The sequence below is a fragment of the Larimichthys crocea genome, chromosome XV (genome assembly GCF_000972845.2).
Source record: "Larimichthys crocea isolate SSNF chromosome XV, L_crocea_2.0, whole genome shotgun sequence".
NCBI lineage: Eukaryota > Metazoa > Chordata > Actinopteri > Sciaenidae > Larimichthys > Larimichthys crocea.
The window spans coordinates 15304600-15445872 of NC_040025.1; the positions used below are offsets into that span (position 1 = coordinate 15304600).

At 40.6% G+C, this 141273-nt stretch overlaps 11 protein-coding genes, 1 long non-coding RNA gene and 3 other non-coding genes across 24 annotated transcripts in view; 8 read left to right on the top strand and 7 right to left on the bottom strand.

The window, feature by feature from the left end:
• The first annotated feature begins 1354 nt into the window (after nucleotides 1–1354).
• LOC104933320 (hemicentin-1) lies at nucleotides 1355–8131 on the top strand. The gene is made up of 13 exons (XM_027288514.1): nucleotides 1355–1514; nucleotides 1640–1681; nucleotides 3323–3601; nucleotides 4073–4333; nucleotides 5183–5473; nucleotides 5703–5978; nucleotides 6071–6185; nucleotides 6289–6446; nucleotides 6539–6640; nucleotides 6865–6933; nucleotides 7137–7196; nucleotides 7298–7366; nucleotides 7491–8131. Exons 1-13 carry the CDS (start codon nucleotides 1484–1486, stop codon nucleotides 7553–7555), a joined length of 1818 nt encoding a protein of 605 aa, XP_027144315.1. The 5' UTR covers nucleotides 1355–1483; the 3' UTR covers nucleotides 7556–8131.
• Nucleotides 7912–10207, bottom strand: apobec2b (apolipoprotein B mRNA editing enzyme, catalytic polypeptide-like 2b). Of its 2 annotated transcripts, XR_003463825.1 has the most exons (5): nucleotides 9787–10207; nucleotides 8843–9023; nucleotides 8656–8693; nucleotides 8342–8620; nucleotides 7912–8228 (listed from the first exon to the last, which is right to left on the bottom strand). XR_003463825.1 is itself a non-coding variant. In XM_010747162.3 (4 exons), the coding sequence occupies exons 1-3, from the start codon at nucleotides 10068–10070 to the stop codon at nucleotides 8352–8354; spliced, it is 807 nt and encodes a 268-aa protein (XP_010745464.2). In that variant the 5' UTR covers nucleotides 10071–10204; the 3' UTR covers nucleotides 7912–8228; nucleotides 8342–8351. The 2 variants fall into 2 exon arrangements, 1 of the variants encoding a protein (XP_010745464.2); XM_010747162.3 differs by having other exon boundaries at nucleotides 8342–8693; nucleotides 9787–10204.
• A 2016-nt stretch (nucleotides 10208–12223) lies between these two features.
• Nucleotides 12224–19604, bottom strand: si:dkey-109j17.5 (zinc finger BED domain-containing protein 4). Of its 3 annotated transcripts, none has more exons than XM_027288512.1 (6): nucleotides 19501–19604; nucleotides 15440–15534; nucleotides 14916–15188; nucleotides 14557–14816; nucleotides 13865–14465; nucleotides 12224–13731 (listed from the first exon to the last, which is right to left on the bottom strand). In XM_027288512.1, exons 3-6 carry the CDS (start codon nucleotides 15171–15173, stop codon nucleotides 12889–12891), a joined length of 1962 nt encoding a protein of 653 aa, XP_027144313.1. In that variant the 5' UTR covers nucleotides 15174–15188; nucleotides 15440–15534; nucleotides 19501–19604; the 3' UTR covers nucleotides 12224–12888. The 3 variants fall into 3 exon arrangements, with proteins under 3 accessions (XP_027144313.1, XP_027144312.1, XP_010747052.2); XM_027288511.1 differs by lacking the exon at nucleotides 19501–19604 and adding an exon at nucleotides 15670–16797; XM_010748750.3 differs by lacking the exon at nucleotides 19501–19604 and having other exon boundaries at nucleotides 15440–16797.
• vma22 (vacuolar ATPase assembly factor VMA22) lies at nucleotides 16933–18854 on the bottom strand. Its single transcript, XM_010747174.3, has 5 exons — nucleotides 18571–18854; nucleotides 18054–18157; nucleotides 17845–17957; nucleotides 17564–17755; nucleotides 16933–17160 (listed from the first exon to the last, which is right to left on the bottom strand). Exons 1-5 carry the CDS (start codon nucleotides 18688–18690, stop codon nucleotides 17021–17023), a joined length of 669 nt encoding a protein of 222 aa, XP_010745476.2. The 5' UTR covers nucleotides 18691–18854; the 3' UTR covers nucleotides 16933–17020.
• Nucleotides 19060–19131, bottom strand: trnae-uuc (transfer RNA glutamic acid (anticodon UUC)). Its single transcript has one exon. It is a non-coding gene; the product is annotated as a tRNA-Glu (tRNA).
• Nucleotides 19605–19613: 9 nt separating the features above from the next.
• Nucleotides 19614–19685, top strand: trnah-gug (transfer RNA histidin (anticodon GUG)). The gene has a single exon. It is a non-coding gene; the product is annotated as a tRNA-His (tRNA).
• A 480-nt stretch (nucleotides 19686–20165) lies between these two features.
• On the top strand, nucleotides 20166–22198 carry ebp (EBP cholestenol delta-isomerase). The gene is made up of 5 exons (XM_027288524.1): nucleotides 20166–20311; nucleotides 20437–20749; nucleotides 20841–20877; nucleotides 20972–21102; nucleotides 21182–22198. The coding sequence occupies exons 2-5, from the start codon at nucleotides 20440–20442 to the stop codon at nucleotides 21400–21402; spliced, it is 699 nt and encodes a 232-aa protein (XP_027144325.1). The 5' UTR covers nucleotides 20166–20311; nucleotides 20437–20439; the 3' UTR covers nucleotides 21403–22198.
• A 578-nt stretch (nucleotides 22199–22776) lies between these two features.
• trnaf-gaa (transfer RNA phenylalanine (anticodon GAA)) lies at nucleotides 22777–22849 on the top strand. Its single transcript has one exon. It is a non-coding gene; the product is annotated as a tRNA-Phe (tRNA).
• Nucleotides 22850–23049: 200 nt separating this feature from the next.
• Nucleotides 23050–27424, bottom strand: fkbpl (FKBP prolyl isomerase like). 4 transcript variants are annotated; one of them, XR_003463824.1, is made up of 5 exons: nucleotides 26771–26964; nucleotides 26168–26335; nucleotides 25766–26046; nucleotides 24795–25558; nucleotides 23050–23130 (listed from the first exon to the last, which is right to left on the bottom strand). XR_003463824.1 is itself a non-coding variant. In XM_010747195.3 (4 exons), exons 2-4 carry the CDS (start codon nucleotides 26331–26333, stop codon nucleotides 24902–24904), a joined length of 1104 nt encoding a protein of 367 aa, XP_010745497.3. In that variant the 5' UTR covers nucleotides 26334–26335; nucleotides 27167–27424; the 3' UTR covers nucleotides 24707–24901. The 4 variants fall into 4 exon arrangements, 3 of the variants coding, with proteins under 3 accessions (XP_010745497.3, XP_027144322.1, XP_027144321.1); XM_010747195.3 differs by lacking the exons at nucleotides 23050–23130; nucleotides 26771–26964 and adding an exon at nucleotides 27167–27424 and having other exon boundaries at nucleotides 24707–25558; XM_027288521.1 differs by lacking the exon at nucleotides 23050–23130 and having other exon boundaries at nucleotides 24707–25558; nucleotides 26816–26964.
• An 18575-nt stretch (nucleotides 27425–45999) lies between these two features.
• On the top strand, nucleotides 46000–62882 carry LOC104932064 (protein Wnt-2b-A). 2 transcript variants are annotated; one of them, XM_027288519.1, is made up of 7 exons: nucleotides 46000–46048; nucleotides 50439–50545; nucleotides 51556–52225; nucleotides 54948–55168; nucleotides 58388–58665; nucleotides 59218–59482; nucleotides 61424–62882. In XM_027288519.1, exons 3-7 carry the CDS (start codon nucleotides 52044–52046, stop codon nucleotides 61651–61653), a joined length of 1176 nt encoding a protein of 391 aa, XP_027144320.1. In that variant the 5' UTR covers nucleotides 46000–46048; nucleotides 50439–50545; nucleotides 51556–52043; the 3' UTR covers nucleotides 61654–62882. The 2 variants fall into 2 exon arrangements, with proteins under 2 accessions (XP_027144320.1, XP_010745513.1); XM_010747211.3 differs by lacking the exon at nucleotides 50439–50545 and having other exon boundaries at nucleotides 46033–46048.
• Nucleotides 59492–75926, bottom strand: LOC113747710 (uncharacterized). The gene is made up of 3 exons (XR_003463828.1): nucleotides 75810–75926; nucleotides 72406–72663; nucleotides 59492–60057 (listed from the first exon to the last, which is right to left on the bottom strand). It is a non-coding gene; the product is annotated as an uncharacterized LOC113747710 (long non-coding RNA).
• A 289-nt stretch (nucleotides 75927–76215) lies between these two features.
• Nucleotides 76216–86235, top strand: LOC104933341 (putative helicase mov-10-B.1). Of its 3 annotated transcripts, none has more exons than XM_010748761.3 (22): nucleotides 76216–76333; nucleotides 77070–77281; nucleotides 78034–78127; nucleotides 78558–78705; nucleotides 79269–79479; nucleotides 79850–79924; nucleotides 80494–80653; nucleotides 80773–80927; nucleotides 81494–81661; nucleotides 81833–81939; nucleotides 82034–82242; nucleotides 82567–82670; nucleotides 83276–83373; nucleotides 83464–83562; nucleotides 83723–83828; nucleotides 83986–84103; nucleotides 84184–84375; nucleotides 85276–85344; nucleotides 85434–85559; nucleotides 85710–85798; nucleotides 85888–85983; nucleotides 86124–86235. In XM_010748761.3, the coding sequence occupies exons 2-22, from the start codon at nucleotides 77124–77126 to the stop codon at nucleotides 86131–86133; spliced, it is 2592 nt and encodes an 863-aa protein (XP_010747063.3). In that variant the 5' UTR covers nucleotides 76216–76333; nucleotides 77070–77123; the 3' UTR covers nucleotides 86134–86235. The 3 variants fall into 3 exon arrangements, with proteins under 3 accessions (XP_010747063.3, XP_019123057.2, XP_019123056.2); XM_019267512.2 differs by having other exon boundaries at nucleotides 76224–76333; nucleotides 77103–77281; XM_019267511.2 differs by having other exon boundaries at nucleotides 76225–76333; nucleotides 77106–77281.
• A 3429-nt stretch (nucleotides 86236–89664) lies between these two features.
• On the top strand, nucleotides 89665–100122 carry LOC104932072 (putative helicase mov-10-B.2). Its single transcript, XM_027288508.1, has 23 exons — nucleotides 89665–89985; nucleotides 90095–90197; nucleotides 91231–91394; nucleotides 91553–91649; nucleotides 93002–93143; nucleotides 93230–93476; nucleotides 94393–94503; nucleotides 94612–94792; nucleotides 95083–95225; nucleotides 95344–95514; nucleotides 96066–96178; nucleotides 96273–96469; nucleotides 96771–96868; nucleotides 97005–97102; nucleotides 97188–97286; nucleotides 97444–97546; nucleotides 97626–97743; nucleotides 98154–98345; nucleotides 98455–98532; nucleotides 98619–98744; nucleotides 98825–98913; nucleotides 98984–99096; nucleotides 99202–100122. The coding sequence occupies exons 1-23, from the start codon at nucleotides 89852–89854 to the stop codon at nucleotides 99273–99275; spliced, it is 2991 nt and encodes a 996-aa protein (XP_027144309.1). The 5' UTR covers nucleotides 89665–89851; the 3' UTR covers nucleotides 99276–100122.
• A 999-nt stretch (nucleotides 100123–101121) lies between these two features.
• Nucleotides 101122–117945, bottom strand: LOC104932082 (transforming protein RhoA). The gene is made up of 5 exons (XM_010747234.3): nucleotides 117791–117945; nucleotides 106093–106248; nucleotides 104514–104634; nucleotides 102507–102637; nucleotides 101122–102359 (listed from the first exon to the last, which is right to left on the bottom strand). Exons 2-5 carry the CDS (start codon nucleotides 106246–106248, stop codon nucleotides 102189–102191), a joined length of 579 nt encoding a protein of 192 aa, XP_010745536.1. The 5' UTR covers nucleotides 117791–117945; the 3' UTR covers nucleotides 101122–102188.
• A 12355-nt stretch (nucleotides 117946–130300) lies between these two features.
• The window catches only part of LOC104932092 (protein FAM19A2), a 71653-nt gene continuing 60680 nt past the window's right edge, over nucleotides 130301–141273 (top strand). Inside the window, exon 1 of the mRNA XM_027288239.1 lies at nucleotides 130301–130984. The gene's annotated coding sequence lies outside the window, so the exon portion shown is untranslated. The remainder of the gene's footprint in view (nucleotides 130985–141273) is intronic.

The window sequence follows — 141273 nt, forward strand, 5'->3', positions numbered from 1 at the left end:
GGTCCTTTTAAATGAATATTCCAGTATAAAACATTGTACAGATGCCCAATAGACAGCATGATTATCCACTGAACAGCACAGCTGGAGCTGTTGGAGGCCTTTAATAATGTTCTTTTATTAACCCACAGTATAAGTCATCACGGCCCACCATGTCAGTGACATGGAAACAGTGTATTTAGGAAGAAACTGAGTATTTGTGTGTCGTTATTCTTCCTTGGCCTTGACTCAGGACCGTCACTATCTACCTTTAATAAGGAGTGCTCAACAGAACAGATATTCTGTGAAACATTACTTTATAAAACACATTATTTTAGATGTAGACTGAGTTTTACAAACATCTATGCTGGCAAACATCAACCCTGGTTAAATGTCATTGAGCTCTAGATGCTTAATACGCAGGGCTCTGGTATGCTGACCTAAAATATTGCAAATATTATCATTGATCAAATATTAGATTTTTTTCTTTACAAAAATAAATAAAGTGTTCACAAAATGGTCAAAATGATTAAAGACAGACATAAGACATGTATCATCAGACTAGTCGGAATATTTAAACTAAATTAAGGTGTAAATACTCTTTAAAAATTTGTCAGCGATACAGAAGTGTGCCAAGGGCGAGGGGCATGATTGGAGATTATACCATGTTCAGTGTTATACTGACATCTTTTGGTGAGACTAAACCACTGACAAGAACAGAAACATATCCTAACAAACACCACTGCCATACAGGAAGCTAAAACTTTACAGAGCGTATGTCAACTTCAACACTTCTTCTGAAGTAATTAGTGTTAGTGGCAAAAAGACATTGTGTGTGACCACTTCGCATTATGCATGAACATTTAGATTTTAAAATGTGGATGTGTGATTTCAGTTAGTTAATTCCATTTGCATGTCTAGAGAGCGACTTTTTAACTAAAGACAGAAGGATGTGACATGGTTGATGTTTGTGGTGAAAGGGCTTGTTTCACACAAGTGTAAGGGTTTCCGCTGACGTTCCTAAAATCACATCACACCCCCAGGTTAAAACTGGTCTTGTGAAACAATATAGTCATTTATAGTTTTAATAGTAAGAGGTTTGGTTTCATTTATATTTTTAATTCTGTCACTTGTGAAATGACAAGAATTAGTTTCCTTGTCATACTTTTATTAAAAACAACAAGATCTGTTCTTATATTTGATTTTGTCAACGCATTGCATGTTGTTTCAATTCCTTAAACTCTCTGTCACTCTTTGGCACAAATCAGCAATTCAAATTCAAGGGAGCACAAACATCTGAGTGTGGTGACTAACATTTCCTGTTCCTTTAGCAGAAAAAAAAAAAGCAGATCTCAGTGACAGGAAAGCTGCCTCTTGAGGTGAGTTTAGACATGAGCTTCTCACATACGCCCATTATCTGCAGTATTTCCTTTTCTGAACTTCACATCACAAAAGTTAAATGACTCAACTCAGCAGCACAGCCACTCTATGTGCAGCTTAATGGAAAATGTGGCTTGTCAAGGTCTTCAGTGTTATATGTAAGTTTCACAGCATTGCATTCATTTTTGTTATTTATCTAATGTACAAAGAATACCTTTACTGACATTCAAATATGTTTATATTTCAAGTATGCTAAACATTTATCTTGATCTTAATTTGACAGATCTCACAGCTGTTTGTGCAGCTCAGAGAGCTCCTCATGTTGGTAAGAAACATTTCTGTCATACTCACAGAACATCACTATGTACTCCATGCTCATTGCACTTTTAAAGCATCAGTTTAAAGCTTCTTTTGAATCTTCTTTAACAAGAAAAGCATTAAATTTCCAAGTTAACCTCTGTGATTTTAAACTAGATTACCTAGTATTACATTTTCAGATAGCCTGTTATATATATATATATATAACAGAGGCAGTCAAAAACAACGTTTAGGAAGTAGAACATGAGACTCAACATGAGGAACATGAAGTACTTTGTTGTCTGGCAGTTCCTGCAGTTAGACGGCTGCTATTGCATATTCATACGTAACTATTCTTTAGTTCCAACTTCATGTTTTTGACATGGTAACATTTTCTAAACTGTAATGTCGCTGTTCTTCTATCATCCCAGTCTGGTAAAATAACATCTAATAATGTATACTACTACTATGCAGCTATAACACTGTATTGCCCAGCGCTGTATGCTACAGCTGAAAAATTTAACATGTAAATCATATGTTAGTTGTGACACAAAAAACATTGTGTATGATCATAAATCTTCATTAAATGTATAAAGGGGTTCATTTTTAAATCCGGTAGATTTCATGTAGAAAGGCATTACTTCCTGAAATCAAGTCAGTGTTTCATCAAGCATGTGTTACAACATATAAGGAGAAAATTTACAAATTTAAAATCTACAAACTCAGATGTATGAGAAAGCAGAAGTATGAAATATACATCATACATTTGTTTGGTAAGTCGGTAAGACTTCACAGCTGTCAGTCAAAAAGCAAAACACTAATTTTGGCCACTGTAACATCTGTCACGTTCAGGTTTATTTTTGCTATCTATACCGGTTTGTATATTTAACATCATCATCTCAATTTGTCTCTCTTTTTTTTAATCATTCAAATATGAATTGTGGATTTCCCCTCTAAAAAACAAACAAACAAACAAACAAAAAACTTAAGCATGTGTTCTGAAACCATTTTAACCATCTGTAATATTTTGACAATTTCAATAGTATAAATTGTATCATTTAAATTTTGGAGCATTGTGTCGTTCGTTTGTGCACTTAAAACCAAAAATCAAAACAAGAAACTTTCACAGTAAGGCATCTAATTTTAGATTACATTAATCTAATCAACTTCCTGAGCCCATAGCCATACCAGCTCTGCGGCAACCAGCTGCATAGTCAAGTCAACACATAGAATGAGATCCCCTCTGAGAAAGTGATGTTTAGTTATAGTGTCACTGGCAGCTCTGACTTTCATTTGCCCCCGAAATGAAAGTAGACAATTCAGATCCAGATGTGTCTGCAAAATAATTAGTGCTTACAATTACTGCAAAAACACAAATATATTCTGGAAACTATTCCTGTAAAGTTCATAACAAAATATGATGGTGTTACCACTGCAGCCAGCAATGTACTGAAATTTTCTGCTAAGCTTTATTATGTTCCATCACCAATATTTTTGATGATTGTCAACTTTCCAACAAGCAAGCAAGTTCAAACTCTGACATTTGTATCGACATATATGAGCCTATTTGTACATGTCTATAATACTCTCATAAGTTTAAATGATGCATTCAACATTTCCGTGTTCCTCTCTAAATTTTAAAGATTATTTTTGCAATGCATATTTTCAGACCCAGCTAAACCACACCTGAAGCTGCTGACCTCTTGGATGGACGTGTTTCAAAATGAGACAGTGCAGTTTATCTGTGAAGTCAATGGCCCTAACTGGACGTGGTACCATAATCAAAACAAGCTGGATCAGTCAAACATGAATTATGAGTTTGTGGAAGACGAACCGTCTCTCAACATCACAGAGATCACCCTGAATGAACAAGGAGCCTATGCCTGCAAAGCTGGGCTTGGAGGAGTCAGCTCTGACTTTAGCAACACAGTTAATATCATTGTTTATGGTGAGCTTTGATCTCTCTGTGAGTGTGAATTACATAAATCTTACATTAATATCTTAATCAGACAACCTGAAGAAATAGTGTGGGTGAGTTAGATGGGACATTGAAGGGACATGAAGCTACTGTCGACAGTCAGTTACTACCAGAAACTGGTAGTCTTGCTCAAAAGTAACAAAACTGCCTGCCTATACCTCTAAAGCAGGTCCTTTCCAACTATTCAGGAGAAAGGAGGAGTTGTGTGCCAGAGCTGAGGATTTCCTGGAGTCTTGTTATCACTGTGAGGTTCAGTCTGAGAGCTAAACTAACTTTAAGGGTTTGGGTTTGGTAGCTTCATATGTACCATACAGGCAAACGTCATTTGGGTGGTCAAATATTGGTATATATATATATGCTTCCGATGTTGTGTGTAGCAGTAACATGATGCCGTAACTAACATGATGCCGTAACTAAGCAGTAACTGCCTTTTTATTTTAGAAAACATACCAACACCAAAAGTGACCCAGGATCCTAGTTTTAACCTGATGTACACTGGAGAAACAGTGAAATTCACTTGCAATGTTGACATCGCCTCGGGATGGAGCTATCAGTGGTACAAAGATGGAAAAGAGCTTTCTGAAACCAGCGAAACCATCAGCATCTCACTTCAACCATCTGATAAGAGCAAATACTCCTGCATGGCCATCAGGGGCCAAACAACAACAGACTACAGTGAGGAAATATCACAAAATGTTCTCGGTAAGTAAAAACAGCAATGCAATAATATTTAAGCTTAACAAAAAGGAAAAGTTTTCGCTGTGAATATGTAAAATGCATATTATCTATTATATTTATGAATTTGTAATTAGTCCTTGTGTGTGTCACTAAAGGCTTTGAAATCGTTCTGCTCTAGAATTCAGTGAAACAGCATTTTGAGCATTTGCACCTTGCTTCCGTTATTTTCTGCATTTTCTGTTGAAACAGGATGTTGTGGTGTAGCACAATGCAGAGAGGGATGATTCAGATGTGTGTACATCTACGTAGCAGTGGCACATTACCATGGGGACAAAAAGGATGTTTACTGTAAATACAGGAGTGCTATTACAGAATTTCTCACGTTCTTTCAAACTTTAACATAATAAAAAGTGTGAACAACTGTGAGCTTAGCACAGATTTATATTTTTTAGGCATTTTTGCTTTGCAAGAAATCTGACCCTGCGTCCTCTGGTTTAAGTTGACTGGCTTTGATCTTTATTCTATGAGGCCATTGAAGGTCTGCCTCTGATCTGTCTACAGTGTAAAAAAAAAACCTTGTGGTATTTACTTGTTGTATTATTTAAAGTTAAAAATTAGTTTTAAAAAAACACACTTTATTTTGTTTTTTATTGATGTTATTTATTTTTTTATTTAGATTTGGCTCCACAAAGCGTTTGACACACCAAATTTTACTTTGTCCACCTTTTATGTAGGCGTGATTATGTTCAGATCCGTTTTATTGTGTATGATATAAGCAGATGCAAAGATTATGCTTTGTTTGTGTCATCGGAAAAATCAAGTCAGGTCTCTGTAAGGGTATAAAAAGGGGCTAATGTGTCTGCTTCTCTCTAGAAATTCCTGTTCCATCTTTGACTCGAAAGACACAGTGGTTGGATGTGTTCCCTGATGAGAGTGTGCAGTTGAGCTGTGGGATGAGCGACAGCTCTGACTGGATTTATACATGGCACAAAGATGGACAGGAGGTCCAGGCTAATACTCACGTGTCTTTTGACTCGAATGGAGCTACTCTTTTCATCAAGTCTGCTTCAGCTGCACATGCAGGACAATACACCTGCTCAGCAAACATCAAGGGCAGGTCCGTCAACAGTATCATCAGTTCTGGACTTAAACTCATTGTTTATGGTGAGACTTCTTTATTCTTTTTAAACACCGTTCTTTAAAGGAAAGGTTTTTATATATTACTTATTTTTGAAATTTCACACATTAAGCAAGAACAAACATTTTTGAGAAAATCACTGTCTTGCCTTTATCTCTTTTAAGATTGGACAGCTTCTCCTTACTCTGGCCTGTGCAGTGTGATATATTAACATGCTGTCATACTAACAATAATGGCACTATTATCACCCCTCAGATACAAAACCCAGAGTCACACTGATGCAGAACCCCAGTGACAATGTGCTGCACACTGGAGATTCAGTCACCTTTAGCTGTCACATTAATGTGTCTACTGGATGGGAGTACCTGTGGTACAAAGACGGCGTAAAACTTGACGAATCTGGAAACAATCATACCATCTCTTCTGTTCTGACAAAAGACACTGGAAAATATAAATGCCAAACCAAAAGAGGAAGGAACACTCTCACTCTTAACTCAGAAGTGACTGAAGCTGTAAATCTCAACATAAAAGGTAGGTTTTTCTTCACTTCCCGCTAACATTTTTATGTACAGTTTGGGGAAGTGTTTAAGGTGTTTGTTACACTTTTGACTGTGTGTCTACAGAGCGCCCGCAGGCTGATGTAAGCCTTTTAACAGGCTGGTCAGAGGTCTTCTCCACTGACAACTTGGTGCTTAAATGTGTGGTGAAGGAAAGCGAGGAAGCGTGGAACTACACATGGTATTACACATCAAAAACACCAGTTAATACTTTAGAATCAAGTCTTCTAGATGCTTTTATGTGTGGTGTGTGGATTCTTACTTTTCTTACAAAAATTGAACAGGTTCAAAGAGGACCAACCAATTGATGAGCCGCCCACTGAGAAATACACAGTCACACCCCAGAATAACCCTGAGCAGAGCCTGTATGCCTGTCAGGGCATTCGCAACAAGAGACCATTTACTTCAAAACCCAGTGATAATTACAAGACCAAGAACCTTCGTGAGTATGAATGAGCCATGAAGGTTATCAATTTTCACCCTGCAAATATTCTGTCTCACTTTCATTCTCTGTTTTTAATTTTTAATCTGCAGTTTTGAAGAGGAGGTTGCTTCTTTCCATCTTAGGCTGTATCTTCTTTGGCATCATCGCTGTCTTCATTGGATGCATTGTCCTCAGAGTCACCCGCAAACCAGGTTTTTTACTTTAGTTTTTAGGACTTCTTGAGTGCATAAAATCTAAAAATTCTGCATTATTACAGCAGCTGTAATCAATATTATTGCAGTATTAATGTGATTACTTGTAGCGATGAATCTGAGAATTACATAATGCAATATAATGTGTCTAATGAACAACGCTTTGTCAATGTTGTTTTCACACCTCCTATCTGATTACCTGTCATCTTTTGTTGTTCACATAGCTAAAGATGAATATAGGCCAGAAGAGACAGAGCTGTTTTTCAGCATGTCCCCGCGAAAAGATGGTGATGGTATGTTGACACCACCCTTAGCGGCTTGTGGTTTTGGTTGCCATTTCCTCAAATGCTGCAGATACCGCCCAACCACTGATTCATTCAGAGTTATTTTTAAAATTACCGTTCATGAAACTATATACTGATACTTTCATATTAAAGCCTGACTGTTTTTAGTCGTTGGTGATCTCGAGTTAAAAGTTCCTTCCTCCCTTCTGCAGATACTCCCTGTCCACTTGTTGAGTACATCACTGATGCAGCACTAAATGCCCCACCTAAAGGTAAAGAACCCACAGATGAGTAAAGAAGATGATAAAAAAAAACTATATTGCTACGCAAGTGCATCTCAAGTGTGTTTTCTTGGTTGCTTTCTGACATGCAGAAGAGGAAGAGAATGGCAAGATTTGCAGTGACGCAACACCATTACCAATAACCCAGCAGGAGGACGAAGGTAATTAAGTTTATATATAAATGCACTTTTCCAATGAAACATTTTCTCTGCGATGACAAGATGCTGTGCCAAATATAAGCGACACATAATGTATTTCTACATCTTGCCCTTCATCTCGTTCTAGCTGTGAAGACTGAGAGCAGTGATGCAACAGAAAACAATGGTGGGCTGGTTTCCTTCAAACAATGAGTCATGCAAGATTGGCCTCAGCATGGCATCAGGAGAAATGCCAGCCTGTGTACAGTGGCCATCATAAGACAACTAAGACTCATTTTGTCTGCCTGTGCTGTCCACGGTTAAACTTTCAGTCTCATCTGTGCTTTGACCTGAAAAATGCTAACGTTCTGTGGTTCACTACGAACCATCATCAAATAAGTGACTTGATTTGAGATATTACATTACACCTTTTAATTCATATCGCTGTAGTGATTATTTGACTCTTAAAGGCATTGTTAAAATATGAAACATTATTTATGTGATAAACATCAGCCATAAGTATATATATATATATATTGTTGTACTGTAAATGTATTTTGTTAGCTTTCAATATTGTATGCACTGTACATATTTCATGATCTGCAGGACAATCTTTCAATTCTTAAAACAAACACCAGAGGTCAGTAGATACAGGTTAGTCTTCATAGAGGCTTAGTGACCAGAGGGATATTGTATATTTATCTACTGTGCAGGTACAGAGATGCCTTTCTAGAATTTTGTGTTATCCCTAACCGTATCAAATTGTGAAAATAAAAAATACAAAATGTTGCCACAAGTGTTCAAACTAATATTCATATACACCATCAGATGCGACTGCAAGAAACAAACGTTCAACCAGTGGGTAGAGCTTGTCCAACATGTGCACCTGTAACAAGATGAGACAAAAATCAGTCATTATCCAGACAAACTTTTAAACCAAATGGTTTTTGTTGGCCCAAAAGAAGCACATAATCTCACAAGAATATACACAATACTTACTGGATCACATCTACTTGAGGATATCAGCCAGTTTCTCCATGTAGTACTCGTAGTTCTCCTTACAATCCTCCCAGGGTGTAAAGCTCTGGTCCTCCTTCTCCACATATGTTTCCCAAACAAGTACGAAGTCACATGGCTTCATCATCCGCAGTTTGCAGCCAGCGCTCACCAGAGCCCGGAGCCCTTCTACTATCTCCGGCTCCTCCCATTCGAAGAGTCGGGAGCAGAATATGGAGAGACGGACGTTTTTGCGCTGCTGGAGGATGTTGGCCAACTTGGCTGCACAGGACACACAGGGACTAGATGATACATACCATGTGACTTCGTACGCTTCGGAATTCTTAGGGAGCACCTGGGAAGGAAAGAGTGGAGTTTTATGGAAGCAAAAACATTATCATATCACATGTAACATTATCGTGAGAGAAAATGCTTGCAAACTAATGGAAATCAGACCATGTGTGTAACATGATATGCAGTATGAAAAGCATGAGTGTTCATTGCCTGTTGAAAGAAGGCCTCTTCAGCATGAGCTGTGGCATGTTCATCTTCCATATAACCTTTCAGAGGCTCTGTGATGCCTCCTGGTGTATCCACTCTGAAGCACAGCAGGGTCTTGTTCCTCCCTGATGAGTATTCAACGTTCCTGAACTGAAACTTGAAGTAGAACGGGCTCATCTGTTCCCTGATGAAGACAGAGAGTGAGAATTTACATTAATCTGATATCAAGTTGCCTGTTTCCTTTTCAGTAAATACCAAGGGGACTTTTTTAGTGCATGAATCCGATTAGTATAATTGAGTCAAAGACAATCAGCATGATGTCTCTATGAGTGTGCTTTGAAAGTAATCTGTCACCTTTAATGAGGGTGTATGATGCTGTAACTGGAAATGCCAATCCAGGTGACATTAACACTGAGAGCATGAGTCACTCATTGTCAGCCATCCAAGACACAGTAAGAGTTATGATGGTGAGTCTATATAGACTATGGTGACATAGTGAATGGAATATTAATTAGGTAAACTGATGTTTCTATAAATATTTTTGGCTCACATCATCCTAAGATCTTAAGATGAGCTAGGCCCATCATGAATCAGCCCCTGCACAAACCACATACCCTTCCCTTTCTGCATCAATCCATTACACAAACAGAGCTCTCTGATAATAACAGCTAATACTCAGAGACAGAGACTGGGGAACAGATGCTATGTGGAGTGATACAGCAGGGGCTGATCTGTGACTCATCCCTATTCTTATTCTTAATGCTGGGTTAGTAAGGATGGCAGGTGCAAGTCATTTGTTTCCTCCTGACTGAAAACAACTATGATTTGGGAACAATATGACTCAAGACAGACATAAAAACTACTTAGCAACAAAATAATCACAATGTAGAGGTGTTAGATATCACATGCTGACTCTAACTTTTGTATATGTATTACATTTTACCCACCCTGTGACGATCTCAAATGGTGGCAGCTCTATAGGCTGAAACTCTCCATTTTCCTCAGTGTTATTTGCCCCTGCTCCTGTTGCCCCTTCGCTTTCCCCATTCCTCTTCTCATCATCTGTCTTGGGCTGATCGGAGGTCTTCTCTGGCTTCTTCACAGGTTTGTCAGGCTTTTTCACTGTTTTCTCCTTCCCTTTCTCCTTTTCTTTGTCCTTGTCGTCATTTGTTTTGTTTTCCACCTTCTTCTCTTTCTTCTTAACACTCAACCGGCTGTTTCTGTCCGCCATGATTTTGCGTAAGTGGGTGAGAGCGTTAGATAAAGAGGGAGGGACAGAGAGCGACCTCAGTGTAAGTGGAATGATAACCCCAGTGCATTTACAGGAATAGAATCTATTGTGTGCTAAAGTTGGAGTCACAACATGAGCATGTCTGGTCAGGGCAGGGATATGTTGCTCGTTTAACCCAACCCCCCCCCCTCTTTCCATGCCCTGACTGCTAAAAGGCCAAATGACTAGAAGAGTGAATCCCCATGTGTTGCACAAGGAAAGTAGGGCAAAACTTGACTTGGATTTCTTACATGCTTTATATAGTTGCTAGATTAAAAGAGAAAACTGCCGTTCTGTGTATGAATGCACAACTTCGGACACGACAAGTGGCAGCTCTTTAATCCATCAGGTTTGAATTGTCAACAGGCCAGCAACAGGCAGGTTATTAATAACGATGCTATGCTGTGTGTATGGGGTAACCAGGGCTCTCTTGATACTAAACACTACTTTTGTTTGTGCCAACTCCAATGTCCTGCAGACTATTAGGCCTTAGCAATACACCAAGGCCACCTAAAGGGCACCCCAAATAGGGGAAGGATTGGGAACAGTGCAGTAAAAACAAATGCATACACAAAAACAGAACAAGAGAGTATTTGTCTCTGTGTTATGAATAAGAGTTCAGGAGTAAAGTGTGGTTCAGTGTGCATGTACCCATGAACAATCAATCTATGAAATCACCCTGCATTAATATGGTCCTCTGCTGAGGCCATTGCATGGGGGAGGGGAAAAATTGGTTTTTGTAAGTGTGTGATTTTCTGTGTATGCGTGTCTATGTGCGGACAGAAAATGGCTTTCTGCACTGCAGATGTAATAACTTGAGGCATAAGGGAGAGGGCGGGAGGGAAGGAGGGGGTAGTTCAATTACAATTTCCTCCCCTCCTTCAGTCTCACTGTGTGCCAAGTAATTCATTTCAGAGGCAATTACCAATAGGACCGCAGCCCAGCCTGCTATTCTAACTCATATGGATGAGCTGTCACAGCCAGGAGGGAGGGAGGGAGGGGGAGAGGGAGGAAGGGATGGAGGAGGGACGCTTCAAGCTGTTCCACATAGATTCGAGAACAACAACAACACACACCATGGGGATGAGCAAAAACACACTTTTCATAGATCAACACACTGACACAGCCACACAGATATCCATCATCTAAATCCACAGAGACGTCCCGAGGTGATAATCATTAAGATCACAGCAATCTCTGATAATTATGATCTATGAGGGAAATTTCATTGTATCTCACAGAGATTAACACACTTCCTCCGAAGTGGTTTTCAACAACAACAAAAACAGTAACACTGGGATGAAGCTTTTTTTTTCCACTGGGTGCAAAAGAGATGTAATCCTTGTGACGTTCTTTATAATCAGGTCTACTGCAATTCCTTTACAGCCGGTCATCTTCTTATTGATTGATGCTGTTGTCTGACTGTTAGCTCATAATCACACAACATTCATCAATGCACTAAAGCAGTTTGTTCCTTCTGATGTAGCATTAAAGAACAAGACAACAGGAGCTGCATATTGTTTCCTGCCATTTATTTCTAAGTACTTTAGCAATATGCTTTTGTGAGCTTTGTAGAAAAGGACTGTAGGATGTGGCTGCTGCCTTCCTGCTGACTCAAATTTTAGTGTAATGGAATTACATGCAATTACCCTGCCTCCCCACTGGCCCAGCCACAGAGTAACAGAGTCCCTGAATAAAGGCAAACACACACACACACACACATACTGCAACATCCACAGCTTCCCCTTCAAAGTGAAGCCCTGCAAAGTGGTTTCAAAGTACTTCAGTGAGGTCAGACAAAGCAAAAGCCTCTGTTGTGCCACATGCACACATCCTGTGCTAGTTTTCTGGGGCAGAAGCAGGGTCAAACCCATTTCCATTTCTCAAAGTTCAAAAGTAGAGTTGGACGTGAAATTGAAAAAGGAAAAAAAAAGCGCTGATAAAGAAAATCAAATGGAATTGACCTCCACTCTCAAAGTGCACACATATAAAGGAATAGCAGGGGGTAATATAAATGAATTAGGGTCAAAAAATGAGATACATGAAACAGATTTCAGCTTTTTTGTTGTTTTTACACATCAGCTGATTGACTCACAACTTTAAACTGCACACACCTCTGCATTAGGAAGTGAAACTCCTTTATTATGATGTCCCAGTGATGAGGCATACATACAGAGAAGAAAAAATAAGTGGATGATGCACTGACGTATTGTTTAGCAGCTGATGCCTTCTTTCAAAAACATCAAATGAATTAGTCACAACCTCTAGTGTTACTGTATATCAGTGAAAATAAACAGTGTGCTACAGTGTGCAATAACTGACCGTTCAGTTATTGTTGGTATGTTGGCTGGTACAGACACAAGCTGTCTTTAGGGGCTGGGGGGTAGAGAGTGGGGTCTTTGCGGTCTTATGGTTGTTTGGAAACCCTGATCAGGCAAAATAATGTCAAAGTAAATGCTTTAGTATTGATCTGCTTTTAGTCCCCTCGGTCCACAGCATGTAGTATGATAGTCCATGTGCAGGCTACATGGTAAACAGATAGCAATCCACATCTACTGCAGTCTGGAAAATCCCTATTAAGAATGGAGACTGAGGCTCAGCTCTGATATTTTGGGTACTCATTCTAATTTCATGTCAAATGATGTGTAGTATGAGGACTGTTATGTTTCTAGCTCAGTTCCGTTAGAGAGGAACAGAGACGAGTGTCCAATAAGTATCTTTACAGCAGGTAAAAAGCCTTCAGTTGCTATTTAGGTAAAAGAAATGCTTGACTATAGCTTTAAGTCCATAATAATCTGTAGTTAGCTTTGAGGTAGATGAGCGTCTCCAGGTTCTTTGGTAAGACACGGCCTCTCTCTGGCCGCAGACAACGCCCAGCAGTCGTGAAAATGCTCTCCACTACAGTGCCACAAGCAGGTATGGTAAAAGCTCTCTTAGCCACCTGGGCGAGCAGAGGAAAGTCAATTTCTTTCCGTCGCCAGTAATGCAAAGCTTCCTCGTCTGTGGGTTCCTCTCGTAGGTAGATGGCCAACTCCTGCTCTAGACTCTTGGCCTGTGTTGTGGGTCTCTGCTTGATGAAAGAGAAAAGCTTACACGGCCGAGAAAGTGAGGAGACCGGTGATGGAGCTGGGGCAGGAGGGGTCTGGGATTGGGGATGTAGGTCTGTGTTGGGGTCTATGGGGCTGGAGGCTGTGGAATGTTTGGACAACTCCTCTACTAGAACGTGTCTGTGCCACTCAGGGTTGCTGCTCCAAGTGAGCTTGAACTGGGGATCCAAGGTGGTGGCAGTGATGTAGAGGGGGTCCTCCAGGATAGGGGCCAGTCGACTCTCTAAAGCATGGCTGAGGCCCACAAGTAGAGAGGGGCAGTGGGGGGTTGACGTCTCAGAGAGATGCTTACGAAGGCCCAGAACACACGGCAGAGCCAGGCTGATGGACACATGTCTGTCTGTCTGCATGTCTGTCTGTCTGTCCCCATGCACCATGTCCCAGGCCTCAGTGAAGGGCTCCAAAGTGTCAGTGAGCTCCCTCAGCAGAGCTCTCTCTGATCCACTAAGTGCAAGCTCCCCTGGTCCACTCATCTCCTCCAGGAACTCCACCGAGTCCAGGAGCCGCCGAAGCACCTGCACAGTAAAATAAACAATTAGAAAATTATAGAAACACTCGATTTAGCCGAAAAGCTTACAGATTTATCAGTGGCTCCTCCTGTGAAAATGCTACCTGTACACTTTATAAGATATGATTGATATTATATACCTTAAGCTGAGCAGCCCAGTCTCTTGCTGCAGCGGGGTTATTTCCTGGTCCCCCCATGATCAAACCAGGAGCATCAAACACCTGAGTAAGTTTCTCAGGTGGGACAGCAGAGGTAATGTAGTTGTAGAAACAAGCAGCCTTGGCCAGTGTGGAGGAGATCTGTGGACAGGAGCGTAACCCCTCAGTGACACACTGTTCAAGAGAGCGAGAGAAACAGTCCACCCGACAAACACCCAGACCCTGCTCCCATGAATCCTCCCATTCGTCCTCCTCTCCACCGTCACCATGGCCATTCCTGATTCCTTCCTCCACATTGTTACCATTGTCCGCCTCTTCTTCGCCATCTTCGTTTTGCCCGCTGGTGAGAGGGGGTGAAATCAGGAAACCAGGAAGACTACATGGCTTTACAGTTGCTGTTGCCAGGAGAGGATCTGCGACAACACGAAACGCTCTGCCTGACACGCCATGAGAGTGACACACTTCATCGAAATCTGACAGCACGCGATTCCCAGAGCTGCCCCGAAGCAGAGGCAGACACGCCAGGAGAGCTGAACGCATCTGCCAATCAGATGTAAGAAAATGGCAGGTGACACCGAGGTACCTACAGAGACACAGAGAGAAGTGGACTCCCTCAGTTAGGGGATTAAACTGAGTGGGTATAATGTCATTTTTGGTAGATTTTACCTCCTTACCCTGATGTGGATCCAGTTAAACCCCTCCAGAGATCCAGGCTGAGACTGAGGGCCTGCGTTGAGGCCAGGGCTTGACGGGTTGCTAGCTGGGCCTGATAGGCGTAGGCTGGGAGGAGCTGGGTCTTGATGTAGTGTTGGCCCTCAGGGGTGTAACGTGGCTCCAGGAGTTGAAGGAGCTCTCTGAAGCCTTGATTTTCCACTATGGACACTGGCTGCAGATCACGCACAATCATCTTAGCTATAGCCTCAGATATGAGAACCTATGGTAACAACAAAACAGTAAATAATGAAACACTTGCAGGATTTCATAAGTAGAAGCTCGGCTGCATCTCAAACTAAGATGGGACGGTAACACACACCTGACGTGGGTCATGTCTGTCAAACTTGGTCAACCCCCCACCAGAGCCTCCTCCTACTCCTCCCTCGTGAGTTCCCATTCCTCCAACACCACCAGCACCTCCTCCACCACCACTACCACCACCACCTCCTCCTCCTCCTCCGGTACTGATGGGGAGAGTGTATCGGGTATTCCCTCCATTGGTGGTGTAACTATGCAGGGAAGCAGAGGAGTAACCTTCTCTCTTCATATCCTTTCTTTTTACAAAGTCATCATACATGGCCTGGTGCTTCCGCTGAATGGGAGAGAGACACAGCAGTGTTATTAGTTGACAGGTAGTTAATTTACTGTTTAGGTGTGTGCATTGTGGAAAATACAGTATGGGTAAATTGTAGAGGAGCAACAGACAGTCAGGTGTAAATAGCTGACACTGTAATATTCATTTCTTTAAAATGCTGTGTTGCCAGCTGTTGGAATATAACAAGACTACGTGTGGATGATTCGTCCCTCCGTGTTAAGAAGCACATTTTATTTTGAAATCATTACCTTGAGATGCGTTACGAAGTTGGACGTGACACTCCGTTTCGCCTGGATCCTGGTGCCACAAGCCTTGCAGTTGGACTCGATTTTGCCATTTTCACCTTCAAACACAATATTAAAGTAATCCAGAATAGACACCTTCGAAACTGACGCCATTGGAGCCCACAGTCCCTCTGCTCCGAAGTGAAATCAACTTGGCGATCAAGGACAATCTGAGTCTGATGTATCAATCTCACCTCGCCTCTAATCATGAGCGCAGGCCGGCGTGTTTACTTCCCAATCCCTGATCACACACACACACACACACACACACACAAATGTTGCAGACAAAAGAAGATTTAATCCCCAAGCAGGAGTTGCGTCGTTGGCACGTCCGAAATCGGTCACAATCGGGCTACACGGGCTGCTGCGGATGTCTGGATACATAAATGATATGACAGAAAGGCTACATCCGTTATTTCTGCGCTCCCATTTGTCGTTCGGACGCAAGTGTAGAGGAGGCAGAGCGGTGTGTTTCATGGAGGCATATCGACGGTATTATAATTGGAGCAGGAAGTACACACAATAAACGGGAGTTTTCGTTTCCCGTTTCGACAGTTCCCGGTAATGTTCGGCTGTCCCCAGTCAAACCGACTGGGGCGGAGGGTGGTGGCGCTCGGTCAAATGTTTTCAATTATACTCCTGTCGTTTAAATATCAGGAGGCCGTCCACCACTGATGTAATACATGCAATAAGATTAAACAGTGGTTTACTGTGCTGAGAAAGCTTCTGTTCTGAGCAGCTGCTTTACAAAACATGTATTTTTATTTCATATAAATGATTTTAATAACACATACAGAAACAGATATTAGGACACACGGTGACTCTCTTTAAAAACCCCATTTATAAAGAGTTAAGGAGTTATATAATGGATTTATTAATGCTCAATAATTTACCAACAACTGCTAAACTAATCAGATCTAGGCCATTAAGAAGGTTGTGAAAAATACTGATTTGCATAGTACTTCTCAAAACCACCACAACAAAACAATATGAACGAATAGAAAATACTAAAATCAACAAGCAGGAACAACATAAACATTAAAATAATGTATTATATTGTATATTGGCATGTAGGTTCAGTATAAAATTATTGCAAATCAATGTTTAACTCTGTTTCTGCAAAAGGGCTGAATGAAATCTGTAATAAATGTATTTATAACAACGTATTTAGCATTTATTAATTTAGCATTTTTTTCTTCACAACCTCAAAATATTTTTTTTATTAGCTTATAACTGATATGTTAGTAAATTGTTGATTTATAATTAATACAGACATTAACGGCAACCTATAAATCCCCCATAAAGGGTGATTTATCACAAAGCACCCACCAGTTACCACCCAAAAAGATTCAGGTTCAGACTACAACATAGATGTTATTAAGTCTGAGTAAATCTTCAAAGGCAGCATTCACAAACAGGTCACACATTTATCAGCGAGACAGTAAAAAAAAAATCACAAGTTCAAACATAATTTATTACCAATTAATAACTGACTATGACCGGTTACATCTGTAATCTCCACTCCAAATTCTGGCCTAAAGTTATTCAGTCTGCCACCTTGTCCGACTGGGCTGCTGAGACTTTCTCCTGTGCAGCGTGTTTGTCTTTCATGCTGCGCTTCAGCTCCTGTCTGGTGTTCAACACTGCAGTCTGAAGGGCAGCAATCTCAGCTGACAGCTCTATTACTGTAATATGACAGAAAAAAAAGAGAGAGCATGAAGGATGAGGAAAAGGATTTACCAGGAGTACACTAATACAATACAAGGACCGTGTCAGAGGTTTCATCGTGCTCAAACACCATTGTCACCTACAGAAAGTACAATGTTCTTCTCATATGCGTAATTAGGAGTGTCATGTCATATGTAGGCTGGGTTTTTGTACATGATTGTACACAAAATAAACTGATGTAATGTGGGATGCAATGTGTACAACTATTGAAGCATAATTGTTTTGGTATATTGTGAAAGCTATATCTATCTTTAGCAGTATCATATCAAAATAATGACTTAATCTTAGTTATATCCTAAACTTGTCACATATTAAACCAAAACATATAAAGCTTTTACTTTTGGAAATGTAATATCATACCTTGCTTGAATGACGTCTGTGCTTGTTTAAGAGATTGTGGCACCAGAATCCCAAACCATTTCAGTGGATCTTGCTGAGGATTCTGGTCACATTTTCTTACTGGTGTTATTTCAGGAGCTTTTTCACTGCTTGCTTCTCCACTTGCCTCCTTCTCTGTGATATCTTTTTTTGGTCTGATTCTTCTCCTGATACCTAGGAAATGACACAGTTTAACAAATGAGAAATGCATTAGTGTAAAGAACATTCCTTTGCCAACACCACATGTACTATGGCAGACTCACCTTCTTCTTGAGGGCCAATATCCTCTACCGACTTTGCATCTAATCCAGCTTCTTTACTACACTTTTGTTGAGCCCTTTCTGTGCTGAAATCCACCTCACCATTGTCTAGTGTTCTGTAGCACATAAATACATGTAAAATTTACATTTAATTTCACCAGACAACAATTTGGCAGCATTTTATTTTCTATGAAACGGGTCTAATTGCTTACCTTGCATGAACACAGACCAGTGGCTCTATCTCGCTTGCATACTGAAGTGCAGAGACTTGTTTGTTTCCCATGGAATATCGAGCCTTGGATATGGAAAACCATCCCTGTGAGGAATAGGAAATGTTTAAACTACACATAAGTGCTAAAGTGGGTAAAAAGGATACATGATCTTTTTTTTTGTGAAAAAAACATTTGAAAATATAAAAGATGTACATGCACATAGATCAGAGCGGTACTTGGCATTAGGGCTTAATTTGGTCTGTAAAATGTTGTGAAATTGTCCTGCAAAATCTCCCAGAATCCAGGCTGTACGACTGCAGGCTGCACAATAAAGAGGCTAAAACTAGTATTCTTTTCACATAGCTGCACAATAAAGAGGCTAAAACTAGTATTCTTTTCACATACATGTAATAAATTACTAAAAAAAATGTTGCTTCAGCTCGATTTCAAAAGGATAAAAGCTTCAGAAACATGTTCGTGCAGAGGATAGAGATAAATGTCCTGAGATAAATGATACCTGCTCTATGAGAGAGTTGAGAGTGGCTCGTTTCTCCTCCAGTGACTCCAGCTGGTCCATGAAGCGGAGCAGCTTTTCGTCCAGTAACAGAGACGATTCCTCCAGCTCTGACACGCCCATGTCGACTGTTTGTACTAGCTCAGGTACTTTATACTTCAGACTTTACCGCTGTCGTTTGTAGTGTGGATATCAGCTGCTTTAACGTTAAAACTGCATGACTCCGTTAGGAGTACACTAGACATTTGCTGCTTCCGCGTAGCATCATGTGACAAACGGCGTCATGTGATTATCATCACGTGTCCACTGAGTCGTACCCTTTGCAATAAAATAACGAAATAATGTATCTATATTTACGGTTTGAACGTTAAACAGAAGCACATTTGGAGTGATTTCTTGGCATTGTTATGATCATCAATACTAAAAGCAAGCTGTGTATGTATAAAGCAACATGTACCATCAGTCATCAAGGATGAATAAATAAAAGTGTAGTTCCCATACCGGGAGTCGAACCCGGGCCGCCTGGGTGAAAACCAGGAATCCTAACCGCTAGACCATATGGGACCGATGCGTTCTTCGGTGACCCCATTTCTTTTGTATAATACCTTCCCACGTTAACAGCCTTGGCTAACGTTAAATTACACGATGTGAAATATTATTACTGAGGTACGCAGTTTAGCTATATATCTTATCGTGCTGGTAACTATAACTAATATCCTTTAGCTTTGCTAACGTTGGTTTATTGCAGCTTTGGTGCAACTTAACGTTAGTGAAAATAAGTTAGTTAGTGAGTTCACCAACAGCGACGTTCATAAAACAACAACAGGTAAGCTACTCTTCACCTTGGAAAAACGGAAAATCCTTAGTTTGTTAAGAAGCTAAAACGTTTTTTGTAAATTTAAGGCAGCAGGTATCATACAGAGGTCACCCTACCTGGTCTGTTTTTCAGTTAGCCGTATTGGCATGTAACGCCGTAACGCATCATCGGCTCTAGAGAGCTTCATAAACTCTTCTGAACGAGGTGGTAGCATGACTCCCAGTAGCTCGCCGTGATCGTATAGTGGTTAGTACTCTGCGTTGTGGCCGCAGCAACCCCGGTTCGAATCCGGGTCACGGCAGGGATCAGTCCCTGACACGGCATGGGAGGACAACTTTTTTTTCTGTTAAAAGAAAACGAAGACGCTCAATTGAATATTTTGCCACCATTTGACACATAACGCGAGATATAACACGAATAAATCATCATACGCAACCATATTATATACGCAACCGTTGATACTTTCAAAAACAATTTTGACTGTATGGAGGACGAAGAATGACTTAACATGAATAAATAGATATATAATGGTGTAACGTTAGTTAAGTCTGTAACGTGTATAATATAAAATATCATTCTTTTAATTCAATATTTTCACCCTTCACCGAGTTTTGAACTATTTCACAACACTGAGGTGAGGATCTTTTGGAGTAAGAGACACGTTTTCATTGGTGGTTGTCAAGGACAACGTCTATGTTCCGAGACGAAGAGCCAACCAACGGGCCAGAAGATCTCATGTGTCGCTAGTTCTATGCATACGGTCATCTGATTGGTCTCTGCAATCACAAGTAATCGCCCCCTACAGAAGTGTGTTCCGGGTTTGACTTTCCCCCCGTGATTATAGCATGTAGTTAGACAGCAGTGAACGATTAGATCGAAAACTTTAATTAATCAACTGTGTGCGGCTGGACACCTATTTTATTGCAGGTAAGGACAAATTGCTTTGTCTGCAATTGATCTCCTTGGCTAAAACATTAGCTTTAAGTTTTTGAATGAGTGTTAATCTTATTGTGAATGTTTTGAAGAGTGCTGACCATCCTCTCTTGAAACAGACGATGGATGCCACATCAGCAGCTGGAGATCTTCATCCTTACTGGCCACGGGACCTTCTGATTCCCACCTATGTTGCCAATGACCGATCCATGTCAGAGATTTTGACATTCCTGTTTTCTGTATCTGGAGTGTTTCTGCTTGTGACCTGGATGATCACCAGCCGGAAAGTTGCCACTGGCAGGCTGGGGACATGGAGGCGTCTGGCTGTGTGCTGGTTTGCAGTTTGTGGGTTCATCCATGGTGTCATTGAGGGCTGGTTCTCACTGTATTATGATATTATTCCAGGAGACCAGAGCTTCCTGTCACAGCTCTGTGAGTACAAACGAGAAAACATGTTTAGAAAGGTGTATTGTGGTCTGCAAGTGCCTTTTCAGTGAATTTGATTTCTACTTTTCTCTCACAGGGAAAGAGTACTCCAAAGGAGACAGTAGATATGTAATGTAAGTTTTTCTTTACACAGAAAAAATGTTATAATCTGGCATGAAAAAGAAGGAACAAAGCTGTTGCTAATTGTATATTTCTTTTCTTTTCTAGAGCAGATAACTTCACTGTCTGCATGGAGAGTGTGACTGCATGGTTATGGGGACCGTTCAGCTTTTGGGCTGTGTTTGCCTTCTTAACTAATAAACCCTACAGATTCGTCCTGCAACTCATCATTTCGTTAGGTAAGAGCTAACTTCACTTGAAAGTATATATTGTTTTTCATATTTACATGATGGGTCTCATTACACAATCTGATTCCAGGTCAGCTGTATGGAGCAGTGCTCTACTTCTTCACAGAGCACAGAGATGGTTATTCTCACAGTGAGCTGGGACATCCAATCTACTTCTGGTTCTACTTTGTGTTCATGAATGTGCTGTGGATCGTCATACCGCTGTTGCTCATTGTGGATTCATGGAAACAGCTGTCAGCAGCCCAGGCAGACACTGACAACACTAAGTCTGCCAAGTCTAAGAGGAACTGACCAGTGGTGGACTGAAGGGTGGGGGCGAGAAAAAGCAGCAGTGCACATAAAGTCATGGTGCATTTATGGTGAAACCGTTTGAAAGCCTGGTTAAATAGACCACTGGAAGGGCACCGCAGAGGACATTTTATTTTATCATGTTTTATCATGTTTTAGGGGCAGCAAAGAGGAAACTTTTGCTGTTTTTTTCCCCCAAACATGATGTTACCAGGGGGGCAATTTTAAATGACAATTATGAGAGATTGAAAGAAAAAAGAGGAGTGGAGAGAGCATACATTTTGTATTGTAGAAAATCACTACATTCAGATATGAGGCAAAACAAATGATTACACTTCCCATGAAATGGAAAGCAGAGTGCTATTTGTTCTATTTGTTTACAGGGAATGTAGTAGTCTACTGAGGTGGCTGTCTTGCCGTACTCGGAGGCTCTGTCTAACTCTGTTAACTCTGTCCGGCTGCTGAGCCCAGTTTTAAGATTAAGTTAGCAGCAATTAAATAGTTGTTAGCTACTCTAGCATGTCCAAAACACCATTAAGATACCAAAAAAAAAAAAAAAAAACTAAACGTGTATGTGTAATTTTGACCTAATGGGGACTTCAATTAAGACATGCTCATTTCTATGGTTTATTGTTTTGTACCTGATGCATTATGCGCCTTTTAAATGTGTATACTCAATAAATAAGGAGTTTCATCTTTCTTTCTTCTTTCTGCAACTTGTGTATGGCAGTCTTTGAATTGTGTTATTGCTGTGTGGAGCCTGAAGGAGAGGAGCAAAATAAAGAGTCTGTTTTCTCAATACCATCTTCATTTTGTTTAACTGTTGCACAACTTCATGAATAGACTGAACACTGCCTGAGGTGATGTAAGACTGAAAACACGTGCAAGTATTTGGCTGAAGCCTGAACAGTCTCTTTAGTGGGTAGCTCAATTTATGAAATCCAATCAGACAAACTTAAATATTCATTACCACTACGTATGTGCTTTTACTTCACATTGTTGCAGACCATTTTCTGCTACAGCACAATAACATTTTTCATAATGATGTCTTTAACCTACCTGTCAGTCGGCCTTCTTTGCATTCATCTCATTATGGTAGTAATAAAACCTTTGACATAGTTAATATACAACAGTAATGAAACATGACAATGTGCCGAATGCTAACACGATGCAGACGTTTCAAATTTACTTTCATTGTAACTTAAAAAACCTAAATAAACAATAACGAGCGAACAATAACTAAGTATGGGTTTAATATCCAGGCCGCTTTTTAAAATTTTTTACCACATGTAAATCAAAATAATTGTTATAAACACTTTCTTCAGATATGCACCATGCATAATTATTTTTGGGGGCCTATATGATTCTCGCCGTGGCGCCGAAATAGCTCAGTTGGGAGAGCGTTAGACTGAAGATCTAAAGGTCCCTGGTTCGATCCCGGGTTTCGGCATTTTGTTGCAGCAGATCATACAACCCGCGTAGTGTTAGCTCACGACCTGTGTGTGATAGACGGACAAAGCCTAACACCTTGTGGTCAACTAGAAGAACTACACCTTTACTTGTGCTGCACACACAAAACTCCAGCACGCACTCGTCACACTCCTTTATAAATACATCAATCATGCTCTTTGTCATGTTTTTTTTTTTACTTTTAAGTTACATTCAGGAATCTTACACACAAGTAGCATAGAGTGCAGAGTAAAACATGCATTCACAGATTCATAGCTTTACCTTGAGCTTTTACTTGTAGATGCATTTCCATTTAATGGCGATAAACATACAGTGGGGACCGAGCGTCTGTATAATCTCCTCCAATCACGTTGTCCCATTTCCATCTTTCACAATCTTTGCTGTCAGCCAATCACAGTGGTCCTTCTCCAAAATTGCTGGGACGGACCAATCGCGGGCCACAATTTCCATCTTTGCCGTCAGCCAATCACGATGGCGCTTCTCCAAAATTGCTGGGACGGACCAATCGCGGCCAACCATTTCCATCTTTGCCGTCAGCCAATCACGATGGCCCTTCTCCAAAATTCAGTCGGCCGGACTTCAGGGGCCTCATGTACAAAGCTTGCGTACGCACAAAAAAGTGGCGTACGTCCTTTCCCACGCTCATAGCTGTCGTACGCACGTTTCTACAGCTATTGTTCCTTTGGCGACACTTAGAGGTAACGCTGGGAAACTGTTAATAATGTGAAAACAAGTAGTCATCAGAGTGATGTGCACATCAGAGACACACTTATGAATTAATTGTCCCGGTACGGGACAATTAAACGAATAAACTCTTTACTTACCCAGAAGCCGTGCCAGTGTGCCAGTGTGCCAATGCACATTTAGGCATGTGGCATTCAAATATCATGTTTTTGATTTTCTTTATTTTCTGCTGGTGAAATTAGAGCTGCAGAGCTTTCTAACAAGCCCTGATCCACACCTGTCCACACCTGTGTGTGCGCTGCTCGGATCCCACGGCATTTCCAGCCTCACACACACACTCCCACTCACGTCTTTTTTTGGTCAAATTTATCCCTGTTGACAGGGAACCAAACAGAATCTCCACTTCATTCACTAGAATATCTAGCTCAGACTCTGTAAAATTCATTTTCTTTCCTTTGTTCATCGCGTTATCTGATCGGACAAAGAGGTGAATCTCAGGTCCAGGGCCTATTTAAATAGATTTGCATATGTAAATGGGGGCGTGGACAGGGAGGAGTTGCACGTGCGCTCAATTCCACGTTGATTGGGATGTACAAAAGAAACGTGCTTGGATCCATGCGAACGCACACTTTGATACATCTGAATATTTTTGTGCGTACGACAGTTTCCGGGTTCTGGCGTACGGTTTAGTAGGAATCCACGCAAGTATTTGTACATGGAGGCCCCAGGTCTTTACCTACGAAAGGTAAATATATCGCTAACATTGTATTCTGTCATCTGTCTAGCTTGGTCGCTGCATCATAGAGAAAAAATACGATAACAGAAACGACTGCCGTTGCCGCAAAAAGGAAACACACTCGTTATAATATTGTAATAAGTCAGCTAGGTAGCTAGGCAGATATTAATCATATAATAAAGAGAGAAGTTACTATTAAAAGAAACTACGTATCGTATCGCCATTGACGTTAGTGTTTCTGTGTTCAAACGTGAATTTTAGAGCCAGTTTGTTTGACCTGTATGTGATAGACAGACAAAGCCCAACACCTTGTGGTCAACTAGAAGAACTACACCTTTACTTCTACACACACACACACACACACACACACACACACACTCCTCACACTCTTTTATAAACAAATCAATTACTCAGAAAAAGGTTTTTGTCATGTTTAAGTTACATTCAGGAATCTTACACACAAGCAGCATAGAGTCCAGAGTAAAACATGCATTCACAGCTTTACATTTGAGCTTTTACTTGTAGATGCACTTCCATTTAATGGTGAAACATGAGTGTAAACATACCGTTATCATACAGACAATATGATAATAAATTGATAGTAATTTACATTCAGCTGAACATTTTGCTGAGTCTGAGTCCCAACTGAGCGTTTGTCTCTTTCTCTCTGCTTGCTATGTTTTTCAGTGCCTTCAGAGCAGCAGGTGATTCGGGTTGTATCTCCAGCAGTTTCTTAAATGCCCGTCTGGCCTCTTCCAGCTCATTCACCATCTGGCAGGCTTGGCCCAGCCGGTACCAGGCTTTAGCTCCAGCTGGTTCCAGCTCAGTAGCTTTAGCAGCGCTGGCCTTAGCTCGCTCTGGTTGGTTGAGTTTGAGCTGGCACAAGGACAGGTTTGAGTGGAGCTCTGCTTTGGTGGTTTTGAATTCATTAGCCGAAGGAAGCTGCTGCGTTTTATCACCACTGTTTGTGTCTTCTTGCTCTAGTCCTTTTTTCGTCACATCTCTCATGTGGCCACAGAGAGTGATGAGAAGTTTGAGAGCTCGACTATAGCTGTCTGCTGCTCCCCACACATCCCCACTCCTGAATCTCACTCCGCCTCTTTCTTTGTGTGACTTCACCCACTCCCACTTTTCACCAGGACACATCTCCCAGGATTCCTTTCCTGGTGTGAAAGATTTGAGTTCAACTGTGGCGAATAAAGGCAGGTTGTCCTCAGCAGGATGGGGAACTGAGACATCGGGACCATTTCCGACTAGAGAAATCAGAATCTGTGAAGCAAAACGTGATGATTAGACTGGCTGTATACTTTCACATGCTTGAAATGACAATTTCTGATGATGCATCTGGGATGACCATGTCATAAAAAGACCTATTTTAACACTATTAGGGCCACCCAACTGTATCATATACCACAGTTACTATTCAGAGAGAAAGAAAAGAAAGCCCTCTTGCCCCCAAACTGTCTTTATGCTTACCTCACATTTCTCTCCTGCTTTCATCCTCTCCACACAAGCTTCTGTGATATCACACTGACCCTCTCCTAGCCTCAGTGTTGTCCAGTCACCCAGTGGGACCTGCAGCACAGTGTCCTGACACCTTGGGAAGGCTGTAGTCACTTCCTCGATGACCTCAGTAATTGACAGATTTTCATTTTCCTTTTCAGATTCTAAACTCTTTGCCTCATCCACGTCAGCTTTGAGTTGCACTCGGACTCGACACAGTGAACCCAACCTTGGAAAGTAACTGGATGAACATGCTGGAGGAGAAAAAAAAAAAGAGACACGTGAGTGAGATTACTAGATATTTAGCAAATTTTTAATTCTAACAATATGGAAATGATCCAACTATTGAGTAAGAAGCTGAGAAAAGCATCATACGTGCATCGTCTCCAGAAACAGTCTGTTGACTCCCCTCGCCTGTTCGCTTTTTCTGGACTTTCCAGAGGCCTCTGGGACACACCGACACCCAGGAAGCGACATCATCGGCATCATGACCATTGTTGATATGGAGCGTTTCCAAGGGGTGATCCATCCATCCATCCATTCCTGTGTGCATGAAATATTAAGACATAACCAGAATATGATTAGACAAACAAACAACCACACACATTTGAACTGCAAACATGCCTACTGTCCCATCCAAGGAGTGTTTCCTAAATTAGGGAATTTGTCTGGAGGAGAGGTTTCTTTCCCTCTTATCAGTTTATGTATTTAATATGTACTTTAACGTGTTGCTATGCTTCTGCATGTGAACAGTGTTTAACATTAAGAAACATATAAACGATATTTACACGTGAAATGAGGAACAGCAAGAGTTGAGTCAGCTACAAGCTACGTAGATATTGTCACAGACTAATATTAGTTATGCAGATTTTTCTACAACACAGAGAAAGTAAAAGGACAGTAAACAACGTGCTGGTGGTCTTTAGTTTAAGAGTGGCCGTTGTAACAACACATATGTATAACATTGCCTTAACGTACCGGGCATTAACCTGATAAAACAGTGGTTAACAATAAACAAACCACCTTTTGATGGCGTCAAATAGCTATCGCGGTGTTTCGGTTTAACGAGCGACCGTGTTAAGTGGCGTCAGCCGAACGCAACCGTGGTTGTCGTAGTTGAAACAGGAATAGACGTATTCTGTTGTAAAACAAGAACCCAAATACGAGCAAGGTAGTGTTTTTGTTTAAATAAATAAAGAAGCATTCACGGGGACAGCAACGTATCTTACTAGTACCAACACCTGCCGTAACTACGACAACCACAGATGCATTCGACTGTCGCCGGTTAACATGGTCGCTCGTTAAACCGAAACACCGGCAATCTAAAGACTCTTCATAATCTGAGCTGAGCTCAGATAAAGACACACATCTCACCTTACACACAATCCTGACATTTAGTGCCAGCGATCCCGTCAGTTGGTAACTAACAGATTATAAACAAACACCAGTCACTCTTCTTCTTCTTCTTCTTGTCCTCTTTCTTCGTCTTCGTTGTGAACACAATAGCGCGTTAGAAACCAGCTCCTCAGCTGCATTACCGCCGCCCACGGTCAGGCGGTGTAAACTCAAATTATTTAATGCTGGATTGCAGTCGTTTCTTTTCTTCGTGTATTTAAATAGCCTCATCCATGTCATCCTACGTCTCCCACATACATTATCACCCTCTTACAATGTAATGTCATCCACTTTATGTGTCTGTCTGTGAGCGACTGCTCTTGTCTTCTGTCTTCCAGCAGGAGGAGACAAAGACAAAATGACAAAAAGGGGAAAAAGTGTCAAGTGTTGGGCTTTACTCTTATCAGTGGGGTTGATTTCTGCCCCATTTTATATGGCATTATGTTGTATGATGTTATAGTAGATGGTATCATATTACTTTTTACAAATACTATACTTTGCTGCTAACCTCACTGTTGCTATTTTAAAATTTAGATCATTCATTTAGCTGATGAGACATCTAAGTTATAGTTTGCTTAAGTATCAGAATGGTTATTTTGAATTCATGAATTCATTTATTTATTTATGTATTAGCTGTTCTGATTAATTCAGACTTCCATCAGCTGTGTGAGGAGGAAGAGGTGTGACTGATGTTGTCCTTTATCTGAACAGACAGGTTCATGCAAATGAGACAGGATCAACACGGTCTTTGACCTCGTGTTATCGGTTTGAAAATGTTTGTTTCGTTTTAAAATTAACAATCGATGAAAGAAAACAGAAACAAGTGACTTAATGCATTTTTTGGATTATTTCTAACGTGACTCAAAAGTAGAGCCCTGAAAACTGGCACAGCACTCACCACTATGTGACTTTGCTTGAGCAGATTAGTTGCTTTGTAATTTTAAGTTTAATTGCTCTTGTCTAGTTTCTATCTTAATTTGATATAATGCTAATGATTTTTTTATTTTTATTTCTCTGTTTATCTGTTCTTATTTCTGTCCTCGGCCTGCTGCAGCACCAGAGTTTCGCCTCTGGTGATCGATAAAGTAATTTCTGATCTTATAGTACATTCACTGTCAATACAGGATTTATAAAATTGTTTTGTACCTCCCTACATCTTTACTAGAGAACACATAGACACACAAACACAACAACACAATCACAGGTTACACAGGTTCTGTCTGTGTATTGACCTTTGACTTGTACCACTCGTGTTTAAGGCCTGTGTGTTAATCTGGCCTGTCAGTATGAGTTAAGGCTCTATCTTCTGAGCACTAGAAACCATTAGGTCTATCAAAGGAATACCACACTGGTCAACCAGCGTATGTGTGTGCCTGTGTGTGTGACAGAGAGACAAACAGTGACAGAAAGGAAGAAGGTAATCTGAGATGCAATCTGTCCTCTTATAAGGGGCCTGTTTGACCCTTGATGAGTATGAGCTGAGGTAATAAACTGACGATTTTGTATCACTGCATGATGACTACCACAAGAATGTTTTGGTTTTTATCATCATGGAGGGTGTGTCTACGAAAAGGTTCATAAAGTTACATTTAAAGGCAGCAGTTCTACAAGTCAAAATGTGTCCTTACCTTGGAAAACAATAAATTAAAGTAATACCTATTTTCCCATGAACACGTACATGATGAAAGCCTCATCAGAAAAAAAAAAGCTTGACAGAAAGGTTTGTACCTGTTTGAAGATATATCTGTGTGTATATGCTTACTCGTGTATAACTTAAAAGACATGACAGTACAGAAATGCCAAACTGGGTTCAGATCATTTATAAAGATGCCCACAAAAAAGTGGATTTTATTAGTTAAAATTAATATTCAGAATTTGTGACGTTAATGCAATGACGTAATTTGTGTTTATGTTAAAAAAATGTTTATGTCCTGCTATGTTATTGCATGTTGGTAGGTGGCAGCATCTTGCCGTGATCTAAAGTCTTCAGGCTTTTTCAAGTGTTGCTCAAAAGAAGTAACACACTGTATTCACTCACCACTGTTTACCGTTTTTTCCAGGTCAGTGAGGATGTATAGCGCCTTAAAAAACTAAATAATTGTATTATATAATTTTTTTTATTATTACTATTAAAAACAAGCAGTAAATCATCAGTTTTATCTACCTGAAGGGGCTTTAGCTTTTAGGGATTAATGTCAAGATAGTTTGTTTATGTTCTGTATTTATTAAAAAAATAAACTAAACGAATATCAATGTCAATATTGGCCTCAAAAATCAAGTATGGCTTGAGCTACAGTCAAAAGTTTGCAGAAAACAAAGTGACGCTAAACTAAAACATAAGCATCTTAATCTGGTTAGGGAGCAGCGAGGCCTACACAGTCACCATTATTGCAATCAAGGTCATTATATGGGGAAGAGAGACTATTTGTTTAGAGATAACAAGAACAACCAGGTAAAGAGGAAGAAAGCTGCAGGTTCAAACAACCTGGAGTGTGACAAGATATGACAGTTTTCTATACACAGCAGATGAGCTTCAATACTTTGTGAATAAACAGGCACATACAGATGGTGAAAACAGGACCCACAAACTAAATTTCAATACGTCAGAAAACAGAAATTGTTCGATGATAATTTTACTTTCGCTGCCATAGACTGTAGACACATAAGCAGTACAAGCCTAACTTTTCAGTAGGCTTCTCTTTCTGCCCAGCAATATACACACATAACATACCATAGACAGGAACAGTACATGAACTGTGCATGCGATGCGGTCAGTATCACTGGCTGGGTGGGTGATGTAACCCAATTTCAGTTATTTTGCAATGTGAGTTTTTTTATTTATTTTATTTCAAATGTACATAAAACTCCAGCAGCTTTGCAGCATGTGTATCATAATGCTTGTAGCAAACAGTTACTCCCAATCATACTGTGCACACATGCGCTCAGCTGGAGCCAAATATGGACAAAAAGAAAAGGAGAAAATATGTTTTATCTGGAGTGAGAATACAAGACCCGTCCTCAGCTGACAGTTTAACATTTGGCAATCTGGAAACAAATGTGAGGGATTGGTATAAAATAAATAAATAGAAAAATATTTTAGTTGTCTTTTTGCTAAAGGAAATTTATCTTGGCTGATGCAATTTAAACGAAAATAAAAGTCTTGCAATAAATGTTATTGCAATGTTCATCTTTTTAATTCTGTGTATTTAACCAAGAGCAAGGATACCCAATTGTTACACACTATAATTCAACAGGCTGCAACAATACAACAAACACCAGTAAAATTATTACTAGAATTTACAATTAAAATTATCACTGTGACAGCATTCATTTCAGATCTTTTGCTTTGGTTTGTATTACAGAAATTCTATATTTTTCTGGTCTTTTTTTGGGGGGGTTTACAATTATGTTTTAACATAAAGGACATTTGGCAAATATTTGTTGTCCACGTTAGTTATATAAACCATAGTTCTCAAGAATATCCTAAGTTCTTGTGCTTTTTCATCTGTGAGAGAATTCATTGCTCCTTTTTGTATTACTGTGGTGTTACAACAAAGATCAAACATTTTTGTCTGTTAGATGACACGTTTTCATATTCTAATAGCACTCATAATTCGTTTTTTAATAAATGCAAAAGGATAAACTGTAGGAAAAGAAACAGTTTTAGTTGCAAGACATGTCATCTGCCGCAGGTGCTTAATACAGTAATAGTTAAAAACATGAACAATTAATTGTCACATTACCTAATTTCACTCTTTCCTAATGTGTCTATTATTATTGTAGTGCATTTCAAATTAATACTCAGTTGCACTTCTTGACAATATAATAATATAAACACTCTGTCATTCTACATTTATGAGAACAATGGGAAGCAGGGTGTGTCTGTGTACTCACAATCATCAATTTAAAGTCAATCTACTCTGTTCGAACATTTCCAAACTTTCATTCTTCTAACTCGCCGTCTTTACTTCTTTCTCACACACAAACCAGAACCTTCACTTCTTTAATCCCTCTCCATGTGTTACCAATATCATCTCGTTCTCCTCTTCTCCTGTCAACCATCTCCCTTCAACCCCCTCACCTTCCTCTTGGCTCTGTCTGACTTCCCAGCTGGCCTCTTGTGAAACATCCCAGTGGGTAAGTTCAGAAGCATGTATCCCAGGGCTCGTGGACCGCACGATGTTCGCCAGAAGGGCGTTGTAACCTGCCAGTAGTTGGGTCCAGGGAACAGCTGCAACCTCAGTAGCCAGGACTTTGCACTGCTCGGAGGGTTGGTACGACCTCCGCTACCCTCTCTGAGGGCTTCAACATGCGTCATTAAGGGAAAAGGTGGAGTAAGACAGGTGAACAAAGTCAAGAAATGTGCCAGATAGTGAGGAGATAAAGATCAGAACAAAGGAAACAATGAAAGATAGCTAGATAGATAGAGGGATAGATGGATGGACGTGGATTTGGGTGGAGACTTTTCCCACGAGGATAAAGATGGACCGACCACCAGCAGGATCACACAGCGGAACTAACCGAGAATGTAAATCCCACCACAGCGACTATCAACACAGTTTACTGGCTGAGAGAAGGAAGGTGATAAACTGATAGAATTTCCTTTTAATCTATGATATGGCAGCCATCTTCTTAATGGGAATGGACAGCAGGCTATTTCGAAGACAAACTTATTTCCCTACGGAAAAACTCTAAACATCAAGCTTGTCTAACATTCTGCCTGTTTGTGTTTGTTTTTTCCTCATGAAAGCGGCGGCCAGCTCGCCTGTAATCCCTCCATCACACATTCCCTAACACTCTCAGACAGTAACACACACACATTTATACACACATACAACCCCCACAACCCTAGCCCGGCCAGAGGTTAACTCGTAAACAGATCGGGCCACACGACAGGGTGTTTATCCCTTATAGTGAGAGGGACCACTGCACATAATGTTGTCCGAACATGTATGTGTGAGTGCGTTGAGCACTTTGTCTCTAGCTAGTTTTACTCCCTCTGGGCTGTTTGTTGTTTATGGTGAGAGACACTAACAACAGGATCAGACTCCACTATGTAAACTTAGTGTGAAGGCAGATGCTTTATTCTGTGTTTCCCACACTCAGCATTAGTAGATTAGACAAACTAGATAGACTAAAGAGGATCATCATACCTCCTTAAGTCAGCTTGAGCTTCTCGGGCTCAAACCAAACCTTCAAACAACAGCAATGAAATCTTGACAAAAAAACATTAGAATCACACACGTCTGAATTAGTCCACGATTTCCAAATTGTGTTGTGAGTTCTTTGGGTGTATAGTGCCAGTTCAGAGGACTTTCATTTATTGAGGTTTCCAGGTCAAGTGGGGATCAAGGCTGATCCTGAGGCTGATTAGAGCTGCTGAAATGATAGTGAGAAAGATCTGAGGAGAGTGAAAGGTACTACTCTACAATATATATGACATCATGTATCTATCACTGTCATATGAGTATTGCATTACAACTGATCAATAAAAACAAAGCCTGTCTTGGTGCACTGCTTGTAATTCAGACTGATTGCCAGCAGAGTTGCACAAGCAGTGAAGTATGACTTTGCTCTTCCATTAGCAGTGATGAAGCTGAGTTTGCCAGGTCAGGGCTATCCATCTACATTATAATGTCATGATGAGATTACTTCAACTGCAAGGGAAAAAGCAGGCTCCCAGTTCAACTCCCAAGGTAACAAGACATCATAGTATTGCATCCTTATGTGGCAGATGCAGTGTTACATGCACATTTAAGTCATGTTGTCCTAAAACCGCTAAGCCCTGTGTTGTCTGTGAAATCGGCCTTTATTAAAAACTATGTGATTGATGCCTTTTTTTTCTAGGACAGAGAGGGAACATTAATGATGTTTCAACATTTCCCACTGCTGACGTATCATTGCTCAAGCTGCCATGTACAAAAGGTCTACATCTAACCACATTCATGGCTTTCATGAACACAACACAAGTGCACCTTCAGCAACAGACCAATACAACAAAGGAGCACCACAGGAGATCCTTCTTCCAAGTAGCCTGGAGTCTGTGGAAAACAACTTAGACAAGGATTATTATTATGCACAACTATCAGATACCTGAAACTCAATTAACTTATTTCCTTGCTGTTTCAATGATATCTACGACTTGCAGTGTGATGTAGATTTCATTCGTACTGCTTCATTTTATAATTTTTCTTTTCCATTACTGCATAATATTTTAATAGATAATAGATAATAAAACACAAAGTAACTGGAGCCCTGCATTTTCAATCTTGCAATTTTTTATTCTGCATGTATTTCTATATTTCTATGCCAAGGGAACTCCCTTCAAAAAGAGGTTTTTATTCTCAAGAAATAAAGGTTAAATTAATACATAATATATTCTGCATTTTTTTTTTTACTACATATGCTGGGCAAAATCCTTTTGGAAATTGGATGAAAAAAGTTCTTATCTCTCTCTTACCTGCAGTTTTTCATTACAAAAATGTGGTTGTAAGAAAAAAAAACAGTCAAACCTCATTTATCTTTATTGATAAAACATAAATTTTGCATCATATGTGCTCCAGAGCTGCTTGAATACAAGAGGAGAATTTACACAAAAAAGCTGTGGTCTATGTTTGTGTGCCAAGTTAGGCCAAAACTGTATTAAATTCATATCAAGGTTTGAGAAAAAGAAAACCAGCAGTTAACAGTGGACTGAAAAAACAGACTCCGTCACCTGTTGTTCTGTGGTGTGGCTATTTGAAATGATTAAATCTGCTCCCTCCCACAGACACACACACACACAAAGTGTGCCACTATTTTACCATCATTACTGAGCACATTTAAAACATGGCATGCTAATATGTGTGTGCCCACCAGCGATATGGGGAATCTGGCATTAAGTAAGGCTAAATTTGTTTTATCTGGAGCATAAAGAGAGTTAACTCCATTATGTTGTTCCTCTGGGGTCCAGTTATACAGTCGGACTTGCACAGCCTGAGTAGGAACCCACTGAGGGGAGGAGATGGCTATCGGGAGCCACAGGGCAGATGGGGGGACTGTTTTTATCGATGCACATGCTGTAATGGGGTCTTCCTGTGAGGGGGCCGGAGGAGTTTCTTTTGACAGAGCTTTCATGTGTTTTTGTATGTGTGTGTGTGTGTTATGTGATCAGAGAAAGTCACTGTGGGCCATTAGGCCTCCGCACGCATGCATACTCGCACACATCTGGATATGCTTCTCCTCGAACAGTCATACCTACATACAGTCTGGCAGTCCATGTGACCTTTTAATACCATCTAAGCACTTTTAGATAAAGCAGTTAGACCTCTCAGCTGGTGTATACCACCATCAGTGAATGACCGCCATATGTGCACACACACACACACCTGCCACCTGCTCGTGTCATGTCACATCGCTTGCACGCTATTATGTGCGCAATTTCCTGCAGATAATAAATTTATGTGCTCCCTCATGTCTACAGAAAATGATCTGAGTATATTACTCAAGTAATCTCTTTACAGCTGATCTTCTGTCAGAGTAAACAGTACAAGTATCTACCCTGATGCAGTCTTTGACTGGGTGTGATGTTAAAGTTTGGTTGACATATCCATAAAGATTTTACAGCTGTGTTTAGGAGAGACCTTGCCTGTTAGGACTCGAGGCTGAACTTAGCGATATATCAGCTGCTCAAGGTTAACTCTGCACAGGTGAGGCACACCCATTTGCATCACTTCTTAAAAAGTGAGTTACCTCATCACAGGTCGAGAGAGAGAGAGCAGGAGAGGCAGCAAGGGGGAGAAAGAACAAGAGATAGGGGAAGTTGGCTAGTGAAAAGAAACAAATGTCAGGGTTTAGAAATCACCTGACTGGCCTGTGATTTACACAGGAGTTAGGTTTGGATCAGGGTCTGAGGTCCACGCAGGGGGCGAGGGGCTCTAATTCAGACCAGCCTCCAGTCAAAGTAACAGTTAGTAGCTCCGCGGTCTGTTAGCTGTCATGTGTGTCTGTCAGTAATACTCGGCGGTTTCACACAGTGTTCTCAACAAGCTGTCTGTGGTGGGACAATCTGCGTCAATCAGACAAGGGCTGGATGGTAGCAAATTGCCCGCTGACCAATGGCTAGTATAGTAGAACTGGAATGATAGGAAGAATACTGGCTTTAGTTATATACTGTGGATATGTTGGCAACCACAATATGATTGGAGCTTTTAAGCAAAGCCTAGAAAATGTTTTATGTGCACACTTTATTCGTTTAGACAGTTAGTGTTAAAGATGTGTTTGAAACTTTATGTACGTATCACAGAGTGATACATTTGGGTGTAACAGGAGTCTGCAGTCTACCCTTTTTTTTACTGGTGGTTGAGTACGATTGTCCCCTGAAGTCTGAAGAGACTGATCCTTGTCCTTTGCAGCCTGTCTTTATGCAAGGACTCCCAGTTAGCAGAGTCGATGTGGAGGATGCTCTCGATGTTGTCCTTGTTCCTCTCCTTCTAACCTCTAGCATGTCCATCTGCCTTGTAAACGAGCAATGAGTTTTGTTTCTCCTCTTCTCCTGAGTTTTGCAAAGCCCCCTCTGGCACAGCTAATACAATGATGTAGTTCTTTGTCAATAAGAGCTCTGGAGGAAAGGAAATTTCCAAGCTAGGTTTCCACGTTTGAAGCAATGTCCTGCAGTGGCGGCTGATGGAGAACTTATGGAGAACTCTGCAGATCTTCTGCTTGAATGGACAAAATATATACCCCATCTTAAACTTTCTTTAGTGTGACTTTAACTGGGGATTTTTTGTTGCTACATGCTGCTTTGTTTTCTGAATAAAAACCCTGAAGTTTTGAATGAGAAGCATCAGCGTCAAGATCTTCCTTGAAAGTACCATTTCGGTTCGACATTGTCTGACCACTCCTGTACCCTGGAGAAAGATATAGGGCAGTGTGAGATGAGGGTAAGGTAGAAAAGGGCAGCCCACCCATTGCAGTCCAACATGCGGTGGACAGATGTACAGGCGTGCGCACAGGGCTCCTTTCAGAGTACAAAAGGTTGATCTAAATAAGACCCAGCTGATGTTGCTGTTTTCTCCTCAGACCCAGCCCTCTCGCTCTCTGGTCTTCCATCTCTCACCCATCTTTGTAGGCCTCTTTTACTAATCTTCTCGCACTGTTTGACCTATGACTTGGTGCCCATACTTTTTCATATCCCTCCCCCCTCTTTTGTTCTGGGTATATGTGTGGCAGACCTCAGGGGAACAGGTAAAGTATAAATCTATAGTAGTTCTGACATCTCACAGTCTCTGGTTCCCATTTGGTCTGATGCCCTGCAATCAGTCACTCCTCTACTCTCCTCCTTCCCTTTCTTTCCTCTTCATTGTTTGGTTCATTGCTCATTCGTGGAGACATTTATAAAACCTTGTGAAGTTCCTTGTGTTGAAAACTGAATTAATATCATGTGTTTCACAAACACTCACGTCCAAATCAATGATGTCTACTCTGATCATGTCTCTTGTGTTTCATTCTGCCTTGTAAGCAGCAGTGTTAAATTGACATGCAGTTTTAATGATTACATGAGTAGATTCAGTGAGTATTGTTGCTGACAGCTCGCAGCAGCAGCACCGGAGAAGTGGGGGACAAGTTACCGCTCTGTTCTTTCATCTCCAGTCATATCAGCGTGATCAGTGAAACCACTTAATGTGGACATGTGTTTCCCCTGCTAACAGTCTGCCACAGGGCATAAATACACACATACACACTGAACGAGCATGAGAGCGTCTGTTTCAAATCCCATAGAGAGCAGGCTGATAATGCAGTCTTTTGGATTTAGAAGACCTTTCATTTGTCATTTCATTTTGCTTGATGCTCTATTTGAGTAGAAGAATATGTCATTTTATGACGAAGAATTCATTGTAAATAGTCCATGGTATTATTTCAAAATAACACTTTAATAATCACTTGTATTCATTTGACATGCTTAAAATTGAAATCAAGCATTCAACTTTTAAACCCCCCATCAGTGCACAAGACTCAGATATATCATGGGATCTATGATGAAATACTTATACTAAATTCTGTGGATTTTGCTTACTTACTTTCTTTCCATGAGTTAAATGAGAACATCCATACTGCTCTTATATCTGCGCTGCATGAAGACTGAAAGCAGGAAGAAACAGCTTGTTGGCTCTGTCTGAAGGTAACAAAATCTGCCTCTAAAATATCTAAAGCTGAACTGACATGTTGAATCTCTTTTATTTAATCCATAGACAAATTACATGAAAGTCACTGGCCTAGCCAAGAAACAGTCCAGCACATAACCCAGCTTAAAACCAGAAGTTGTAATGTTTACACTTTCAATTTTGTACGGATTACAGAATCAACAAATGTGATTTATTTATTTTTCCTTTTTTGCTGGTCTTGTATGATTGTAAATTGAATGCCTTTGCATTTGGCCTGGCCAAAGCAAGTCATTTAAATATGTCACATTTGGCTCTGGAAAATTATGATGTTTTTCTATGACATTTTGATGAGAAAATAATCAGCAAAAAACACATTTTCCCCCAGTTTCCAGTAGGGCTAAGACAGGCAAATTAGCTGCTAGCCCCATCTTCATGTTTAACATACACAAATATACACGAGTGGTATTGATCTCCATATCGAAGTCTTGAAATAAATAAGTACTAACTAGTAACTACTTTATTTTGTAGAATAAGACCTGAAATATTCTCATTGAAGCTGTGGTTTTAATATGATGTTAAATGACAGGGATAACAATGTTATAGTGTTGAAGAAGGAGATGAATGACTGTCAGGTGCAATACGAGTGTTGGGGTTGAGCTAGATGAACGAATTTGGGACGATGGAGGGGGTTAAGTGAAGAGGGCAGGGTGCTTAATGCTCTGAGAACGAGAGGTTAGTGTAGTAGAATGGAGAGAGACAGAAGTCCACCAAAGAGGGGCTTGGAGTTGGATTAGAAGCACGTGGTGAGACGTCCAGGCATTGCAACATTTGTGTGAGAGGACCAGGGTTGATAGAGTAGGTCAGATGTGCATCAGGGGACACCCAGAGGAGGATGGGCTTTGATATCAGCTGCAGAAATGACAGGGGTGGCTGTTCATAGGGCTACATTAAACACAATGTAAGCAATCAAGACAAATTAATGAATAAACACCCCTCAAATTTTCAGGTGGAAGTTTCTATTTTTTTGACATCTTAAGTAATCTGAAGCTTATCGCTGATAAAATACAATGCATTATAAAGCTACATTGTCAGTGTCACCATTAGATTGTTTATCTACCACAATCTAATGGTGCAGCACTGAGAAGTTTATTTTTATGTTGTGAGCCACCTAAATATGTATACATCCCGATCTTGTTCACTCCTTACAAGAGTCTTCTTATAAGCAATAAAAAAGTTAAAACAGATACACTTCCACCAGCCACAACAGTGAAATGACGCTTTATATTCAGCGATATGGATAATAATAAGGTGAAATATATTTAATATATCAGTCACTTGGTCCATTTTTCTGCAGAATGTTTAATGTTAGTGATGTTTAAATGCAGTTTCAATGCAGGACTTTTGTATCAGAGTATTTTTACATTGTTGTATTGCTACTTTTTCTTGCATAAAGTATTTCTTTCAGCATAGCCTAAAGTATACTGCAACAAGACGAAAGAGCAAGTCCTAAAGCTCTCTGATCCTCACCATCTACTGAGATCTGGCAGCAACAAACCAGCTGCTTCCAGGTCCTTAAAGCAGTCCAGAGACTGATCTAAGCCTTGGTGTATCTTGATGTGAGTCAGAGCTCCAGAGACCACGAGAGGGCCCGTCCATCACAGTCAGAGATAGTAGAGTTTACTGAGAGCTGACATAAGAGCAACATTTCACTCTGACAGTCCAGGACACGTGCCAGCCTGCTGCCAAGGATATGCCAGCTTTTACTGGACTGCTTCAGTCAGCCACAACACAACTATTGTTCAAATATGGCGTGAAATCTGGTGTTCTTCACCAAGAAAATGTTTTTATTTTAATGCCGACAGACTCTTGCAGCTTTTTGACATCTGCTTGGCAATCACCAAAGATTATGCTGTACTGTATATGGAGCTGGTAAACCTGTCATTATTTCACACAGGGCAGTGCGTGCAACAAAGGCTTTAGATAATGCCAGCGCTCAAACATTCGTAACAAAAGCATATACACTTGCCCATGACGTGTACATAAGCACTTGTTCTGTCTTGTCAAAGCTTTGAACCAGTGTGTTTGCATACTGGTTCATGTTAATATCAATAATACAAAAGTTATTGGAGTGGTCTTCATCCAACCCATGCTGAAATCAAGATAGCCTTTGGTCCAGGATTTAACATGGCAGGAAATTGAAGGCCAGAGACAGACTCACAGGGCTGCAGAGTTTTTCAGACATGCCTGCTGGGCTTGGAGGAACACACAGGACGAGCTGGCTTTGACCTCAGTGACGTTTAGACATGAAGAGAATTGTACAATTGACATTAAACAGTCTCTAATAGGGAGAAAAGATGAAAATAAAATGAACACCATAAACAGTTTATTTTCTCAACCGCTACACCAATCCTGCACCCAGATATCAGAGCACATGCCTCAAGTGTGTGTCAGCGATCCCGCTATCACCAACAATGATGATGACCGTTCGAGTCATGATTTCAGTGAAACATTGCATGGCCATGTGTCACAGAGTGTATGCTGATTTGTTTGGACATGTGGGATGTGGAGGTAGTCTGGTCAGTTGCTTGTCCGTGAGTGTCTGTTTATATCGCATAAACTATCTCTTACATCCTGTTGATGAACTCATCGTAGCATCCTCGTTTGGTACAGTAGCATGAATTTGCATAATTTCGATGTGTGTCATGGGTTCATGGTTCAACAATACAATACAGAGGGGTAGTAGAGTACTAGAACAAAGTCAGAGGACAATAAAAAATTATTTTATTCATAATCATGACGACGAGTTACAAGCGCCACCATCTGGTCAAATTTCAGGTGTCAATACCTTTTAGTCTTTCTGATCACTCAAGGCGCTTTAACACTACATATCACATTCATCCATTCACACACACATTCATACACTGATGACATTGGCTACCATGCATAATGCCAACTGCCCATCAGCTTTTGAGAGCTAACCATTCATACGCATTCAAACACAGATGAGGCAGCCTTTGGGAGCAATGTGGGGTTCAGTATCGTGTTCAAGTACAGTTCAACATGTAGACTGGAGGAGCCGAGAATCAAACCATCAATCATCTGATTTGTTTAATTCAATTTCATTTATATAGCGCCAATTCATAACAAAAGTTATCTCATGACACTTTATACAGAGCAGGTCTGGACCGTACTCTTTATAATATTACCAACAGAGACCCAACAACCCCACCATGAGCAAGCACTTGTCAATGATTAGTGGACAACCTATTCTACCTCCTGAGAGGCAGCTGCCCAAAAGAGTATGTTAGCATGCTGACACTAACATTTCTCTCTTTCACCCAGAATGCTGATTTGTTGCTTGGAAAATAACTAAAATCTCTCACTGAATTAAATACTTTGTAAGAGATTAGGACCCTTAGAAGGGCACAGTCAGTCCTGGCCGACCCAAGTCACCTCCTGAACAGCTGCTTCATGTTGTTGCCGTTTGGCCGCAGATTCTGCCCGCGTATATGCAGAACAAGTAGATACAAAAACTTGTTTGTTCCTGCTGCTATAGGCACAATGTGAGGTGTGTAACTTTCATGTAGTACGTGTTTATTGTGTCTTTTACTAGTTGTTGTTACCTTCTTTTGTATATGTGTTATTTATGTTACATCCTGCTGCTGCAAAAACAAATTGCCCCTCTAGGATAATAAAGATTCACTGATCCTTAAAATGTATTAATTAATATCAAAATAGTTCTTTGTGGTTTCAGCTCTAGTGTTTTTATTAAAGATGGAAAAGTTTGGGATTTTTTTTTTTCACGCAAAGATCCTACTAGATATACTTGAAGCCTGGGAAAGGGACCTGGACCTGCACCTGGCACCTCCAGCATACACACCTCCTCTCTCTCTCTATATATATAGGGCATGGACTGATATAATTCAAGGTATTTCACAGAGTACATTACTCCAATGACAGGCTAGCTAAAATATATCCATCTTTTCGCCCTATGTGTCCCAGATGTGGAAACTCTGTGTCATTGGGTCACATGTTCTGGTCATGTCCCTCCCTAGTTGATTTCTGGTCCTTCACATTTGACTGCCTTTCAGCTTTATGCAACACATCCCTCAAACCCAAACCACTCACTGCAATATTTGGAGTCACACCCTTGGAAATAGATACCACAAGGACACAAAAGAGAGCAATAGCATTCTGTAGTCTCCTAACACGTAGGGTGATGGATTCACAAGGTGCTATCTGTACTTCAGCTAGAAAAGATCAGACATACACTGAAAGCTTCTTGTGACACAACAGTGTGGACTCCCTTCATTGAATATGTGAAGAAGTTGAATCTCTAACAGATCATGTTATCTAAGTGCTCTCTCTAGTCAACTGTCTGACTAGCCCTTTGATATACCTCAGCAGAATTGGATCTTGCATATTTTTTCTTTTCTTTTTTTCTTTTGTACTCTTGGTCCCATGGGAGGGTATATGGGGAGGGTACTAATATGGGACTATGTTTTGAGTTTGTATGTTTTTATGTATGTATGTATCCTTAATTCTGTATAACTGAAAATGCTTAAGATAAAGTTATATATATATTTAAAAAAAATCCTACTAGATTATTCTAGGGTCAGCTCAAATAAAAATAACATAAAGTAATTACAATAAATAATCTAAATACAGAATATTACCACAGACAGAACTATGAGTTAGACTTTTTTTTTAATTCTTTCTACGCTTGACACCCCCCACTGTCACTCAGACATATTAGCAGAGGCCCAGTAGACAGGTATCTACAGGGTTTTAAGGGTTTAATATTTTGTATAAAGGCTGTATATGGTTTGTTGTTACTCTTTGTGCCAGCAGTACTAGTCCCTGTCTGAGCCCCTTGATGTCTGCTGAGTTCACTAGGGTTGGTACTGGAGGAGAGACTGGGACTGGTGGGGGTGACCACCATGCTGGAGTTCTTACCTCCCAGTGTGTGTGTGTGTGTGTGTGTGTGTGTGTGTGTGTGTGTGTACAGAATGCCTGGGACTAAACCGCATTTGATTTTTATGCGCTTGTGGCTAACAGGAGCCAGATGTAGCTGCCTCCAGGGAGCTTACCATCGAAACAGCCATTTATTCCTCTTTTTCACTCTCGTTAATGAGATGTGTGCATGCATGCTTACAAACATACTTGTGTGTGTGCAGATATGTCGTTGAAATTAAAGCCACAACAGCATTTGCAATATTTCTCTATCTGGTTATAAAGCTGATATGATTTTGCTTTATTGTTCTGTTCTGTCTGGATGTGTCCTGTACGGATGACAAGGCATGAGAGTGAAAAGATCCATGATTTCATCACATAAAGATTAATGAGAAACAATAGATCAAGATGTCAGAGCTCTGAGGACTCACAGTTCTTTGGATGCTCGACCTGGCCCGGAGACACACCATGAAGCCTGAGAGAGAGGCTTCACACTCACACACACACACACACACACACACACACACACACACACAGACAATAACAGGCACTTAGATGGTCAAAAGCCTTCAGACAAATAATCCTGGCATCGTGACTTTAGTAAATTCATCAGCTAATCACTAATAAAGTCAAATAGGATATTAAATTACTGCACCACAGGTTTTCTGGACATTCTCTTCTGAACATTTACAGAGCAGCGATCGGGAAAGAAGAGAGAGTGTTAATTGAAAGCGAATGTGTCTGTGCTGGCTGCTGGTCAGAGATGGGCCGGGGTCCCAGTTGGCTTTCACTTCAAAGGCACTACCCGCCTGTCTCGGGCGCACCTGCAGCCGGTTAAACCCTGCTCTCATCACTCAGGGCGTGGAAGGACCTCTCCTACAACTTAGAGCCCTCACCACAAAGCCTTTTGCCAAAGGACTGTAATGGCCTGCACTCAGGAATTCAACCTAAAACACTAGGTAGTCCATACAACTTTCGCTACAGAACTGAATGTCAATCACATGACATGAGCGCTCACAGAACATCGACGGCAAGATCCCTGCAGCCTCAACCTCGAGGTCTATGCCACCCCATCACAGGCTCATATAACCACCACAATCCGGTCTAGACTCAGGGTTCATAGACCTGCAGATATATACAAATTAGTCACAGAGAGAGCACAGGAAGTGTTTTTCCTCTGTTCTTGTGTTATGTTTAATTACTAATTTGTAGAGATATAAAAAACTGCATGTGGATGTTTGAGGGGAAAATTTACAGGTAAAAAATTAATTAATTTGTGTTCTTACATGCTAAATTTAAATAAGTTATTCTTCTTATCAAGACATATTGATATTATTGCAACTCCAATAATAATAACAATGCAAATAAACATATACCTCACTTTCATAATGTCTCTATTCAGCCAGCTCAATAATAGTGGTTGGCGGATCGATCAAAATATCGATAGTATTGATACCAAGTCGGTATCAGATCGATACTAGCCTGGTGAGATTGATTCTTTGCTTATTATTTATAATTTCACCAGTTGTTGTTTTTGTATTATAGTTTCTCAACAGTACTTGTTTGTTTTAATTTGTTTACTGGTTTGTGAGTACTTTTTATTTAAGATTTTTCTGAAAAGAAATTGATAATAAAGCATTTTCTGTTTAATTATAAACTTTGTCCTAATTCTGTCCTGGGTTTTAATTATTTAATAATAAAAAAGGAAACATCACAAAAAACACTTAAGGTCATGAAAATTAATTGAGATTTAGCAATTCAATGACGCATCCACCTTATTTATTGAAAAGTATCGGTATCGATATTGGCATCAGTATTGGCGATACTGCCCCGTATTTACTTGGTATTGGATCGATACCAAAATATGCAGTATCGCACACCACTACTCAATAACATACATCCAGTAAACTAGTTTAGTTTTTTTTTGATAGATAATAATTTAGATGTGCTGCAGTTTGGATTTGCTCATTTAAATAAGCTCAGTGTTACTCACAGAGATGAGATACATTGTTATATCTGAGCTTGATTTGAAGAGGCTGGATTCTCATTGTATGTTAAAAGCATTTGGACCAGGCAGAATCAACTGCTCTTAATTTTTCTCACGCTCAGCTTGTGCAACATGCACAAACTCCACTGAGTCTGCCTTAATATAGTAAAAGGAAAAAAATGTGAAAGTAAAGTTTGAGACTAAACAAACACCAAAGAAGCTTAGCACTTAATCTGGACCACAGTTTCTTCTACTTCTTCTTGTGTGCTATGTACAGTCATCAAAGCACAAACATGCACAAGCAGACAAAACCGATATCAGCACTTAAGTCCTGTGCCTTAAGCCCTCTTTGACAAGTTAGCCAACAAGATTCTTTCATTGTTTTCACAATCTGGACACAAGTTAAACATTTTTTGTGTTTGATGCTTTGCTGTATTTTAAAAAGATTTTGGTTAAACCGGCATTAATTGATTCTTTTTGACCACTTCGGTACAGGGTAACAAGCTGGTAACAAAACAGTGATAAAGCAAACCGTTGTATATTTACACATCAAGCAGACATGGTGCAACGTTAACATTCATGTTCTCTGCTGGTGGAAATATCTGTCTCTCTCTCTCTGCGTTTGGTGCTGGCGAGGTGTTTACTGTGTTTATCATAGCTTTTTATCATAGCTGTAAGACTAAAACCAAAACAGTACAGTTTCAGGCTGTAAAAACAATGAGGTAAAAGATGCTAAAAGGTTGTGTAGATATTATAGGAACTACAGTCCAATGACCGTTCTTTTCAGCTTTCAAGACATTTATTACATTTTCGCCATCTTGCTTTAGGCCAATTTTCACCGAGAAATGTAGCTCGTCTTGGCTCAACTCAAAGGACTTTTTGGAAGGTACTTTTCTCAATTTTCTTTTTTATGCAGGATTCTTAGCCAAATGTCAGAGCAACTCCATGAAACTGCCACAATCTTCAATGCAACTAAAGGTACTATCCATTTGGAAAACCAAAAAAGAAAGGCTCCAAGCATGTCCAGTCGAGCTGTACCATGCATGGAAATGAGACAATTATCCTCTGCTTCTGAGTTTCAATAGAAAGAAAATTGGGGAGTGAATCAAAGTATATATATGTATAAGAGGAAAATATAAGAGAAAAAAAAAGCGAGAAACATTAAAACATTTTTTTTTTTTGGAGAAAATGATGCCAGTGGAGTTGTAATTTCAGGTTTTTGGCTGTATGGCATTATGAGACTATTTTTCATCTACATATAGATGCAACTGTTCACACACAAGTTTCTCAGCCCATGTCTTAATCCTAAAATAAATGGTTAACCTTATGGTGCTTTTTGTTCCCAAATACAGTAGAAGATGTGCTTTTACATTTTTTGTTTTTACTACAGTACTACATGTTCTGGTGCAACCTACATGTGAAACACACCTGGCATGGACTAATTTTAATGATTGTATTGTATCTTTTTTTCAACTCCTGAATAATTCAATGAAAAACACAAGCTGTCGTCTATAAAAACATATGTAGCTGTGATTAATTTCAGTTTTCCATGGTCTTTTAAAAAAGTAGACAGATTTCACTGTTTCAGAGTTCAATTCACTGATTCACTGTTCACTTTGTTACCTCAGGCAGCCACCATGTGACCAGCTGCCCATGACCTGCAGTGTACGTCACACAGACAGTTCCCTACTAAAACAGGAAACTACTCAGCACAAACTCAGTTCCACCAAGAGGGAGCAAGGAGAAACTGTGCTGTAAAAATGACCAGCATCCATAAAGGTAAATATAAAATTCTTTCAGTCTTTAAAATTTAAATGTTTTAAGTAAGAGAGAATCAAAGCAGTTGGATTAAAGTTTATCCCTTCAAATATGGACAATGTATGCTCGATTATAGCTGTGTTACATCTGTGTGACTGTTGCATCATTGTCTATGTATTGCCAAGTGAAGTAAGCCTGTTTCTGTGTGTGAAATGTCTTAAACATCAAAGAGGCCATGCTACCCTGTATATCCCTTTGATGTCATCTGTATCACCTGCTCTACAGAGTGTGTATGTGCCAAATTTGTCCAACATGACAGCATCCTCCGGCGACCAAGCAAACATTCTATTATAGAGTTATCACCATCACATCTACAGATACTTAGTGTGTTCACAAGAGCTATAAAATCTATTAATGACAGGCTATCTTGGGGGTAAAGAAAGAAAGCTTAGCCCTGTGGAGGCCAACCATGAAGTAACGTAAGGGTACATACTGTAACGTACTGTTATGGATGCGTGTGTGAGCATTTTTTGCATCGTCGCAAGCACAAACTTTTTCTGAATGTACATGCCTCTCGTTGCACCCTTGCATCAGGAGAAAGTGGTTGACAACAGCCCCTGACATCTACTGTGAGTGCTAGCCAAATGTTTCAGAAGCTTTTGGAGTTCCAGCGCCGCTGTGTTTGTTCAAGACAGTTCATCTCTGTCGGCAGATCTAAATTTACAGGACAATAAATTATCACAGAGCTGGTTCTCTGGCTTGCATGTAGGTGCACGTACATGCACACACACACAGTGTGGCTTGTCTGTCCCTGGAAGATGGTGTATTTTTAGTGTCCGTGTTGTATTCTGACCTTTCATTAGCTTTATAGATAATGCTCCTGGATTTTCAGCTGATTATTATCTAAACAGCCACTCAGGTCTGGTCCTTTTATCCTCACTGGCTTACTTAACATGCAGAAATAATAACAGTATCAAATCCTGCAATAAGTCATCCTGCAAGAATTTAAATAAAATATTTATAATGGACATTGTCCATCAGAAACATGACATCATTATTTATGACCAGCGTTTACGTTTTCCACATAAAGAACCTCTTGTGGTCATGTGAGTAATGACAGTTGTCTCTGAGAAGCAAAGATGGAAGTAAGCTGACATCACAGTGCTGCAAAACCTTGTATGGAGGACATTGGGATGACTTCCTCACCCATTACCACCTACTTGACCCAAAACAATCGGCTTTCAGAAGTGGCCACTCCACCGAAACAGCCTTACTATCTGTCTCAGAAGCCTTAAAAACAGCCAAAGCACAAGGGCAATCATCGGTACTCATCCTTCTTGACTTATCGGCTGCCTTCGATACAGTCAATCACGACATACTCCTAGCCACACTCGCTAACATGGGCATTACAGGCTCTGCCCACTCCTGGCTCGAGTCCTACCTCGCTGAACGCTCCTTTAATGTGTCTTGGCAAGGTCGTCTGTCATCGACTCATACCCTCTCCACGGGGGTGCCGCAGGGGTCGGTGCTGGGTCCCCTTCTGTTTGCCATCTACACCACCTCGCTGTCCCATGTTATCCGCTCACACGGCTTCTCCTACCACTGCTATGCTGATGACACACAGCTATACCTGTCGTTCCAGCCGGACGACGCCATGGTCTCCGCAGGCATCTCTGCCTGTCTCTCTGATCTGTCAACTTGGATGAAAGACCACCATCTCCAGCTTAATCTGTCAAAAACCGAACTCCTAGTCATCCCTGCCCATGAGTCAATCTGCCATGACTTCAACCTGAAAATTGGTACTGTCGTTATTACCCCTAACCATGCTGCTAAAAACCTGGGCGTCGTACTAGGTGATCGTCTTTCTCTCTCTGAGCACATTTCCTTCGCAGCGCGACTGGTTTTCAATCAACCAAAAAGGTCACGTGTCACCCCACTCTTCAGCGACCTGCACTGGCTGCCTGTAGCTGCCAGAATTAAACACAAAGCTCTGACGCTAGCCTACAAAACCATCTCAGGATCTGCCCCTGCCCTGTACCCTCGCCTCTCGCAAAGCGAGGCCACTCTAAACTCTTCTCTGTGGTCGTCCCCAAATGGTGGAATGACCTACCAACGGCTACTAGAACAGCAACATCCCTTTCGACCTTTAAAAAAACTTGTAAAAACCTTTCTGTTTCGAGAATGCTTCCCTGCCTAACAAAACTAACAAAACTAACAACTACTCTGTGCTCCTTTACACCTTTCTCAGCTTATGTCCTCCTCTGTAAGTCGCTTTGGATAAAAGCATCTGCTAAATGTAATGTAATGTAATGGATGGTTGGGCGTACAAAGTGTCCAACTTCTGCATTGGACATTCTACATCGTTTCCCACCAACAGTCAATCCTAGTTTCTTTTGACTGTGACCCTGATCTTCATCTGACCTTCATCGTCTGACCAAGGAGTTTTATTTACCTTAAACTAGGCAGAGATCCAGACTGAAAACAGCTACGATTTAAGACAGCACAGGGGGGTGCATTGGTGGGTACGTATTTTTTAAGGTACCATTAAGACATGAAGTATGATCTATGTCGTCCAGTTTGAGTAAGAGATGAATGCATCAAAGGATTATCAGACAGCAAAATACAGTGCATACATATAATCACAGAAAGGATTTAACAACTCTGGAAAGTTAGCCACGATGACGGCGAGGTAGACAACAGAAATACAGTCATCACCTTACAAAGAAAAGTACCAGCAATGTGCAGTTGTATGTATTGTGAGATGAGATCCAGTGCTGTGGCAAAAGTTGTGTCTGGTTAAATTTCTTTGTCGATTGACCCTGTCTCAACACTCTCTGACTGGCTCTATGTTAAGGGTTAAAGTCAGTCTGAATGTGGCCTTAGATGTGACAGATGAGCAAATCGTCATATAAATAATTTATTGGAAGGCCATAACCAACAATGTTGTCCTGCTGATAGGAGAACCAGATCAGAAAACACTCATATTCGAATGCAATGACAAGTTGCACAATAGTTTGTTGTTTAGGCTGGAGCAATTGTTATTACTACGAGATAGTCAACTCAAGTAAACACCCTCTATCCTTTGGGAATGATGTTGGTTACAGGAACGCTCCACATCCTTTTCTAACTTGCTTCAGTTGATCTTTTTGTCTTTGTCCTTCTTCCACCTGTCCCTTGTTCATATTTCGTCGGACGTGCCTGGTGTTGAGTTTGCCCCAGTGTGTCCCATCAGTACGGGAACTCTGCGAGGTCTGACGACAGGCTGTCCTCCCAAATCCAGCCTGCCAGGGGATTGGAATACATGCTGAGCTCATCCCTGGACTGACTTGTGACAGCCCACAGCGTAATCCCCACCGGGGACACATTACTGGACCATTAGTCCAACTCTTCCACCTTCAGTGCATGTATCTGGCTTGCCCTTGGTTCATTAAGCCCATTCCCTTTTCTCCCAGCAACTTTCCTTTCAGAAGTAATCCCGTGTGATTATAATCTATCAACACAGAAATCAATTGGATTAGTCCAAAACCTCTGCCTCTGTAAATCTCACCTTTATCCCTTCTTCACCAAGTGCAGCGTTTAAACATAGCAACCCCCGTCAGTACTTTTCCTCTGAGGAGATGGTTGCCAGATTGGACTTTGTACATCAGGGCAAACTTTTCCTCCAACTGACAAGAAGGCGCTTGACTCTGTTATTGTTTATGAGGAGAAAGCTGGGGTCAAGTTCACAGGCTGGGGGAGAGACAGAGAGAGAAAGAGAGAGAGCGAAAGTCTGTTCCAACTCTAGCCCCATGAGAGAGAGCATAACTCAGCCGTGTTTGTGCTTCCCTAATTCCTTTTGATTTAGCAGAAAATTGTGAGCTAAGCTGCGGCGCACAAATATTCACCAGAGCTTAGCTTCTCTGCCTCGCCTCACAGCCTCTCACAAACCTGTACCCACCACTAGTCTGTGAGTTTGTGCATGTGCCTGTGTCTGAAAATACATATATAAAAAAAGTGTGTGTTTGTGTGTGTGTGTGTCCCGTTCTGACAGCAGCTTGCCTGCTGAGCTCTAAGCAGAAATACAAATTTCTCTAAAAGAAGCTTAGCTTTAACAGCAGCTTTGGCATGAACACTAGAACTGTTTTCTCAAGCTTTTGATGAAATAGTGGTTTGCGACAGCGATAGCTAATTCTAATAGTTTCAATTCCGTTAGGGATTTTCCTGATGTGTTTACTTGTTTGTTAGTATTACTGGGTCAGCTGAATCAACTGTGGTAACGTTAATCCAATATCACAAACCTTCGGAGAAGTTCAAGTCTACGCTGATACAAAACTATGTAAATTGGTGTCTGTAAACCGGTCAAGTGCTCCGTTTTTTTGTGGATTTTCTGAAAAGGTCTTTGGATACTTAAAAGTAAGTTTTAATCTGTCAGGAGCCATTTGAGGACAAAGAGAAATCAGAGATTTGATGACGGATGACAGCTTCATGCCAAGGCTGAAGACAACCTGAATACGCACACACACAAGCATTTCAAGTAAGGTAAGGATGGTCGCTCTCTAGGGACAATGTGCACACACTGTGTGTGTGTGTATGTGTGTGTGAATGTGTGTGTGAATGTGTGTGTGTGCATGCTTTATTCAAGCGCTGTCTCAGCACTCTCTCTCTCCTACACATGTGGTTCATATTTAAGCCATAGTGCTGTTCCACTGGACGATTTTGGCTCTGTTTTCCCGATCCAACATTCCCTACTTTTTTCTCTGACTTTCATTTCTGCTTTGCTTTGGGTGGTGCGCGGTTACAAGGACGACAAGTATTTGTTAATGATAATCATTTAAGCGATGTCAGAGATTGACTTACTTTATTTTTTATCGTACAGCACATATTAATGAATATTAATATGATGTAAATGTTACAGATTAAACCAAAAAGTTTATTCTTGTCTAGAGTCCCTTGGCAGGTTGATACTAACATTAAGGTTTATGTTATGCAGATAAAGTCCAATTATACATATGCAGTGAATATGATGTGTTAATACTGATTATTAATAAGCGATAATAAACAAAAGATGTTAAATAAAATATAATAAAAGTGTTGATTAACTATATCTGGGCCTGGAATTATTAATTGCTAACACATTGGTGCACGTGGGGCATTCACTCTCTAATTATGTTTCTAATTTTGCAGCAATTTACATTTGTCAAAAATGTCCTTAAATATTAAAAAAAAAAAAAGATTTAAAGATTTAATTATCTTATTTAATTAATAAAATGATTTTAGTGCGCTGTAAAAATGAAGGCGCCATCAGTGATTACAATAATTTCTCTCTGTGGCTGCAGATGAACTCCTCACATTAGGACCGTCTCGACCTCCACAGCATCGTCACCCGTCACCCACACCAACACGAACGCACCTCTCTCCATCCATCCCTCCATAATATCTCCTTCCTAGTCAAACTCTGTAACCCCTGCATCTGCCCAATGGGCGAGAGGAGCTGTTAGCAGCGAGCCCTCCCTCATCTCTCTCTCTCTCTCTCTCTCTCTCTCTCTTAGCTCTGACTCTGTCCACAGCGCACTGATAAAGGAGAGGTCTGGTGCGAGCATCCGACCCAGCACAGAGTCACACAGCCGACAGAATTGCAGCGAGTTTCGCATCTGCAAACATTTGGCTCCAGCTGTGATTCGGATCTTATTTCTGCCTCTGAACTAAGCAAAAGAAAGCAAGGATAGGTGTTTTGAAGAGCTGACTGGAGTGGTGAAATAGCCGACACTTGTTGCTCGTCTCGTCAGGTAAACCTCCTGCCGGCAGCCAGTGGAGAGTCTGGTGCGCACATGGCACCGAAAACGCGCTCCTCACACTGCTGACAGTCGCGCAATTAAAAAAAAATGGAGCCACACACTGGATAATGAGGCCTACCTACTGAATGGTTGCTACTTCACACCAAACCTTGTCTTGTTAAAGTTTGGCATTTTCTTTTGAAACCTAATTTTTGTTTGGTGGTTACACACACATACACATACACACACAAAAACGCAGAGCCATGCTGGGTCTAAACAGGATTCTCAGCCTCCGGACAGCCCGCATTCGGAGCTGTGGTTCACCGGCGGTCAAGCTCCCATCCCGGTCTCCTTCATGCCAAAACACCGGTGCCAGTTCGAGGATTTACTGTGCGTGTCTGTTGCTGCTGCTGCTGGTGACGCCTCGGGCGGACTCTTCATGGTGGTGAGTACAGCCTGCATCCATCACACCTACAGGCCTACCTGCCAACAAGATTTATGGGTGCTTGAATTTGTATATTTCCTCTAGGAAGAAACGATTAATTAAACAGGTAAATTGTCTATTATTATTATTATTATTATTATTATTATTATTATTATTATTATTAACTAAATTAAATCAAGAGACTAACTGTGAATGGAAGGCAAGGAACTTGAACATTCATCGTTGATCTTAATCATTTGAAATGGAGCTGGGACCACTGCCTAGATTCGGGTCTCTCTTTAGAAACTTAAGGGATTCAAACTGCCAACAAGTTTAACTTATGATGCCTATTTTAATAACCACTTTCCAAAACGCAAAACCCCGTTCCAATTAATTCAGAGCAGCGATTTTTTTTCCGACAGACAAGGCCATTATGAGGGCTGAGGGTTTGTATTACTGTCGCGGTCTCACTTTTCTCATCAGTGCAACATTTTTATCATTCTTGTTCTTGTTTATACATTTTTATGCTGCAAATAATCTAAACGCACCGGGGTTTATTAGGAAGAGTTTATAGGCTATTATTTGTCACGAATGGGTGCATTGCCTTGTAATTTTTATGTGGGAAATGACTGCAAAGAAAAACTCTAAATGTGTTTTTCTGTCATCATTTACTGTAATTTAAGTCAAAATGATTTTCTGCTAAATAAAAAAAAGAGAGAAAGAAAAACATGGAACATTTATAGTAAAAATAACCTAAATTACGAGTTAGTGAGTAGATTCAAGCCTCTTTAGGATTTTGTTTCTAAAACGCATTTTCTTCATGTCAGTTTGTTGGCCTGCCATATAGAGCAATAATAATAGAGCGATAAATGTAATTTATGTTGGGGCTGTTGGCTGAGCGCGTGTTCAGCTCAGCTGGAGCCTGTATTCGACAAGGCAGAGCAGTCATTAATTCACCAGGTAACACACACACACGCACACACACACACACACACACACACACACACACACACACGCAAGCACGCACACACACACACACACGCACAGAAAAAATTACTTCACTAAAATACCCCAAAACCAGCCATCTAGAGCATAGGTGAGGGGTGAAAAAATATCTCATTCCCTGCGCAATAACATACGTGAAAATGTCCATGTGTGTGAATGTGTTTATAGGAGAAGTGTCTGTGTGTGGGCGGGTATGGGGGTGATGGAATGCCTAATAGTTTGTGTAGATTAAAAGCAGTTATAGGGAGTAGTGGGAAGAGTGTGTGTGGAGGCTTTAGCTAGGCATTATTGGCTTTGGAGGAGAATTTAGTGTGTGAGATACAGTATTTAACTGTTTATCAAATTTCTGTGGGGGTACAGTAAGTGGTGATATGGACCGATTCGAGGATTTTACACACAAGAGGGGTTAAATAAAAAAAAAAGAGGCAAAAGGGGTTGCAAAAATGACTGAGGCATGTTCCAGCTCTCAGAAATGTGAAAAAAGAATGTGTAATGTAATCACAATAAATCTACTTTTATCACTTTGTGAAATATCAAGAACACCCACGTTTTACATGAACATGCATGAACAAGAATGTGCATACGTTTGACTTATGTTACAGACTCTGATGAGCATTGAGTTGTTTATTTGCTGTGTCATTTGCAAATTTCTCAGGGAATCCTCAGAATAAAGTGATTTCTTATAAATCACTAATACGGGAGGAATTGTGGCTGTGTCATCAGAAGTCAATAGAAGTCTTCCCTATTTGTTTCCCACTTGCCTTTCCCCTGTGATTCACAGTAGAGTTGCAGGGCTTTTAACATGTTGGTTTAGACCTGTGGATAATGATTTATTATCCTATAAAATCCACAACTCCTCCTGACTCTCAGAGAGAATGAAAAAAGAAAGAGAGAGAAAATTAAGTGTGAATAGCCGCCCTGGCTCTTTCCTTTGATGAGCACTCTGTTCTTATTCCTCCTCTCTAATCCCACTCTGGGGAGCAGAAAGCCTCCAGTCTCCAGCCTTTTGCCCGGCCTCGTAAAACACGACCACACAGCTACACACTCCCTGACCTCGCCTCGCTGACCTGAGCCCTGCAGCCGCCGAGCCGGAATGGTGGTCAAACACAAATTGGGCACTCGTCATGGCGAGCTTTAGAGTTAATTTTGGCCAAGCTCAACGCAGAATTTATCGTGATAGGATATTGTAAGAGTCTGATTTATTAGGGCAGGGAGTAAGATTGAAAGAAACATTAAGGAGAACGCTGAGTGAGATGACAACGAGAGAACAGGCAGAAGACAGAGAGGAGTAAAGTGAGTAAATGGAGTCTTAGTTTGACAGGGTTATTGGAGGCCCCAGACTTCGTGCTCTGATTTGTGACGACATGATTTCAACTATCCCATTGGGAAACATTTAAACACCCATACACACGCAGGTCTTGTGGGGAGAGGTTAAGTGCTTATTTATTTGGAGAGCAGAGTAAATGGTTTCCACTCCCCTCCTTCTAGCAAACCTTAAACTGTTAAGTGTAGTGAACTCTGACTCACAGAGGACTGTTCCTGCAGCTCTCCTTCATGCCACTCACCACCTTTGAGTGTGTGTGTGTGTGTGTGTATCCACATATATACACCCACCATATGAGGGCACCTACGTGTACCAATCAACTGCAGTATCCCATAAATAACTGCTTCCTACTGCATACATTAAGTTTCAGTTCAAACTGCCTAGAAGTTTTTTGTGTTTTTTAAAAATCTTTAGGTACATCGGTGCACTGGGGGCCCGTGTGATCTGCGATAACATCCCAGGCTTGGTGAACAAGCAGCGGCAGCTCTGCCAACGCCACCCAGACATCATGCAGGCCATAGGTGAGGGCACCAAGGAGTGGATCAGAGAGTGCCAGCACCAGTTCAGACACCATCGCTGGAACTGCAGCACACTGGACCGCGACCACACTGTGTTTGGACGTGTCTTGCTACGGAGTAAGTCCATGTGTGTGTGTACGCCCCGTCTGATTACCGACTCTGTGGCCAAAGAGTGTAGATATTGAACCAGATCCTGAGCCCCTGCTGCTACTAGCTCACTCATTCTTCTCACCCTTCTTCTTCACTTTTACTGCCTTATCTCTTCCTTTCTCTGTCTGCACTTTTCCCTTCGCTCTGTTCTTTCTCCGATCCTTCCTTTTCATACTTACGCATGCTGGTGCTCCGTGTTTATAGTCGCTAATGGACTGTTGCAATGCCTTACGCCTCGTCAATAAACACACGGGCTTCGAGGCATGAGCTTGTCGTCATTTTGTTTTTCCACTCCTGCCAGACCTCTCTGCTTTGTAACATTCATGCTTACACACATATGCACGCAGACTCATATGCATGTTAACATACATATTTTCCAACTATCTGTGTAGCCAGTGTATGTATAATTCCTCTTTATGACAGGTTTTATAACTGCTGACAGTCTGAATCATGAATATTTATTGTACCCGATATCCAAGCTACATTGGTGTCTCGAAGTCAGGCGGTTATTTTGCATGAAACATTACATGATGACTGTTCTATAAGCTGTCCATCAGACATTGTTTTGCAGTGATACTGCAGTAGCCGCAATAGATCATTACGGCTGCTTTCTGAATGCAGAGCATGCCTGAAATGATGCACCTGTGATTCCCTGTTGCATGCAGTGCAGCCATTAAAAAGAGTCAATGCTCTCCACACTTGACTTGACATTGTGTAGAACAGTTCTGAACAGACTATGCATCGGACGTCACTGACTCTCCTTGGGTTGTTACTGTCCCTCTTTCAGCCGTGCTAAGCATGTGTGGCGGCCAACGATGCATGGAAAAAAGTAGCAGATATGGAGATAGAGGCTGTGTGTGTGTGTGCGTGTGGTGGAAAGGAATAAACAGTAATGTAGATGTAAATATTTAGAGATATTCTCACTGTCAGACAAACAGCGAAGGTTTGAATGATGACCAGCAATGCCCTCCTCCATCCTCCCCCACATACAACCCCTCAACAGCACCCACTGCCCCCTTCTCCTCAGCCGAGAGATGGGATGGGACATTCCAATGAATACAGAGCAAGCAGGTTGGATCACACAAACTCTTCTGGCCCGGGCTGGTTCAAATAGGTTTACAGACTGAACATATAGCTTGTTTTCACGTCCTAAAGTGTCCCATGCATAGCCATTTATAATCAGTGCCATATGAGTTAGTTTTGTGATGTTATTTTGAAGTGCTGGTACTTGAGTAGTTCCATTTCATGAAACTTCCACTCAACGTTTCAGAAGGAAATATTGCTTCACATGTATTTGCATGTCTCTTTGCAGGACTGTTTTGAATTCATAACAAAATTCTTATTTATCGTAGTCTGCACGTCTTGGAATACTTTGCTACACTATTTATATCGTCTTACACCTTGAGGTTGTGATCAAATCAAAACAGTTACGTGTATGAGCATGGTTAGAAACAGAGACAGTTCAATAGATCAAAGAAACAAATGTCCTACGCACCTTTTGTTAATATGCAACTGTGAGCCAACCTAATATAAAACAAGATTAAAAGTCTTACATCCTGTTTACACAGGCAGCATGATGAAAGCTGTGTGTACGGCAAAGCAGTTACGTCCTCTGTCAATGTCTACGGAGGACTGAAGCAAGAACACATGTAGTCACAGTGCTGCTACATGGTCACACATGTTTTGGCAGTGCTCAGAGACCAATACATAAACACACAGTTATGAGTTTGAAGCACAAGTGAAACATGAGCTTATTGTGCGGCATGTGTTAGTTAACCATGAATTTTTTAAAGTTTTTTTTCAACTTTAGGGACGTCAAATGTGAGCAAATGACAAAAGAAAACTGAACACATCCTATGTAGACGGGGTCTTTAAAATGGTTTATCTGCTGAATCAGCAATCAGAATCTACAACATTTTCTGGTGCTGCACTGCAACTTCCAGCAACTTCTATCTCATTATATTTATGTTATTTAATATTTTTAATACATTCATATTTTTGCCATGTCTGTCACGTACAGATATAGACATTGAAACTGAGGTGAAAGTTGTATATGTTGCTGGTACAATGTTGATATGATTATGAACAGACTCTTTTCACTGTCTATTGTTGCTGAGAAACGCATGCAGCATGCAAAAAAAAAAAATAAAAATAGGTGAGAGCTCTTCTTTATTTGTAAAGTGTTGCTATGAAAAATACTGTTTGGCTGCTGTGACCTGCACGGGCAACAAAATAAAAAGCAAGATGTCCGTGCCGTGAGGGCTGTGCTAAATGAAAGCTCAAGTATGGTCCAAAATAGAAAAAAACAATTCTCTAGGGAGCATGAATATTCTATGCACATTTTACAGCAATCTTTATTTAATCATTTATTCATGATAAGATTTTTTATTTCTTTTTGATGACGATGCTTCTTGTGTGAGAGTAAACAAATTGGCTTGCCAGTGGCGCAAGATGAAAAAGTGGCAAGGTCATGAAAAACATCAGGATTAATGCTCTGGAAACAGAAATTCAGCCACAGTTTCGACAGTATTGGTTCCAGATGGCCATGAACGAAATCATTAAAAGGTTTTTCTCTGTGACTAGAGATACAACATTAACAACAACACAGCAGAATTACTATTAATGTTATATATAAAAATACTTACAAAGTGGACAAGTTCTCTTGCTGCCATGTTGGGTTTTGGGGCATTCATTCCCACAGACGCTGCAGAAAGCAACTGTGACCAAACACTATGTCTAATTCTCTATGTATCTTTGGCCACACAATAGATGAGTCATAATCTAAGAAACTAAGGAGATCAGAAGAGAACAGCAATGGTAGAAAATACTGTCATGACATCACCCTGGCGCTGATTAATGGGGTATCACTGTGTCTGTATTTAAACAATTTATGTGAGCAGAGGAGAGCCCCGCAGCTAGGATTATTTCCATGATAATATTTAAACAGAGCTGTCCTATACTCCGTTTTAAGCCTGATATGCCCCCGTCAGCTGCACCTTCACGTCCTGATGGCTCACGCCCAGGTCTGGTCATGGCATTATCTGTATCTGTGTATGCATGTTAACGTTTAGGCAGCACAGTCTTTAGGTCTTTAGGTTGCTGAGAATGTACTGTATTGCATGATATGAGTAACTGTCTAACCTCTGCTTTTTTTTCATGCTTTCTGTCTCTGTCTGTCTTTCTCAGGCAGTCGTGAAGCAGCATTTGTCTATGCCATCTCCTCAGCGGGAGTGGTGTATGCGCTCACTCGGGCCTGTAGCCAGGGGGAGCTGAAGACGTGTAACTGCGACCCTCACAAGCGTGGGCGGGCTAGCGATGAGAGAGGAGAGTTTGACTGGGGCGGATGTAGTGACAACATCAACTATGGGATAAAGTTTGCCAAAGCCTTCATAGACGCCAAAGAGAGGACAGTCAGAGATGCACGAGCGCTCATGAACCTACACAACAACCGCTGTGGCAGAACAGTAAGTGTGCGATTACAGCATCATCAATTTATCCAAATATATCTAGTGGTATATCAGTCTAGCTATGTAGATTAGGTGGACAATAATCATTTACACCTGGTATTATTAAGTAGGTAATGTGCAAATCAGGTAGGTGGAGCAAGCAAACTAGTGGAAAATTCAGATTTAGGTGAATTATAAAGTTTTTGTAGCCAAACTGTACAGATTACATTTACAGCTTGCTGGGATCCAATCCCAATGCAAGCCAGACCACCTCCAGGTGAGGTCTGGCCGACCCAACAGAATTCCCAGTTGAAATGCATTCTGAGTGTATTTCAAATTCAAACTACCATTCAAATATGGGAAAATATTAAATAGTCAGTCTTGAATTATCTCTTCAGGTCACACAACTGTCACTGAATAAGTGTTCATCTCAAAACCTTGAAAGCTGAAACCAAAAATTTGGTCAAACCAACACTTTAAGAAACATTCCTGCCTTAGAGCTACCTTTTTCAAACAAAATTGAAGTCCAAGAAGGCTAAAACACATCTCCACATCGTTCTATTCATTCAGGCAGTGAAGCGATTCATGAAGCTGGAGTGTAAATGTCACGGCGTGAGCGGCTCTTGCACACTGCGGACATGTTGGATGGCTATGTCAGATTTCAGAAAGACCGGTGACTACCTCAGGAGAAAATACAATGGCGCCATCGAGGTGACGATGAATCAGGATGGGACAGGCTTTACTGTGGCTAACAAAGACTTTAGGAAGGCCACCAAGAACGACCTGGTCTACTTTGAGAACTCTCCAGATTACTGCCTACAAGACAAATCAGCAGGTAAGCTGGCAAAAGGAGAGAAGAAGGTGGACTGGACTGAAAGATGCAGAAAAGCAGTTTCTCGTGGATGTTGATGGATTGCCCCGACTGTGTTATGTTTTAAGGGTGTTATGTGTGTGTTGTGTATATGTTAATGCATGACTAGTGTGTCTGTGTGTGTGTGTGAATGTCAGTGTGTGTGCATTGGTAGTCAGATAACACAGCAGGCCTCCCCTGTGATGTCTGTGGAAGCTAATATCCTTATACCCTGGGGACATGGTCGTTCTGTGACCACCTGACCTCTATCAGTCTCTGTCAACACACACATACACATACACAAACACAGATACACAACCCCATGGTCAGAGGAAGTGTTGATCAACCTTTACACAATTCACTAGTCAGTTATGACATTTCTGATTGGCTGATTGATGGATGAAACGCTCTCAGGCAAAGACTATTGATATCCACACCTTCATAACTCAGAAGCTCTGTCCAGTTCTTCCTCATCCCTGCTCATCCCTTTGTCCACCTCTCTCTTCATCCCTTCGTCCATCCTCCCCCTTCTTTCTCACCTTCCCAGTGGAATCCACAGCCTAGGGACACAAGCAACTAATTTAAAAAAAAAAAAAAAAATCACTTCTTTCTGTCTGTCACAGTCTCTCCCTCTCTGTCTGAACTAAGCATAGCTGGAGGGTAGAGTGGGCCTCAGAGTGTGAGAGCCTGTCTGTCTGTCACGCTCCACTGTCCATTTAACCCTCACACACATACACACACACACACACGCACACACACAGAGTGGCTTCAAAGGGAGCAGTGGCTTGGGAAAGGCAGTGTAACTATAGGCCACTCTACCAACACTGCATAGTTGTGTGTGTGGGTCTGTTGTTCTATGGGCAGCTTGTTGTGATAGGTAGCGGTTCAAACTGGGAGCTTCTCACACGAAACACCAACACTAATCCCTGTGGGGATGACATTCACATAAGACACATACAATACGCCACTTCATTAGGTAATAGCCAGATGGCTAAACACTCTGATACACTTAATAGCTATGACTAGTACACTACTGCAGATCAAATATTGAACCAAACAGAGAGCTAAAGTGAAGCCAAAACTTATGGGTCCTGTTCCAAACCTCAATTTACATTTGCCATAATGCAAATTACTAAAGATCCAGCCCTGGAACATAAACTTCTTTACAGCGTTTCCTGTGGTTCACTCTATTTGTCTAGACAAAAATGCTTTTAGTATTTCTGTTTGTAGTCACCTCTAACAAACACCAAGTCCAAGACAATAATGGGTTAATGGCATGTTCACATTAAAACTGTAAAATTAGTAGCCGAGCCACAAAAATCAGTCTCCAAGCTGAAATTCTGAGTAAGCGATATTGTGAATTTCTGACTGCTAGGATATCTCTAGTGAAAAGAACAACAGAATTGCCAATATACCGCTGGCAAAATGGCTGCAAAGTCACCATCACTGCAATTACACCCAAACAAAATCTTATATTATATAATATTAAGACTAATAAAATAATTCAGCTCATTTAAAGTGGCCTCTACACAGTATGCATGTAGTAAGTAGCTAACAAGTAGTCATTTTAAGCTATTTAAATAGTGTCACTATACCCTTTTGATTCAATGCCTGAACACAGAATAAATTAAGGTATTCCTAATCTCCCATTCAGTCAACATTGCCTGACTGTAGCATAAATGTCAACAGTCAAATGGTAGGCTATGAAAATGGGCATGGGGGGCAAAATGGGCTCTTTTTCATAAAAACCTATGAAAGTAATTCTAAATTAGAGATTGCATTCAGTTACAGAGGCTGGTGGAGCAGCAGCTAGTTTCTATGTGATTTTAAGACTAGAGTTGCGACTAAGAAGTGTTGACCTGCCGCCAAATATCACGTAAAATACAAACTTTAGTTAACTTTGAACTATTTTTTACTCCTGTGCAGGCTCCCTGGGCACGGCTGGGCGGGTCTGCAACAAGACATCACGCGGCACAGATGGTTGTGAGGTCATGTGCTGTGGGCGGGGCTACGACACCACGAGAGTCAAGCAAATAACTAAGTGCGAGTGCAAGTTCAAATGGTGTTGCGCCGTGGAATGTAAGGACTGTGAGGAAGCTGTGGACATACATACGTGCAAAGCCCCCAAACGAGCTGAATGGTTGGACCAGACCTGAGGACACGCCCCAATTGCCCCCCTGTAATGCAACCCCACCCCTTTCCCCTTTACAGGACATCCTGTGGAACATGGCATTCTGGGAAAGTTTGTCCAAAAGTGCTCTGCATCTCCGCCCTCCCCTGCCCCGACCTTGGGTGCATCATTGCATGGCTTTTCTACCTGTCTCTGTGAAAGCACTAGAATTCAGTACCCATCAATATGAATTAATACCCATTAGCCCCTGTTTGTGAATGGCCCTGTGACTGAACTGCTGGTATCAGATGATGAACAGTGAAACCAGTGAACACTTTGGGGTTTGGGTGGATTGGGCTTTTATCCAAGATTCAGTCCAGATGGCCTTTTTTTATAGCGTGTGGTTCTGGGTTAAAAATGGTTTGCTGCTTTCATGATGCTTTAAAGACACATTGTTACATTAACTGAGCCTTCAGACATATCCAGTATTATTACAACATCATATACTCACATCATTTTATTTTTTTTTTTTTTTTTTTGGGGGGGGGGACACTTTTATCTACCAAAAACAAATGCTTGGTTTGACATTGGGAAGTATCTTGACAAGTGCACTTTGAGAAAGTGGACATCTAAGTGTAAGTTTGGCTCTGTGTGGCCAAACAGAAGTCCAGGCAGAGGACTACAAGGGAGGACAGGGAGATGGACACCAGATGAATAAATGGACGGATGCGTCATTGGAACTTTGAATGCAACTGTAAAAAGAAAAGAGGAGCTGTTTAAAGTGATTTATTTAAATTGTAAAGTGTTGTTTCATTTCTCATCTGCGGATGACACTGCACTACATTGGCTGACACGAGAAGAGAGAAGAGCACTCCCATTATTATGATTATACAGTGTACTCTAGTTTTCAGTGTGTAAGAAGAAAAGGAAGAAGAAGAAGAAGAAGAAGAAGAAGAAGAAGAAGAAGAAGAAGGCCTGGATGGTCATTCAGTCACACATAACCACAACATCAGACAGATTTCACTTCTCTGCTCTCCAGCTTGCTTGTATAACATTGTGTATATTGCCTTATCTAAACAGATGTTCATATGAAATATATGGTGCATTAGTATGACACTGGAATCTTTGTTTTTTGTTCAGACAGACAAACACAGAGGTTGAAGGCAAGAAAGAGACTAGATAATGCCGACAGAGCAGAACTAATCAGTGTGACTGAGCAGGATAGTGAGTAAGTTCTGTTGGACTGCTGTCATAACCCGCTGTGTTATTTCCATAACACGCATGCACGCACGCGCGCGCACACACACACGAACACACGCACACACACACACACACACACACGCACACGCACGCACACACGCAATCGCTACTCCTCACCGGCCTGAGTTGAGAGACACTGGGGCAGTAATAATACAATCTATGTTAGTAACAAAGGCTGCTTCAGTGTGAGTAGGCGTTGGGTGTGTTATATCAGTCAAGGGGGGGAAGTGTTTGATTAAAGGCCCAACCTAAACCCCAACCCCTGCTGGCCTCATCCCACCCTATGTGGAATTCCAGGTGGGTCCCAGGCTAATGACTAGATGGCTGTAATTACCCAGGGCTGTTGATAGCTGGTGATTGGACATGGTCGTGCCACAGAGGACCTAGTGTGGGCTCCTGCTGGGACCACATTTAATCAAAGGCTTCTTGGCCGGCTTATCAAAGGGAATACTTTCCCGCAATCTTCTCTACCTCAGCCCCCTCCTGCTCCCCAGACTCTCAGTCCAGTTCAGTCTCTGTTACATTAGAGCCCAGAGACTCCTGATAACATGAATTCAAAAAGATATCACACACAAATGCAAACTTAAGACAGAAGCAGCGTGTAAACTCAACTGTGTGGATGCTTTTTTTGAATAGGCCAAACAATACAGCTTTAAACCTGTGCCTATGTATTGTCTTATAACACTACTACATTTTTATTTTTTCCAACCCTATGCGCTGTGTTAGTCAGTATGCCCTGGTGATAAGATCATCTCTCCTTGGCCAGGCTTGGGACAGGATGCAGCCAGGTTCAGGCTTGATTGGATACACCAAGTCCATGACACAGGAAATACAAGGTATCTTAAAGCAGGAAGCAGGCACAAACTCAGATACAGTAGCTGAGATGAAAATACAAAACTACTCTCCTCAGTCTCTTCAATCAAAACAATCTCTTTCATGTGAAACTTCTTTACAATCATTCTTTTGATGGATTAGGCCACTCACAATTCATCTTTCAGTCTACCACCCCCCAAAAAAACCCTCAACATCCCAGAAGTGGTCTTTTCATAGTCACGGGGGGCCCGTATCACTAGATAAGATAAGCTTTATTGTCCCTCGGGGTAATATTATCAAGTAATTCCAGTCATTGAGACTATTCTAGTGTAAGCTTCCTGTGGCAGATCTATCTGTGTCCTGGATGCCAGGCTGAGAGCATTCCTGCTACAGAAGTATCACAGGCAAACCATTAGTCTTCACAGCTGGCAGGCAGCGTTGTGGGCGAGGAAGACTGAGGGCACAGAAATGGCATCAAGCAACACAGGAGGTTTCAAGGACAATTCCAGTTTAGCAGAACTTGAATACTTTTGGCCAGTAGCTCTATTTGTTATGATAACATCGTACTCATGAAGTTAAGTACTAAGATCTGGGAACAGGATTGGCAGCATGACAGGTCAAGAAACACAAGCTATCAGGCAATCATGCAGGTTTTAAACAGACCCTCAAATTATTAGCACAAACACTAAAATGATCACCCAACCTTTGTAAACATTACAGACTTGACTGTGGTTCATCTTTGACCTGCAGTATTTGTGGTACTTGTGCGTGCACAGAGTTTTCCAGCACAATCAGGGATTATTATGTAATTATGGACATTGCAGTTGTGCATACTTGGTTTTAGCTCCAAATAAAATGGTTTAGATAATCTGTTGCCGTGGGCACAACCTGTTTAAACATCTTGACATGTTTTTCAAATCTCAGCAATTAACTTAACATAACCAACAGAAACAATGACCAAAGCTAAAAAACAAGACCTAAGTTTTAATTAATCAGAATTATTATTTAATTCCACAATAAGGGTAAGTAATCTGACCACATATCGGACAGGAGATTTGTGTAAAATCAGAGGCACAAGTTCAGATCAAACTGTGGTTAAGTTGAATTTTCTATATTTTCTGTTAGAAAGTAAAAGTTCCCAAGTTGTATAATAATGGCTCTGTACAAACCAGTGCACTGACACACATGCTGATGCATTATCTTTGGACTATTACAAAGACAACACACATGGGCCAAATAATTTATTTAACATCATCAGAGTTATTCTCAACTGTGTGTCACTCCCCCTGCGTCTCAACACTGACAGTTACGTAGATCTATCAACCTTGTGTCCAGACTGTAATGCATGTCTGAGCTCTGGCTGCCTAATGACAACAGAATTAACTTCACTTCGACAAGACTGAGCTCAAGTCCAGCGTCCAGCTTCGGTTGAGACAGAAAAAAATGAGAGGTGTGAGACAGAAAGAAGGAAGACAGTGAGTCAAATGGATGGATGAAGGTAAGAGAGCAATGTCTAGGGTTACTTAGAGACCTAGCAGGCATGTTTATCAGCAGATCTTAATCTGAGCAGAGAGAACCGCGTTCCCCACAATTCATCATCATTACTTGGCCCACCTGCCACCTCCCTCCTGACGGCCTCCCTCCACCTCCCTTTTGCTCTTTGCCTCTGATACAGCACTCTGTCTGCAGGAGATCTAGTCAGAGACCCCTCTAACAATTTCCTAATAACTTTCACATTGGGGTGGTCCCGGGTGTCAGCCATGCGATCTGTTTCGTACACACGTTCACATGTACATACCTGCAGGCTAGGATAGGACCCCTTTGGTGCCTCCTGAGCTCACCTATCACCTGCGTGTTAAAACCCCCAGTATGTTCACAAGCCTTTCTGCGCTGTCACTCACTGTTTGTGACCAGAAGGTGCATGCAAACATACAAGTGTGTGTGTGTGTGTGTGTGTGTGTGTGTGTTGTGATGAGTTTTTCCCTTAGGGCCGGTAGATCCTGGGTCATTTTTTTTCCGGAGGTTGGAGGGGGGGAGTCTGCTGAGGTCAAGGGTCATAAAGTTTAAGTGTATCAACAGAGAACCTTCAGCACTATGAACAACCACCACAGATCTGTCGCCTGTTGACACCTCCTAAACATTAACAGCTTGCTCATGTAACTATGTTCTCGTCTGACTGGCCAGCAAAGAGGTGAACTTATTCAGACAAACACCTGCTCTGCTGGATTAAAATCTGGCTTACAGTGTAGCTGCCTACAGTGTCAACTCCTCCATTCATCTTTCATCCTTTCGCTCTGCCTTTATCTGATGGGTGGGTGTCAGCCATTAGGTATTAGGTGGTGCGGCTTTGTTGGGGAACAGAGGTGCAGATTTATTAGGGAGCTCAGACTAATATTTACATGACCTGCCAGGACCCGAGGAGTGTAAAGGCAGAGAACGAGAGAAAGTGTGGGTATGAATTGCAGCGTCTGCGCAGAGGGAAAAAGGGGATTACGACACAAAACACTTATCTCCTGAGACCTACAGCACAAAATGTCCACCCCTAACCAGCCCCAGCTCTTTCCCCCTCAGTCTGTCAACCTTACACTAACACGTTTGCTCTGTAATTTCCTATGAAGGTTCACATTTGATGGCCATTATAGTGGTACCCCTATAATATCACTGAAACTACTGCAGTTCTCTCAACTCAAAATATTGGCTTAACATGCCAAATGAATTCTTTGAACTGGCAAACTGAAATTTTCCTAATAATTTCTCTCCTTGGCAAAGCAGTATTTCAGCATTCACCCACCGTTGCATATAAAACATTTCCGGTGCTTCTAAAATTGCTCCAACTACTGACATGTACAACCACATGCAGGTTGACCTCAATGAATTTTCCGTGAGCAGAAAGCCTGTGTGACCTGACACAGCACCAATTTGTCATCCCTAATTTATCTGTGATATAACTCACTCGCTGCTAGGCCAGAAGTCAAGCTTAGCGTTGGATAGCAGAATATCCTGCAGGTTTGGCTCACAGACAGCCACCGTGACAGTTAAAGGACAAAGAGTGTCTTTGCTGAACCTGAGTCGGACATTTAGACAGTTAGTTGCAAGTAGATTCTTCACCGTACACGGTGTGGGCTGCCATGTGATGAGGTTTGTATATGTGTGTGACAGTGTGAATGTGTTTATCTCCCTCCCTGTGTGGGAATTTACAGACACACCTCGCAAGGCACAAACAACAGTGACCTGGAAAAATAGTCGAAATTCCACCAACATACCAGGGAATCTGGGGGTTTGGGCTGACAATACACACTGACACACACAGACAACGAGAGACAGAGGTGTGGGAAACAGGAGAGATACAGGGTCAGGGTCAAATTGTGTAGGCCTCACAGACATAGATACCAGTGAGTGATACCAGCTGACACAAACTGATGCTGACACTAACAGTGATACCATGGCTACCTGAGTGACATTGATAGATAGTGTTGGGCCATCCTAGCGTGCACACACACATACACATGATCAAACCAAAACTCAGCTCATCTCTGTGACTTAATCAGGACATACTGTGGCGAAGATATGTGTCCGCTGCTGGGGGAAAATGTGCACCAGACAACTTTATAGGGTCTAAACGCTGAGCAAAAAATAACAGGGCTTAAGTGGCAAATGGGTGAAAGGTGAAATCATCTACTAGAGTGTCTACCTGCACTCAAACATGTTCACAACTGTGTGTTTATTGTTGCTTAGAGTGGAGTAGATGTGTTTACCACATCACTGGAGGCAATGTCCCACTCGCAGTCTCCAAGAATCCTCACCTTTAAAAACACAAACCACTGAAGATATACATAAATTCACTCGTATCGAATTCCCAACTAACACCACACAAACAAACATTCTCTATGTGGAATGCAGGAGACTGTCTTGTTTGTGTTTGGAGGTGCAGCCTTCTCCAATTTTCATTTTTTCTGCTCATCGTCCTCTAATATACTGTATACTCCTGTTAGCCCAGACGTAGAATTATAGAAACTTGGCATTATCTTTAGTTTCATATGTGTGTTTTTTTTTACAATCAGCATGCTGAGTAACAAGTCTCCACACTACCCACGACTGGGCTCCACCTTGTACCAGCACTGAGACAGCTGATCGAGAGCAAGGACACAGTACAGTAGCCTCAGTCGCTCAGTAAACAGTGGTAAACAGAGCAGGCGCTCTGCATTAAATGGAGGAATACAGCGCACAAAACATTTACACAGAGCTGCCACGGGAACAATATCATTTCAGTTTTACAATAAAGTGCTGGTATAACAAAAACAGAGGGAATCTCATCTGTCCCTCTCTCCATTCACTGTTGTTTATGCTTCAGCCTCCTGCTCTCTGTAAGAAGATAATTCAATCAAGTATAATAGAACTTTCACACAGTTTAAACCAGCGTTAATGCTAAAAGACCTACTGTACAGCTGGATTCTGATCTTAAATATCTAGAATTTTTTTCCTATTCCCGCATCAATACAATTTTTACTGTTACTGCTAATATATCTGCACCAACAAATGATTTGACCTTTTATTTTGAAATCGGAGGTAAATCTGGCTACCTACATTTGGAGAAAGCAACATACATTATGTGAGGGTAAAGCAAAACTGATTTTAATTACAGACCACAGCACGGGAGAGAAGTTATAGTTATGTCCCAATGACTGAAGGAAATGTGGAATTTTAATTGTACCCACTGTCAGCCAGAGAGGCTGGGACACAACACACCATATTTTGGTACTATCACATCCCCATCCTCCTCCAGCCATCTACTGATTGACTGTGATTGACCTTACACACCTTACACCTTACCTTAAACTGCTCCTCTCATGCAGGCATGCTAATCACTGTACTATATGTACATTATATATCATACACCCAACACATGAACATATCTTAAAAAATATACTCACGTATACACGTGAGCTAATTTTAAGTTAGTGACTAGAAAGATGTTCAAAGTTACATAAGACACTTAGAAAATGGTTTTCATCCTGGCTACCTGGTACTGCTAAATGTAGAAAAATAATAACATAATAATAATAACAACGATGCTTATGTCTCCATTATTGGCTCAGAGCTCCATCTCTATGAAGTGTTTGAGCTGGGATAGTTTAGGGGAGAGTAAACAACAGTCTAATGTGTTTATCAAACACTAAAGCACACACCAACAGCTGTTTACCACACAGAGAGCCAAGCCGCATACAGCAACAACAGCACGAGGAACATGTAATCTGATGGAGTAACGTGCTGTAAGGGAAGGTGATGTTGATGGGGGTTTGTGTCTTGGATTAGTTGGGGAAATCTGACATTATGGCCACCCGGCACAGAAAAATCCAGCTGCTGCAACACACTCTGCCTAACCCTATAGTTTAGAGTCAGTGAAAGCTGTTTATGCTAGAGAAGCCTCCCGCTCTTGGTAAACAAATCAATAAACATGATTCCACTTCACAACAATGCACCATGCCAGACTAAACAACATGCAGTTATACACGCAGGAAAACGTACTGAGACAATTAACCACTGTGAATATGCATGCAAGGATGTCATCACCCGGACTAAAGTTCGGACCCTGACTGAAATTACACTGATTATCAGCTTAGTTGGTAATGTAGCTCTTTCCCCACATGAAAAGAGTTCATGAATGAGAGGTGGATGAAATACTGAAACAAATATAAAATACAGGGATTATACTTTACATGAGGATGAATACAACATAAAAAATACATAACTGTATTAAGCTATGCATGAGGTCCTTGGCACAAATAGAGGAATTGCTGCAATGATCTCACACAGAAACAGCAAGGAACTTTATCAAATGCTGTCTTATGCACTTTGCAAAGTACATGGGCTAGTTTCCATCTTCACTGACAACACTGTTTGTCTGTCTCGGCCAAATGTCCATCAAAACGCTCTGGAATTACAAATTAATTTTCATTCATGGATCCAAGTCTCCACATTTCTTTGTTGTCCAGGTCATGATGTAATTGTTAATACATTGTTTGATGTTTTGGGAAACACCCGTATTCACTTTATTGTTAAGAGTTAAAGCAACCACAGGGAACTTTAATTCTGTGTTGATTTTGGCGGCACCTGTGGACAAAAGCGGGCAGTGTTTCCCATGAGCACCACCACCTCGTGTCGTAGCGAGCGTGTGCATTTGTTTTGGGAGCGAGTGAAAGAAAGATACATCCTAGTTTTAACATTATATTTGTATAGCAATGAGGTAATGTATTTATTTGCGGCTACATAAAAATAATATGTATTATGACAATGGTGAAACAAATTAACAACTTTAAATCCATGGATGGATGGATGAAAAATCTCTTGCTTTCTTTTGACTGGCTAACATAATACTCACGATATATAATTACTATAGCATAATATTAAACTTATATTGATCTTTTTTATGTGGCTAAAACACATTTATCTGCTGACCCTGTCCACTGCAGTGCTTCACTCTGCTTTCATACCAGGATATGCTTCTCCAAACTGTGAGTGTACTGAGCGTTAAGTACCTCATACAACCCCACTTACTCATACAAACCTGAACTATCCCTTTAAGTGTAAAATGACATGTGGTTTTTATGGATGTTGACTGTACAGACTATTGCTTAGGTGGGTTTAGTAACTAGCAAGAGTCTTGGCTGATTGCTTGGCAATATCATGGTGACAAGACCCCCCCTTAAAACCATGTAATGTTTTTACACTTTGGTTTTTGTTCAGATTAAACAAATGAGATAAAATATCATTGATGTGCTATTTATTCTTGTTTGTTTAATCTGATATACTTGTGTTTAGTGTTTGTATATAGTATGTGTGTGTGTGTGGGTGTGTGCACAGTGAAGCTGGACAGTTGCAGTGTTTCAAACATGTATTTGTGGTGGTAGACCTCACGCATTGCTGCTTGCGGATGTATTTTTTCATTGTTGTTTTCATCCTCATGTCAACTTTAAAGTATATAATTCCTCCAGTCAAACTCTCTTTTGTAGTTTAGATCCGTTTTTACTGAGCGTGATGTGTGTAGCACAGTGAAACTAATGGAGACCCTGAAGGATCATGATGGGATTTTTCTTCCTGAGCTACTTTTGCATTACCTCAACTCAAGTTTTGTGTTCCCTAACAATAGTGTGTTGGGCCAGACCAGTTATAACACTGCCGGTTTAGGGAAACACTCCACAGATCCTACAGAAAGAAGGAGCATCCATTGTTCAGTACTGTAGGTTCAAAAGGAAGAGCTCTGACAGTATACAGCCACAGGCTGTGAGCACAGCTGGAGCTGCTCTGCCCGGCTGAGGTGGTTGAAGCTGTGGCTGTGGATATAGTTAATGCTCAGGCTATGCTGCAGTTTTGGTTGTATATATGGTATTATGGATATGACTACAGTAGCTGCACAATGACCGTTCTTTAAGAAAGCACCATCAACAGGATTGATGCAGATCTGTTTATATGACAGATGTGTCAATATAGCACAAGAGCACAGTAGCTTCACTGCAACACTGGGACAACCATGTCATTTGCATGTAGTTAGTATCACAGTTCATAAAAACAGCCATAATCACACCAGTACACAGCCATAGCTGCATCCACAATCACTGACAACAAAAGATGCATCCTGGCTATAAACCACAATCACAAGAGTCCGCCTGAATCAGCCGTGGCAACAGCAGGTTATAATAACACAGTGTTAGGAGCTTGGTTAATTAGCTCTGCTTATCATCTACCGAGCTGCAATGATACAGCCACAGCTGGGGGGTGCAAGTCAGTCATTTTTAAAGGGCATCCCAGAAGCTCACCTGGCAGAGCATGTACCCCATGTACTAAGGACAGGTTTGATTTCAACCACTCTCTCTCCCCAGCTCCCTGTCTCTTTCTGGCTGTCACCTCTCTAACTTTAGACCCTTGGTTTGAATAAAAAATATGCACATATTTATTTAGTGATTTAAGTTGTCAAATCAATTTATGTTACATATTTACAGTTGAATAACACGCAATGTGACGGTTAATCGTTAGGTGACATAACCTCACATTTCTTTGGTAACTGGGCACTACAGCTGAGCTGAAAATGGAGGGTGTGAACCCAATTTCAAGCAAAAAAAAAAAAAAAGAGAATGCACTAATAATCTTACAGACAAAACAGCATCCATACATCACCTTATCTGATAACATGAGGGAAAAGAATATGCATTAAATGAGAATAATGATTTTTTATCAAGTGTGATATGGTATGTTACGGTTCTGAGCACTAAACAGAACATGCTATAACTATGGAATATTAAACTTTTTCAGCAGCTAGTTGGTATAAAGTACATTTAGCCATCTCTGTGTAGTTACTCTACACTATTACAACTGATAGTGGTACAACATGTGCACATGCTCTGGCCACTCTGTAAGTACCTCTCCACTTAAAAATGTGTTTGGCTTATTTCAATATATTTGGGAGCAATGTCCCTGCTTCAAATCCTCCCATGGACCTTTGCTGCAGCTCTCTCTCCCTTATTTCCTTCCATCACTCCACTGTGGTTATCTTTAAATGTGAAGATTGGTAGCAAACACTCAAGTTTTATGTCTCTCTTCCTGATTGTGTGTCTTGAGCGTCAACTCAGAATAAGCAGTATCTTTAGCGGTAGCATCAATATTTCTGTCAACATCATCACCATCGCCATCAACTGTCCTCACGCAGACCTCACACACACAAGATCATTACCTTGAGTATCAAGCAGCACTCTGCCAACTGCAAGGAGGATGTGTGGTTGAGGGGCTGTAAAGTGTGAGACAGAGCCCAGAAGAAGAGAGAGGCCTCTCTGGTGTGAAGAGAGCAGGGTGAGTGTGGCGCTTCAGCCCTGTCTAGATCCAGGGAAGAGTGAGATGCAAGGAGGGATGGTCGGAGATAAGTCCACTTCAGCAAGCTCAATGGGACACTTCAGCACAGGCGCAGCACTCACCCTGAGAACTGTCTGTGTGCCTGTCATGACAGAGAGAGAGAGAGAGACTTTGATAAATTCAACCAAAATTTTTAAATTTGATTAAAACAACCGAAAAACTCACTTTAGTCACTCATTACTGTAATTTTTGGCCTGGCTTGCATCAAATACATAATAACGCGGCACTGGGGCAATATCACTATCTAATGAAGGTAACGTCACTGTGTGTGTGTGTCTGTGTGCAGGCTGCAAACACAGTGACAGAGACGGATGGGGTGTCTGAGAGGGACAGATAGCCTTACAGCCAACCTCCACTCACTCATTGAGTGAGATAAAGAGGAACATTCATTCACACACACACGCACACACACACACACTCCTGCCCTGGCATCCACCCAATCATGTTAAGAAATAACTCAACCCTTAACATGGACAAATAGGTGTGGGCCTGCGTTGGGTCCGCTGAAAATTGCCGATTCATCACAAATTTCAAACAAACAGATTAGAAGAAGACTGTTGTGGTATTCAAATGGACTTATAGGATTTGTCCATGTATACACTCCACCGTGCTGTGTGAGACTCGGGAGGGTATGCGAGTACGAGAGTGTGTGAGGGTGCCAAAACAGTGACAGGCCATTCTTCTATTAACAGGTTTTCAACAAGCTCTTATCGCTCTTCTGCTCTCTCCTCATCCATTCCCTTGTTTCTTCCTCTCCTGGGAGAAACGCACCTTTGATTATATTTCCATCACAAATAGGCTATGCTTGCTTACATGCAGCCCATCTGTCAGAAAGGCACTGTTGTAATAGGGAAGAGCCTGATATGAAATGCATCGCCAGAAAACAGTTAACACTGTTAAGGTGAGAAAAGCAGAGTTATGAGTTTCCAGTGTGTGTGTGTGTGTGTGTGGGAGGGGTGGTCCTATGTTTCCGGGTGACCTCAGTGGCCCAGGCTGTCTGTCTATTAGAGCAGGGGCTATTAGACCATCAGAAAGTGGGAGCATCCCCTCTCGCCATGGTGATAAGATCAAGGCATTCCGACGGCCAGAGCGGTCATTACCCTGCTCTCTAGCCCATAATGTCCCTCCATTAAAACACCCTGTTGCCATGGAAATGCAGCTGTGGCCGTTTAAGTCATTTCTTGGCCATTGCTGTCTCTCTGGGTCATTGACACACACGCACACGAACACACAACGCATCGACAAATCATCTGATAAACAGTTACACATGCACACCGCTATCATTATCGCTCTGTCTCACACACAAGCTCTGCCGTCTGGGTGTGATTCTGACTCATGTGGGGTCATAGCCGACAGGACAGCGAGATGATCACTGAGTCAACTGTCGACACAGCAGGACTGATGACAGATCAGTACAGTAAAACAATCTGGACGGCTGAGTCATCGCGCACTCTTCAAACACAAACAAGGATAGGCAGACAGATAGGAGGCTGACAGAAACACACACACAAACAGACACATGTACAGCACTAACACTAATCAGGATAAACAAACACCTCTGGTTGTTCTGGAGATTTTGTGTCAAACAAACCCATCCCCCTGTTCCTCTAATCCTCATTTGTCCACTTCCAACTTTCTTCAGTCATCAGCAGACACCTCCTACGCCCAGATACACACACGCAAACTAAACCCTCCTAAACTGCAAAATGTACAATACAACCAGCATATAGTTTTACCAAACCCTCCATTGCTCCCGAGGAAGTTTTGCACATATTGTTATACCTAAACATGCACGTACTTACAAAATTCTGCACACTTGTTTGATTGGATTTTGTGAAATGACAATATAGAAATCTTGAATCTTGAAATATGAGCTAAACACTTAAATAAAGTAACAATAAAATAATGATTTTAATAGTTCTTCCTTATCTGATCCCTCTTACTGCTTACTGTTAAACGTCACAACATAAGACACACCTAACCTGGTTTGACAGCTACTTTGAGGCTCTGTGTTTTGTGTGACTGATTTTACTAGTGAGTGTATTAACAATTATAACAGCACCCAGTGATGCTCTCTTTATGAAGACATATCTTGACAAATATAATAAATATACCACACCAGAAAAACACACATTTAAATGATAGAAATGACAGAAATATTATAGTGTTACCAAAAAGTGTAAAGAAACCAAATTTAATCAAGTCAAAATGAATTTATGTTGCATTCATGTTGCAACATTTTAAAAATGAAAAAATACCAATAAAAATGACATACAAATGCACTGTTCTCTAACCATTTTGTTTTCATTGTCAAAATTATCTTTAAAAAAAGAAAAATGACAATGTCACCAAATCTATGCCAATCAGGTGTGAACAAATCTAAAAACCAGCTCTTCCTTTCTTTCACATCTGGAGTCAGATAACAAAGAATAAATTGTATGCAATACGATCAACTTGCATGAAGTTGATACAAATATTCACCTAATGTTCATTCTAAACATGACTTATTATGAGTAATGCAAAGTCTCTTAACATTTCAGTTTAAAACGTATCACTCTTGCTCTTGTCTTTAACAAAATCATTCAGAAAGTAATATTTTGTGTCACATCTACAGATATGTAACACCAGCAGTTTTGTCCTTAAAGGTTCAAAATGCTGTGTTATGTCAACCAAAAAAAAAAAAAAAGCCAGGCATACATTATCTGACAATCCTAGCAGGCCATAAATAATATGTTTTAAAAATAAAGCTTCGGGCCGCATGAAATCTGACCGCGGGCCGTGATTTGCCCCCGGGCCGTACTTTGGACACGCCTGTCCTATAGTGTGTGCTTGAGCTAAAATAGGCCTGCGTTGCCCTCTAGTGGGCAAGGATCTGAAACATGAGTCAGACCAAAGATAACAGTGTCTGGTCAATGGGTCAAACATAAACCAGCTGTGACAGAGTCATTGACCATCATGGTTCAACCTGCTCTGTGCCACCAGGTAGTACAATTTACCTCTGAAAAGCTATGGTTAAAATATCCTTTTAATTTCTGTAGTCGAAAGACAAGGCCTTCAGCTGAAATTAATATCTCAAAGACATGAACAAACATTAACTCAAACATACATTTTTTTTGGTCTGCTTTATGCGAGAACTATAGGTAGAACTACAAAACACGGCCCTGTTTGTAGTTCTGCTTCTGCACACTCAAAAACACTCCAACTCATACAAATACTGAATATACCAACCTCGGAGTAGGATTTCAAAGTGTTTTAGTGAAGCTTTCTGTAACAAACATCTTCCACTTTTAAGATTTTATCCCTTATTTGAACGTGACAGTGTCGTAACTTGTTGTAGCAATCATGTCTTGTGATACACTATCGTTGGTCCGCTCTCTCCTACGCATGCGCGGGACAATTAATTTCCACAACATTGCAGTTTGGAGTACTGTGAAAACCATCGGTTTTTGTTTCTCTCTATGGTTTCTCCTCACAAAACTAATCTCACCTAACCGTAGCCAGTCGTCTCTGCTCCCTAAACCATAAACTAGCTTAATTCTTAACCCCCAAACACAGTGCAACGCTACGGGGAAACCGCTCATAAGGGGACATCATTTGCAGGGGAAACAAATTTCAGCGTAACACCTGCATCACTTTTTGTAGCTAGGATACACCACAGTCATCCTGGAAATATGTTTGTCTTCAAAACAAAACTCTCATTTAAATTCACTTTGCCAGCCTAGTCTCCCACTCTGCCACCTGTCAGCTAAAGGGTAAGTTAAACTACTGTATATATTTGCTAAATATGATATATATATATATTGTAATATAATACTATACTGTCGTTTGTTGTGCTTGAGATCAAGTTTAGCGAGTAGATTCAACATGCTATCTTTTTGTTGTTGTTGTTGTTGTTGTTTTGTTTTGTTTTTTACAAATATTACCTAACTAAATGTTTAATTTAAACTGTTGAAAATAAAACACTGCCTACACTGAGTTATCTTATACTTTTTATTAGTTAGCAGTTACTACACCTAGTGGATAAATGTAGCAACAACTTGCAGCTGGCTAACTACTTGGCATTGATTGTTGGTAGTGAAATATAACTGTATTTCTGGCTCTCCATAATAATATTAATACAATGAGATATTATATCTAGGCCTATATTTATATGTACTATATAGTATATATACTATTACTGATAGCACCACTTGCAATAATTCCAAAACATTAAATTTTATAATGGGTTAAAACATTAATTAACAATGGACAAAGCTAAAGCTTTAACTTACTCTGTTTAATAATTTTGTATTCTCTATCATAGGGTTAAGTGTACTATACTGTACTTGTTGCTTGCAGTTGTGTTAGTAGTAGTGTAGCAGTGTTTTGATGGTAGGTTTGACATCACCATGACATCCTCACATAGGGCTTAGGGATTTTGCTATAATCATAACTCATACTTGAGACAGTGAGTTTATGAACATTACTGGTTCTTTTTTTTTATTTCAGCACAATCAGGACCTAATAAGTTTACTCCACCAGCAGTGACTGCAGCCAGAGATAATGCCTGCAGTACGGCCTGTCCGGACCAGAGGACCAGGAAAATCTGGTCACCTGAATGGGCCACGAAATACAGTCAATGATGAAGAACAGATGGCTCAGCAGAACCTCCAACAGATTGGAGCCCATTTTAAAATGGCAACGTTATTCCAGCAATACAGGTAAGAAAGCTTTCAATTAGACCTCTGAAGCTCAGACAGATTTTGAATTGTATTTACTGATATTTAAAGGTACCATTTTGTTTAGATTTGATTCTGTTTCTAAAGTTGATAATAATAAATGAATTTACTTCTGTTCAGGTGATCACACAGCACACAACGCAGCGCTGAAATTATGTACATTTCAAAGTATGAGAGATAAAAATCCACTAGACAAGTCGCCAGTTGGCCCATTTCTACTATCTTCTCTGTCTGAAAGCAGTTTTGCTTGTTATACAGCAAAGATAAGTTATTTTCCACATAGAATAGGATTTTTGAAAGAATTTGTGTTCATATTCAAATGCCTAGTAATAAGTTACTAACTGCTCTAAGTAACTGCTCATAACCTGGGGTTTTCCTAACAGCTGTGACAGACACATTAAGTATAAATACTGCAAAGCCTGCAAACCTAACCAGCCTAACCAACCTCCCTGTGATGTGGTTAAGGGCTGTGAAGACAGGTGCCATCCTTCATTGTGCATCTGCTTGTCTTCTCTCTGTTGGCTGGCATTTACGTTGATTCTACCTCTTGTACAGGCTGTATTTCTTTAGCTAATCTTGGTTTAGCACCCAAGGCAGGGAGCTGCTGTGCTCCATTACTTCTGAAGTGTAATCAATCAGAAGTATCATACCTGTTTGGAAGATTGTTTTATGTGTAATGTAATTTCAAACAAGCCTTGTATTACTTGTCTTGTATCTTGTCCTCTCTGTTACAGGACTCAGCTAATCCCCAATATGTATGATATCACAATCACCTCAGACCCTGTGTCAACAGACGAGAAGATCTGCCTCACTGTGTCCGAAAACAAGGTGAGACTATGTGGCCTAGGACTAGTCGTGGTTGTTGATGACCAACCAGGAGCCTGTGAGATTGTTAATGATACTAATAATGCCATAATGTTGTGCATTTGCATTAAGTATGAGTAAAAGCCATAATGTAGAATAATTAAATCTTTGTTTGTCAAACATTTAGGTCTCCTCATTGCAAACACGAGTTTATCAGTTGTCATGACTTATAATATTGAACAAATATCAGCATACACACCCCTGTGAAACCATTCTTAATCCTATCTAGGTAAATTTCACAAAGCAGGGTTTGTAATAGCTCCAGTAACATGCTGTATGTGTGATAGTGAGTTGTGTGTGTGTGTATGCTTGTGTGTGTGTTTGGATATGCATTTGCCTCTAGCTGCAGTGATAATACTGACAGTTTGCATATAACATGTTTCCTGCCCAACAGACAGTTGTGCCATTCACTGTGAAGAACTCTGGTGTCACAACGGTTTATTTAACTTTTTGGACTTCTGACCTCATAAAGAACATTTTCACTGTGAAAGACTATCACGAAAACATTGTCAAGACTGTCAAGCGACATGTTCTTGCACCAGGTATGGAGAAGACACACACAATCTGCAAAAGGGGTCTATATGGTTTTCAGTGGTTGTTGTTGTTATAATATAACAGTGTCAATTAGGTTTCCAGCAATAGTGCGTATTATATACACCATTCTTAATTTCTGATTCACAGGGAGAAAAAACAAACAGGGAGTGACTGTGCATAATATTTCTTGATTTGGGGATTTAGTGAAACCCAAAAAACAAAGGCTCACCCAACCCACATAGTACACGTAAAACAAACGGAATTCAAAACTTCAAACAACAAAGAGGCGTGTTGACCCTTTGCATAATTAAGTATGTGTCATTTTCTGTCTAGTTGAAACAAGTTACTGTTCATGATCCTTTTGCAAATTCCTCCAGGCATTCATTAGGTTAGGTTAGGCACAGCACAAGGAAAACAAGTTATTGTGTGTCATGTGGTGTATAATAAATGTGTTTTATTTTTAGAAATGACAAAACATCTCCAGCATTGAAATATATATTTTAAATTACTTTAAATTACTACATACAGTATATACCTAATTTATTCTTCTTTTGTCCCATGTTGTTTCTAGGAGACACATATAAAATTAAGGTCCATTTCTACTCTGACCACGCTGGCGTCTATGAAAAGTTATTGATGTTTAAGTTTGAAACATGCCAGCAGTCCTCAAATAAGTTTCAGATAATGCGCCTCTTGGAAGTCACACATCGGACATTGGTTAGTGAAGAGCCCTGCCCCAAAGACACAGACTCATCGTGTGACCTGAAGATCCCCAGTGGATGGTATGACAAGTTATTATCATGTCATTTTCATGTTATCTGTGTAAATGTGATGATTATGCTGTACATTATTACTTCTGGTATCATTGCATACAGTACTTTTTCTTATCTATTACAAAATTGAGATTCTCTTGGCAAATACTTTCTCTAATGGCCCTTTTTTGGACAAAAATCTAATTTACAGAAATTTCCATGACTGTGAAATAGTTCCCTGAATGACAGAATATCAGTTATATTGTCTTTTGGTTCCCACTGTATCACCCATCCCAATTTATATACTGCAGATTGCAACATGTTCAGTGTCGGTTACTAGTTGTGTTAGTCATCTAACTTTATCACTGTCCTCTGTTCTGACTTTGTTTTTCCACTCCAGTCCTCTGGTACTCCTTAAGTTTGTGGTGCCTTTGAATGATTATCCGCTGCCCAGACATATGAAAAACAAGTACAAGTATGTATTGTCACATGCACACACAAAAACATACCATGAGAAGGTGAGAAGCCAATTTAATTGATTGCATTGAGGTAATCCAATTCAGGTTTTTATCCAGTAAATATGAAACTTCATTAACAACCAAACACATGTCAGGGCAATATATTATATGAGATATTCCTAACTTCTCGTTTAAAGGAAAATTTGTTTATTATTAAATATTGACTCATATTTGAAATAGTCTCGTTCTAAAGAGAAGTTCTCCAAATGACTCACTGTAGTAGTATACATCAAGCGATTCACTATATGATCATTATTCTTCTACACAACAATTTTTATCGTGACAGACAGTTTTTATTGACCTGAAAAAGGCCAGTGTGTTAAGGATACTGGTTTGAAGGGTATATGTGAGATTATATACATAAATGGAGAAGAGTCAATCTACCTAGGCTGATCTGTAGTAAGTAAAATAAAAATGCCACAAAGAGCCATATGCATTTAGGACATGAAACATGTTGCCATAATTTTATAACTTTACACATCTGCCGCACCTGTAGAATTGATCCAGTTTTCATTGTGAATGTTAGGTCATTGGAGAAACCTCTGGACTTGAAAAACTATTCCAAGAAGTTCGGCTTGCTGCTTCATCTCGAGGAGCACCAGCTGAAGAAAGAGTTCAAGAAATTCAACCGGGATAATGTGCCCTTGTGCAGACACGAAAAAAACCCAAACATTTTCATTATGCAGGTAATGCATCACACTGACACACACACAATATAACATAAAGACTTACAACTGCCTTTGCAGTGGCTGGAAAACTGGAAAACTGTTGCACATAAACTTTTTTTAAAATTTTGTGTCATCAGATTTCAGATGGCTGTACAGAATCACCCATAAGGCTGTCCAACAACGACGCACATGTCTTTTTTTTAAACCAGTTAGGAGGTAGTAAAAATACACTATACAAAGGCTACGTCCTGCATGCGGATCCGAAGCAGGTCTACATGCATTTCGATGAATGGTGAGAACAGATAAGTGTCTAAACACAAAAAGAGGTTTGTCTGGTGATATTTGTGCCTTTAGATTTGAAGTGCTTAATTGCTCAAAAATATGCGATATGACATTATAAGATATTTTCCGCATAGCCACAGAAGAGTTAAATTTCAAAAAAATACAGTACATTGGTAAACTTAACATTTTGTACCAGGGGTTGCACCACCGAACCAACAATTTAGCAGGCAGGCTCTGGGACAGTCAGTTGTCTGAAAACCTCTTGTTTCACTACTGTTATCATTATTAGTTACAAGTTTAATTTACAGGTTGGCGCTGCTTTCCTGTGACAAGTTTAAGGCTCAACTGAAATACATTCATACCTTTTTGTCTTGGTTGTTGTCTCTGTGGTTCTGACAAATGTAGTGGGAAAAAAAGATACAAATTACAATGACCAATGATCACGCTCTGGATCTTATTATTATTACTTATTACTAAAATGCTTTTTTGGTTTCAGTCTCTCTCTTTCTCACCCTATGTTTAGCAATCTGTTAAGTTGTTCAATCCATAATACTAAACATGTGACTTTGAATGCAGTTTCACCTATCGTTTTAAGGACGATATGAGGTTCAGGGTTAACTTTGTCGTCAACCGTACAACCCTGCGTATGCAGCATAGAGCAGCAGGGCAGTTTTCTAAGGAGAAACTGAAGGATGTGCTCTTCCCTACTGAAAAACCTTCCTCTCACCATTCACCTGTACACAGGTCAGAACCAGGAAAAACATTCAAAACATGCAATACAAACAAGGTCCTACTTCAGTACTGTCTTACTAGCAGTGTGCCTCATATTCCACCTGTGCCCTCATGTTTTCATGACAGCCTTAACTGTGACTCAGCTCTGATATTATTCCTGTACACTTGTCTCTCTGTCATCAGGCTGTCAAAGCTCAAGGTCAACACAGAGCAGCGCATTGCCATTCAACACATTGTAGATGCTTCTGCAAAACCTGCCCCTTATGTAGTATTCGGTCCACCTGGTACAGGTACTATACATAAATGTGTATGTGAATGCCACCTAATGCTTAAGTATTCATTTTATTAACATTCAGAATAACGTATTTTCCATGTGTTGGTCAGGAAAAACAATGACTTTGGTGAATGCCATCAAGCAGATAGTGGAAACTCAGGCATCGTGCAAAATCCTGGTTTGCGCTCCTACCAACAGTGCAACTGATCATCTCTTTGAGAAGCTTCTCGAAAAATTCAAGAACAAATTTGAAGAATACCAGGCGTATCGCTTGTACGCCCTGAGCGCGTCTCTGACAAATATTCCCCAAAAGATAGAGGTCTGGATTCTTTCTTTCTTTTTTTTGACGCATTTCCTCAAAAAAACACATTAAGGCATTAGCATGTGAGACAACACAAATATTTGGCAAGAAATCACATATGCCAGGGTTTCTAACAAGGGTTGTTTATGAAGATCCAGAAATGCATACCAGTACATAACAGATTTGTGATCTCTGATATCCTATTGTTCTAAATTTTTAAGTCCTACTCCAACATGTATGTCTAACTATGAAACAAGGAATTATTAGAGAGGCAGTATAGTCTAGTCAACTCCTGCCTCTGCATATCTAAGTGTACTGTATGTGTTTTGTGTTTTTCTATAGTGGAACTGCAACCTGAACCATGAAAAACTAACATTTTTAATTCCCCCTAAACGGGAGCTGATGAAATATAAGATCATGGTCACCACTCTGTTTACTGCGGGCAGGTATAGTATTTTATGCAGTGGATTACTATTTTAATCTGCATTTAAATTGTACTGTTACATTTACAACAAAAATATGTTTCCATGTTTCTTATTATTCTCTTTAAATAGCACATAAGATAAAAATATTTTGACATGTCAAAGCAGAAAAAACACCATTCCATGTGGGTGTGCCAGTTTCAGCTCAATACTGTTGCTTGAAGTTCCTTGTATCATCTTCCTGGCTAACACTAAGCAGTAGCCAAAACATGTAAAAATTTCAGCATTATTTTCAGTATCATTGTAAACATTACATCTTTTCCAAATTACATCTTCAGATCCACTTGAATGGTCAAGTCAATGCAACTTTATTTGAGTCTATAAAGCAAATGTTCACAGAGCAAGGCTGTTTCATATGACATGGTATTCTCTATTTTACACTCTCACAGTTACAGACATTAATGTCTGGTACATCCACAGTGCTCACACTGTACTGTAACATGTAGTTGTCATTGGAGCTTTGTTTCTAAGTCTTCAATACAAGAAAGTTATGAAACCCTCATGTCAAAAAACACTTGTCACTACAATTTCAAGTCATTTACACATAAGGATCATCTCTCTCTTTTCAGGCTGGTGTCAGGAGGGATTCCACCAGGTCATTACACTTATATCTTTGTGGATGAGGCAGGCCAGGCTACAGAACCACAGTGTATCATCCCCATAGCAGGTGACAAAGCAAGGCTTCGTATTATTACTGTATTATATACAGTATTTGATTTTCTATATTGCCTTAACCCTTACTGTGTTTGCTCCACAGGCTTAATGGACCCACAGATGTGCCAGGTAGTGCTAGCTGGAGACCCTAAACAATTAGGCCCCGTCATTGCATCCAAAGAAGCAGAGCAAAATGGCTTGGGTGAGCACTGTGTAAATTTTAAACGTGAAGATAAACTATATTAAAGTGTTTTTTAACACAAAGTATGAAAACTATAGTGAATATATCTGTTGAGCTCAGAAAAGATTGAACTTTAACTTTAATGCTATCCAAATGCAGTGTATTATTTTTTTTACCTCAGGTGTGTCGCTGTTGGAGCGTCTGATGAGCAACAACAGCCTTTACAAGTCACATGAGACACACGGCTTCAACAATCACTATGTCACCAAGTTACTCAGGAACTACAGGTGGAGTAATAGCGATGCTTAAATGTGTTGCTTTATGTTTTCACAGATTGTTTCAAATCACTCTTTGATATTTCCGCCCACTTGTCCATGCTTTGTCTTGACTTGTCCCTGGTTTACAGTTTTCCTTGATATTTTTGATCTCTTTACTCCCTCTCAGGTCCCACCCTGCGATTCTGAAAATTCCCAATGAGCTCTTTTATGAAGGAGAACTTCAGAATTATGTTCAAAAAGAGAAGTCCGATTTATTCTGCAAATGGGAATGCCTGCCCAAGGAAGTAATGTTGACACACACACACAAGATTCTCTCTTTCTCTCTATCTCCATCACGATTCTAATTTCTCTTTCCATTTCTCAGGATTTCCCTTTGATCTTCCATGGAGTGTCAGGTATTAATGAACGCGAGGATCAGTGTCCCTCTTTTTTCAACATGGCAGAGGTGGAGGTGTTGATAGATTACCTAAAAGCCCTTATTAACCATCTTCACAAAAATAATAGAAAGGAAATTAAACCAAAGGAAATTGGCATCATTGCTCCGTACAGAAAACAAGTGAGTATATCATTACAATAATCCATGAACATATTAATAGATACAGCAATACAAAACAGCTTTGCTGCCATGTCTAGAGGCTCAGCAGCATACTACAACATTATAAAAACACAACTTTAAAACACCTCAAATGACAAATAAGGTCACTTATTACTTTTTATATTAAAACATCTATGTGTAATATTCGTAAGATGATTTCCAAGCCTCGAAAAGCTATTTTTATGTGCATGTAAGTGTCGGGACAAACAGGTAAGACCAAGGAAAGAAATACTCAAGAGACACTTGGCTACTACTGGGCGGGCAACTGTCATTCAGTTGAATGGGTGTCATCTTGGAGAAGCCGCTTTGGTGAGATGTTCCAAAACCAACAAGGTGATGGTCAAAATTTACAGACGACAACAAGATGCCATGAAGACAACAACAGCATCAAAATAAGTGTTAAGAGATATGCTTATAAATAATTTGTAAATATTCCATTCACCCACAGCAAAGCTGACCATCATGGCAGAGGTTAGCAGTTGATTAGCTTTATATAATTAAGATTAGATAATGAAAATAACCTTAGAAATCTATTTTATAGACTTCAAAAGCTGGGCTTTCAGACTTCGCTTCATGCAGCTTACCTCTCACACCTTTCCTCTCTTTTTCCACTGTAAAGCAAAATGCCCAAAAAAGTATAGTATTGTAATAATAAGTAATAAGTCAGGAATTATCATTGCATTAAGATATAGTTTTTATGTTGTCTGTTATTTTGCAACATCCATGCAACCTTTCACTTTAGCAGCACAATATTACTAAATTGATATTTGCACATGAGTTACGTGTGAGCACTGGAATGACCATAACCACATCTGGCCAGCATACCACTCTTAACGTTGTCATATTTTTATGTGCCAACAGGTGGAGAAAATCCAGAATGCCCTTCTAACTGACAAAGATCTCAAGAAGGAAAACCTGAAAAACGTATTGGTATGGAGATACAAAGTGTTTGTTGCAAAACGTGTTTGAGAGAGACTTTTGAACAGCCTTACTGGGCCTGACATTTATATTTTTCATAGGTTGGCTCAGTGGAGCAGTTTCAGGGTAGAGAGTACAACGTGATTCTAATGTCTACAGTGCGCAGCGCCCCAAAACTGACTTCGCAGAATCAACGATTCACTCTAGGCTTTGTTGATAACGAGAAGGTGAGAAACATTACACGGCCACACAATAACATAAGAACAATATACATTTTCTTCATTTTATAATTCTAAGAACCTCGCTGCAGATTACTGAGAAGAAAGTGATTTCCATGAAACTTTTCACATGCACACTAACTGAAACTGTCCCCTCAGAGGTTCAACGTGGCAATGACCCGAGCACAAGCCTTACTGATTGTGGTTGGAGACCCGAGAGTTTTGAAAACAGACGAAGTCTGGAACAAGTAAGGTTTTATCAGTCTGATTCTCTTTCAGTGGAGACGGGTGGATTCACATATACATAGCTGACTTTTACACTGAGCTGTCTTTTCAGATTTATCCATTACTGCTACAAAGAAGGGGGTTACCGAGGCATTACTGTCTCTGATGAAGAGGAAGATACGCTGACTGTAAACTCGCCGTACCTCTGGTAATATGCACATTCACACACACACACACACACACATATCTCACTTTATTTTTTTTCTTTGTCCAAAAATCTTTGAGTAATCTTGAAGACTAAAGGATGTTTTTTGGTTTCTCTGTCCACCTTTGATCTACAACCCACAGTGAAGAGTGATTCAGCAACAGATGGACCCATGGTGAAGATACCAACACACTCATCTTTAGATCCAGTGCTGAATATTAAAAAGCAAGAATAAAAAACAAAATAAGAAACTGAGAACTAAGGGTGCAGTTTTTCACTCCAGACAGGCACACAGCAGAACTATCTATAAAAAAAAGTGTATCAGTTGTATTTTATTTAAATTCTAAATTAAATTATAGTGATTGACTTTCTCATATCTGTTGTAAAAATTAGGATTATACTAGGGTTCAGATGTTTTTAAATCATGTAATCACACATGTCTTGTGGGAACCTTCCTTTATTAACGTTTTTAGGCTGGCAGGGAGAGGTAAAGTTCAACTTTATGTATAGATAGAGGAAGTTCAGAACAGAACAAGGGTTGGAGACAGGTCAGAGAGGTGCCGTTTAGACTAAGGGATCTTCTGCTGGCTACCGATTAGGGAATTGAAAATGACGTTATGATGCGGTTGATATCTATGGAGAGGTGTCTGAAACAGCCCACTAAAGAGTGTATTTAAACTGTCAAGGCTCTTCGTGAAGCCTTTTTCTCTGTAACCCCTCTTGTGTGTTGCACTGTTAAACACTCCTTCTTGTACAAGAATAATAAATTCAACTTAAACTTTGATACTTCGAATCCAGTCTTCCTTATTGAATGGTCATTTGAAAATTATTTTAACAATATCTAGCAAATGCACAACTTTAAATACAGTTGAACTCAGCTTTTGTAACATGCTGAGTTACTTGGTTAGGCTGCGCTATAGAGGTAAATCTTATTATATTCAGACTAACCTAATGACTCATTTTAAGGCTAAAAGGTTGCCACCCAAACTAAAGACTGGCTTCTGAAACACCATCTGCATGTCAGATTTTTCTCAGAAATTCAAACTAAGAAATGATTACCATCAAACGTTGTTGAATGTTCGACGGTAATAATCAGTGACACCTACTGATAACTGATAAACAGGAAAACATAACTCACTTTATGGTTTGCTAGTAAATGATGTGGAGCGAGAAATGAGAGGGAAAGAGCTGCCCTTAGGAAATGTTCATGTACAGTCCACTGAATAGTTTCATTTTACAACCCTAAACATTGAGATGACTCTACAAATTGTGGTTCAGTCAATACACATTTGTAAAACAAACTCTCTAAAACTGTAGTATTGTCCACTTTTATTTGTTTCATACCCACATCATTTTGGGAATAATCACAAAGAGGATTGCAAGTCTGCTAATGACTCTGTAATTGTGAGCCTACAGAAACATAAACTGAAGGGCTTCCTGTCAGACATTAAGTGTTATCCCTCTCCGCAACTATCTTGGCACAAAGCCCAAGAATAAATAATTTCTCTGGAAAAGGGAGAGGATGAGTGATAGCCAGGGCCCAGCGTTCTGGCTGGCCTGCACTACAATCCAGACAGAGCCCTTCATCAACCCCTGTTCTCAGTGGGACATAGCTGTGGACAGCTGTCAAATGGTGAACTAGTAACAAACCACCTGTGTGTCCCAAGTACAATGTTAGAGTAGATTTTCACCACTGCTGCAGAACCCAAGAGCTTTGTCAGATGACCTGGATAACCCCTCATCCTCACATAGCAAAGTAAGGAATATCAGGAAAGCCAATGACGGGGCCTTGAACTTCCGTTTTTGATCATTTTGCCATTAAAGATGTAAAAGGCATGAGCTTTAAGAACACAAATACACTGCTTTGCCAAGGTTATGGTCATATACATATTCTGGGGGCAACCCAACTGAAAAACATGCACACAGGGACCAATGATATTGTGAAATAGCAATCAGAAGTACTGAAACAAGACTGATCTATCAAACACACTCAACTCCTTGAATACAGGGACTGGCGTTGTGAGTGGCCATTTACCACCAGTCAGTAGAGAATTGTTGGCACTGAACACAGTGTTATAAAAAACATGTACCTCTTTTTCTTGCACTTTATCAACTGTTTCAACTTTTTCAAGGTCATCTTATTCACATCATATGTGTTGTACTTCCTGCACCTGTTCTCTCTGCCAGGGACAAGAAGAATCAAAACACTGACAAGACATAACATAACATGCCAGAAAGGGTCAGCGTCCGCCTGTAGAGAATTTAAAATATGAGGATCATCCACTGTGAGGTTTCACCATCTTCATCAGTCCAGGTCACTATCTACTCCTGGAGTTGGGACTCATAATTCATAACTGCTGTACTGTACTGTAATTTTTATTGTCCTGTTTTGTCGATTTTAAGTTTTTTTACTTCATTCTTCATATTTTTTGTGTATGTTTGTTATATTTTGTGTCTTCTCAGTGTTTTTTATGTCTTATGTAGAGCACAAATGTCCTTGTTGTTCAAAGGTTACTTGCCTTACCTCCTGTGTAATAAAAAGACAGTCATGTGTGTTACGAGAACTTTAAAGAAGAACCCTTGAATAAGGAGGACTGGATTCAAAGTGTCAAAGTTCAAGTTGAATTTATTATTCTTGTACAAGAAGGAGCGTTTAGCAGTACAACACACAAAAGGGGTTACAGAGAGAAAAGGCTCCCTGAGGAGCCCCATCAATAGGTTCATATGGGCTGTCTCGGACACCTCCCCACTGATACAGATAACATCATAACATTCATTTTTGGTTTACTGCTCAAGAATGAGCACTATATTTTATATTCACATGGTACTCCCCTAGCCTGTCTCTCCTGTCCTTGTACTACTAACTTATAATTGTCTCTCCCTGCCAGCCTCAGTAAATCAGAGGCCAACTAAGGGAAGTATGCGAGACATGGAAAAGACAGGATACACTCACTATCTATATGAGGTAAAACATCTGCATCAGTATAATCCTAATTTTTACAACAATGTGTGTTTTGTTTTGTTTTTACATAATTTGTTAATGTGTGTCATCCCCCTTTTTTTAAGACGTCATCAGCCCATCATCATTCTGGATGATAAGCCTATCCCAGAATTGATTTTATCTGTAATGAGGGAAAAACAAAAGTCAAGTAAATGAAACCAATTTAAAGAGTTTTACACTTCAAACTTATATGTTTATATTTTCTTCTCCCCCTTGTGTACACAAGCTGCTATAGGATCATTAAAGTCTAACTTCTTTTTATCTTAAACTCTGTATCTGTTTCTGTTGCTCCTGTGATACTGTTAGGATTATTCTTACTTGGGGACTGTCCTTAAAAGCAGCAGGAGATTAATCATGTATCCCTTATTTGTTCCTGGAAAACTATAAAACTATGAACAGTGAGTTATTTTCTCTTGTTTGAGACCTTCTCTGTGAATGTTTGCTCCTCAGAACAGCACAGTATATTTTAATATTTTTAATATTCATCCCGTCAGTGTTTGGTGTGTTATTTTACGAGCTGACCTGTTCACTGACTCATCAAAAGCAGGTGTTTGCTCTCGTTATGTCATTTGTTTGCAGTTTCGTTTTGCTCATTCAACTCATTAAGTTTCGTTTCTCGGTGTTTAGAGACGGTGTGGGTGTGCCTGCTTTATTTACCGGAGCTTGACCGACTTCACTGTGCAGCTTTGTATCATGACAGCCAGAGAGTCACCGCCCACGTGAAATGTCCTGGAATAGAAAAGGAATCGCAATCCCAAGGATTTCCTCATGACAAATAAAAACGCTTGTGTTTATAAGCTGCAGTGAATATCAGACGAACCATTTGGGCGTTTTCTGTTTGAATAACTTCGATCATAGAAATATTTGATCATGGTTAACCAGGCGATAAGTTCACGCATTCAGATCGGACTGGACTTCTTTGAGTTTTTGAAGGAGAGTAATCGAGCATCCATCAAAGACAGACTTGAACTGAGAGACATTTACAACGCAGAGTTCAGGAGCATGTGAGTTGTTTTTCATCATCATCATTTTTTTTTTTTTAGGATCTGCGTGTATTTTTGACGTAAACACACACATGTATATTACTAAGTCATGCTTTTGTTTTTATTTTAGGACCCCAGGGACCAAAGATCCAAACTTCGGGTCAGTCCTCTATGCCCTGAAAGTGACCGGCAAAATAAGAAGACGAGGAGACAATATCCGCTTTAACTCCAACGTATGCATATCTGCATTTGTGTTTCAGTATTACCTCAGTGTTATGCAATAGTTATTGTATTTACAGCTTTAGATGTGTGATAATGCAGAGGTTGCCTTTCAACAGCTGTTTTATGGGGGGCATTGTCACTGTAATGACGCTTTAAACCTTCATGGAATATGTTTTGTAACACCAATTATAGCTAATTATAGTTATTAGTTTTCTCACTTTATTTAAAGCCACTTGACTCTTTAAGTTGATTTACTCGCAACTTGATTTAAGCTACTTTGTGGCACAGTCCTCACAGTATTTTATTACTATGATATTTAATGGAAAAACACTATTACACTACTAATTATGAGTTCAATTACCTGTTGTCATTACATGAAACAGTTTTTGTTGGGCAGGTGCAGCTGGAATGTCTTTATCATTATAACTGTTTAGTTTAATTGCTCTAAACTACAGGTTAAAGTCTGTTAGACATCTGTCTACTGTAAATAACTGTAGATAGGTGCGGTGTGGTCAGGAGCCTATTGGACTGAAACACAGCTGATGTCACTTTACACCACAGGCCTATTGGACTGAAACACAGCTGATGTCACTTTACACCACAGGTGGATGCTATGGTAAAATATAAACGCCCATATAAACATCTATCGTTTGGTTCCACAAACATTATTCTGGTGGATCATTTATTTATTTGTTATTTTATAAATATTTAATTATATTATATCATATATATATTATTATATTATGTTATAAAAATTATATTATATTAAAAAAAATGAAAGTTTTGAAGCTAAGTCTAAAAAAGATTTAATGTTCTAAACTAACAACAGAAATGTTTTGCCATAAGTCTTGCAAGACATTGTCTGTGAGGTGGTGTCACTTTTTAGAAACCAAACTTCCTGTCTCAGAAAAATGTGACATGTCTTAAGACAAAGCTTGCGGTGCATTTATGTATAATTTATTTACAGTATATGCAATATGTGCATTACTATTGCCAACAAAAGGTCACAACAGAGGACACAGGATTATTTGATCTTCTGCACAGGTCACATCTCTTTATTTGGACCAGTGGCATTCACACAGGCGCCATCAGCCAGTGCCATTACAGAATGAAGCTGCCGGTCCAATACAGGCCTTGCCCTCTGGAGATGGAGTTCGAGCCCGGAGGCAACTGGCCGGTCTTCTGATGACCAGTCTGAAGAAAGACAGGTAAAGACACGAGTCTTCCTATGATCAGTGTGTTTTTACCTCTGCAGTTTGTCTGTGCTGTCAAGTCAAATATGTTTAATTTAATAATTATTTTTGTAGGTAACTCTGACTGAATTTGATGCAGTATGTCATAACCTTTGCCCTTTTTGCACCCGCAGGGCTCAGTTCATCTCTGACAAACATGGTATCCGCATCGTCTCTGATGACTATGAGATTGAGAATGGGAAACTTTGCTTGCATGTGGACAAATATGAGGTAACCGTATTAATGTTATGAAACTGGAGCACTCTCTGGTAATCATCTGGTGAATCCGATTAACCAGTTGTGGATTGTCGTACACAGGGATGCTGGAAGTAATTCACAATTGGGGGGCTGAGAAACATTCCGATGACGTCATAATGCGAAAAACATACATAAATCAATAACGTTCTCGATAGGGTGTTACACTTGGTTATTTATATGCCCAGTAATCATGTGATACTGGCTATAATTTACAATGAGATGTCATTACAACCAACCTGTATTAGACCTACAGAGGTTTTAGAAATATATCATAAGGCCAACTTGATGGCAACGTAATGCTCAACTCAGGAATGTGAATGTGCTTCATTGAATCACACATGAAATGCAAGTATTTCTCAGAATATGTCTTTAATTAAGACCTCATATATTTAATTTCACGCACAAGGTACTGAGATTAGGCACGAGACAGCGTTATAAACAAGTAACATAGTGTTGACTTTTTAAACCTTCTCTCGCTCCGGACCGTAGTTGGGAACTGGTTTGATGTTTTGGCTCATTGCTGGTAACTGGCATCGTAGAGTCCGTGCAAAAGTGTGGGAAGAAAGGAGGACGAAGAAGTGGCTTTCGTGCAAAATCGCACATTTAATTCCTCTTTTTATCAAAAAGCAGAACACACACCGGGCCGATTCAAAACCTGACTGGACACTGCTGCGGGCTAAAACACTCGGGCGTTCACATGAGCTAACTCTGCTGTGTACATCTAACACACTGGATGTGTACCCCTGCTCCTGTGTTTACCTGTTTGCACCTGTACGTCACACACACGCACCGGGCCACCGTCTTAAAGGGACAGGGCTGGCCGGTAACAATAGCCTAGATGAGGCTAACTGATTTTATAGTTTTTACAAACGTTAAGAAGAAAAAAAAAACTTCTTCCTCCGAACTCCAAAGCCTTATTTAAAGTCCATCTCTCTTTCTCTGAGAGTGTGGTGGTTTTAAACCACCCTGCCTTGAAAGACCTGTTCAAAATGCTAGTGCTAGCCTAGTTGTTGACGTCCAGAGTAGACGCTTTAAACGGTCGTTACGTGTTTGCGGTACTAAATTTTGTGAATCAAATCATGCTTCTGACATTTATAGTCAAATATGTTGTTTGAGTTATGTAAATAAAATGACAATAGTATAATAATAGTGTGATATTTTTTTATTTTTTATTTCAACTGTTTTTTTTTGCATTTCCATTCAGCCTCTCACCACCAGGGGAGGGCTGCAGCCCCCCCAGCCCCCCCACTTCCAGCGTCCTTGGTCGTACAAATATGTTATTGTTGTATATTGTATAACTTATGTTTTTTTTTTTTTTGAAACAGTGTACGGTAAATCTGAAAGTGGAAAACACTGGAACTGACCCTGTATATTTCACCTACTACACCCCACTGCACTGGCTCAAGTATTTCTCCCTGACGGACAAGCACAAAGTGACCAAGACAAACCCTCTGTATCTACAACCAGGTAATGTAAATTTCATTATGCCATATTTACTTTACTGACTTTATGAACACAATAAAAATATATTACCTGCCATGCTCTTTTCTCAGGTGACAGCTATGAGATCCATGTTCACTTCAACTGCACTTTAGTTGGATTCTATCCAGCTACACTGGCCTTTGAGTTCAAACCAGACCTGCAATCTGCTGCGTTCCACATTGTGCGCTTTATTGAGGCTCGCTGTATAACTGCCTTAGGACGGGAGCTGGCACCTATTGCACCCTACAAACCTTGCTCCATCCCTGCCTGGACCCCTGAAGTTCATTACACGATTGTGGATGGAATACGACCTGAAGGGTAACAGTTAAATCAACACACTGTTAAAGACATAAGACTTATATATACCCTATATTTGTTATAATCCGTGTTAGTGAGCACTTCTTCTTTCCCAAGATAATCCATCCACTTGACAGATGTGTCATATCACTGTGACACAGGCGTGCCTTGGACTGGTCACAATAAAAGGTCACTCTAAAATAGAACTATACAATTTTTCCCCAGAGGCAGTGTAGAGCATGTCATGACTTTGTCATCCTGGAGAGAAAAAAACTTCCATTAATCTGATATGAAATATCCATTGCTGGGTTCCGAGTAAATGCCTTTTTCAAGATACACATGGCCTTTTACTGTGACCGGTCCAAAGGTACGCCTGTGTCCTAGTCATGCTGTTTAATTAGTATCTTGATATGACACACCTATGGGCTGATTGATTATCTCGGCAAAGGAGAAGTACTCACTAACATTTCAACAAATTTGTGAAATACAATTTGAGGAAATTAACCTAGAAGAAGTCCTAAATGTTGCTTAAAGTTGAATTGTTTTTATTTTTGTTGAGTTTAATATTAGTATTATATATTAGTTATAAGTAATTTTCATTAGTGTATAATCATCTAAAAATAAAAATCATCATACTTACCTTAGAATAGGACCTTTATGTCTTAATGGTCCTTTTCCATGGAGTTCGCCCCGTTGCAGCATCAGGTTTCTACAGTAGCCCTGATTGAACAGTGCCTCTATATAGGGACTTTTGTGTCTTTCGTAAATTTTGCAGGGTAAGGCAAGGGGTATTAAGTTGGTTGCTATCTGCAAGCTCATTGCTAGATGCAACTTAATCCCACCCACAGGACCTTTAGGTATTCATCAAATGTAAAAACTGAAATGCATGTCTCCGAGTGAAGTTGCCAACCTTTTCCATTTTGTCTCTTCTTACCAGAATGTCAGTGATGAAGCTACGAAATGTGGTTGAGCTAAAACTGTATCGAATGCCAGACTATATGACCCAGCTCATCGAGTCCCTGAAATGTACTTTTTCCTCTGATACAAGGTAAATTCAGATAGCACAACATAATTGGGAAAACAGTTTTTGGGTGAACACAGACATTGTTCTGTACACTGCCATACAATTTGTTTTTTTCCCCTTTGGTATGTTTAGAAGGGCCTTGCTGGAAAGTCCCTTGTGCTGGGAGAACTACTCCCAGAAGTTTGAACTGCTGCTTTATCTGGAGGAGCAACAAATGAAGGTGGACATCAAGAGATACAACATCCCCAACAATGAAAGAAGTGAGGCTATCATGCAGAGAGACCGTGCCAACAAGAAACTTCTCGTTCTGGAGGTGCTCGCTAATTCACCCACTAAATCATTTATTCCTTCACTTGTTCACTCCGTCTCACTTGAAGATTCATTGTCTTTAGTGCCTGGACACAAGGAATAACTTAAACAGACGTGCTTATCATTAATATACACCACCAGAGTGCAAAGAACAGTAGTTTAAGCCATTTAAAGCAAACATTAAATCATTGCTGACAGCAGTTTGTCATGTAGTATGGTGAAAAAACAAAAGGATAAATGATATCTCATATATTTTAAACAATTTCTAATAACTGCAACATATTAATCTACCAGGTGCCTGGTGTGTCTGAGAACCGCCCATCTGTGCTACGAGGGGATGCGCTGCTGGCGCGTCCTATAGGAGAAGATAAAGTAAAGTACCGTGGCTACGTCCACAGTGTGCAGTTTGACAGTGTCAAACTCGGCTTCAGCTCAGAGTAAGATTAAGACCTTACAGTTACGCACAATAAAAATAAAAAATAAAAATATTGATTCCTTTTAACTTGTTTGTTAGTATCCAAAATTCACACAGTTTGTCTTTGTATTTGTTTGCAGATTGCTGAGTCGCTTTATAGATGGCATGAAGTTCAGTGTTGAGTTCACTGTCAACCAACTGACACTGCGTGTTCAGCACAGAGCAGCAGAGCTGGCAGTTGCACGCGAACTGGGAGAGGTCTTGTTCCCTACTGCACCTGCCTCTCTGCCTCCTGAGCTTCCCAAACTCAGGTAAGGCATATTCCTGTATAAAATTTAGAAAGAAAGATGGGACCCGAACAAATATTACCTTCCTACCATGCTCACAAATATAGAGTGAAAAATTACGATCCAGTCAGAACAGAAAATGCTGCTTGCTCCCTAGTTATCTGATGTATGTTTATTTAAAATTGAGGCATTTGAAAGAGATTTTTCATAGACTCATTACAAGATAAAAAGATTAAAAGTGTCATTTGCTGGGCTTGCAGCTGAAAGAATGCAGACATGCCCTAATGGTGGAGCAGTGATTATATTATAAATCAACTAATTTATGCATTTACACTTTTTTTTTTTACCAGCTGTCTGGATTATGTGTTTAACTAGTTCATATGTATCCAATATTCTAGCTCTTCATTTGTAAACTATACCGCTCTGCGACCTGTAGACTCATCGATGTTTGCGGTTGGTTTACTTATGTGGCTGATGTGTGACAGCTTAGCGTGATTGTGGCGTATGTGATTCACTGTGCTTGTAAACATAAAGGTTGACTGTGACTGACATCTTGCATCTGATCCTGTGGATAGGCTGTGTGACATAAAACTGGAGAGGAACCCAGAGCAGTATCAGGCTGTACAAAACATTGTAGCTGGCTCGTCAAAACCTGCCCCTTACCTGGTGTTTGGCCCGCCTGGAACAGGTACAGCAATTTAGACCTGTAATTTTACCAACTGCCTCACAAAGCCTGAAATTCACTTGACTTTATTCTGATGGGTTTTTTTTTGTCTCTTCAGGCAAAACTGTGACGCTCGTAGAGGCCATCAAGCAGATAGAGAAGAGCCAGCCCTCTTGCCACATCCTGGCCTGCGCCCCATCCAACAGCGCTGCTGATCTGCTCTGCGAGAAGATTCTGGACCACGTGGATAAGTGTAAAGTGTACCGCATGTATGCCACTAGCCGGGACCCAGAATATGTCCCTGAAAAACTAAAGGTCAGTGCTGGTGCAGTCCATGCACTATGTTGTTTTGGATGTGAAGCTTTTCTTTGACACAGAAAGTAACTGACACTCCTTCAGCTGGTCACAGGTAGATTATCTATCCCTATTTACTTTGCTTTCCTGCTGCAATACTGCTGCACTTCCTGGTGTTTTGCGTGTTTACTACAGTTTTACAATTGTTGTTGTTGTTTTTTAAGTCCTCTGTGTTTGTGTTGTGGACAAAACAAGACATTTTATTAACAAACCACTAATCAATTATTGATAAAATGACACTGACACTGTGGTACCTTCACAGGAATGCTCTAACCTGGTAGGGGAGTGTTATGTTTTTCCCCCTAAAGAGACGCTGATGGAGTATAAGATCATGGTCACCACCCTGATAACCGCTGGAAGGTAGTGAATGACTCTGACAGTGCAGATTGCTCAACCTGCATGACACTATAAAAGTTCTCTGCTATTGAAAATACTAACGGTCAACTGTACAGGTGAATTTCTGTTTGCTAACATGTCTGCACTCTGATCCCTGCAGGCTGGTCTCAGGAGACATCCCTGAAGGTCATTTCACTCATGTGTTTGTGGACGAGGCAGGACACGCAGTGGAGACCGAGTGTTTAGTCCCATTGGCAGGTAATGAAGACAAACAATTTGTTTTCTGTAATTGTATTGAACTTGTTTTATGTGTTGGTTGAGTTTTGTTTTCTGTGAAACAAAGGGCTTCTCGATGCAGTGTCCGGACAGGTTGTTCTGGCTGGAGACCCCAAGCAGCTCGGACCCATTCTCAGATCCCCCTTTGCATTAAAATACGACATGGGTAAGTAAAGTCACATTGTCCTGTTTTAACACTGTAGTTTGGATAAATGAGGATACTTAGATACTTAGATACTACACAGACTTTAACTTCACAGTCTTGCTCTACTTGTGTGTATATTTCTGGAGTGTCTGGAAATAAAAGACTCTGCTGTCTGCAGGAAAGTCCCTCTTGGAGCGTTTGATGAATGATTTCCCTCTGTACCTGAAGAACGAGGGCGTGTTCAACAGTCGCTTTGTCACCAAACTGCTGAAAAACTACAGGTGTGCTAGTTGAGATATTTATAGGTCATCTTCACACCATCATATCTGCTGATCTTTTTTCTTTTGTGTTCGTCCTTAGGTCCCACCCTGCCATCCTGAAGATTCCCAACGAGCTCTTCTATGACGGAGAGCTGCAGGTTTGCGCGGATGAATTTTTACGCAACTCCTACTGCAGATGGGAATACCTCCCGAAGAAGGTAACGATTCTTCTGTCAGCACACATATACTGTGAGGTTTAAGAGTAAACTAACTATTTAGACATCATGTCTGAATTATATCTTTATTATATCCATTCTCAATCAATGTTAAACAATCTATTAGTTGATTGACAGAAGATTCATTGCCAGCTATTTTGATAAACATTTCATTTCCTCTGTTTTATGTCATTATAAGTAAAATTCTTCGCTGTTATTTGATATGTCATAGATTAGATTAACATAATTGTTAAAACTCATACTCACTGTCAGTGTTTGTTTTTTCACTGAAGGACAATAGACTTGTTTTTCCCACCTCACAGAAACACAACATACCAAAAAGGTTCTCCTGAAACATTTCCTTTAATATTTACATTCTGAAATCTGAAAATTTCTCACCCTCTCTCTCTCAGGACTTCCCAGTGATCTTCCATGGTGTGACTGGTGTTGATGAGCGTGAGGCCTGTAGCCCATCATTCTTTAATGTAGCAGAGGTGGAGGTGCTGGTGGACTACGTGAAGAAACTGCTGCAGACACATGGCAAGAGAGGCCTGGCTACCATCTCACCCAAAGACATTGGCATCATCGCCCCCTACAGGAGACAGGTCAGAATGAATTCAAATTACAGAATACAACATAAACACATGTTGAAGGGGAAACATGCAATCTAATGCAGATTAAAAACTGGAGCTGTTTTTTTGGGGTGTCACACAGGTGCTGAAAATCCGAAGGGCTCTTGAAAAACTTGAGAAAGACGATAATATTATGTTTAAGAACATGCGTGGCCTCAAGGTAAGTAAATATTTCACACTTGAGTCATGTGAAATACACAGCAGAAGCAGTGTTTATATATGTATATATGTGTGTCTGTGTATCAGGTTGGATCGGTGGAGGAGTTCCAGGGTCAGGAGAGGAAAGTGATCATGGTGTCAACTGTTCGGAGCAGCCCTGACTTTGTAGAGATTGACAAACAGTTCAACCTCGGCTTTGTCAAGAATGAAAAGGTATATGCCACAAACGGACGCACTAACTCTGTCTATGTATACACAGACACATCAACCTGATGAACTTGTTTCTTGTTCAGAGATTCAACGTGGCTGTGACTCGAGCTAAAGCCCTGCTGATTGTGGTGGGAAACCCCAGAGTGCTGAAGTCAGATGATACCTGGGCCAGGTACGTGTCACATGGCTACTTCTGGTCTCTGCTGTCAGCATATTAACATGTCGTCCTCCCTGCTCTGCAGGTTCATCCAGTACTGTCGAGATGAAGGAGGTTACACAGGTTTCATTGATGCAGAGGAAGATGAGGATGTGGTGATGAGACTATCTGCCCTCTACATTGATATTCAGGCTGAAGGTGACAGATGATCTTCTTTATTTCCATTAGTATTGCCCTCAAAAATAAGAGTTTAAATAGATGCTAAAATTGTGCACCTTTGTTTCTTTCCGTGAATCTTTTTAGTGACCATGAACTGTGACACAGCTGAGAGTGGCGTTCAGCGGTTCCTGGACCCCGAATGGAGGAGCGACCTGTGAGGAAGAGGAGAGCCAAAAAAACTGAAGGGATTCATTTTGATTGTAGTCAGATGAAACAAAAAGTTACAAAGAAAAGTTCATAATAAAGTTTTTTTACATTTGTACTCAATTTCTCAGAAAAAAGGCCTCATGGTGCCTTTACACATTAAAGATACACAGTCACTATTCTCAAGATAAAAATAAATATGTCAGCCATATGAGCGAGACCAAGGACCACAAAGCACAGGGAGATTCATGTGTAGAGCAGAAAAAACCAAATCACCAAAAACCACGCCAAAAAAATGAATGGGTGTGTACTGGGAGAATGTTCCAGAGCTAGAGTGCGTGACATCATCACTAGAGTGGAGTGGGAGAGAACAATTCTTTGAAAAATAAATTTTTCAACTGTGCTCGAGGCCGTAAATGTCACTCTACAGACATAAACACACACACACACACACACAAGACAAAAGTCTTTCAAAATAAGAGTCCCTTCAAAATGAGAGCCCATTAAAAATCCAATGATAACCCAGCTTGTTGTATTAATACTGAATTTGCTGAGCAGTGTCAATAATAATGTATGGGGGCGACGGGCCAGAGTCAGGCACCCTCAAAATTTCTTTAGAAATTTTTCTAGTTCATATTGTTATTTAAAATTAATTTTAAATAAGATATCTCAGGTTTGTGTTGTGTGTTTTTTTTCTTTTTTCTCAATCAAGAAAATGTTTTTTTAGAATCGTGTAGTTTTATTTTAGGTCAGGGGTCTATCCATATATGAAGTATCCAATCTATTTTTAAATCACAATGATTGAATGCAAATATTTTTATTGAAATTAATTAAATAAAAATGTTTATGGTCTATTTTAAACAGTGTCGTATTTTCTTAATTTAAAAAAAAGCTGAAGTGAAATGGAAGTACAGTAAATGTAAAAATTTAACTGGATCCAATCCTGAGCTGGAAATCATTTGGATTTCAACGGGATTACTTTTATATTTATGCAATATGGAAATGAATGTCGAACTGTTGCCTGAAACACTGGGGAAAATATAAATCTTTGGAAATAGTATTAATTACATTGTTAAGCTTTTGCAAAGAAGTCAGTCAGTTCGTATAAAAAAATGACTCTGTTAAGATTATGTAGTATTTCAAAAATACTTTATTAACATGTTTGTCCCACCCATACAATAAACACATCCCACTCCTGTTTGTAAAGCATCATCACAATCAACATTTTCTCTTGATCTACGGTGTTTTACATTACAGACATAGAGGCACTGTCCAGAAATTAGCCCTCATGATGGTGGTAATCATTAAATGCACTTGCATACATTGTGCTCAGGGCTCTTTCATGACAGGATCTGTTATGTAATATATAGACAAATTTCTTTGCTACAGCCATGACTCAGAATGGTCATCAGAGGATGCCTGTAAGACAATGAAGTGGTTTGATGAGTCACACAGTGATGAGAATACATGTCTGGAGGAAAATAAATTGAGGTTGCAACCACTGACAGAGTTTGCTTTCTATCCCAATTCTGTTGCAATTTCTTAACCAAATATTCTGTCAACAAAACTAAATTACATTTTATTATTTCAGCTTTGTGCCTAAACACACCACCTTTGTTCCCAGACATTATACACCCCCTGTTTGTCAGCTGGACCCATTTTATATCATCTTTAAAGGCTACCTTTGATCAGCCACTGGCTACTGTACTGATATCCATGTTTTTTTTAAATCAAATACCAAGGAATGGGTATGTGTTTGTGGCAAATAGCAAAGCCCTAATTTCAAAGAGTCAATAGAGTTACTGATCTGATGAGCCAAACTGAGGAGATGGCACGTTAGTAATAACAATGTCTGAGCTGTCATTTTGTCAGTTGGAAATTTTATTAAAACTTTTATACACAGAATAGGCCTGTAATCTGTCCAAATATCAATATGGCTGTATACAGTGTGCACACATTATCCATCCTGGAGGTTACAGTGTGCACCTATCCTCAGAAAATCCAGTGCACAGTGATGCATAAATCACTGTGTACTGGATGTGAACCAGCAGTACAGAGTTCAGACAGGGGGCTTGTTTGGGGAAGGCATTGGTGACGTCTTTGTAGAGGCAAGTCTGTCAGAGCCAGTGTGAGCGTGACTGAGCGTATTGTGTCCGTGACAATAGACCACTGTCTCCAGTGCTAGTTTAAGCTATCGCCATGGAAGAGAGGGAGAGCAAGGTGCAGTCCAAAACCTCTCCGCACAAATAGTCACTGCTGCTTCAGTTTATGTAGGTTTCACTGGATTAATGCAGTGTGAACACACTCTAAATTTAGTCCTTTATGTCAGAAGAGAAAGCTGGGGGAAAACAGAGCTCTGCCGGCTCAGCACTTTGTGAAATAGGACATTTACGTGTAAAATTAATAGTGGTATGACAAATGGATGGATCTTGAAGGGGGCGGAGCGCTACATGCAGGTTTAAGAGGAGCAGGGGTTTCACACTAATTGAAGCAAAACTAAAACTGTCTGCAACTCGCAGCGAGAGCGAGACAGTCAGTGAGCACGTGAGCGACAAGACCCTTTTCTGTAAACAACCATAACACAGACGCATGATATATTTGTAAAGTATATGCACATAAATACAAACATACATTCATATAGGAGGAAGGGATCAGGTCCTTCACACAAACAGGCTGGTGGAGGAACAGACAGAAACAAACAGACAGACTGACAGTGTGAGTAGCAGAAGGTAAAAAAAAAGAAGAAAAAAAAGGCTGATTTGTTTTGCTTTTAAACAGGTGTGTCAGTCTTTCATATTCTTCTGTGGCATATCTGCATCTGTGAAGTAAGTATAGTCCACGGAAGCCATTGATTTAAGGTTTCTCTATGTGTAAAGGGGGGCGGGAGTCCTCCCTCAGGTGCTGATTGGCCAACAAACTCCATCCCTTTACAGTATGTGGCATTTTCCCTTCTTCTTCTTGCGAACTTGCAGCGCTGCTCTGGTGGCCATCTCAAACACCTCCCGCACGCCGTCCTTGGTCTTGGCGGAGCACTCCAGGTAGCCAAAGGCGCTGATGCGGTTGGCCATGTCTCTGCCCTCCTCAGACTTAACTGGCTCCTGGAGGTTTGATGTACAGACAGTGGGTTAAAATGTTGCTTAAGGAGGGATAATTTGTTGCAGTAAGACAAATGGATACAGACAGACAGACAGACAGACAGACAGACAGACACACAGACACACACACACACACACACACACACACACCTGTTTCATCTTGGCCAGCTCCCTGCGTGTGTGTTCATCATTCCTAAGGTCTTTCTTGTTACCCACGAGAATGATCGGGACATTGGGACAAAAGTGTTTCACTTCAGGCGTCCATTTCTCGGGAATGTTCTCTACAAGAATGGGAAAAAAAAGAAAAACAGCTCACGTCATGGCACAGTAAATTCCAGGCGTTTCTCCCTACAAGGACATTTGGGAGAGGCCTTGTCGTTTCCCTTGTGACTATACAGACATAAACATCAAGAGATTACTGACCCCTCCCTGATAGATGGGCGAGTGTGGTAGCCAAAATTTGTGCCGTCTAGAAGGAGAGGAGATGCCATGCTGTGATAAGAGTAGGCGCACCATCTGTGGCACTGGCTATGTCAAAACACTGTGGGAGAAAGCCCCAGGGCTGACGTCTGACTAAACAAGACATTTTCTTCATCTGTTTTGAAGGCCAAGAACACTCAGATACGAGTCTGAAGTACAACACAGATTCCAGAAAACAAATTGGGACGCTGTGTGAAACAGAATGGACTGCATTTAAACCAACATGATTACATAACAGATATTACTACATGCACTCTGGAACACTTCAGAAAACAACACAGTTTGTCGCTGCTTCTATAATGCAAGTTAAGACTTAACAACAAAATCCAACTGAAACTGTCGACTTCTCTGGGCTGAGCTCATCTGAGATGGACTCGCATGTAGTGGAAAAATGCGCTCTGGTCTGACAAGTCCTCATTTCAAAACTTTTTTGAAATCATGGCCGTGTCTTCCGGGCTACAGAGGGAAAGCACCGGCATCTGTGATGGTACATGGGGTGTTAGTTAGTGACCACGGCATGATGGATAACGTTTGTAAAGGCACCATTAATTCTGATAGGTACATTGGTTTGGTTTGGAGCAACATATGCTGCCACGTCCTGCTTATTTCAGCAAGACGGTACCAAACCACATTCAGAACACGTCGTCCATTGAAAATGTGCGATGCATTGAGTGTTAAAATTACAACAGAGACCCAAACAAGTTTCTCAAACACTTACTGAGTGTAAACAGGTGATGTAACACAGCAGTAAACATGGCCCTATACCAACTTTTTGAAACATGTTGCAGGCATCAAATTCAGAATAAGTGTGTATTCACAAAAAAACAATAAAATCATTTGAACATTAAATATGTTGTCTTTTTACTGTATTAAATTGAATACAAGTCTATAAGGATTTCCCAATCATTGCATTCCCTTTTTATTTAGAATTTACACAGCGTCTGGTTTGACATGTGATATATAGTCTGAATACAACTAATTAAAACCCATGCATTGATCACTATGTCAGTACTGACAGTCTCTGCTGACTTTAAGTTGTTTAATCAACTTTGAATTAATTTAAAAATGCACATTTCTGTGTAATTAAAGTTTTACCTTACCAATGATTTATTAAAATGGCTGTAGCTGAGAAACAGTCATGTGTGGAATTACCTAATTTACTGACTTGCATTGCTAAACCAGAACAGAACAGAAGCGTAATAATTTAATTACACTCATGAAGAAACACCATCTAAATAAGCATTACGTTTTTTATAAAGTGGATCATTAAGTGCATGAAGTCTGCACACAAACAGCAAACGGGAAATTGTAATGTAGAGTACATAAATTACCAGAAGGGAAAAACCTATAAAGAGTATCAGTACTGATTTTACTGCAGTGACAGGTGAGCCCTCATGCTGCTCTTCATCTGTGCAAAAGATAACTGATTCAATCTTTTTCAATCCAAATAGATCTCAACATGCCCTACCACAAATTATTGGCATTCATTATATAGAACTTAACTACAAAAGGACATCAAACTTACAGATTTTTTGTGAATATATATATGAATCAGGTTCGTTGTGTGTCAACTCTCGTGAGCTCGGGGTCACTAACTGTGGAGTCAGACTTTTAATTCCAGAAAAATAAAATGTTATTTACAGCTTTGCTAAGTAGGTCATTTGTATCCGGCCTTACCTAAACTGTCGGGGCTGTCTATGGAAAAGCACATGAGGATAACATCTGTGTCGGGGTACGACAGAGGCCTCAGTCTGTCATAGTCCTCCTGACCTGCTGTATCCCACAACGCCAACTCCACCTGAGACAGACGAGAAAGAACACAACATGTGACATGTTATTAAAATAAGGCAGGATATTTCCACTTCACTGACGGCAGGATGCAGAAGGGGGGAGTGAATAGAGACAAATATGAATATCAAGAACAAAGGCAGAATGACTAGAAAAAAGAAGGAAGAAGAGGACTTAAAATCATTCCTCTGCTATCAGGTCTAAAAAGCAACTCTCCAGAGGTGGAGATGGCTCCTGCATGCTTTACTTGTGCTGTTGGCAAGCCCACAGTGCCTGACCTGATCTAGATAAAAAACAAAAAAGGCCCAGCAAATAATCATCTGCTCGAGCTGTAGCACATACTGCAATGCAATGCCAAAGCACCGCACTGGAATGTCTTATTCACTGTAGCTGAGAAGTGTCATTACGTGCATGCATGATGCAGCTTTTGTGTCCTCTACCTGTAGCTGTTGATTTAATTCCACGGTATGTTAGCAGTTCATCTAGACTTTTCTCAAGTCTCCCTACAACTCTTTCTGTCTTGCCAAGTCTTGCATGTTGGCTGACAAACTGCTTACTTTGGAACGACTGGGTAGCCACACTACCTTGAGAGTTATAGTCTCTTTTTTTTTATGTGCGAGAGCTGAGACCACCACATATTCTGTCTGGGAGAGTCAACAACACCACTCCATGACGGACCTATGTCCATTATTGCTGCCTTTGAATTGTTTTACCACTAGGTGTCTCTCAGGAGTTTAGTTCACCACCATGCTGCACTTTACAGACTTCTTTTCTTACTGCATGTAATAAATGATATGAAGGTGCCACCTACAAGTTCAACACTGACTTGTTAAGTAGTATTTCACTAGTTTTTTTTTGTTTTTTTTTATGTCTATAGACCACTGTTGAGAGGATCGGTGCTTTGTATTATACAGCACAGGAAACAGGAACAGGAAATGGGACACTAGTCATGATGTATGAGGGATGGGGGGGTTCCAACACTGAGCAGGAAAGTGGCACTGATCCATTTCCTGTTGTTGGCTGGAGGTCTGCTGCTTTATAACAATGAAAAGACCCAAGGATTTGCTTACAATAAGCACGTATCTCCATCGCTCTTGATGGCACGTTGTTTCGCCACCAAGGCCAACAGGGCCACACATTTTTAAACACTACAGCAGCAGTTTTCAGTGTGTCACATAAGACAACCTGCCTGATCACAACAAAGTACTCTATTACGCTCAAACTATTGTTGCAAGTTCCTCACGTGAGAAGTTCCTCATCATTATTGGCTGGAGCCAATCCCAGCAGAGTCACCAGTTTGCGACAGAGTTTACACAGAGACACACAACCAGTGGGTAATTTAGAGTCACCAATTATCCTATTAACTGCATGTCTTGTGGGCGGAAGTACGAGTACCTGGAGATACTGTCCCTATTTGAGAACCACTGATCTAATCAAAGCAAATTAAAAGTTTAATATAAAATCGTACCTGTCTGCCATCCACTTCAATGTCAGCGATGTAGTTCTCAAACACAGTGGGGACATAGACCTCTGGGAACTGGTCCTTACTGAAGACGATGAGCAGACAGGTTTTCCCACACGCACCATCTCCAACTATCACCAATTTCTTCCTGATGGCTGCCATCTGCAAACAGAATACACGGTGGTTAGTCTATATATTAAGGATTGGGATACACAAGAGTGACCAAACAACCAGTACAGTGGTGAAAAACAAGTCTCTGCAAACAGAGGAGGGAGGTGAAACAATGAAACCAGAAATAGTAAGAATGAGAACGAGTGGGGAAAAAAAAGAAAAGAAAAAAAAAGATGACGGGAGTCTGTTTTAGAGCCGCACCCTTTTCCCTTTCCTGGGCTGCATCCTGTGTGTGAGGTGGAAAACAACGTTAGGCTGAGGGTTCAACACTGGTCTGGAAAAGCAATGGGAGGGAAGCGAACAGGAGGACAGCCACAGTGCTGGGAATACTGCAGCCTTGGTACTTTACACACTGCTGCACATGCATGGCCTCTTGACGCAATCACATTAAAAACGATCCTTAATATGTCACTTGTTCATTCACGTGGTCACGTGATCTACAGCTTGTACTGGGTTCTGATGACACCTTCTGTATTGCACACAAATCCTCTCCCAGTCTCTTTGCTTGTATCCTCTGAAAGGTGTGTATATGTGAGTGAATAGTATGGCCACACGCACAGACACACACTCTTACGGATCAATAGCCGTCTACCACAAGCTGACAATAATGGAGAGAAGGCAGTAGGTGATGAGACAACGTACTGGCGGCCTGCCAGCAGCATCAGCTTTTTCCGATCAAAGACTACCTGGACCAAAACAAAGACCTACACCTCCGCCATCACAAAGACAGGGTCCAAATCACGGCTGATGAATGGTGGACTCTCCATTCATCAACTCTCCATCCATCCATATCCATAGTTTAACATAAACAATGGGTTATATATGATTACTTTTATGTGAAAGTAGTGATAAATGCCATTTTCAGCTCAGTGTTTTGGTTTCACGACCCACAATATTGCAGTTTTGATTCATTGTCAATGCTCTCAGAGTGTCAGAGCTAAAGAGAGTTTCCTTCAGACGTTGGTAGAAACCAAAAAATGAGCTAAAAGACAGAACATTGGACTGGACTCTGCATGTTCACAAATGAGTGATAATTTGTTCCTTATCTATTGGGTGTATAAATAAGCATTTGCTTTCCATCAAGTCTGCCACATAATCTTAAACGGTGATATACTGTGAGTGTTTACAGCTTGTTATTGCAGGTTTAATGAGCCTTTAAGTAAAAAAACTTTTATTGTGAAAAAAAAAAAAAACTTGTAAAAAAAAACCCTTTTAGACTATGTATTTAGACGCTGTGCTGTGGGGCGGTAAACAGAGCTGCACGTGTGTATAAACTGTTGGTTCCTCTGAACTGGTCTGTGTGTGGGCTGTTGATACAAAATATTCATAGAAACTAAAGCCAATTAACTTCTTACAGGCAGCATGGAGGCTCCTCTATGCAAAATGACCAAAACTATTTATTCTGTCATTTAGGAAAAAACCTGCAGGATACATTATGTTGTCTTCAGACAATGAGCTATAAAAATAACCAAGAAGACCCAGGTGTCCGTGTGCGTGTTCAAGAATGAAATCTCCACACCCGTCCTTTGAATTCCCTCAGTCATTTTCACCTTCACAAACGATAACAGCAGCTAATATTTTCACCACAAGAATAAAAAGAATTGTTCAGTTTGCTTTCCTCTCCCACGCATTAAATCAGGCCAGTGTGTTGTCAGTTTGTCTCTGGAGAGAGCCACCTGTTCTCCGTGATAGCAGGCTGCTGCTGCTCCATACATCATACTGTCACTGCCAGAGGACGATGCAAAACAACACACACACACACACACCCACACACACACACACACACCACACACACACACACACACAACACCACACACACACACACCACACACACAGCCCCAGAAAGCTTCAGAAAGTGGGTCTGGACCTGCAAATCCTGTGCTGTGACGAAATGATGCAGCTTATTGACGACGATAGCTCTCACAGCATGCTGCCCACTGTGACAGTGGCAGCACATGGTGCTTAGTGGGGATAATGGCCACTTCCGTTTTCATTAATGTGGGCACACCAGAGCGGGGACTCCAAGGACTCCTTCCCCAAATAAAAGCTGATTATAAGATGGAAATGAAATAATTCACTTTAACTAAAAGCTGATTATAAGATGGAAATGAAATAATTCACTTTAACATTAATATGATTTGAAATTCTTCAGCCTATTCCAGCGAAATTATTATGTAATATATATATATAAATAAGCAACTATTATTATATATACTAACTATTATAGTGAGCATTCTTTGTTTACATCTTGTCCATCAGTGTTCCTCAAATCTTTGAGAAGTCAGACAGTTGAGATAAGCAGCCAGCTAAGACATGTTTAAAGTAGTAAGAAAAACAGACCCGTTACACAAACAAGAGGTTAGTGTATGACGCTGTGATCAGAATCTTTCACTGTTGGCTGACAATTTATAAATAAAAAGAAGACAGGCAAGGAAGAAATGGAGGTATGTTTTGTTAAAAACTATTTAAACCTTAAACATAAGATTAGGAAAGAAACACACTACTGAACACTTTTAGTGCTGAATTCAAGATTCAAGCCTGAACGGAAGAATAGTTCTACCCCAAAACAGGGTCGATTCTTAAAGTAGTTGGTGTAAAAGTTTCACAATATGCATGTAATTGAGCAGGCTAACAATCTGTTCATTACACAAGTTAATCAATAGCTTTTGACTCCCACTCATGTGACATATAAGTGCAAGAGAACATGTTCCAGACAGCAGAAAGTATATTCAGTGCATTTATTAACTTGTGAACTAACTCTCAGCGACACTTCCTGCAGGTGGCTCGCAGTAAAGGCTTTTCAGTGAAGAGAACAGAGCAAGACTTCTTATACAAATCTGCAGGAAGTCCTCAGTTCACCTCAGGTTCACCTAACAATAGAGGATTTGTGGAAATGTGTGAATATGTGCAGGTGCATTGTGCTTTTATGCATTTCCATACTGTTCTCATTTGACTTCCTCACAAGAAAAGAGTATTCTATATATATATATATATATATATATATATATATATATATATATATATATATATATATCTTATAATATATATATATATTCTTGGTGATTAGTTTGCGATATATATTTCCCCATTTCCACAGAAAAAAACTATTAAAATCATGCTGATGTGACATTTGTTGGAGTCTAATAAATAAATATATTTGTAGGAAAGGGCATCTCTGCAGCACTACTACAGGACTTTATAATAATGCTTTTTTGCCTTTATAAAAACCCTGCTTTTTTTGCTTCACTTTGCCATGTTGTGATTTTTCTAATATTTCAATTAACCATGCAGCCCTTCTTCCTCTCAGTCACTTCATGGTAAGATATACACAGCAGTGGGGGAGGAGAGAAAATGAGCAACAGGAAAGACGACTGGAATTCACCCATTTTGTCATTTTCTCTCGTTCCCCCTAATGGAGGTTTTCCCCCTCAGGTCACTTCGACTAAGCTTTATTAGCACAAGGAGGAGTCCAACACAACCAGTCCCTCCTTTCCTTTTTCCTCAAGTCACGCAGCTCTGAACTTAGTGTAGAATTTTCATGTTCACTTTAACAAGCGTCTGCTAAAGGAGTTACAGTGTGTTTGAAGAAACCCACAGAGCAGAGGTTGTACGATTTTATGTGAATATTATGGCTATCAGAACAATATAAGACACTTTTCCTCCTCGGCCTTCGAGTGAATATAACTGTAGCTCAAAACGCTTACCAGACCCATTGAAAGCAAATAAATGCACCCAGAATAACATTGTTGTGCCATTTGCTTTTATATTATGACACGTTTCTTTGTGTTATATTAAAACAATCAATAATTAAGTGTGCCCTGAGTTTTATGTTGTGGTAAGTACGACTGTTATTGTCAGGGGAAAAATAATAAGGAGAGGAAAAAAGTCCAAATGACTCGTGGATAATGAATAATTTAAAAAAATGATAGTTATTGGTGTGGTATAGAAATTGCTCCTACAAGCAGCAATGAAGTGGACTTGTAGTCCCAGACAGTCACATGACAATTACAGCTGCATAAAACTCTGAAAGAACAATGGGAACCCAAAAATGCATTCGAGCCAGAGTGGTGAACCGTAGTATACATGCAGAAACATACACACGAGCCTCGACGAGACAGGTCGTTTATCTGCGCGGGATACCGCATGCTCACGTGTGTCTTGGGATGAATGATCCTGTCTTGCATAATGTTCGTCCCTGTGTGAGGTAGCAAAGGACAAAGTTCTCATTCCTAGCACACGCAGCACAGACACCCATTTCTCCCTGGCAGGTTTTGACTCACCCCTGCAGTAGTAACACATTAGCCAGGCTTGCTCATCAGAAGTCGTTGAAAAAAGGAGGAGGCAGTGAGATAGAAAGTATCAACCAGATTCCAATCACAAGCCAGACTGTCACGTACCAGTCTAACTAAGGCTGAATCATCAAAAGGAAACTGCTCCATATTTGTGCAACTCAGTAACAAACCAACTTCGACAAACAGAGCTGACGGTGAGAAGTTTAGGTCTGACGTAAACCAGATTAGATATTAGATTTATCTAAATGTTGAAGGGCCTTAAAAGAACAAGCGTCCACACAGTTACTCAATGTGTTTTACTCATTACATTATGAAGACATTAAGCATGCTGACTTTTTAAAGGCTCAATGCATTTCCAATTTTTGTCTTGGTTTGTTCTGGGACGTGCCAGCTGTTGAGAAATGCCCCGCTGTGCTCGGTTAAACTAAACTATGAGTGGAGAAGAGCTGCTTCAATTAATGATATGTGCAGCAGCAAGCAATGTGGTAAGAGCTGCTTTGGACGAATCAGTTTCAGCAGAATTTTGCAGGTGAACCACACCTTTAAACTGCTGCTGACTGTTGACACCTACATTTCAATATTTTGTGTATGCGTGGGAAGCTGTCCAACCTTCATGCCACAAATACCACTTCTCTCTTCATAGGCAGCTCTACTTTACAAAACATGAACTAAAGGTAACATGAACTAAGTATTACATTTGGTCACACCCACATACCTCATCATCTTAGGCCTGCACGGAAAAAACAGTCCCTCGTTCAGTTGAATTAAGACAGTCTGGCAAAGATGCAGGGTGTTTAACCTGGCTCAACTTTTGCTGCAACTCAACGTGACGTCACCCAGCAAGGCACTGCTGTGTGTCCAATTAAATACAATGTACAAGCACACATTCCTACAGGATTACTCTGTAACATGAACAGCATATTTCTACTGTTTACCTCGTGATTATTGCGACAAAAAGAAAATAACTTTCCAGAGTTTTAAAGTCCTTGTCTCAGAGTATTATAAACTGCTGTGCAGTGTTTTGGTGTGTGAGAAGGCTTTGAACTTTGAGACCTGTTACCTGGACTTTGTGTCACTGGAACCTAAAAAAGAGAGCTGCTTTTGATTTGAAAGTTGTAAAATTTCAAGTAGTCATTTGAGCTGTGATAATGATCTACATAAAGTATAAACTTTACCTTCCCATCCAGCAAGGAAAAAAAACAGAGAAACTGGCTGAAGAGTCTGAACTGCAATCATGCAGTGCTCTTATACTGTACTGAATAAATCGTTAGGACACATACGTGGATAAAAGAGGTTTTTCGTTACCTCCAATTCACCAACAACCCTTTTTTTTATGTTTGTCCAAAGGGAAGAACATCTCTGCCCTTGAATAAAGACGTTTCCAGAAGTTACTCAATAAGGACAGAGAGACTGAAAGTCTGATAAACTAACAGGATTTCAGCAGCTCATCAGAGCGGCATCTCACCACAGATGAATAAATATGTCCTCCCTGCTTTCCTTTTCCTTGGAAAGTGACACGAGCAGCTCTGTTGGGAATAATAAAAGTAAATCAAACTAACTTGCAGGTGATGTCTGGACAAAATGTGTGGATTGTCACAAATATTAACTGATTGGCAGTTGTTGACGTACTGATTGGCACACTGAAAATGCATTCCTCGTGATGATTAATAACAGGTCACTGAATGCTCACACACACACACACACACACACACACACACACACAACTGACTGTGTACAAATGTGGGAGGACGTAAGCTATGAGGAATGTCTCACCCACTTTCAAAACCCCTCACCCTTTTCTTCTAAACACACAACATCTCTCCCCCATCAGTGTCTTTCCCTCTCTCCTGGTTGAAATGTTGATGGGATTATACATGAAGCTCAGTCGACCATAAAGATACAGTGCATGATGTGTGTTTGAAAGTATTTGTTTAAGCTCACGTACATTTAGCGTACTGCTCCCAAATTCCCAAACGTTGGTGCTGCTCTGTTAATATGGTACAAAAAAAACAAACATAATTGTTGCTCTTGTTCGCACACCTCCAGTTCGAAAGATAGTAGGTTAACATATGTTGTGGAGAGGAGAGTCTGAAATGTGAATATTTGCTGGTTTTCCATGTCTTCTGATATTAAACTGAATATTTTGGCCTTGGGAAATGCTGCAATTTGAATATGCCAACATGGACATGGGCATTTTATTTTGTTACTCGTGTCTGGCATTTAATAGACCAAACGATTAATTGATTAATCAAGTTAAGAACCAACAGAATAATGAATAATGAAAACAATCGTTAGTTGCAGCCAAACAAAACATCACAAGAGCGCTCCATCGATTTATCTCTGTGCTCCTATAAAGCCTTTAGAATGGATTGGAACAGCGCTGAGAATTAAAGGTCAAAGTACACACTTGTATATCCATAAGGGTCAGGGGTCTGCACACACACACACAAACACAAACATCATGGTGACTTTCTGATGAAAAGGAGCTCCTTTGTTCTTTTGTATTTTGCTACCCAACGAGAACAGGACAAAGGAGATTTAAGAATACAGTACAGATGATTACATTAATTCACTCACGTGTACCTGGAAAACAATGATCTGGCCTAACACTGTCATGTTCAGTAGTTAAAGTAGTCTGACTTATAGTTTCAGACCTGTAGTCTCCAGCGTCAATCAACGCTGCCTCAAATCTGACATCACTTGAATCAATTCATCAGATTTTGCACAGCTCCCGTTGGAGCCACAAAAGGTTTTATGAAAGCTTTTTTTCACATACGCAGTAGATGCAGTAATACTCCTCAAGACCTGTAGACAGACTTTAATGTATAAAGTTGGTGGACTTCTCCTTTAAAAAGGAGACCATGTAGGGAGATGTAGGCTCAACACAAAGCTCTTTAGCTGACAAACGTACTCGGATGGCTTTATTTATTTTAATGTTGACCTACTTAAGTGTGGAGCTGTGTAGTGTAGAGAAAAACTAATTAAATATACATTCACATACTGGATCAAACTCTTGAAAACTTGATGAGGATATACCTATTATCTCCTTACAAAACATGACACTTGGCCTCGGGTTGGATTGGAGAAATCTTTGTTAGGAAGATGAAGCCAAATTTTCAAGGTTGAATCACGCTTGAGACCAGAAGTGGCTGCTCAGGATCCAGGCCAGGCAAGCGGCTAAAGTCAGAGAACCTAGCTTGAGCCCAAAATAGGACAGAGCCATTGAGACTCCCCCAGCCCAATTTATCACAGTGCACACGGCTCGGCTCAGAGCAGAGGACGAAAGAAAGAAATATCACACAGAATTATCCTTTCATCCGCCCCCGAGCCTCTGCCTGCGGTACAAACAGACTGAAGAGTCGGGGCGGATGAAGGGAAGGGAGGAAGGAGAGGCGGGGGGGGTCAAAACTAGAACATGAGCCTGTTGGAGCATTAGCAACACATGTAGAGAAAACTTGAAAACATACCAAAGTCAGTCTTTGATAAATATTCCGTGAGTGTGAAATTTTAAAGAATGATGAATTAGTCATGGAGTGGATTGGGAATGGAGCTGATCAGGATTTGGTTTGCAATCACATAGTCTGTTTTCCAAACCTGCTGCTAGAGACACACACACACAGTGTGATAGCGGAAGCCTGTGTGTTACTCACTCATTACTTGTTCCTTTAGCTCCCTCTCTTCTATCCATCCTCCTCCAGGCTCTTGTTCTCACTCTGTCCTCATCCCCTCACTTTCTCTCTTTTGCTCTCTCTCTTCCTGTGTTGCAGTGTGATGTCACCATCAGGGAACTAATGTGCCGTATCCTTAGGGTGCTGCATTCCTGCTTTCCGACTCACACAGCACAAATGAAAGCTGACACACATACACGCAGCCTGGATAGAGTCGCCACCTCCCAACACCTCGGCGGCTTCTCTCATCCATCCAGTCCATCTGCGCCTTACAGCTATGTGGAGCGTTTGGGCGTATAGAGATGGGGTTCAATGGAATTTTATCAAATCTTTTCAAACCCCTAATCAAATCTTTGTTTACATTCCAGGATTTGCAGATAACTAAAGGCTAAAATAACAGCAACACAAGCAAACAGATTAATATTCATAACCTGTACCGACAACCAGGAAATGAGATGAGCGGAATAAAATATGAAATGACACATTCAATTCAACAGCTGTAGCCCACCAAATGCCTAAAGTCCTGATTCAGAGCTGTGAAGTGGATTTAAATATTGATATGATATGAATACAAGTTTAACTGAAGAGGGGGAGATAAAAAGGTTTCATAAAAGCTTCATTAGCGTCGGAGCTTAACGAATCCGTGTGTTTTGCCAACCGGGATCTGGACCCGAAATAGAAACCAGCTATCAGGACTCATCCCTCAGGGCTCTGCTGCTAATGTAACTCAGAGGAAAATGTTTGGCTTCCTAAATTGTCCTTATAGGGACTTCCTGAAACTGCAAGCATCAAGATCCAAACAGGAAACTCTCCCAGAGAGGATTTGTTTTCCCCGGAGGATGCTTCTCTGCTTGCTGTCTGTGCGTGATACACCCCCACAGCCCACAGACTCAGTTTTCCATGTTTGTCGGTCATCGTCTGATTACTGGGAAACAGAAACCGTCTAAACTCAGCATTTTCCTGTGGTCTCTGTGTGAAGTATGAAGGGCACCGGCCTCCTTGGAAAACACAGTTCATGTAAAGTTGTCCAGACTAATCTAAGACAGGATACAGTGCAGCATTGTGTCTGAACACCTCGGCTGATAAGCACCTACAGTTTAAACAATCGAGTGAGTGTGAGCTAGAAAGATGGAAAACCTGCCATCTGAGCAATCCCCTTATGTCCTTGCACTACTTCCCAAGTCCTCGCCTGGGAGAGGTACTACAAGCATACTTCGCCATCCCTGAATCTCGAGCAGACATGTACAATAGGCGAAAAGTAAGACACTCATTGTAGGTCAGCGGTAAGAGCATGCAGAGGGGAACAAAATGAGGTGCAGCATCGGGGTGAAATGGCCTCTGGCGATTCTGGCTCACATCATATGGAGCTTTTGATCCATAATAGTTTTCCATAATGGCTTTCATACTGACCTACTGAGCTATTCAGCTGTCTTCTGAGATGACCTCAATGCAGCAAGAAGAAAAGAACAAGAGCAGACATGCAAGAGATGGATGTTTCACTATCATGATGTCAGTTCTGTCAATAAGAGACACCGTGTCTTGTTATACTAATTTGACATTTATATGTAGGGATGCCCTGATCAGGTTTATTGACCCTTTTAAATCAGATACCAATGCTTACATTTCCTAAATGTTGATCATATAGCTAAAGCTGGTTCCACCTTATTTTCCTTGACCTAAAGTCCTGATTCAAAACTATAAAGCTGATAAGTTTAAATTATCGATATGATAGGGACTCATTTGGTGGCCCAGTTCCTCTATAAAACACTGCAGGAAACCATGACGGTGCAATGCCGTTATATTAATCAGTTGAGTGGAATGACCTGTGGTTTAGGGCTGAAACCATTAGTCAATAATTGATGAATCAATCAATTGAAGTTAAGTAATTTTTAAATAATCACTCTGGTTCCAACGTCTGCGGTGGGAAAGCTGTTGGACGGACAAAACAAGGCGTCGTTTGAAGAAGATACTCCTCAGATCAGCCAAGAAAATCCCCATTTATCATCAGCTCTATGGTTGCTTTAACCGAGCTGCTAATCATATTTACACTACTACATTTATTTTCTGCATATGTTGTGTTTAAACTGCAATGTTGTTCTGTTATTGACAGATTGTATTTTGGTAAGATATATATTTAATTTGGGATTTCTTATTTACACGCTACAAGCTGGGAAAACCTTTCTCAACAAATTTAATTAGTCAATGCTATGATGGGAGAAATTAAACTTCGTCAGTTCTCTAATTAAATTTTGTGAAAAGAAAATCCTCTGTGTGCATGAGGGGAGGGATGTCTTTGCATTTTCTGCATTCCAATATATTTAACGGACCCTCATAGTATTTGTATCTATAAACAATACCACCACTACTACTGCCGCTACTTTTACAGCCCTAATAAAAAGTCCACTTCACCTGGGGCAGCTCTGGATTACATCACCTCGAAAGTGACAGTCGAAAACACACCGACGACGTCAACAGACATCATGACTTCTGCTTTTACGTCAACGTAGCCTGGATTGGGGATTTCCACAACACTTCCTTCCACTGCATTGACACTGATTTGTGCGTCTGTGTACCACTTCCACTCCTGACCACTACCTGCACGCAGCTTTTTCAGCAATCAGCTGTTCGGCTACAATGACATCATACTTTCTTCTATGGCAGTCTCACAAACAAACATTTTACACGCACAAATATAAGATATGGATTGGATATAGATATTTAAATCACTCCTCTCCTCTGTGTGTGTGTGCCCTTTAACATCCTGTGTTTGTATGACACTGTAGAAACACAAATGGGAGTAGTCCGGTTGATGCGTGGCGTGAGTTTTTGCAGGTTTTTGCTTTGACTCAAGCCAGACAGACACACAGTAGTTTTGTGTGTGTGGGGAACAAGCCAAGACAAGTGGAACAAGCCTGTGTGAGATATGAGGGTCTGCGCTACAGTAGCTGAGCAGCACAACAAGGGTGTGGTGACTCGGAGAGAGGAATTTCCTCGGGACAGACTAATGTTTTAACAGTGTTTCAGGACAGACAACACACTTTTGACCACATGAAAAGGCTTTTAATGCTTTCCAAGAACTCCAGGGAGAGAGAAAAAACAAACATCTGATACCACCATCATACTGGTCAAACAGGTTTCCACAGAGACAAGAGGCGATAAAGTTTTTACAGTGAGTAAATCTGGGCCGTGCCTGCCTCCACAGCTGAAGTCTATATAATTAAATTACGTAATGAAGTATATTATGAGTATGGACAGGGCTGGGTTAGGAATGCTGATAGGATCCATGTCACCGACAGGGCAATGGGCTAGGAGGGTCTTCAGTTTATGACACTTTTCTTTAGCGTTTCTATCAAACAAACGTCGAAACACTTCATCCATCGAGCTGGAAAACTTCTAAACAAGTAACAGGTTTCAACTCGCCGAGCAGGAGCTGCTCATTAACGTGTCTTCACAGAGAGAGAGAGAGAGGTGGTCGTTTTAACTACTTTTTCCTTCAAACTTGCCCACATTTAATAACTCAAGCTGCTGCGAAATCAAATGTTAGTCACCCAAAAGGACAATTTGTTCTCTTACCTTGCCTACGGTGTACTCTCAAATGCCAAAGTCCTCCGTGTTTCCCTCCCGCTGTGGCCCTTCCCTTGAAGCAGCTGTAATCAGACTGAAGGGGGCGAGCGAGCGGCCAGGCTCATACTCACAGAGACCCTCCCAGAGTGCTGCGTTCACTGTGCTCACGGAAATTTCAACTTTACTTTATTTCCCATTCCCTCGGTCGGATGGCTGTTGTTATATGAGCACACACCAGGAGGTTTGCGTTGAGGTGTGCCAGGCTTTTTTCCTTACCTTCGTCCTCTAACAACCATGAATAAGTTTAAAGTCAAATGTTATTTGTGAAACAGTGAAAAGGTCTTTGCGGTGCAACAGTCTTTACAATACAAGATAGATAGTGTGTGATTTGCACAGTGAGGGTATATTTATCTGTCTAATAATGTGTTTGTTTCCAGATCATACCACCGTTTACTTACTTATTTTTGTGGTATTATTAGCTGTGTGAGGCTGAACAAAAGTCTTTCTATTTGTTACACATATTACAGAATTGGTCATGAGAAGGAGAACTCAGTTTGAAGTCTGTTTTTAAAAATGTATTTGAGCATTGAAGAATTAAAAGCACATGTACATGGACTCTCTTTGTTCTGGAAACCACAGTTCACCGACTCTAAGAGTCAGCGAGTTGCTGCTGCCAACGTCCCCAAAAGAAGTGCCTAACTTACAGGTAAACTTAGTTAGGTATGAGAATGTGCTACTATCTAATTGGTCTAGAGGTCAAAGGGGAGGAGCCATGGTTTAAACTTAGCTTCCCCTTGATTGGTCCATCTCGATGTCCGTCCTCTGCTCCGGTCTCCAATTGGAAGGGGTCAGCAACCTGGGGAGGAAGAGCCGTACACTTCCTCTCCTGACTGTTATCTTCCTTTCACATTAAGAGCATGCTATTATATTACACCCTGGGTGTGCAGATCTTGAAGAACAACAGCCTATGTGTAACCAACCACGCGCTTAATGTGTCAACAATTATTATGTGAGTATGTGCATCATTAAGTAATATAACAACACTCATTGTTTTCTGATATAATACAGCACTTGTATTACTGGTGAAATATTTCTCCCTAACACTTGCCTAACCTGTTGTGTGCATCTGTCACAGAGGCCCAGATGCGTGCTACACTTCATTTCAAGGCTTAAAATGTGAGATTTGAAAATTTCCGGCTGCACCTGAATGCAGCACAGTGTTTCAGATTCCAGCGCCTGCACGCCATTGGCTGAGAGGATTTAACCGTTACAAGGTGCCCGCCCCTTTACGGTTAGAGAATAATGACATCATTTTTAAGAGGTTGCCTGTCATTTAAATTGAGTTTTATTATTATCTTATGCTCCAATGTCATTCAGTGTTTTATAAATCTGAGATGAATAGATCTTCTTATTATAATGAAAACAACAACAATAATTATTAGTCCTTCTTATGTAAGGAAATGGACTTTGACCCAAAGTCCTTTTCTCAGACAGCACACAACAGGAAATCACACGACAGGGATTTGAGCTTTTTAAGTTCCCATTTTCTCAGTGAGGTCGTAAGTGCATTCACCCTAGAGTTTAGTACACTGTAAAACACAGCAGCTCCAGGGTAAGAAGAACATTTCATGACCTACAGTAGGCATATCATTAAACCACAGTAGCTCTTATCAGACAGTTCTTTGTTAAAAAAACAGGGACTTTTATTGTAAAGTCAAAGAAAAACACAACAGCAAAACTGTGGCGCATTAGTTTTGCTTCTCATGGAGGAAAAACTGTCAAAACAAAGAGTTGTTGAGAGTCTTGAACCACAAGCTTCTACAACAAACACTGTGGATGTATCGTACTTCTATATCCTGGCTCTTTGACAGTAATTTGGACAGTTCTCTGCAGTTTCCATGGTAATACCCACATACTGTAGTTTCAGATAAAACGGTGCACAGTGGCACCTCCCAGTCCCATAGATTACTGATGCTATTTCTGTAAGCTGTCTGGGAGGGGGGAGCTGCTGGCTGATGTGTGTTGACTGGAGAAAGATGTTTGATGTGCTGCTGCAGCTCGGAGAACATAACCCTGCATATGGATTCATACCACCCCTATACTCTCTACCAAACAGTCCCTCTGTAAACTGCCATTTTGACACTGTACTTTGTGGTGCATAAGCTGATGCTGTAAATTTAGATGGTTGAAATGTTTGGAGATGTCTATGGTGCTGAGAACTTTAAACATTCACTTGAATCAGTGCACACCCGAGTCTCAGTTAATCTAATCTTTTGACTTTGTCTGGTTTTTGAGTCTCAGGGCCTCGTGAAATCAATTCAGTGATTGGATTTGCTTGCAGAGGTAAAATAAATTTGTGCTGTCATATAGGGTTAAACTTTCACATGTCTGTCATGCTGTTAATCCAATGGTAATTCATTTGGACAGTGAAGAAAGACCTGGTCCAAAATAGAGAGCAAGCTATCATATTAGCTGTGTAGCACAATCCAATTTAAAAAAACCCTGCTCTGCCGGGATATAAACTGCTTCACACAAGAAATGTAGCATGGTTTGAAGTCAACTGTGAGACGGGAGTGGATTATACAAATACATTCCCTTGAATTAAAGTAATAATAAGCATTCACTCTATTATCAAACTTCCAGCAACACCTATTCCACAAGGAGGCAGACTGAATTTCAGTGTGTTACTTTCCCATCTAGAAAATACTTTTTATCATGACAGTAAAAGAAATAAAAAAGATTAAAATAATTGTGACCAACAACAAAACGTGTTAACATTAACATCAAGGCTAAAAAAACCTGCTTCACCAAATGCTGCTGGCAGTACCTGCAGGCTGGCATGAGATGCATGGACCATGTGTGGTATTTCCTGCATTTAGCACCACCACTGAGACTGAATTTTAGTGCTGCAGTAAAGAGCCATCACACAGTAGAGGAACTCCGGATGAAAGAGAAGTAAAAGTATAACTCCTGGATTCATCACAACATCTTCTATTTTTTATATTGTTAGAGCAGTTGCATCATCACATACTTGATCCCTCTGGATGGTGATTCAACTATCACTGGTACCTGTGCGGTTATATTAAACAGCACAGTCTTAATTGTTAAGGGGCTGAATAAAAATGCAGATGATTGTTTCAAAGTTAAGAGAAATCAATTAAGATTTGTTAAATGCAGATATGAAATGCCAAGTAGTACATTTTCACATAGTATTACAATCTATGTGAAAAAAAAGAGGGGAGAAAGATTATAAAACTGTGCAAATGGGTGACATAACTGTGCATAACAACTGGCCATCCGTGGGACAGGCCTGAGGAAACGTGACTTTTGTCTTATTCACCAAAAATGAACTATAAAATTATAAAAACAGGAGAAACTCGAGGTTCAGAATGTGATTATTACACAGTCTACTTCTGGGTTTAAAGGCTACAGTTTAAGGCGGTATCATAGACTATGCTTAGATTGCATCACAGCGTGACACATCAGTCAAGTTTCAGAAGCACAAAAATAGCGCACATTACATCTATTTTCTTATACTTTTAGAAAACCTTGGAATTAACATCTGTTTTTCTTGATTGTTTTGCAAGTGTTATGACACCTTCTCGTGTGATACTGAAGTGTTATGAAAGCAAAAGTTAACTTTTGTTTTTCTGTATACAGTAGTATAGTATCACTTTGAAAGTTGCACATACAATGATCTCAACCTTTTATTGATTTATCAAAGCTCATGCAAGTCAATATTGTGGTTACACAGTACCTTCTCCCTCAGGACACAACATCAAAATATCAATAATATCTCTGTAAAAACGCAGCCTTGACATTTCTCATCTTTTCTCCACAGTGGTCACCATGGATCAGTGATCACACAAAACAAGAGAACAAGCTGGAGGCTGAGGTGAACTAAGGGCTCATCTCATGTCCCTGAGGAAGTTTACTCATGAGAGTGGAGGTGGACTACATTGTCCTCAATTCACCCTTCCTCCACTAACAGAGCTAAAATGTGAGGCCACAGTGACACTCACTGGTGTTACACACATAGTACAACCTGCATGCTCATCGCTGTTTGTGCTGGTTAATCTAGTAGCAAAAGACGTGAATCAAAACATTTTTACATTAACACATCCATAATTGATTAAAAAACAGCCAAACAATATATGTTAAAAATGTAAAGCACAAGAAGAGCGTCGAAAGAAAAGAAAAAAGGGTTTTCTATATTATTTAGGTGTAGATAAGCAATGCAATTTATCAACAATGGAGCTGCAATGCTTGGCTGATTAATTGATTAGTCAATCTAAGTAAAATTAACCCGCAGCTATTTTTGATAATGTGATTTAGGCAAATCTCACTGGTTTTTCAGATGTGAATATTTCCCTTTTTTCTGCACATTTTCTTAGTCTTTTATGATGAATTGAACATATTTTGGTTTTAGACTGTCAATTAGACAAAGCAGGGAAATCAAGATGGGAATTTTTCCTCATTTTGTTGACAGCAGCTCGTATACACAAGATGGATAAGAAATTACTCAAAAATAAGAAATATTATGCTGAGGTCATGAAGTCATGCTGGTGTATAAGAGTCTGACAGCTGTTGGAATGAAGGACCTTTGCTAGCGCTCCTACATGGTGCAGTAGCAGTCTCTTCATGCAGGGCTGTTCATGATGGATGTCAGCTTTGCAAATACATATCCAAACTCAGAAAATTTGAAAAACATTGAAAAAAAAGAAATTAAGCATCCGCTAATCAGACAAGGATAGTAGAATCAGTTATTAAGAAAATACAAAGTAATATTCTAAAAAAGAAATTTCAGTATTTTAAGTAAAAATATGATGATTTGCACAAATTGTAAATATTTCAACGCACATATGAATTAGACAGATGTAAAATAGTGGAGATAATTGTTTTTGGAAATTAAGACAATATATGAGGCCAAGATTTTATCAGGAAGTCCCAAACAGGAAAATAGTTCTGACTGACAAAGATCCACCAAAACATGATTTAGTTTTCCTGCATGCCTGTCTACCAGATGTGTTTTGATTTAAATAAAAAAAGAATAACTTTTTCATTAACATGTCATCCTCATACAACCTTTGATGGGTAAAAGTCAAAGTGCATGCAGGCCTGACCACTAGAGGGCCCTAGAATCACACAAATATATAACTTAACACTTCCCCTCTGTCTGGTATTCTTTCTTTATCATAATAATAATTCATTTTCTTTATATAGAGTGGTTTAAGAGACTAATTTTAGAAACATTGGAACCCCATGAACCACACCCTGCCTACGTTTCATGCTCATTCACCCCTTCAGAAAGTGAGATTTTTAAACTAGGCCAAAACCAAATAAAAAGAATCATATTTCTCCCTGAAATGACATTTATACCCGCCGACCTCGTCTGCCTCCTCCCACTCAGGCTTGGAGCTGATTTTTCTTCAAAATAGTGCTATTAGTAGCTGAGAATGTGGGCTCACTGGTTTTCTTCTCTCGAAAGTGTCTTTTATCTTGGCTCCCTCTGGTGTCTTTTTCCTCAGTAAGCTGGAGTCAGTTGAGTAAAAGACACTGTTGGGAACAGAGAAAGAGTGAGTGAAAATTCCCCCTGCTGCCTCTCATAAAAAACGCTCCCAAATCGCAGGCAATGGCCAAGCATGGATTATCATTAATCATGTGTAGGTGTTGTCAACAAGGGAAAATGAGGAGGTCAGAGGAAAGAAGTGTGAGGAAAGGGGGAAGCAGGTGGGACAGGAAGGGTGAGGGAGGGGCGAGATGGATGAATCAATGCAGTGTAGTCCCACTGGCAGCGTATACAAACGGACTGAATTGCTTTCAGTGGCCGTGCTCTGCACAGTGATGCCTCTATGGCGTTATAGACACACATCTGTATGGATGAGATGTTGTCTGGATATCAGGCAATTTGTCTGAATGTGAATCCAGGCTGGACAGACTTTTGTTTAGCAGACCATGTTCACAGGGACTTTAAAAACAATTGCCTCCTTCTGGTAAAGCTTTACAAGGATGAGCGAGGCAATGTAAACATAAAAACCAGGAACTGAGGAGAGAGTAAAAGTTGAATCCTATTTCACTTGGGACAAATATCCAGCTGTGCTGCTCAAATATGTAAAGCTAAAGGCATACATCCGTGCTTGTGTTGTGTCAGACTTTTAATCCAGCTTATGTACACAGAGCCACAGCGTAGCAGGGTGTTGGATGCAGGGATGGGTTAAGGGTACAATATCTGCTAATACTTTTCAATGCAAGTGGAAAAACAGTCTCTAAATCTTAAAAAGCTATACGCTCTCTGCCTCTGTCTCGCTCTCTCTGCTCTTTCTCTCTTTAACTGTACGATAGTACAATAAAAAAACCTGACAAATGCATTTGCAGAAAACTTTTCTCTTCAGCCTCCAAATAGAGCCTTTTCTGTCTGATCCCATCCTGATAAGAACTAAAGCTGTTTATGAGATTTAGAGATGGAAAGCGTGAGAGAAAGTCGAGAGAGAGAGTGAGACAGAGAGAGAGAAAGGCTGTAAGAGGGAAAGACAGTGAAACTGAGAGTGAGAGAGGATTAAAAAAAGAAAGACAGAAGGATCGACAGATATTCCTGTTCCTGAATTGGTAGCATGGAACGACATAATCCTGGATTTTTATCGCTGTTGTTTTTCCTGAAAAGCTTTTGGATTATGAGTGGCTGTTGTATTATAACGCCTACATCTCATTCTGCTCAGGAGATTATAAACATGACCTCATGGCCCTGCTGCTCACACGAGTGGAGCTGAGAGGTCGAGTGATTGGGAGAAAGAAAGGTGATTCTTTTAAATTGTCTTTTATATTTTTCTCTTACATACTGACATTTTCTCTGTTACTCTTTATTGGCCTCCAGTCACTTCAAAGTCCATTAAGAAACAGAGCTTTTATTTGCACTGTCCAGGCCAGAATGCCTCATGAACTTGTGCCATCATCTTCACCACTTCACCACTGAATATTTTAAAAAGCCATGGAAACACGTCTCATGCACCCTCTCTCGTTGCACTGAGGGAGCTTTCCAGCTGGTGTGCATATCATCCTCCATGTATGGGATAACTGACTCCCATCACACATGGACATCTGATAAGTTAAAGGATCATCACTCTGGGCCCTCTTCTTGTTCCAGAGCGACCCATGTGTGACAAAAAAGGTGTCAGTGCATTCCTAAATAACACGTACGAGTGCTCTCTACTCTTCTTGCTTCTGTGATTGATTAAGTTTGGTCAAATTAGATCGCCTCAGAGGTTGACTTCTTTGAAAACATCACACTAGCTCCAGGTTTAAATGGTCAAACAGGCTACAGGGATCTGCTGTTTTATCCCTGCAGAGGTGTAACTGTTGCAGTTGTGTCTACGTTAGCGTACAGCCTGACAAAATGTAAGTGAAGTGACAGAACGTCAAGTAGTGACACAATTCTCTTCATTTCCTGCTTGTTGGATGTGAGGACGCTATTGTCATGAATATCTTCAAGCTTGCGGGCGTCAGCATTGGTCCACTGAGCTGATATTTGAAAAGACATCACTAGTGTGAATAACAGGAGAAGACATTATGTCATCACATGATCATATGAATAGGTTTTTTATTATCAACACATTTTTAGCTTGTCATTGTTGCATTATTGTCCTGAAAAAAAAAAAAAAAATTTTTCATCATGTCAAGTGGGAAAGTTATTTTACTAAAATAATAACGTTGCACACCTGAATATGTACTATTTTATTATATTATATTTAGATGTTACATTTTCCCTATCTTTTCTATATGACTCCGGGGGATAGGATGGGGTATTTTTGCATGCTTATATAACTTCGTATTTAACAAATCCACAAATAAAGCGTAAAAAAAATACACAATGCAATATCACCCCTGCACTCTCCAGTGGCAACAGGCTAAGAACAACATCATATGTTCTTTTCTGAAGCAGCATCCTCCAGCTCTCCCTGGAGGATCACCAGGTGCTGCCATACCAGCTGGGGAATGTTGTCAGTCACTCTGTCATGTTGATCTTAAAGTCTGAGGTTCAACAACCGCCTACAGACACATGCTAGCATCTACTGGCTTTCCTAGGGGAAAAAGGCTCAGCCTTACAAAAAATGAAACGTGTTGTTGTGGTTTGACCAGTCATGATGCAGACACCAGCATTTACAAAGAATAGGTGTGGAGGAGAGCTAGAGGTGATAATAAAGCTTGAATATCTAGTTATTTCACACATTTTTTTTCTTCGCAACACTACTTCATGATTAGAGCAGACAGAAGATAGCAAGTATAACATTCTGGCATCTATTAACAGTGTGTTCTCACTGCACTAATTATTTAAATGCAAGATTAGACCAGTCATATGAGTAACAGTGATGTTATCCTTCCACATTTACTGCAAAGGGATCATTCAACTCACTTCCACCTACTGTAAGTGACATTTAAAGTGAAAGAATTAGACTGAAAGGAGATCAGTTTAAGGTGTGTCTAGGATGTCTGTAATGTAATTTTAATGGAGCTAACTGTAGTGTAGTTACCGCTAATGAGAGTCTCAAGCAAGGCTCATCTAGCTTTCATGCTGCGATGCAAGGCCATCAATTAGCAATGAGGGCGGGGACTGGTCTTTCATGCTCTGAAGGAATTAGTCCGTTTGAACATTTACATCTTTGAGAGAGAGAGAGAAAGAGAGAGAGTTGGTAGGTGGCACCCTGCTGCTATCTGAGATAAAGTGTTCTTTGCCGAGGGCAGCTCTGTCTTTCAACTCAACTTACAGCCTGTGATAAGTGATCTAGTGTAACTTTTTTCTTTTAAACTGTGACTCGCATTATTCTCAGTTCTAAGGAGCACCGCTCGAGTTAAAGGAAAGAGCTTCAATCGTCCAAATGAATACAGAGATTTCCAGATTTGAGGATAGAACTTCTAGGATTTCCTGAAAGTCGGCATATGTTTGAATTTTCATGATAAACAACCCAGGTTTACACCAACTTTGCCAGAGATGTCTGTAATGAGTGTCCAGTCGTGACACATGCATGTACTGCATGTCCTTTACATTCCCTGAAGGATGTGATTAGACATACGTGAGTCCTAGGGGGGAAAAGAAGAAGCATGACTGACAGACCGAAGGAGACACGCAGAAAGACAGGAGGGAGTGCAGCAGTGAATGTTAGTAAGGCGAGGGTTAGCAAGAACACAGGAACTGCCATCCAAATGGATAACACAAGCAACAAGCAACAACAGCAGTGACAGCTACACCTTCCAGCTGCTGTCTTTCATATGCTAATGCTGGTATTACTGCCTGCCAACGCAAAACAGAAGACAATGTCTGTGTGTGTGTGTGTGTGTGTGTGTGTGTGTGTGTGCACGTGGGTTTGTGAGTGTTTATTCCAAATGAAGTGATGCACTCGACACTCTGTGTCACATGGTACTGGTAATAAGAGTCATATGGCAAGGCTTTGAAACACATGTGCACACGTAATTCTGTGTATAAAGCTTTCATCTTTACTTTACTTACGTTTTTATATGAAAATGACATGTTATACCATGTTGTACTGAGCAAGTTTAGTGATGCCAGTCAGAATAAATTGTGACAGTTGGCAACAGATCTCATGAAAAGTCCAAAAACAACAATTAACTGATCCTACTAACAAATATCGCCCGTGGAGCCAAAGTCTGATATACTGTAGCTCATTCCTTTGACTTTCATCATTAAAAACGTATATATAATCCACACTGTCTTACATGTTTCTTCATTACAATGAACATGAGCGCTGTGGTTTATTTTGAGTCAATCCCACATACACTGTTCTACTGCTGTGAATAGTCAGTCGTGCACTAAACCCACGTCTGAGAATTATCCCCCACAAATACACTATTTCTGTTTGAGTGACATCTGTGCCCACTGTCCAGCTGTTTTAGAAAACTACATAACTTCTAATGTGACACTTAAAACTGCAGCATCTGATCTTTTCCACTTGCTTGGAGGCAGAAATGTATAAACAACATCAACATATCATCACCTTTTAAGTTGATATGGCTAACTTGATAACAAACAGTTACTTATTTCTGCATACAGCAACATTATAATTGATCTGTCATGCTTCTGTCCACCTGATGAATGTACAATATTCACCCTTCGCTTCCCTCAGTTGTATATTTAGACTTTATATCTGGCTCTTTTGTTGATAAATGCTCCATCACGTTGAGCAGCGAGTCACTAGCTGTATCTGTCTGCTGTTAGGTGCTGAGCAGACAGTAGGCAGTGGGCAGTGGAGTTGTGGGGTTCGTGGAGCTTTTTTACCACAAACAGCTGCCTGCTGCAGCCAAAAATGACACTATAAGAGCAGTGAGAGGTGACAAAACAGTAAAGATGTGGGCCGGACAGGGAGCTCAAACTCGTTATAAAACTCCTACAGCCAAGGGGAGCTGCAGATTCTGGTGATAATTCTCTGTAGGTTCACGACTACGAGCAATGCCTTTTACATCATTCATTTGATACATTGCTATTATAAGAATAATGTTTATAGCTGCTTTAAAGATTCACCTTATCGGTAGCAACCAGTGGCCAAAGGGCGGAGAGCCACAGACAGGCTGAGGAAGTCATAAAGGATACAGAGACACATGGTGGCTTTTATCTTTTTATTCCCTTTTCATCTCGTCCATTAAAACTACAAAAAAAATACTTTATTTCTATGCACATGACAACTGCGTATTCTCATTAACAGCTCTGATTATTATTAGTATGTGCAGAACCATGTGGGAAACTCTTCATGACTGTAGGGATTTTCTCCATGTTCAGCAGCATTTCATCTAATTTATTGAGCTGATTCACATCAGTGATTGAAGGGAACATGTATGGTTAGACTATTTTAAGCTGCTCTATTAATACATCCACATGTGTTTGTGTGTGTGCTGCCCCATGTACACACAACATGCCTCTCCAAACCTGTCATGTGGTCTGTAAAGCTTCCCTCTATGGCATTTGACTATCTATTCTGTGACAGAAATGCACCAGTGTTTTTCATGGGCTCATATTAAATCCACCTCTGTGTCATTGCGAGGCCACCAACTGGAGTGTATGTGGGTGAGTATGTATGTGTGCAAATGCCACAGATCCCGAAGGAATTAGGTTGATTTTTGAGGGCTTCCAAGCAGCCCTGGGATCTTGCATGCATGTGTGTGTGTTTCTATTTGTTATCTTGTGGTCCACATGCTGAGTGTAACTGTGCTGCCAGAGAAACGGTGTAGAAGACAAATCCCATGGCTAGGTTATCCGTGATTCACCAGTGTTACTGGAGAGAGAGTGTAAGAGAGAAAGAAGGAGGGTGCTTTGGTATATTAAGAAGATAATATGGAGGGATCAAAGAATGAGAAATGAAAACACATAGGTTGGCAAAAGGTGAAAAAAAAAAGAGACGAAACGCATAAATGAGGAGCGGAGAGTGTTCAAGGCTCGAGAAGGAGGACGGAAAGGAGAGGAGAGATCAGTAATCTGAACTCTTTGTCAGAGTAACAGATTAGCTCACTGGGTGAAATGATATATGACTGGCACCGGGCCTCCCCACATGCACACGCACACAATCACACCCCCACTATGGATCAATTACCCTGTCATCCATGTGTGCAACCATACATCATCACCTCGATTACATCTCACATACACACAAACTCTGGCACTAGCATGCTGACTCCTATATAAATACACCCACACACACACGCACGCATGCACACACACACACACACTTCAGATGCGCTTCACTAGACACACCGTTTGTGTGTCTAGTGTTTTACGACCAAGTTTCTCTACTGCCTGACTTCTGTGGCCTTAATACCTATTACTGTCTATCTGTTTCTGTTGCAGCCATAGGATAAAGTGCACACCCTGCCCAACGCACACACATACACACACAGTCACACACAGTTACACCCCAGAGCCAGTGGGGCTGCTTCCTTAAATGAACTGCACTGGTCAGAGTGACTGGGTCTGGACAAAGTCATTTGTTGTGAGTAAACTTCTTTGGGCAGCTCAGGTCATTTCAGGCAGTGGAAGAGCCTGACACACACACACACAATGACACACACACACACACACACAATCTAATACGCACACACACACACACAGGTCAGTTTGAGTTTGGTTGGGCATGGTGTCGATCACCCCTCCGTTCCTGTTGGTGTAGTCCACTGGGAAATGCCCATAGCTCAGCTAAAGCAAGTTCAATTTAATTTGAACTTCAGGCAGCTGAGAGAGAGAGAGAGAGAGAGAGAGAGAGAGAGAGAGAGAGAGAGGACATGAGGGAGGGAGGGAGAGTGTGAAAGCCAATATTGTTTTGTTCTTCTTGAAGTGACACAAACATTTTAGAGCCAGCCTATGTCCAGCATCCAGCCCCCCGAGAGGCATTGCTGACGCATCTGGAGCTGTGTGACTGTGTGACTGTGTGTGTGTGTGTGTGTGTGTGTGTGTGTGTGTGTTGATACATTAGTCCTCTTGCCAGTCTGTGCCGACAAGAGACGACTAATATCATATGTCCAACAGGTCTTGGCGCAGTCCATATGGCCTTCTTCACGTTACTGTACAGTATCATTTACGTTTATTGCATGCGCATCTCCAGTCAGCTGTTCACTTCCGAGGCCGCTAGGGAGCGCTGCTCCACTTCCCAGCTGACAGGCAGGCAGGCAGGCAGGCAGCGCTCTCCATCTTCCAGGCGGACTGACAGGAGCGCAACAACAGTCTGCCTGACTCCCCGGCCGCATCGCACCTCTGTCCCGCCACACTGTGCTACTTTCGCCGCTTCCTTTCAAGAGGATAAAGAAGGGGTTCTCTGTGAAATAAACGCCTGAATGGGGAGGTTTAAGTTGGATGTATCCTCCATGTTGGTATGTCTTAACTAAGTTTCCTTGTCTCACTCGCTGAGCAAAACAGGTAAGGAGAGGAGCGGAACTTTCAGGGGACCCTTTTCTTGTAGCGCGCTGGTTTTAACCCAGGAGGTCACATCTGCCACCGACTCCGTTTCTCTGAAGCCCGGCTGCGGAGGTGGATGGTATGGTATAACTTTTCCCGCTCCAGTCGAACCTGAGCGGCCGGTGTGAGAGAGAGGAGCCGTTTTATGGTAGTGGAGAGGGGATGCGAGCCTCTCCTGCGTCTCGGATAGCGGAGCGGCTATGAGGAGAGAGGTTCACCTGCTGGGCTAACAGAACAAGACCACACTGCACCAACAGGTATGGATCACCGTACACCTGCACAGAACAGCCTGGTGCACCCCGTGGTGTTAATGCCCTTTTTGTTAAATGTATGCAAAGTGTGCGTGATAAAAAAAAAAAGAAAAGTAAAATGAAGTGGCACGCATGAATAGGACTGAAATAGTCCACTGGTTATATCGTCTTTGAAAACCATTTACGCACAGAATGAATTATCATCTGTTCCATTTTAGGGAATAGACAAGGATTCAATTTTATGAAGGCATGAGAGTTATGCAGAAAGATTTCTCAGGGTAATATCCCATCAGCCTGCTCTGCCATGGAGTCAGTTTTATTATCACGCTTGTGATTTTATAGCAAAGACAAATGATTGCGGTTGTTTCAGGTGTTGCACAGCCTGTATAGGCTTGCCTCTTTCCTTCTCTCTCTCTCTCTCTTTCTCTCTCTTTCTCTCGCTCAAACACACGCACACATGCACACACAGACACACACACACACACACACCGGGGCACGCAGGTCTTAGCTGTGCGTCTACGGGCATATGGTGCCGGGTTCTGTGCGCTATTTTAGGCAGAGCTGGTGTTTAGCGGTGGCAAACAGCGGTCTTATCTCATGTTGATTGATGTCTAGAGGTGCTAAACGATAAGTATGTTGTCGCCTTTTTTTCAGAAAAAGAACAGATAAGGACCCTCCGCACTATTACTTAAAAACAGTTGCACTCAGCAGTGTTTTTTATTGTCTTTACATGACAGGAACATAATGTGGACTGCTGTTAAATATATATATATATATTATATATTATAGATATATATATATATATATAAATATATATATATATATAATGTGAGAATATGTGAAGAGCATGTAGGAGAAACTCATCACCCTGAAACCAGTGGTGGGCGTTTTCTGCGCAGCACCATGGATCACCTGATGTACTGTATATGGTGATGCATAAGATGACCTTTATTGGTGACAGTAGTGCATCAGTTTGGATGCTGTAAGGTGCAGAAAGTGGCCACTTTACACAGAGCATTAAGAGAAGCAAGATAATATTTGTGTCTCCTGATCTTGTTATTTCCTGTCGGTTTATGGTGTTTTCATAACCTTGAGTTTTTTTTTTATAAATCCCTGCTTGAGCGCAAAAGCTGGTTTGATTTAAACAAATATGGTCATCCCAACTGTGAATATATTTTTGACATGCTCCCGCTCCATCTGTTTCCGTATTTTTCCTCTGTTTCCACGAGGCTCTCTGAAGAACACAGAGGAGACGAGGCAGAGGAGACGGGTGAGGGAGTTACAAAAAAAATAAATAAATAAATAAAGAGGAAGATAACTGACAGTGAGACTTGATTGACAGGAGAGAAAGATGCAGGGAGATGGCGAGGAGAGCAGGGAGGAAGATTGGTTGTTGGGGTTTATAGGGCTATACAGGAATGTATTAAAAGAAACAAATGTGCGGTCACTGATTAGTTGCTCCTGGACTGGTTCTCAAATGTATTTTTAATATGGCCACAGGCTGAGAAATACCATCATGAAATGTTATAACATCACCAGTTTATTCAATAAACGCATCTGTTTTTCAGCTCACATTACGTCTCACAGCTTGATGTGACAAGGAGAGGACGTGGACGGTGAAAAGCTTAAACATTCTGCATGCAATTCTGTAAATATATAATTAGTAACATTTAGTAACTGCGGCGACAAGCTGCACACCAATAAATAAAACACAACAGATAAAGTGCTTTCTTTTTGAATCATCATGTTGGATGAATCACATTATAATTCGAGGCATCCAGAGAGCATGACATGACAGATTTGTGTGTGTGTGCGCGCTTCTTTCTTTGTGAGCTTTTAGACTTTTGGATTAAGGACATTTTTGGAAAGTCTGAGGGTTGGTTTTAGGTTCTAGGTTAGATTAGATAAGGCGGGGCGCCCTGGTAGCTGACCTGCTCGAGTGTGGGCCCTGTGTACCAAGGCTGAGTCATTCCTGCAGCGGCCTGGGTTCAATTCCAATCCGCTGCTCTTTGCTGCATGTCATCTCTCCTCAATTTTCCTGTATGTGTGATCACTGTCACTATTAAAAATAAAACAAATAATAATGTGATACTAATGAATGATCAAATCAGGATAAAAAGGTGTGTCTTATTGATAATACTGTGGGGATACAGATGTGCCGTTACAGTTTTGGATGGTCCTTACAAGGATATCAGTTACTTTAAGTCAATACTTGGTCGACTAGAGATAGTATGTGTGTGTGTGTGTGTGTGTGTGTGTGTGTGTGTGTATGTGAAGATAAATGTGTATCTTTACTTTATTACATAGCGATTGGTGGAAAGATGACAGGAAACAGGGGAAAGAGAGATAGATAGAGAGAGGGGCAACAACGGCCATGGTCGGTGTCTTAATCCTTATGCCACAGAGACGCCTCAGTGTGTTTGCTTTTGGAAAATTATGACTGTATGAAGAGTAATGTAGGGGATAATGCACTGCTTTGCAAACCAGCAGGGTACTCAAATTACGCTTTTTATTGTTTATTGTTTAATTGTTTTCCAATTGTAATGTTACTCCCTACATTTCGAAATATGACTATTGTTATCATCCGCTCTCTCTCTGTCTCTCTCTCTCTCTCTCTCACACACACACACACAGAGTCATACTAAAAATACAGAAAGCTTTCATGTCTCCATATCCCACAACTACTTTATGACTCCCTATGCACCTTTAACACTCACTCCTCCTTCCTGCATTTCTCTCACTCACTTCCTTTATCCTTCTCTTCTACCAATAAGCCCTCTGGGCCATGGGAATAATGTCAAAGCTTCTGTCCAGGGAGAGAGAGAGAGAGAGAGAGAGAGAGAGAGAGAGAGAGAGAGACAGTGACCAGGAAGAAATAAAAAGTACAGCATGTGTCCTATAAAAGGTGATCTCTTTTTCATTTTCCACCTCCTGTAGCTGCGCGTGATGAGAACAGGACAGAACAGGAGAGAATGAAAAAAGAATGAGATACAGGAATGAGAGAGATGGAGATACAGAGGGAGAGGAAAAAAAGAAAGAAAGCTACAGGGGATAAATAAAAATAAATAAAAAGCATGTGTCCTATAAAAGGTGTTCTGTATTTCATTGGCCATCTCCAGTAGCTGTGTGTGGTGTGCTGAGGCCCAGGGGGGACGAGTAGCCACTCTAAATGTGTGTAACCCACATAAAGAAATTGTTTCTGGGAGATCGGGCCCCGTAAATTCATTCCTAGCCGCCAGCCCTGTTCTTATCCCACCTCCCAAAGGTGAGCTATAACATCCAAACACATATATTTTTTATTTTTAGATTCGTTCTTCCTCACCACACACACGCCACTCCACCACACATGCAAATATCCAGACCACCGCATCTTTCCGCAGATTCTCACTTTCTCTGTATGCAATCTCTGCTCAGGATGCACACCAACATATACACATTGCTTTGCTACCCAAATGGCTTGTGCGGGACAGTAACGGTGACAGCTACAACAACATCAGTACCTGCTGTGGAACAGAAGAGCGTCAACGAGAAACAGCAGCAGATGCTGCGCTCACAGCTCTAGGATTACCTTAGCCTGAACAAACTCCATTACTGCCTCTATTACCCAGGTATACACAGCCTGGAAAAAAGCACTTTGCAGAACCACTGTTTACCCAGCGCCTCTGTGCCCCACACACTGTGTCCCCTGACTACAGAGCAAGGATGAGGTGAAGACCAGAGGGTGAAGAGAGAAGTTGCATGGGGAGGGGGCATGAAGCTTATCTTTCAATGAATCTTTGTCAAAGTCAGGGCAGTGTGCAGTGCCCAGACAATTAGTTAGCAGTCAAATGTGAGAAAATTAATGATTAATCAATAAGTTCAATAGGCAGAAAAAAAAAACTCACACACACTGCAGTGATGAGATTTTATTTCTCTTGGGCCGATGGTGCTGTGCAGACAAAGACGAGACAAAAACTATGTAAGGAGTCTAAAAACTACAGGTCATAAACCAAAAATCCTTTAAGAAAATCACCACAAATTGAATATCTTTGGGACTATTTGTTGTACACAAAAGCAATTTTAAGACATTTTGCGGAGTAAATGATTAATCAAAAACAAAAATTATTGTGATATGTGTTTAACAAGATCCTATAAAAATAAGGAGGGAGACTGCCATAAGTAAAATAATCAGATTCATTAAGAATAAAAATAAGCGGTAGTTGCAACCCAAAATGAATGATCATTTATCCAGTAAAAATACCAAACTTACAGCCAATTTTAGGACATCATAAACTGTTCTGTGACATTATTTGTGACAGTTTGAGTGGTAAAATATAAATCAATTTACTGAAATTAATAAAAAGTAAGTCATAGATAATGATAATCATTTGTGGCAAAGAGACAGACAAAGATGACAGGGGAATACTGTGCTCTCCTCCTTTGACTAATGAGGGGATGTGATAGGGCAGCAGTGAGTGATGCTCTGAGTGTGTGTGTGTGTGTGTGTGTGTGTGTGTGTGTACATGAGTGTTTTCCAAGGCTATATATGCGATTGCAGTGCCTGAAATACAACTCTAAATAGTGTAAGTGGATGTGTGGAAGGTTAATTGGAGAGAATGAGTGAGAGCATGAGTGAGTATGAGATTCAATATGTGAAAATGCACCATAATAATGCATGTGTGTGTGTGTATTTATGTCTGAAGTGAGTGATGAACTGCCATGTATTTGAGTAGAAAGCCATCCATCACCCTCATCAGTGACTCTGGGGTCCTGTCATTACATGTTTCTCTTCATTTACACTGTTAATGGCCATCTCTCTTGACCAAACTCAACACTCTGCTGTGCTGTCTCTCGCTCTTAAGTTCAAATTTCCATTTCAAAAAAGAGGTGAATTTGATTCGTACAGTTTACTTCAAACATTTGTACTCACTGACTCTGGAGTTTGTTTACTTTCATCCCTGAGCTAAGCTCAGCATGTTAAAGCATCAGTTCATAAAGGCGTGATGTTCTGCACTGATTCTGACTGTCATCATTTCAGCAGTATGTTCAGTCTGTTGCTGGCTCAAGCTGTTATATTCAGTTCAGTTCAAAACTGGGCCTATTCAAGCTCTGTGTGTAAGGTTAGCAGCTCAGCAGCTACTTATTTATATATTTATTTCCTGTGGCTTTCACACTATTTTTATGTTTTCAACTAGGAACTAAGGAACTACTGTGTATCACATCTGAATGGACCCATGTGCTCTCAGAAGCTCTGCTCCAGTCAGTAACAATGGTGATTCATTAGTTTGTCACTTTGAAGATTTCTTCACTCATGCCTCTGTTTTTCAGTTTGCTTTACTGGCCTGACTGAAGAGCTAAAGCAGGTGATATATATATGAGTACTACCATAACTGTGAAACACAAAGTGGTTTGTACTTTTAAAACATTCATTAACATTAATTCAAAATGAAAAAACAAAGATAGTTTATTAATGTGATATAATTTAATGGTGAGTACCATAAAGTGTACTGTACTGAACTCCCTTTCTCTCTTTCTGGGTTTTCTTTCACACTCACAGACACACTCAGAAATAGAGAACTGCATGTTATAGCGATGCTGTGCAGTGTCCCTACACCTCTGTCTCTTCAGGACAGATGCTATCTTTACACACAGACTCACAACATACTGATGCAGGCTAGATGTGAATGTGAATAGCTTCCACCTTGCCCAGACTCTTGTGCTGTTCTGCCTCCACGACAGTCATAATAATTGAAATCTCCATCTAAATATCAATAAACTGCATAGTGTTAAAGCTGTGTGTTGCTTTGCCTTGTAAGCAGTTGTTTGATTTATGTCAAAGCTGCTAAACCTGCAGGTTCATTGAGGTGACAATATTCCAGAAACATTAGATTGTGGTGCATGCTGCAGTACCATGGCAGCTAAATTCACGCTGTGTAGGTTAAGTACAACCATGGTTGCTATTATAGCAGCCAACTTGCGGAGACACGTTGCTACTTATTAAGAAAGCAGTTTGATTTGTTGATTTTGGCGCAGCTATAGCTTCTGCTAATGAGTCTGCAGTGACAGGACTGTCCACCAGTGTGTGGGCTGGGATGTAGTATCACTTTCAGCAGCAGTTATAAACGGACCAACACAGACACTGTAGCTTTGGTGGTGTCAGGGCTGACTCATTATGGCTGACGGCAAAGAGGAGCTGTTCGCCAGAAGTCAGAGCTACACCTCACATAGAACCCTCCGGCTCCAGCAGCTTTCTTCATCAACAACTACTCAGCAATCACTGTGTAGTCGTTAGGTGGGGATAATTAGGCCCTGCCTTGTGTGTGCGTGTGCCCCATCTCTGCTCTCCTGAGGCATGTGTGCTTGAGTCTTGCCTCGGTCAGTCCTTAGGCGATGGTGGAGCTTGAGACGAGGTGGGGAGCAAATAACGTCCTAAAGGCTGTTACATGGGACCCACAGAGAGACTCAGAGTCACTGATCAACTGAACCACTGTTGACAGAGTATAATGAGAGTAGTAAACTCACTCACTCACTCTTTCCTTTAATAATTTCTACTCTTCTTGTATGTGTGTGTGTGTGTGTGTGTGTGTGTGTGTGTGTAGCTCTGGGTCTATCCTACTGGCTGTGTTTGTCTGTGTTTGCCCTTTTATCTTGTAGTCTTTGATTATGTTCTTATAAGTGGGGCCGCTAGCTATTTTATGGCTGCCTCATTAGGTTGTCAGGCAAGCCCACAGCAAATGCAATTATATCTAATTATGCAATTATGAATTCAGTATGAAGCTTTATATACTGTAAATTGGTATGTTTGAGCTGGAGCATATACACGGCAGTAATTAGTGCAGTTTTGTGTGCGGTCGTGGTGTGTGTGAAGTATACACACTCCATCCACCAGCTCATCCTGGCCTTCATTTAGTCCCTTTTCTAACCAAGCAGAAGGCTCCTCGAGAAAATAAAACAAACATTGGACTTGGAGGCTTATTTAAATATAAACACTTAAATTTAGTATTTAGGCGGAATGTACTTTAAATTTCTGTTTCTCCTAAACATAATAAAATTGTCACGACTTGCTTGTCACATTCTGCTTAATGCTTACTGCTTCTGTTACAGCAATTTCAGTATGCAAGAGTGCAGATAAAAAGTGGAAGCAGCCTACGATTTAGCCGCCACATGACCAGTGGAGCTAAAAAAACAGCTGACAGCTACATGTAGGTGGATTCTATAGAGGCTGCTGTACAGCAGCTAGATGTAAACAGGTGGAAGTTGACTAAAGCTCAAAGTACTGCAATGTGTCGCCCTCATATTAGACACACATATTAGATCTGATTTAATGCTTTATTTCTCAAAAAAGTGGCTGAAAGTCTTGATCGGCTACTCAGCCAATCTCTGATGAATCTCATTATTTTATTAGTTTTAGGGTGCTGTCTTTTGTTGTTGTTTTTACCCCCATTTTATTTGTTTTAGATGGAGTGGTTGGATCAGGAGTGTTAAATTAGGGTGCACTGCATGGATGTGAGGTGCCCATTAGGAAAAACAGATCAGCATCTTTGCAGTCAATTTAACACTGTATAACTTCACTGGAAGTAATGTCTAACAGAAAGTAAACTAATGTTTAAAATGATTTATTAAACTTGCTGACACTGAATTAAGCTTTGTACGGTGCCGCATGTCCACCCTCCATTAGCCAGCTGTCACTGGCATCAACGCTGCATTTTCAGACACACTCACACACAACTCAAGTCAGACACTTTAGTCACAGAGAAGTTTGTCATTTTGGCTTCAACAATAAATGACACAGTCTGCCCAGTAAGAGAGAACACCTTGTTAAGAAGCTCAAGAACGTAGGACTCTGTCTCCTAATCCATATGCTTCAACCTTCCAACACAGCCGGAGCATTTCTGTTTTTCTACAAGACATGTTTCACACTAGCACTTCAATAGATGAGATAAAAAAAAAAACAGTGGAAGGAGGGGAATGAGCTACAGTAGGTGGTGCGCTTCACTGTGTCATGTTTCTCTACAGATCCTATTGAGGAAAGCAGGCGAGGCTGCTAGGCTCCCAGTATGTGTGCGAGACAGGGCTGACAGTAATACAAGCAATATCTGGCACCCCCTCCCAGGGATCACATCCTTAAGAAGGTTTCTCTTACTAATCCCCTCCTAATATGACTAATATTATGACACTGCTATTAGCCACAGCACTCAGAAAAACTGTAGTCATGCACATGTGCATGCACACAAATCGTGGTGTTTTGGTTTTAGGTTTTAAATATTAATCCGCAGTGTTTTCATACAAATAAACAGCTGTTTTAATGCTCTGTGTATGACTGAACACAGCATCCATGTAGCCTTTTCGTTTGCAATTTGTCATCTTAAACAGCCAGTGCTGGTTTGGTCATTTCTGGAGAAAACCATTTATTTGGTGGACAGATAACAACGGCATTTATTTTTCTGCCAGCAGCCACAGTTTTTCATTACAGAAATGTGTTGCTTAGCTGGACTGTGATAGTTCATGAGACAAAGATATGTGTCAGTGCCTACAGACAACAAGGCTTGATAAACAAATGGCATGAGGAAAAAGCAACCGTGACTACAAAAGGTGATTCAATGTAGGAACTGTAAAATTCAGCAGTTTTGCCATTTACCATCAAATATCATGTTACAATACGAAAAGAGGATTTTACTCATCATCATAGTATTTTTTACATTTTTGTACGATTAAAAAAAAAAGCCTCACGTCCGTCAGTAGATAACACAACATTCTCTCAGTTTGAGCCAGGATGAGACTCAGGCTGTGTGGGAGAGACGGAGACAAGCCCTGAATGCAGAACAAGAATTCTAATTTTAAAGCCATGAATTACCAAAAGACTGCTTTCAATTTGATTGAATCCAACTTTATTAGCATTCTGCCTGCCTTTATGTGATGAGGCTGAGCCAGCCTTGTGTCCTCTCCCAGGCTGCAGCTGTGGCAGAGAAGGGCACAAAGAGGAGCTTAATTTGTGATGCCGATAGCTTTAGGGCTTTCGGTCACAAGGAATTACATTGTCAATTATTTTTTTGTCAATATGTTTTTTTTTTTGCTCTTATCTCTCACAGAAATTCTTTGACTTTGACCTATGTCTGTGCTTTTCTGAAAAAATAACAGCAGCAAAGTTAAAGTTTTTGCCACGGCTCTATAGATGGCAATATTGGTCTGTTGGTCCACCACTTTGGTTTCAAAGTGGAATATCTCCACAACTGCTGTGCCATGAAATATTGACGAAACACTGACGGCCCCCCAACTTTCCTGTAGATCCACCATGAGGTTGACACTTTTTGGTTTTAAGATGAGTCAACAGCTATCGGACAGATGGCCACAAAATGTGAGCATACATTAATGCACCTGTTGGGACTTTTCATCTCACACCATCATCAGGTAACAACACTATAGTTCATCACATTCTCATCGGCTTTTGTTCAGTGCTAATCAGCAAATGCTCACATGATAAAAATGCCTAACTAAGATCAAGGTCAACCTTAAACCTGCTAAAGCTCAGCATGTTGTTGCTGGTGCACCTACCTAGTCTTGTTTTTTCGAATGCCCTCAACAATCAGACTTTCGTTGTTAAAGATCTGTGATTTTTATTTTGTATTTTTTTCCTCTTTACTTAGGAACAAAAGATGTGCATGACTGTGATCTACAGTATAAGAGAGATTACAGCAGTGGACTGAGAGTATGAGAATTAAGCGTTAAATCTCATCACCATGAACATGTTATACCAACTAGACTTGTTATATACTTTAATCTTGTTAGACAGACTGTCATTAATCTTTCTTGAATTTTTTAACGGTGGTAAGGAGTCAATAGTGCCTTTAAAAAATGAGACATCATGTAAGATTTCACCATCAGTGTTGTACGCTGATGGTGAAGGAATTACTCTGACGCTGAGCTGTGGGTGTTCTTTACAGTCTCCTTCTAGGTGGGAATACTCTGCACAATATTCATACCCCTACTTCACAAATGAAGCCCGTGAAAGTCGCTGTCTTTTGTCATCCAGACTGCACCCCATGCAGTAGAGAGCTGTCTGTGGTGCTGAGCAGTGCAGGAGGAGTCAGTGAGGGAGCTGTCCGTGGTGCAGCTATAAACAAACACTGGGCAAACAAAGATGTTACAGCGGTCACTGTAACACTCGCTTTGTATGCATGACATGAATTCATCAGATCACAGTCATTTCTCACTGTGAATGTGGCACCCGTATCACGACAGTGCTGCCCTCTGGTAGCCTGTCTGAGGCGGCGGTAAGGGGCTGGCGCTCGGCTGCTTTAAGGACAGATTTGTTCACA

What these genes read in the sequence shown, in the direction of transcription:
- LOC104933320 (XM_027288514.1), top strand. Translation starts at nt 1,484, where the DNA reads ATGTGGCTTGTCAAGGTCTTCAGTGTTATAT. An exon ending in CAAGGTCTTCAGTGTTATAT is followed by an intron (nt 1,515 to 1,639) that starts GTAAGTTTCACA and finishes TTAATTTGACAG; the next exon opens with ATCTCACAGCTGTTTGTGCA. An exon ending in CAGAGTCACCCGCAAACCAG is followed by an intron (nt 6,641 to 6,864) that starts GTTTTTTACTTT and finishes TTGTTCACATAG; the next exon opens with CTAAAGATGAATATAGGCCA.
- apobec2b (XM_010747162.3), bottom strand. Translation starts at nt 10,070, where the DNA reads ATGGCGGACAGAAACAGCCGGTTGAGTGTTAAGAAGAAAGAGAAGAAG. An exon ending in CCATTTGAGATCGTCACAGG is followed by an intron (nt 9,024 to 9,786) that starts GTGGGTAAAATG and finishes TGTCTTCATCAG; the next exon opens with GGAACAGATGAGCCCGTTCT. An exon ending in AAGAGGCCTTCTTTCAACAG is followed by an intron (nt 8,694 to 8,842) that starts GCAATGAACACT and finishes TTTCCTTCCCAG; the next exon opens with GTGCTCCCTAAGAATTCCGA.
- si:dkey-109j17.5 (XM_010748750.3), bottom strand. Translation starts at nt 15,589, where the DNA reads ATGGCGTCAGTTTCGAAGGTGTCTATTCTGGATTACTTTAATATTGTG. An exon ending in ACAGACATGACCCACGTCAG is followed by an intron (nt 14,817 to 14,915) that starts GTGTGTGTTACC and finishes TTGTTACCATAG; the next exon opens with GTTCTCATATCTGAGGCTAT. An exon ending in ACTGGGCTGCTCAGCTTAAG is followed by an intron (nt 13,732 to 13,864) that starts GTATATAATATC and finishes TTTACTGTGCAG; the next exon opens with GTGCTTCGGCGGCTCCTGGA.
- vma22 (XM_010747174.3), bottom strand. Translation starts at nt 18,690, where the DNA reads ATGGGCGTGTCAGAGCTGGAGGAATCGTCTCTGTTACTGGACGAAAAG. An exon ending in TCAACTCTCTCATAGAGCAG is followed by an intron (nt 18,158 to 18,570) that starts GTATCATTTATC and finishes TATTCCTCACAG; the next exon opens with GGATGGTTTTCCATATCCAA. An exon ending in TATTGGCCCTCAAGAAGAAG is followed by an intron (nt 17,756 to 17,844) that starts GTGAGTCTGCCA and finishes GTCATTTCCTAG; the next exon opens with GTATCAGGAGAAGAATCAGA.
- ebp (XM_027288524.1), top strand. Translation starts at nt 20,440, where the DNA reads ATGGATGCCACATCAGCAGCTGGAGATCTTCATCCTTACTGGCCACGG. An exon ending in GAGCTTCCTGTCACAGCTCT is followed by an intron (nt 20,750 to 20,840) that starts GTGAGTACAAAC and finishes TTTCTCTCACAG; the next exon opens with GGAAAGAGTACTCCAAAGGA. An exon ending in GCAACTCATCATTTCGTTAG is followed by an intron (nt 21,103 to 21,181) that starts GTAAGAGCTAAC and finishes ATCTGATTCCAG; the next exon opens with GTCAGCTGTATGGAGCAGTG.
- fkbpl (XM_027288520.1), bottom strand. An exon ending in TGTTTCTGGAGACGATGCAC is followed by an intron (nt 26,047 to 26,167) that starts GTATGATGCTTT and finishes TTTCTCCTCCAG; the next exon opens with CATGTTCATCCAGTTACTTT. An exon ending in AAGCAGGAGAGAAATGTGAG is followed by an intron (nt 25,559 to 25,765) that starts GTAAGCATAAAG and finishes TTTGCTTCACAG; the next exon opens with ATTCTGATTTCTCTAGTCGG.
- LOC104932064 (XM_027288519.1), top strand. Translation starts at nt 52,044, where the DNA reads ATGCTGGGTCTAAACAGGATTCTCAGCCTCCGGACAGCCCGCATTCGG. An exon ending in CGGGCGGACTCTTCATGGTG is followed by an intron (nt 52,226 to 54,947) that starts GTGAGTACAGCC and finishes AAAAATCTTTAG; the next exon opens with GTACATCGGTGCACTGGGGG. An exon ending in TGGACGTGTCTTGCTACGGA is followed by an intron (nt 55,169 to 58,387) that starts GTAAGTCCATGT and finishes TGTCTTTCTCAG; the next exon opens with GCAGTCGTGAAGCAGCATTT.
- LOC104933341 (XM_010748761.3), top strand. Translation starts at nt 77,124, where the DNA reads ATGCCTGCAGTACGGCCTGTCCGGACCAGAGGACCAGGAAAATCTGGT. An exon ending in CTGAAGATCCCCAGTGGATG is followed by an intron (nt 79,480 to 79,849) that starts GTATGACAAGTT and finishes TTTCCACTCCAG; the next exon opens with TCCTCTGGTACTCCTTAAGT. An exon ending in TTGCTCCGTACAGAAAACAA is followed by an intron (nt 84,376 to 85,275) that starts GTGAGTATATCA and finishes ATGTGCCAACAG; the next exon opens with GTGGAGAAAATCCAGAATGC.
- LOC104932072 (XM_027288508.1), top strand. Translation starts at nt 89,852, where the DNA reads ATGGTTAACCAGGCGATAAGTTCACGCATTCAGATCGGACTGGACTTC. An exon ending in TGCATTAAAATACGACATGG is followed by an intron (nt 97,287 to 97,443) that starts GTAAGTAAAGTC and finishes TGCTGTCTGCAG; the next exon opens with GAAAGTCCCTCTTGGAGCGT. An exon ending in TCGCCCCCTACAGGAGACAG is followed by an intron (nt 98,346 to 98,454) that starts GTCAGAATGAAT and finishes GGTGTCACACAG; the next exon opens with GTGCTGAAAATCCGAAGGGC.
- LOC104932082 (XM_010747234.3), bottom strand. Translation starts at nt 106,248, where the DNA reads ATGGCAGCCATCAGGAAGAAATTGGTGATAGTTGGAGATGGTGCGTGT. An exon ending in TTGAAGTGGATGGCAGACAG is followed by an intron (nt 104,635 to 106,092) that starts GTACGATTTTAT and finishes CGTCTGTCTCAG; the next exon opens with GTGGAGTTGGCGTTGTGGGA. An exon ending in AGACAGCCCCGACAGTTTAG is followed by an intron (nt 102,638 to 104,513) that starts GTAAGGCCGGAT and finishes CCATTCTTGTAG; the next exon opens with AGAACATTCCCGAGAAATGG.